This window comes from Panicum virgatum, chromosome 9K (genome assembly GCF_016808335.1).
Source record: "Panicum virgatum strain AP13 chromosome 9K, P.virgatum_v5, whole genome shotgun sequence".
Taxonomy (NCBI): domain Eukaryota; kingdom Viridiplantae; phylum Streptophyta; class Magnoliopsida; order Poales; family Poaceae; genus Panicum; species Panicum virgatum.
In genome coordinates, this window is record NC_053144.1 from 57,870,901 (window position 1) to 57,990,213 (window position 119,313).

Sequence of the window (119,313 nt, forward strand, 5' to 3'; positions counted from 1 at the left end):
ACACATGTGTTGAAAGGGCTAAGCCTGGGTACAGAGTTGTAGATGCCCCTTACATGTTAAAATTCATCATGAGGACACAGATCTTTGAAGGAAATAGCAATGACACAAGTATCCCCAAGTATGTATTTTCGTTAACGCCAATCGAAATGCTACCACAATATGCAAGAAGGACAGATCATTTCCTAGGTAACAAAAAAAACAACAACTTACACATTTATCATCGACTCACAAAGTAGAGATTAAATATACTAGAAATCTTTATCATCTATTCAAGCATCATGTCTTACAATCCTTCCCAAATGTAGATGTCATTGGAAAAATCACTGCCATCTCAAATGCAGCTGTAGCGCGTAACACATCTGGAGACCTTATGATGAGTAGGCTAATAACACTTCAAGATCACAATGTTCCAAACAAAAAAGTTATGCATTTCCTATTTCGCATACATATTTTCACATACAGATTCCATGCTTGCTTTCTCTTAAATACTTGCAGGGGAAGCACAATTGATTTATCACTCTCAGGACAAAGGGCTATTGAATTCAATGCAGAGGCAATCTTTGATATTAGTCAAAATCATCACGCCATAGCAATATTTGTGGGCACACTCATGAAAATATATCGAGAAGATTACAAATTCCTCAGTGGTACTTCAGCATGTCGGTGGTATATAAATGAAAATGACATTCCAGCGATGAGGACATTTCAAAGAGGGTATTGTTTTCAATTCTGAATTTTAAATACAAAAACTTCTATCTTAACCCTATACTCGTGTTTGGTTGATTATAACTTGCCAATAGACTGCCATCTCTTGTGACACCAATAAAAAAGCTAGAACTCCAAAGCGAAGATTACATGGAGCAAGGTGTAGAAGAAAAAACTCTATTTGACCTGAAACAGATTGATCCTTTGAGTGACAAGGTAACAAAACTAATCCTTGTTATGCATTAGTAATAATTGTTCTAAGTCTCTCTTTACATTGTCCATGGCTCATTATATTCCTATCTTTTAACTGTATATGCTTAGAACAAAAGATTTCAGTGTACAGTCACACTGATATCTATACCGGAAAAAGAGCAATGGTGCTACAGAGCTTGCAAAGTTTGCAATTCCAGAATGATACCAGGTGATGATGGATATCAGTGCACAAAGATAGATGGCTGCTCATGCAAGCAATATGATTGGAAGTAACAAAATTTTCCCGTAGCCAAGCTGTAACATAGATTCACTTATTCATCTTTAAATGGTTCTTTAACTGTAGTTTCTATATCATTCTATATGCTTTAGGTACAAAATTTGTTTCATAGGCGCAGACGACACTTATAGCCTTCAATTCATGTTTTTTTGAGAAAAAAGGGTAGAACTCATTGGAAAAAGTGCAGCGACTCTAAGGAAACAGCATGATCCAACCTCTATTCCACCTGAGATATCACAATGGATTACACATAAATTCACTTTCATAGTCAAAGTGCTTTTCAAGAAAAGTATACAAAATATGGAGCCTTCTTTCGGGGTTGTGATGATCAAAGAAAGGCATGGAAAACATGCAACATTACCAAACATCATACAGAATGTATCTAATGATGATCTGCCACCACTAGTAACAATATCATCTAAGAGAAAGGTTGAGCAGGTATACCAAAGGACAATTCATAGTTCACTCCAGTTTATTACACATATTTGTGCTAACTATCAACTTGTTGTAGGCGTCATTATCATACACTCCTCAGTTCACAGATATACAACATATGGATGTCGACCAGCAGTCTGAGAAAGAATATATTTTCTACTATTCTGCACACATATCCTATTTCCCCATTTCTAATAATATTTCAATTAATTATAGTGCTTGGGATACCACAGAGAAGCATGAAGAACAGAACTAGAAGAAGATAAAAACTGAGGAATGATCAAACGTAAGTTACCCTTACATAATACATATTTTGCAGCGCATTTACTTTGTTTGATGTATCCAAACATTAGAAAATTTATTGATTGCTTAGTGATTTGTTACTACTGGAGTTCATCTGATCAAATTTACTTCACATGCATCTCCTATAGTGATTCTTTTTGCGATTTAGTGATGTTTATGATTTTGTTGTAAGTTGTACAAACAAATATTCTGTTATTTACCCTTCTGTGCTGCACCCATTATCATTATGTATGTGCAATCTATTATTGATGTCTTCGATAAATGTCCTTATTCTATTCCACTTACTTATCTTTTGATCCTTTCTAGGAGGTGGCTGCCAAGGTCAAGGCTGCTGGAATGGCATCGTACAATACCATGGTCTCAGCCAGTGACTACACCGAGTTTCAGAACTTCTCAAAATGGCTCCTTTTGCTTAAAGTTTCTGGATATTTTGTTGTACAGGGACCACCGATGTGGACCGCTCCTTTTGCTTAAAGTTTCTGGATACAACTTTGGTTAGTTAATGCTCTTACTACATATCATTGTGTAGATGATGAAATGACAGGCTCTAAGATACACCATTTACAATGCTTTGCTAAAAAGAACAAATGAGCCCACATGCAAGAGATCTCGGAAACAGAATATAAAAACCTCACTTCACTAGAGGAACTAGAAAAAAATGAAAGGCCTGCCACTGGCCACAAGCTGCAACGCCGCGAGCATTTCTAGTAACAAGGAGTGCTTCTGGCAGATATAAATGAATTCAGGAATTAAAGAATGACATCGCAACCAAAATTCTCCTAGCCTCCTACACCAGTATGTACAGACTGAAGAAAAAACGAATAGACTCTGAAGTCTACTTATTGAGATACTGAAGAACTAAGAACTGCAAATTTCAGTCTGCAAGAGGCTGACTACTCTGTAATTGTAGATCTTGTCTCGTCGGTGACACTGGTGGCGGTCGCGGTAGCATGACTCGGCTCACCGGTGAACGACGAGGCGGCAGAGACCGCAATGGAGGGCTTGATCTGCTCAAGCTGCCGCAGGACCTGCTGCGCCTCGGGCCTCGCTGGTGGCGAAGGATCAACGCAGTGCAATGCCAGTTTCAGCGTCTTGACCAGCTCCTCGCCGGTCTCTGAGCCCGCGGCAGCGTCCTTCATGAGCTCCAGGTCGAACACCTCGTTGGTCCACTCCTCCTCGACGACCGAGGCCACCCACTGCGGCAGGTCGAGGCCGTTGGTCGTGTCCCCCGGCGACTTGCCGGTCAGGAACTCGAGCATGACCACGCCGAGGCTGTAAATGTCGGTCTTGGTGTTGGCCTTCTTCAGCTTGGAGAGCTCGGGCGCGCGGTAGCCGAGAGCGCCCGCGGCGGCGATCACGCTGGAGTTGGCCGCCGCGCTCATGAGGCGCGACAGGCCGCAGTCAGCGATCTTGGCGTTGTTGCCCTCGTCCAGGAGGATGTTGTTGCTGGTGAGGTTGCCGTGCACCATGTTGGCGTCGGTGTGCAGGTGGTGCAGCCCCCGCGCCACGCCCATGGCGATGTTCATCCTCGTCGGCCAGTCCACCGGGCTGCTGTCCGGCGCACGAGCTGCGATACAAGAGCAACACCAATGTAAGCGCAAAGAAGCAAAACCATACGATCGAGCATTGATTTGATTGTACTGAGCAAGTGAGCTTACCATGGAGGAGAGAGGCGAGGTTGCCTTTGGGCATGAAGTCGAACACCAGGAGCCTCTCGCCCTTGGGCCCCATGTAGTAGGCACGGAGGGCGAGGAGGTTGTGGTGCCGGAGTTTGCCGAGCGCGTTCACCTCCGCCTCAAACTCCTTCTGGCCCTTGGCAATCTTCTCCCGGAGCCGCTTCACGGCGACGTAGCTGCCGTCCTCCATGGTCGCCTTGTACACCGTCCCGTAGGTGCTCTTCCCCAGGATCTCCGCGGTCGCGCACAGAAGGTCGTCCGCCGTGAACGAGAGGGCCCCGTCAAAATGGACCAGCTTGCCGCCGCCATGACCGCCGCCGTCAGTTCCTGAGCCTGCGCCAGAGCCGGTCTTCCCGACAGTCTTGGTGGTCGTCGCGTCCTTAACGCTCTTCTTGGGAGACGAGCTCTCCTTCTTGTCTTTCCTCCAGAAGAGGAGGACGCAGCAGAACAGGAGCAAGAAGAGCAAGAGGATGCCTCCCACTGCGAAGATTAGCTCCCTCTTGTTGAGCTTCCGTGTCCGCCGCTCCGACAAAGGCAGCGGAGGAGACGGCGACACCAACGGAGATGACGCGGTAGTGCAAATGGCGGAGCCGTTGAACCCACAGAGCTGAAGGTTGCCAACGAACGAGGTGGAATTGAACTTGTTGGACAGAACCGCAGGCACAGGACCTGAGAGATTGTTGTAGGACACATTCAAAGAATTGAGGTTGGCAAGGCCGCTCAAGGAGGCTGGGATTTCACCGGTGAGGTTGTTCTCTGACACGTCGAGCAGTGACAGCGCCGAGAGGTTCCCGACGGTTGCCGGAATCTCGCCGTCGAGGACATTCCTCTTCAGGGACAGCTTGGTCAAGTTCTTGAGAACGTCAAAGCATTCCGGGATGTGTCCTCCAATGTCGTTGCCGTCGAGATTGAGCTCGACTAGCGAAGTGAGGTTGCAAAGTGATGCAGGGAGGCTACCACCTAACAGATTGTCAGAAAGGTCCAAACTTCGGAGCTTTGAGAGGTTGCCAATCTCTTCAGGGATGCTCCCGCTGATCAAATTGCTACCGAGGGAAAGGTCGTGGAGCAATCTGAGATTGCCAATGGCGGGCGGCATCGCGCCACTGATATTGTTGTTGCCGAGTTGAAGGGATTCAAGGAAGGGGAGAGAAGCGAGGCTGCTCGGCACGACGCCGGAGAGGTTGTTGTACGCGAGGTTGATCCTAAGGAGGCGAGTGGCGTTGGCGAGAGCGGAAGGGATACTCCCCGAGAGGTAGTTGCCGCTGAGGTCGAGCGTCTGCAGGAGCGCGCAGCCGCCGAGCGCCGGGGGCACGGCGCCGGCGAAGCGGTTGTTGTGGAGGTACACCCCGCGGAGGTCGCGGAGGAAGCCGATCGCGGCTGGCACCTGGCCCCCGATGATGTTGTCGTGGAGGCTGAGCCGGCGCAGCGCGGTGAGCTGGCCGACCTTGTCGGAGAGCGCGCCGGCGAGGCCCTTGAAGGGGAGCTGGATGGCCACGACCTTGCCGCCCGCGCACTTGACCCCGGCCCAGCCGCCGGAGCAGGCGTCGAGGCCCGTGCCGTTCCAGCCGGAGAGGAACCCGCGCGGGTCCACCAGCGCCTGGCGGATGGCCTGCAGGCCCTGCAGGTCCGCCTGCGCGATCACCACGCCGTCCGAGCGCTGCCCTCGCGCCGGCGACGCCGCCAGCAGCAGCAGGAGGATCACCAGCGGCGACGGCACAGGCCGACCTCCACCTCGCCGTCGCTCTCTTCTCGACCTGACATCGCATCGGACGCCGTCGCGGCCGCAGCTCCGCTCACCCATGGCTACTCTACTCCAGGCAAGCTGTTAGCTGTAGCTAGAACCTAACCTAATCGATCTAGTTAGCTCAACGCAATGCCACAGCTCCTACCTAGGAGGAGCTCGAACTTTTGAGCGAGCTGTTCTTGGTTTCTGCCGGCGGGGAAAGCGATGGTACCGCGCTCTATATAAGCGTCGCAGGTACACGCCAGAAAGAGGGGGGGGGGGGGGGGGGGGGGGGGGATAATTTAGCTGCTAACCCGATCGAACTCAGATCCGCTAACTAACGGCTAGCTCAGTCTCCTGCCGGCTGCCGCTCGTCCGGAACGTTGCGGCTGACAGGGCGGGCCCCGCGCGGCAGGGGAGAATCCGATAATTTTCTCATTCAGGCTGCGTTTAGATTCGTAAAATAGTGGTAAAAAGAGTCACATCGAATACTGTAGTACACTAAGCACTTTTCGTTTGTTTGTGGTCATTGTTGTCCTACCATGACCTAATTAGGATCAAAAGATTTGTCTCGTCATGTACATCAAAACTATGCAATTAATTTTTTTATTTATCTACATTTAATGCTCCATGCATGAGGTAAAAGATTTGATGTGATAGATGAATAGTAAAATTTGAAGAGAGAAATTTTGGAACTAAACATAAACACAGTGGCTGTGTTTGGTTTCTACAGTAAATTTTTCGTGCACGTTTTCCGAGAAGAGAATCTCGCATGCATGAAGTACTAAATGAAGTCTATTTGCAAAACCTTTTTAAGGATGGTGTAACTTTTTGAGACGAATCTAATGACGGTAATTAATTGATTATTTGCTACAGTGATGCTACAGTACCATCTTCTAATCACGCGGTCAAATACCTCATTAGATTCGTCTCGCGATTTACACGGGAGATTGTGGATGTGATTTTGTAATTAGACTTCGTTTACTACTCTAAACTTTTTATTAAAAAACTAAAAAAATTTCGCGAAATTTTTTTCCGGCCAAACCAAACACGGCCGGTGCAGCCGCAGCGGCGGCAGGGGTTGAAGCCACACAGAACAGGAATATAGTGCCGCGCGGCTGCACCCTGTCGTCCTGTGTCCTGCGGCGTGGTGTGTCCCCACCGGCGCCCAACGGCTAGCTCCCCCGGCGGCGGGGCCCGCTGAGCAGCCACGGCGGCGCGGGGATCGGCGGGGGAGCACGTGCGCCCGTACGTGGAAAGCAGCGAGGAAGTTTAATGGCGGCAGTAATTAAGGCCCTGTTTGGAGAGAAAAGAATCTCACATGTAGTACTAAACGAAGTTTATTTACAAAACTTTTTTACAGATGAATGTAATTTTTCACGACGAATCTAATAACAGTAATTAATCGATGATTGGCTATAGTAATGCTACAGTAACCATTCTCCAACGCGCGGTCAAAGGTTTCATTAGATTCGTCTCGCGAAGTAGCGCAAGATTATATAATTAGTTTTATAAATTATCTTTATTTAATACTCCTAATTATTGGTACTATTTGTGCTGGTTCAAACCAAACGGGCCTAACAAGTGCCGGGAGCGAGAGATTTGGGGGGCGACGGGGAGGGCGAGGGCGACAGGACAGGCAGCGATCCGGCAAAATGAGGATCGCAACGGAAAAGCCGAGGGATTTTGCCCGGGTCTTGTCAGCCACACAAGGCCGCGCGGGGTCGCCGAGCCACGATGTACTGGAGGAATGTGCACAGGGCGCGCCACGGCACGCACGGGGCAGAGGGCAGACAGCGCTCGGTCAGCCCGAGTGCCCATGCTTCCATCCACTGTGCGGGTTTGACCTGCCTGCCATCCGGGCTGCATCGCCAACGTAGCCGAGCAGTACTAGTAGGTGTTGATACCCATGCACCAACAAGCCGATCGGCGACGAAGGGGTTCAAAAGGAGGACGGAAAAGGGCAATCGAAAGCGGCTCCGGACTACGGTCTGGCGCAGCCCCCAGGAATGTGGTGGAACGGGAAAGACGACGGCAGGCCTGGGACCGGATGACAGAATTCCGAAGTCGATCAATAGGCGAATAGCCGAACACGTCAGCTGCCTGACTGAGCTGGAGGAGAGTCTACGCCGAGCTTGTCGCCGCTTCCGTCGCCGAGCGCGTCCACTGTTTATCTCACTGTTCATCGACTGTTCCAATGTTCATTCACTGTTCATCCGCGCATAAACAGTGCAACAGCCGATCCGCTCGGCGCTCTTATTGACCATGCTCTTATGGGTTGCTGTAGACTGTAGTCTATCGTCAGTCCAGTTCAGTCACCATCAGCTCTTCGGAAGAAATGCTATCATAACTTCAGAACACTAGTTTAAAAAAAACAAACCTTCATAACACTAAAATCTACCGTTCATGGGTAGGATCAGACATTGGCTGCCAGGGAACAATAAATCCTCAAGATGGAGCTTAACAAAGGCCCTATTTAGTTCCCAAAAAAATTTCTACAGTGCCTGTCACATCGAATGTTCGGACACATGTATAGAGCATTAAATGCAGTTGAAAAAATAACTAATTACACAGTCTAACTGATTAGCACGAGATGAATCTTTTAAGCCTAATTAGTCTATAATTGGATATTATTTATTAAATAACAACAAAATATGCTATAGTACCAAAATCAACAACTTTTCACCAACTAAACATGACCTACATGATTCAGAGGAGACGAAAGCTGGTGCTCCAATCAGGTGGGTTTATTGATTGTAGTCTCACACTCGCAGTAGACCTTAGAAATTCAACTCCAGGAAGCATCGAAGCAAGAACGTAAGGATGTGTATATTCATCAAAACTTAAACTTGAAGTCATCATCTACATCCGACAAGCTATCTGGCGGATCATATACAATCATATCGGGGAAAAGCTCCAGAAAATCCTGCTTTATCTTCTCCCTCAGCTCGGGGTACGGGACCAGCCCTTTCAGGATTACACGGAACGGCAGCGAGAGGGGTGGCTCGGGAGAGCTTCTCATGTCCTCGTAGATTTCCATCGCCAGATCAATTAAGCCAGCATCACAGAAGGCTCGCACAATGTCGCCGTAGGTGTGCTGATCGAATAGCACGTCTTCAGACTTGAGATCGGCCCAGACCTGCCTCGTCTCATCAACCTTCTTGTTCCTTGCTAGCATGTACAGCATGTCTCGGTAGAAGTACATGTCAGGACGGTACCAGATTTCTTTCCGCACAACACCATATATCTGCAGCAACAAATCAATACTTCATCATCCGGAAGACTATGCCAAACTTCAAATGGAACTGGTTGTTGTCCATTGGATGCTACTATGCTCACGAAACACTGAACTTCGGAAACAAAGGACTCTTCAAGCAATAACAACGTATGTAGGAGCATCTCAACGCAGAGGATTGGCACTCATTAGCTGTTCCAATGAAATTGAGGGTTCACCCTTTTCTAGTCACTTTTGGCTCCAGTCAAGGAATCATAGTGATAACAGGTGAAAGGTGGCTAGGAGATTTCTTCAGATGATTAGGAGTTAGTTTATCTACTGGATATGAGAATTCAGTCAGGCTATCAACTATTTTTTTTTCTGAACTACCTCATATAAATTTGCCTGCCTTGTATCAAGTGACTTGGCCTCATCAGAGACATTTAGGTTAGAGGCCTTGTCTAAAAGCACAGCTTATTATATACAAATAAGATAACTATCAAGCCTTTCAACTCTCAAGATCATTGGACATATTCATATATGACTACTGTTCATCTCAAGCAGCATACAGGTCTTTTAACTAATTAACTGGGGCCAAAAGAGAACAAAGAAGTTGAAAGAAAAAAATGGTAAATAATAGGATGCAGCATGAAAAGAGAGGCAAAACCCTAGTTTCGACTTAATGGGTGGCAAATCCTCAACTGGCACTCATGTAATTGGCAAATCATTCTCGAATTAAAATGGCCTAATATATCCCCAAACAATGAACATAAAAAACTAGGTAGCCCAGAGATAAAGAAAAAAATAGTGAATGGTAACAGGAGAGATCTATCAGCAGGTTGTGAAAATTGTGTTTTTTAACATCTATCAATAGGACAAAGCCACATTATGTATCATCGATCAAGTAGATAGAGTAACTCTTTCCGAGTTTAACATACTAAGTAAAATTATGTAAGACATCCAAGTCTGAGAAACAAATTTTAGAGGCTAGTATTCCAATAAGTATGATTTGAGGAGAGGTTGAGATCAGCCATCTTTTACATTGGAGGAGATTGTAAAAGGAGGCATGAAATGATGGAATGCAGGCAATGAATTGTCATTGGATAAGGCTGCATAGAAATTAGTGATGCACATGCCAGAACCAAGATCAAACATCCTTTACTACTGAATACTGATATTCTTGGGTTTCATTTCTAGTCTACATCTACGCCTATGGTATGCCAGCTTGTTTGCTACTGTATACTTGAGACCAAATAATGTGAATAAGTTCTGGGTTTTTGGATTATTGCAATCGTTAGAGGTTAAACCCCAGCAGGTCCCTCTGTGTAAAGACAAAGGCAGCATGACCCATCAAAACTATTTATGCTGAAGGAATGTTTTCAAATATTATAAGTTATATCAAGTAAGTTATTTAACACTGCAAAATCATTTCAACAGTTTATTAGAAGATGCAATCAATCTAAAGAAAACCTTTATGCAAGATGACCTTGTAGAATGTTACCCATTAAAATGAGCCCCTACTGTTTCATCAAAAAGAGCCAATGATTTGTCCTGATTTAAGATAAGTGTACATGCCAGCTTGGTTTCAAACAAAATATAGCAAAAAATGCCCAAAAGAGTACTATCATAGCTTCACATGACAACATGCTACAGTATGCTCACAAGAAATTAATAATCTCAAGCAGCCTCGACTAGATCATAATTTCGTAGTTATGACGCATAGACACAGCTTTAAAACTTAAAATCCCTGCTTTTCTATATTCAGATAACAACGCAATTCAAGCATAAAGTCTATGCTCGTGCAATTCAAGAATGAAAAAATTGATACCACTAGTTTTTACTAGACATGTGCAGGAATTCTAACAAATGGTTAAAAGAGATGAAGAATTTGCCAATAACCGGATGGAGGGGGTGAAGGATCACGACAAAGAAGAAGGCCACATTTAGCCTAAGGCCCTCCTACATCCAGTGTCGGATCTAGCTAGAATTTGAAATTAGGGGGGGGGCATTAATCCTATTTTCCGCTTCTTCATGTCAAAATTGACTTTGGAAAGAGCACATGAGAACAACCATTTCCTACTCCAGCATGCAAACAGCCTGACTGTGTGAACAATCGAAAATGAAGATAGGTGCCTCAGATTCAGCCTAACAGGTGCATTGAAACCCCCATTTTGCAATTCAGAGTTTAAGCCACGCAGCTAGTGGTGCACGCTGTTCCTTTCAAGTAAGTCAATCGTTGTACACGGTAAGCAATTGTAAAGCAAATGTAGACATTCAGTCATGAACTAGACAGTAGAGCGCGCGGCTTTTATCTAAGGGTAAATTTGCTGGGGGCATCCTTGGAATGTGGCTTTTGCTGGTAGCCACTAAAAAAAATCTCCCTTTGCCCAGAGACACCGTTCAATCAATGTAATTTGCCACAAGACACCAGAGCCTATTGTTTATTCAGATTAATTGTGAACGAACGCAAAATGACCAAGTTGCCCTCTGCTGACTGCACACCCATCCCAATCCAATCCATCCGCATCACGCCATCACCCCTCCAACACTCTCCAGGCGCCTGCTCGCGCGGTCGCGCCTACCGGCGGCCTGCTCCGGCGACTGGCGCGCAGGCCCCCTCCGGCCATCCGTCCGCACGCGCCCAAGGCCTGCTAGCGCCGCCCGGCGTGCAGGCCTCATCCGTCCGGCCGTCCGCGCAGGGGTGCTAACGGCAGCGCGGGCGCGTCGCAGGCGGCCAGCACAGGGGATTCGCGGAGCATGGAGGGCCCTGGCGGCGCGCGACTTCATGTCCTTAGTAAAACTCTAAGTTCACGGGTTGGATCATTTAGTTATTTTGCAGGTCCAGTTCATTATATGTGCCCGCATGATTCTCAAAAGGTTGGTTTGAAGTGCAACACCTAAACAATTTTGCAGAACCAAATCGGCTAGTATCTCACTGGCATTTACATTCAGAATAATATCAGATATTTAGTTTTGTTATAGTGCTGTTAGTCCCTAAACTCTTCTTTGCATACTCAGGTGCGAACATTGAAATTTCGGTGCAGAATGGAAATGATGACCTTAAAAGCACTGCATGTCCTGAACAGGGCCCAAGCTTGCTTGATAATCCGGGATTTTTCTTTGTGCCAGTGGGATAATTTTGCTTGGAAGGGCCACTTGGACTACGATGTTACAGCTTGCCAACTTAAGGTCATCCAAATAAAAGTTTTGTTCTTTTCTTCCATCATTATTAAGACTTTAGGGAACTGCTTAAATGGATTATGTAACATTGGCCTGCTTTTTTAACATGGAGAAAATGATAGACTTGAGATTGCTCCTTTGGCATCACCACCGAAGGATGGATTACTATGTAATGATACAGTACTTGATGGTCAAACGTGGCTGGAGGAGGCTATTTTTGTGATCTGTTCTATTCTGCTGTTAAAATATGCCATATGTAATTTTACTGACCTGGTTTGCTGAAATATGATGTGTTTGAAGGGATAAGGGTAAATCTGTCCAGAAATTGTGTTTTATGACCTCTTTGGGTTGGAAATACTATTATATGAGTTACAGTGTTCTGTGGCAAATTACATTGATTGGAGTGTCTTTGGGCAAAAGGATGTTTTTTTAGTGGCTCCTAGCAAAAGCCACATTTGAAGGATGTCCCCCAGCAAATTTACCCTTTATCTAATGGGTTGGTAGTGTTACCTTCATGGAGAGGATGACGTGGTCCTGGCGGAGCAGCTCGGCTTGGACGGCGAGCAGGTCGGTGCGGAGGAGCCGCGACACGTGCGAGCGCATGAACTGCTCAAGGCGCGGGTGGCCCCCGGCCGGGGGAAGCGCCGCGAGCCGCTTGAGCTGCGCCACCGCCATGAGGCCCTCCTTCCCCATCTCCTTCTTCCGCCGCCATATCGAGAGGCTTGGGCTCGACGCGGAAGACGTGGAGCATAGCCTCTGGCAGGGTTCAACCTCGGCGGCGTACCTGGCGGCGGCCCGGGGCAGGGTTCGGAGGAGGAGGAGGAGGCGATGGCGGTGCGGGAGGAGACGGGGAAGCATTTGGGGACCGACTGCAACTTGGGCCGTTGGGCCTTTCGGTGGAATTTGCTCCTTTCCAACTATATACCCAGGGGTGGAGGACTCGGCATGATGAGGTACCTTGGTTTTGCGAATTGCGACGAATACGGAATACCCCCTGCCCTTCATCCTCCCCAGGCTACGAACCAGCCAATCCTCCCTGCCCTGTATCTCCGGCCGCCATGGCGTTTCGATCTGAGCCGAGGGAAAGACAGGAGGAGGAAGAAGAGGGGTATGGGTTACTCCTGCTAATGGGGCGGGGCTTGACGGGTTTTTTATGTGGGTTTTAATACGGGTACTATTGGATGGGTGGAAACGGGTGACACTATGAAGCGGGTTGGAGCGAGTTGGGTTGACGACACATACGGGTTGGGCCGGGTTGGGATGCTATGGCAGTAGATCGGCGCGTAAGTCGCATATCATCTTCTGTCGTGACTTTGGGTTGGGGCGGGTTGGGGCATTGGGCCGACGGGGTGGGTCGGGGCGGGTAGTAGTTAGGACTCTTGAAATATGGATAGGGACGGATTTGGGGCGGGTTCAACTCCATTAGCAGTTGGGCTAGCGAGGCAGTTGGGCTGTCCACAAGGGTCACACGTTTCTATGAACTATGATGAATGGGCCAAAACAACAAAGAGTTAAGCAACAAGCAGTTGTTGTTTTTTTTGATCGGAAGCAACCAACAGTTTGGTGCGACCGTGCGGGTGACGCAAACACAACGAAATCGTGAAACGGATCGACGACGACGGGGCGGTCGCGGGTAGATTAGGCCAGCCCATGTAAACAAGCATGAGGGCCCGTCTGAGGGGCCGCTGGACTTGGTCTGTAATGGGCCTGACATCTAGCGGTCACTGCAGGCCGTGGATCCTATATATCTTTCAGAAAAATTTTTGTTAACCATCTTCCAATGTTTGAGATCCGTGCAAAATACAGAGTTACATACGATGCACAGCAGCGGGGAGCAGTGTGATCGAAGCGGGCGGAAGCGGAGCGGGGAGGCAGCCAGGTGTCGCGGCATGAGAGGAGGAATAGGTTGGAAAGCAAAACAAGTTCCTAACTCCAAATCACATTTTCTCTTAAATCGTAAATCCGATTTACATTCCATTTGAACTAAAATATTCTTTAGAATTAATGGAATAGAATAAGATCCAATATGTTATTTTTGTTATCTTATTTTAGAATTTCAACATTTCAATATACTATTTTAACATTTTGAATATGTCATTTCAACATACGTAGTATACTACTTCAACATTTGTTCTAAACATGTTGAATTGGTTTATCCGAAATGTAGGATTACTCTTTTCAGAATGTTGAATCAATTCAAAAAATGTTGAAGATGGTATTACGAGACTTGGAAGAAACTAGAGAGAAGCAAAGCAACGTACTCATAAGCTCATGTTGAGCGTCAGTACTGACAGCTTGCTTCTCCCCTTCTGCAATCTGCATATTGTTCGTTGGACTCCTGTCCCTCCTGCTTGGTGCTGGCTGCATGCAATTGGGTGATGTCGCTCCTGCAGCTGCGTGCTGGGCGTGCGGCGTGCACTCTAATCATGTGCTAATTGGGCCTTGGGCTTTAAAGATAACATATTTATCTATCTTGTGGAAGACATATAGAAAACCCCACTGCAGGCCTACAGGTCGGGCACGTTTGATAGTTTGCACTTTGCACGTCGATGGCATACAACAAGCAAGAAGCACTTCTCAAAAAAAAACTGAGCAAGAAGGAATGGGAAAAAGAGAAACAAATCCTCTGCAGTAACTGCAAGAGGACTGAGCCGCTGTCACGTGGACCAGGTGATCACCCGGGCCACACGGCAATGGTCACCCGGGCCACACGGCAATGGTCGAGTCTCTCTGCAGTTACTGCAGAGGATCATCCGGGAAAAAGGCAGGCTGCTGAACCGGCTTGTACAGACGTACTTGGACACCCGGAACTGAGGCCAACTGGCAACTAGAATCCGAACAAATCAACAGCCACATCCCCCTACCCACCCTCCTGTGCGAGCCGTGACCCGCGCGCACCACCGGTCAGCCGCAGCTCGTGAGCCGCGACCAGACGTCCAGACCAGCCATCAGCCCCAGCCCCAGCCTTCAATCCCGAACAGCTCGCCCGGCCCCCCACTTGCGCCGCATGTTCCTGCCTTCCTCGTGGGGGCACAGCATGTTCCAGGCTTCTAGTCCGAGCAGCCTCGCCGTGCCGGGGGAGCAGGGCCGGTCGCGGGGCTCGTGATCAGCAGTGACGCCCGTGCGCGCAACTTGGGCTGGCGGGCGCACTACCCCACCGGCGCTCTCCCGAAAGGGACGCCCCCCACTTGCCCGCGTTCCCCTCGCGCGCGCGTCCACCAGCAGCCAGCCTCCCCGCAAGTGGCCTCCCCAACTTGCACGCCTGTTTGATTCAGAAATCGCGACCGCCTCCGCCACGGGCCGCTCCAGACCTCCAGTAAAATTCCGTCGTGTTTCGGCGGCGACCGAACGCTCGCTCTCGGCGTCCGGTTGAAAAAAAAAACCCCCCGCGTGGGCGATAGCCGATGCGGCCGTAGAAGTCCCTGGCTGTCGCTGGGGAGTTGTCTATGATGTACCTTTGCTCCCGTGTCGTCGCTGTCGAACCCGTAGTTGCAGGATCACCTACAGTATCCGGCCGATCTGACCGAAGACAGCGCGGCGACGAATTGATGTTTCCCCCCTCTTTTACGGAACGTGATGATTTGATTGGTCTCCTCGCGCTCCCGGTGGCCGATTCGACCGATGAGCTCGTGCCTTTCAGCGAATTGCCCTGAGCCGTAGCAGCGCTCTCCGGCCCGCGCTCCTCCTACCGCACGAGCGCGAGGGATCATGCGCGCGCGTGGAATGGAATGGAGAAGAGCGCTGGCTGGCTCGGGCGAAGAAGAATCGAGGCATTCCGGCGGCCGTTGCGATACACTTGCTAGCAGAGCAGGGAAGATGTCGCCTTGCAAATTGTTGCCATGCATGTACGTACAATGATGGCCTGGAAAGAGAGACCGCGTTGTTAACCAGCTCTGTCGCGGACAGTACAGGGCCAGTACTGTACAGGGCGGCAGTAGTTGATGAGCCTCCTTTGTGTCTGTCATGGTCCATGCGCATGATTCAGGGTTCTCTTTTATTTTCTAAAAGAATAATCCAGCCGGGCCGGTATATGATTGAATTGTAACACGGTAGATGAAGACATGTTTTAAGGAGTCGGTTTTCGCTTGATTCATCCTTGAAGTAAGAAAAGCTGAACTTTGTATGGCAAGTAGAACTTTGGTGGTCCTTTCATCTGAAGAAAAGGGCAGGGTACAAGTTGGCGACCGTGCCAAGTTGGTGTCCCGTATTATAATGTACAATTAGTTATTATTAGCTGGTGTGAAAGGTTAACAATCATAAAGGGAGCGGGATCACGACGACGGAAAGCAACAGGATAGTGCAAGAGGGGGGGGGGTGATATAAAAAAAATGGGCATCCCTAGGATAAGCACAGTGTGGGGTTATATATAACTCATCTCAACCAACTTGGCTTTACTTGCCTGACCTATTCTATGCTCCACTTGCATTACATTACATTGCTAGTAGTTGTTCGGAAATCTTTCGAGAAAATCACATTCATCATCAGTCTTACCCCTTCTTCCCTCTTTAGTTAACTAATCGCCTCCTGCTGCATAAAGATTTGCATCTTGCATTGCTGCTTGCCCACTTGCTCTTAACATTTACTATATTACGTACTCGCAAATTAAACCAATGAAACCTAACGGCTTCCCTTTTTTATCGCGAGAGGCAGCTTCCTTAACAATGATAATCCAAACCATAAACAACCATCTTTAACATTTGATGCCCCCCCCCCCCAAGACGTTTTACAAACTTGTGTGTATAATTCATTTTCAGTTTTTTTCCAAATATAAGTTATTGCTTCCACATCACATAAAAACAACTTTATGTTCCACAGAACACGAGTCCTCTTAATGAAAAACGTGCTCAGGTACGGTTGTGAAAAAAGCAAGCTACATGAGTAGTACTCCTAATTTTGTTACAAAATGTATTGTTCATATAACAAAACAAAAGAAAGCGGCAAAGTGCGTCCCGCCAAGATAATAAACATGAAGTGAGATGAAATTCAAGAATATCTCCGCGTCGTCAAGTTTTCCTTCCTAAATTATCGTAAAGATGAAGCAGCAACGTCTCCCCGTGCAACTTGGGCAAATTGTTGCAAGGTAGACCCCACTTAAAGATGATTTGGTTGAATTAAATAAAAGAGGAAGCACAATTAAAGTGAGCACACAACTGGATACATATGCAACAGTGCGAGCCAGGACAAGTTGGCGCACTTTGCATACATAAACGGCCTCCACCCCCATCAACCTCTTCGCCATCCCCCACCCGGCGCCGCAAGGAATTCCACCGCACGCGAGCCTGACCAGGAGGGGAGAAGGCACGCAGGTAGCTACGAACAGGGTCAAGAACAACCAAACCAGCCAGCAGCCAGCGCAAGATGCCGTGCATCCAGGCGTCCAGCCCCGGCAGCATGCCGCACCAGCACCACGGCCGGGTCCTGGCCGGCGTCGGGTGCGCGGCGGAGGTGGCCGCGGCGGCGGTCGCGACGACCGCGGGGATGCGGTGCGGGGCGCACGACGGCGAGGTGCCCGCTGAGGCGGCGCGCCACCACGAGCACGCGCCGCCGGGGCCCGGGCGGTGCTGCTCCGCGGTGGTCCAGCACGTGGCGGCGCCGGCCGCGGCGGTGTGGTCCGTGGTGCGGCGGTTCGACCAGCCGCAGGCGTACAAGCGGTTCGTGCGCAGCTGCGCGCTGCTGGCGGGCGACGGCGGCGTGGGCACGCTCCGGGAGGTGCGCGTCGTGTCGGGGCTCCCCGCGGCGTCCAGCCGCGAGCGCCTCGAGGTCCTGGACGACGAGAGCCACGTCCTCAGCTTCCGCGTCGGCGGCGGCGAGCACCGGCTCCAGAACTACCTCTCGGTGACCACCGTTCACCCGTCCCCCGCCGCGCCTGACTCCGCCACCGTCGTCGTGGAGTCCTACATGGTGGACGTGCCGCCGGGCAACACCCCCGAGGACACCCGCGTGTTCGTGGACACCATCGTCAGGTGCAACCTCCAGTCGCTGGCAACCACCGCCGAGAAGCTCGCCGCCGTGTCGACGTGAGGAGGGACCTCCATCTCCATGGGCGATCGACGATCGATCGATGGTTTTTCCGGGGGCAGGAGAGGGTTGCGTGTTTCTTCGGCGCGTGAGCCTTTTTTTCTTCTTCTTCTTCTTCTTCCTTCTTTGTCTCTTCACATTTGACCCCCTCTTGTTTATCCTTTTTTTTTCTCGTTGTTGCGAGAGACACACAACCCTCCTCTCCGTCCTCCGGTCCCTTCAAGAGATGAGAAGTATAAATCGATAGAGATTTTAAGTTCCGACACACGGTCAAATTTCAATGTATATATGTTCGTGGCAGTAGGTATTTTATGATCCCTGGAAAGCACAAAACGCGTGAGATTTATGTTGTACATGTCCTTGTAACAAGTTTTGATCTGATGTAGTCCCAAACGGTATGTGTGTGTCTCGTCGCTCGTGAGAACAGAAAAATGAAGAACCTCCTTCTTCAGTTATCTGCCAAGCTCATACCACACCCAGCAGCAGTGATGGTAATCCGATCGAGAGTCGTAACAGCACTAGCTCCTCTAGATTGACAGCCAACCAGTCTACTTGTTGCTAATCTTCTATGTCGAGGAATCGATTGATTCATTAAGGAAGCAGAAGGCACATGTAGCTGCCAAATTAACATGGAGTACACAAATGCATTTGCCGGCAGCAGAGATCGGTCACGCGGCAAATGAAGCGATTTCCAATATAGTTCGATCGATCAGCGGCAGACGGCAGACCGCAACAGATCAGTCAGCGAGCCCTCGTCCCCGGTTTGGTCTATCGCGTATCGGCGATCCATATTTACGCAGCATCAAATAAACCGCATATGAATCCCATCTCATGTCGAGCGAGATTATGGAAATGCAAAGCAAAGCTTGCAGGGATAAACAAAAATCTGCAGCTCAGTCAGTCCGGCCCTGGCTAACGTTCGTAAGATCTTTTTGTTCGTCGGTTGAAAGGACCAAAACCCGGTCTCTACGAAGGCGAAGGCGAAGGCGACGAGCCCTTGGTTGAGACGAGGAGCAAAACCCAGGGTTCCCTGCGCGAAAGTGCCCCGCTCCGCCCACTTGCGGCGCGTCGCGACGTCGCGAGCTGTACTATCGCCCCCGCCCCGCCGTCCCGCTCCCCGCGCCAGCCAAGCCGAGCAGCTAGCTTGCGCGGGCAGGGGCAGGGGCCTGTCGGCTGTCGTTGCCTCCCCTTCCCTTCTCCCACCTATCGCATCCGTCCTCCGTCCCCCTCCCCGCCCCACCGGCCGTTTCGAAATTCCTCCTTGACCCGCTTTTATTTTATTTATATAAATAATTATACAACTACCAATTCTAGCTCTCTGCTAAGTACTGTATCACTCAGAAGGGTTGCTGCTGCTCCTGTAGACAATAATAGGACGCTACCTGCAACTTGCGCGTACGTTCCGATCGAGACCGGCGGCAACTTGCCTAGCCGTCGGTAAAAGAGAGAAAAAAAAGGAAAAGGAACGATGAGCACGGGACAGCACGCAAGGCCAGGTCAGCAGACGTACGTGACGCGAGTAATTAACTGCGCAAGTGGGCGCTCAACTTGCACGTCAGGTCGCGTGATTAGCATTAAACGGCTGGTTCCTGTGCCTCCCGGTAGCTGCTGCTTTAATTTTTTTTTTTGTGCTCCCTCTTGGCATCCAAGTTGTGGGGCGGTGGATCGATCCTTCCACTTGCCTCTGGAACGGCCTCGACGGGCTATCGGTCGGACTCGACCGGTACTCTTCCAGCCGAGGGAGGAAGCTTCCATCCCTTCGACCTGTTTGGTTTGAAGTAGCACAAGTAGTATAAAAATTTTAGCTAATAATTAGAGGTATTAAATAAAGACAATTTACAAAACTAACTCCACAATCCTGCGCTACTTCGCGAGACGAACCTAATGAGCTCTTGACCGCACGATTAGAGGATGGTTACTGTAGCATCACTGTAGCAAATCATCGATTAATTATTATCATTAGATTCGTCGTGAAAAGTTACACCCATCCGTGAAAAGGTTTTGCAAATAAACTTCGTTTAATACTCCATGAATGTGAGATTCTTTTCTCGGGAATCGTGTGCAATAGGTATGATAGGAAAACCAAATAGGGCCTTCGTTTCTTTAGTTTTTGAAGTTTCGAGTTTTAACAGCGATTTAGTCAAAATTCATGATGGTTGAAGTTTCCCAGCATTATATTTAATATCTTACCTGATCACTGTGGCCAGCCGGGCTATGTTTAATTCCTACGCGATGTGGCGATACCGATTTACGGGTGGAGCTTCTCACATCAAGGGTATATTTGAATCCATCAGCTAATTAATAGTTAGATATTTTTTGCTAAAGTGGATCCAAACGAGACCAGCTATTTCTATTTAATCAACTACTAATTGATTTGCTGGGTGGATCCAAACCAAATAGAAAATGGAAGATCTACTTTCGTACTAGGTAATAATAATTAAACAAAAAAAGGTACGTATACGTAGTATACTCAACATTACTCGCGTGCCGCAGTAATCATACGCACGCACGGCACTGCTCTCCGATCCGTACGCGAAGGCTCCATTGGCTGTTGGGGCGACACCGCCGTACATCCTCGTAGAACGCGCAACGAGGTCATGAAACGCACCCAGCAGATGATTAGCTGGGGGAGAGATTCCGATCCCTGCGCTCCGATTGGCCGGTCGAGCTAGGTCGTCACCGTCCGACATCGATCATGAACTCACTTCGTGCTAGTCCGTTTGGAGGGCTCCGTGCGACTAGGGGTAGTAAAGGGGTTAAGATTTTAAACTAAAAAATTTAAGAATCAGATTTTAATCTTATATAATTTTGAACTAAATAATTTAAGAATTTTGTTGGGCTGTGAAGAGGCCACTAGGGCCATGACCCATTATCACCCCTACATGCGATAGCTCCGCTTCGTCTGTGGTGGAGTAGGCGGAGCTGGGTCTCTCTCTCTTTCTCCACCGCCGGGTTCGTCTATTTCCGCTGCAAAACAGCTCCGACTCTATGAGAACTGTCCAATTTGCACTCGGTTTAGGTGAAAATTATTTATTAATCCATTAAGATGAGAGTTAACACGTGTCCGTCTCTCGACATGCCACGTGTTAATCCACATCTTAGAGACACTTAATCAATACAATTCACCTAAAACGATCGCAAATCCGGTAGTCCCGGTACGTGTTTGCCACATGCCCAGGATTAAGCACACGTACTGTTGTACAAGCACGCATATTGACGATGATCCACAAAGAGCAGTTTTACATTACCAGAGTTCAACACTTACTATTGCAAGTTCAACATAGGAGGGTTCAAAATTCTATTACAAGCCTTGAGCTCACGAAAACCATATTAAACAGGAACTTAAAATTTATTGCATTTAAATGCTCTCACGGAGCTTGATTACGATAAAGACATACTAAGATAATGATGTCTTACTCAAAGACATCATTACAGCCACAACGACATACTCCTCCCCCGCAATTGGGTCAGCGGGGTAGAAGTGGACGAACACCACTTCCGGCTCACCTGCAACTAGGTTTAGAAAGCAACCTGAGTACAAAAGTACTTGCAAGTCTTACGCGAATAATTAAACAAGGATCATGCAATGGCTCCACAAAAGCTTTAAAATTAAGTAATGATTGCATAAGCGTAAGCTCCCTAACTTAACACCTAGTAGGATTAATTATTGTTGTCTAACCCCAGATAAATTTTAGTTGTATGAGATATAAATGATTATAGGTGCGACATGAACCAAAGCCAACAAAATCGAAACTCTCTAGGAGGAATTCGACGAACCAAGAGCTTGCTCATAACCAAGAGCGCGGCAATTCGAATTAATTAAAATCTTGCAAGGGTGTACTACTTTACCCACACGACACAAGGACCATGCAGCTCACCCAACCGGTCAAGTTGGATAAGGGGGTACTCCTGTCAACCGTTCCCAACGAGGCTCAATCATTGAGGGTACGCCCAGCTTGCGCGAAGAGTAACCTAGGTCCACCGGGGACACCCCTAAGCCTCTCTGCATAGCCCCTTGGCCACGCATCTGGGACCGGATCTCAACGATCAAGTCAAAGAAGGTAATTGACTCATCCGTACTATTATTTGGATATGTGGTAGCACGAAAAGATGCTCAAAGTCGATGGCATCCACAGACGGTCCTTTAACGATCCAAGCGGACTATGCCCTTGTGACAACATTCTCTAGGCCCTACCATTCCGATCGAATCTCGGTACTACTACTCCAACAGAACCCCAACTACTCAAGTGCGACCAAGGATAACCAGCATGTGTGATGTTCCAAACTAATCTTTCTAGCGAGCAAAAGGAGTACTCTAAGCAGAGCTAAGCATCTAGTCAGGTTAAGTAATTAACTGACTAACAAGTGACAAGGACATGAGTAACAAATCAAGGAAGGACAATGCATGAAATTGGGTACAAGAATGCAATACATACATACTATATAACCCAACATTACCCTGTGAGATAACTAACTAACTCAGATTAAATATGAGCAAGGAATCATGCTTAGCTGCTTGCCTTAGTTAACTTCGGGCTCAGCCACGAACTGGACTACGGGTTCAGGCTCAACGGACTCGGTGGGCTCCACGGGTTCGACCTCCGACGGTTCGGTCACTAAAATGTATGAATGAGAGGCATTGTAACATTCCGAAAATTCACCAAAATGAATCACTCACTAAAGGTCGCTAAGCTCGAATCGTTTCAGAATCTTTTTCCGTCCGAGCTCCTAATCTCCCAAAGTCCTTCCCGGCGTTTCGCCGTCCGACACCGAAATCAATCGCCATCCCTTCTCTTTCTTCTTCTCGTCCCGCGTGTTGCGCTGCGTGTCGCCCGACTGCCGCGCGTGGTCGACCGTCACCGCGAATCCCGCCGACCGCCGCGCTCTCTCTCTTTTCCTCCCTCTCTTCCTTTTCTTTTCTTCTCCTTTTCCCTTTTTCTTTTTCTTCTTTTCTTTTCTCCCTCCTTCTCCTTTCTTCTCTTTCCTTCTCCCTGCTCCCGTCCACGCATGCGCGCGCCCCTGCTCTCTGTTCACGCACAGGCCCCCCTGTTCACCCACGCGTAGCACGCGGGCACGCGACCCCGATGCTCGCCGCGCCGCGCGTCGCTGCTCGACCCATCCCATCGCTCTGTGCTCGCCGTGCCGCCCATCGACAGCACAGCACCGCCACCTCGCCGCCCGAGCTAGCACTGCTCGAGCAGAGCTCGACGCCGAGCTCCACGCCGAGCGGCCCGGCCCCTCCACTTGCACTGGTGCGCCTGCCCGAGTGGTCCCCGTCACCCTGTGCCACCTCGCCGCTTGCGCAGCCGCACCGCGCCGCTCCGCGATGCTCGCAAGCGGCCGAGCGCCATTAAAGCCGCCTGCCAAGCTCGCCGGCCGGCCACCGCCGCGGACCCCTCCCTCCACCGCCTTTCCTCGCCTACAAATAGGCCCTCCGCGACGCTCTCCACTTCCGCAACACTCGCCCAACCCCCGCGTGCCTCCTCCCTGGCCCCAGCACCGCCGCCTCAAGCTCCCACGCCGCCGCCCGCCGGCCCTCGTCGCTCCACCTCCTCGCTGTGCCCCAGCCCGAACCGAGGTAGGGGATGGATTCCCCTCGCTCTCCTCTCCATTTCCCCTAGCCCCGGCCACCGCCGAGCCCCGCAGTGCCGCCGCCACGCACACCGGCAGCCAGCCGCCACCCGCCGCCGTGGCGCCGTCTCTACAAGCCGCCACCACCCAAATCGAGGAGGGGAATCGAATCCCGGCGTCTCCCTGCCCCTTTTCCCCCTATCCGCGGCCGCCGCCATGCCCCCAGTGCCGCGGGCCCATGGCCGCCAGCGCCCCATGGCCCCCTCCTCTGTTTTGCCCCATCGGGAGGTCGAAGAAGGAGGGGCAAAATTGCCCAAAGGCCCCTCCCCTTCCCTCTATTCTTTAAATAACCCTTCCACTCTCTAGCCCTTTTGCAAAAGAAACCCTCTCCTTTATTATATTCCAAAACAAACCCTTCCACCATGTAACCTATTTATAAATAGACCCCTATCTATTTTCTGGCCTCCCTGATCTTTCCAAAAATTATAATCAAGTCCTTTCACTAATTACAAACAAGTGCCTGGATCCTTATTCAGCCCCTAATCACCTCGTTAGTCCATCATTTCATGCGCCAAAAATACTCCAATCACTCCGAAACTTTACCACGTCATTTCTAAAATAATTTTGGCCAGGCCATTAGGAAATCTGTCGAAAATATTATTCTTATCTCCATATCTTAATTTTCTCTGATTCGAGCTCAACGATAAAACCTCTATTTCTTTTTATTTATTGAGTGTTTGTTTGTGTGCGCCGTAGACACCGGTGTGAACGAGGGAGAACCCGTCGAGGAGTTCGCCGAGCAGTACCGCAAGCAGAACTCCTGGAAGGCTTTGAAGACGACAAGTTCAATCTCATCCTTTGATTGCATATTTCGACCCAGTTTTATAAACACAACCTATTGGCCTGTTTTACAAAATTGCATATATTTTTACTGCTGAAAACATGGTTGGATAGCCACCCCTTGACTTGTTATAATGATTCCTTGACCATCTAGATTAATGTCTAAATATGATTTATTGTATTTGGATGTTAATCACGGTTAGAATGCCGCTTAGGACCTTGTGCTTTTTTATTATCCTCAAAATATGGTTACAACCTGTTTTATAAAAAGAAAAATGCGTGAGTTCTGTGTAAAAGGGAAAATGGGATATTTGATAAATTAAAGAAAAGAATGCTAGGGCGGGATGGATGGATGGCATTTCTATGTGGATTGCCATATCGGAGGCTCGTACCTTTGTGGTTGGGCGAGAAGGTTGGGAGATATCCATCTTATCACCATTAAGGACCTAGTTGATGTGTCATCTTGCCTAACTCAATTATCGTGCAAACCACTCGACCGTTGTATATGGCAACGGCTTAGCATAAACCCCACTAGTTAGTCTGATAGCCATCAGGAGAGCTGAGAGCAACGGGTGACCAAGGAGAAGGGATAAGGTCGTGGTGACTTATGCCCCGGTTAAACTTCGGTGTTAGTTCAATGGCCCCTTGGTGGAGTCCGTGTTGGCTAGTCAGGTCTAGCTAAGGTGGGTAATGGCTTTGATGGGATCTGCACTGACACTAAGGTGGTCGTGCTGTGGTACCCCACTTGTGGGTAAAGTTGCACACTTCTGCAGAGTTTAAAACCTATTCGAATAGCCGTGCCCACGGTATTGGGCGAGTTATGGTTTGGTCACACAACTAGACTTTTGGGAGGGATGATTTCACGGTGTGCGTTGTTTTGGAAGGTGTCCGGCAGTTATGCCGAGCGCTACCGTGGATGGGGAGTTCGGTAGCATTAAAATTTGGATCCTTTGTGTAGGACCAACCCCACTCAATATCCGGTCAAGTAAAGAATTGCTTTGAGAAAATCCTTTTCAAAAATAAACCCTTGCATGAGTAAAATCTAACTTTACTGCAAATAAACCTAAGCCTTATTCTTGATTTATCCTGTGCATATCTGTGATACCCCCCTCTGTGGATGGGGTTGGACTTGTTGAGTACTTTTGTACTCACCCGATATATGTTTGTGGTTTTTCTTCAGAAGAAGATCCGGACTTCGTTATGGAAGACGTTGAGTAGAGGTTGCGTCCGCGCCCAACTTTGCCTGTGGTGTTGGTCCTCCGCAAGATGTTTCTGCTAGCGCATCACACTGAGCCCGAGCTGGAGACCGTCTGGGTCGTGCTTTGGTGTATCTCCGTAGCTATTTTACTACTTATTATCGTTTGTATCGAGTGTCCGCCTCCTCGGAGGTTTGTACGGTGACTGAACCATCTGTTGAATAAATATGTTATCAGCTTACTGGGATTGATATTTGTATCACATTTAGTCTCTATTTATATTGGGACGCTTCAGGCATGCATTAGAATGATGTTATAGACTATGTAGGAGTGATATGACATGAAGGTTGAATGGCACAACAAGCAAGATGCACAAACGTAACACCAATGAACATGCGAGTACGAACTCGAGCGAGAATAAAGAAAAAAATTATCACAGCAAGTATAAATCATAAATTAAACTGAGCATGTAGTGGACATCACAAGGAATTCATGAAAATTAATTTTGCAGAAAAAGCATTTTCCTATAATTAATCATAAATATATTGAGTTTCAGCTATTCAAAACAAGATAAATTAGAAAAGGCATGCAAACTTAACTAAACAAATCCATGAAAATTAACATAGATACTAGGAATGAACACAAAACTAGAAAAATTAGTTTTACTATTTTATCACTTTCCAACAAAAAGTTCTACATTAAACCATTTTCCAATAGAGCATAAGAAAACATGCTAAAACTTTAACAAACATCAAGGAAACATATGAGAAAGTTTCACCATTGGAAACTATGCTTCACAGGGAGTCTAACAAAATTTGGTTTGGAATTTTTAGAGCAATATACAAATAACTAAGCATTAAACTTACTTTTACAAGATAAAACTATAGATAAATATACAGCAAGGTAACATGCAAAACAATATTTTTTTTCTGAGTAGATCTAAGCTAGAGGAATTCAACAAAATAAGTTTCATATTTTTCTAAGCTATACACGAAGTTCTATGAATTTTACAAAATTGCTGCTCAACACAAAACCCTAAAAAGCTAGATCCACCCCGCAGAGCCGGCCCAGAGGCCGACAGGCGGGGCCCACGGGAAGGCGGCTCCCTTGCCCAGGTCAAGGCAGCCCTGGTTGCCTTGACCAGGGGTGTGAGCACGCCCACGGCGCGGCATGCGCGACGCGGCGGCGCCGGCGGTCGGCGGTGCAGCGAGGCGAGGCCGGAGGGGCTCGAGGCGAGGGCGCATGGCGATGAGGAGGAGGTGGCGAACCTCACCGGCGACCAGGATGGCGGGGACGGCAGCGGGCGGAGGGCGACACCGGCGGCACTGCAAGGAGAGGGGGAAGGCCGGGTAAGGAGGGGAATCGAGCGAGGAGACGGAGGAGATGCTCCCCTTGCGAGAAATCGATGGGAGGTTCACCAGAGACGACGAATCAAGGCCGGCCGCGGAGCGTCCGGCGGTGGTGGCAATGGTGGATTGGGGAACGAATAGGGCTAGGGTTTGAGGGGGCCGTGGAAGATAAGGCCGTGGCTGGGTCGCGGATAAGGACGCGCGCGACACGGCACGCGAGGATGGCTGGCGCGTGGCGCGAGGATGGCCGGCGGCGGTGGCGACGTGTGGCGCGCCGAGCAAAGCAGGGGGAAGGAGAAGGGGGAGGCTGACGGGTGGGCCCGGGCAAGAAAAAGAAAGAAATCAAGTTTGAAATTCAAAACGAAGGTGTTCCTTGGATAAAAAATTCATCAAATTTTTACTGGATATAGATAAAATCACCAAGAACACAATGCAACAAGAATCACTCGAAAAGCTTTCGAAATTTGGTCGCAGCAAAAAGAACAAAGAGACTGTTTTTTAAATTTCCTAGAATTTTGTGCCTCGGTTCAAAGGTCATAAAGTGCTGAAAGAATATTTTTAAATCAACATTTGAAATATAGTATTTAAATAAAAATTTTGGGGGCCAGGTTGCATAACAAAATTTGAACTTTCTTAACAAGCACATATTGAAACATACACAAAATTTAATTCAAAACAAGGCACACATGCCCATGATGCTCCTTTATGTTTTAATGATGCTCATGATGATGTGGTTAACATGTTAATCATGTTTGAATTTTTTTCGAGTCGTGACAAGCTCTCCCACCGTCCCAGCAGAAGCGTTCCGGCGCTGGCGGAGGCGCGGAGCTACTGCATGGGAGCCTTCCCAAACATGCTCTAAATTATTGGTTGTTGTGATTTTTTAGATGCATACATTTATTATACATCTAGAAATAATTTATATATATTTAGATGCATAATAAACTACATCTAGAAAAACTAAAATAACTAATAATTTAAAATGAAAGGAATGTTACTGTACCAATGCACGATCTACTTCATCCATACGGCCAGTGGCCACGGTCGTGTTATCATACCGAGTGATTAGACAAAACCCACCTGGGTTCGTTGTTTTGTTTATCTGGTGCTAACAATATGTAGCACTGTACATGTAATTGTGACTCGATATCGTCTAGTTTTCATTGAACATAGCCTGGGCATCCTTGTCGATCGACTACAACACGTACCGGGAGGTCCGGGACTGGACGTTGCTACCGTGGCAGGTTCATTCTCTCAGACGCGAGTTGTGTGTGCAGTGGATGGATAGACGATGCCTTATTCTCGGTACAGCATGGCGGCGGCGACGCATAGCGAGCGATCATCGCCGATCGAGATGACCGAAGAATGATCTACAGCTAGATAGATAGGGAGCTACTCCCTCCGTTCCAAATTATAACTCATTCCAAGAATTTTGAAGAGTCAAAGTTTTTCAAATTTGATCAAATTTATATGACAAAATAATAACATTTATGATACCAATTAAATATCATTAGATTTTTTGTTAGCTATATTTTCATAGTGCACCTATTTAATGTCATAAATCTTTATATTTCTCTTTATAATTTTAGTCAAACTTTGAGATGGTTTGACTCTTCAAAATTCTTGGAATGAATTGTAATTTGGAACTGATGGAGTAGTATACTTATATTATGGCTTGGACCCATCTGCAGCTAGCAGCCTAGCACCGCTGGATAAGCGAGAGATACTACTTGTACATGCCGATTGTTTATTCCCCACGTCGCGAGCAGAGGGAATGCACTATATGTGTGATTAGCGTGTGTGTGTGCAGCTTACAACAGCGCCATGCACGCATTATCCTCATCGGAAGCAACATGGGAACAATATCCTTTTGCACTTTATCTACATACTGCTGTTTTAATTTAGGCTTAATAACATTGTAATTTGTTTTTTTCTTGCAGTTTATCCATGATCAAATTATCGCGTCGAGCTAGGACCAACTATATAGTACTCTCTTCGTTCCAAAATGTAGGTTGTTTCGTTCCACCCTACCCCTCCCCCGGTCCCACGTGCCCCCCGCGACCCGCCCCCGTGAACCCCTGCTCCCCCGTCCTCTGGTTCCCCCATCCCTGCCGCCGCCACCGCCCTCCGCGCCATGGCTGCTCCGGCGTTCCACCTCCTCCTCCCCCTCCCGTCCTCCTCCTCGCCTCTCTGCTCCTCCCCACCGTAGCCGCCGCCGCCTCCCACAACCCCCACGGCGCGCCGGCGACCCACGCCCACTTCCTCCACCACCACAGCCATGGCCATGCCCACCACCACCACTCCTCGTCCACGATGACGGCCACCGCCCGCTTCGACACCGCGCCGTCCATGCCCACCACCATTCGCCAGTCGTTGCGCGTCCTCAACCCCTTCTTCACCCCCGCGGCCGCCCAGGCGCCCTCCGGCGAGGAGGTCGTGGCGGCGATGGGCGCGGCCGCGACGGACGTGGAACGCGGAAACGGCGCCGATTGAACCCTCACCGCCTCCTTCCTCCGTCGCCGCTGCGGATCTGCCCCCGCTCGCGCCGCAAGCGGAGGATGCGAGGTGGTCCGCGCCTGAGGTGGTCCACGGCCACCACGACGACCCTTCCGCTCCCCAGCCCGTACCGCGAGGCGGCGAGCCCACCGCCTCCCGCCTACTCCGCGGCGGCGGGAATGGTGCCCTCCGACGATCTCAGCCTGCAGCAGCTCGCCAAGGTGCTCGCGTCGCTGGGGTACAACGAGATGGCGTCGGTGGTTGTACACGGAGAAGAAGCCGATGATGAAGAAGAAGAAGAAGGTGTATTTGGGTCCTTTCACCACTGTAAATAATGATCTCTAGTTCCTTTAGTCCCTCGATCCAAACAGAGAGAGATTTTTTGTTTTAGCCCAGGGACTAAAAGTAGTCCAGGGACTTTTAGGAATCAAATAGGGTCTTATCCAAACAGGAACGCTAATGAGGTGGTCTAAATTTTAGTTAAGACTTAAAAACTTTAGCATATGTGCGAGTGCTAATATGCCGCGCTAAAGTTTAGCACTCAATTTTAGCTCCTTCAACAAATCATATATACTATACCACCTATGTTCTGTTTCGTGAAACACTTAGTACGGTGTATGTTCAGGCTGGTGAATCTATCTGGCAACTGGCATGCAAGGCTGAGCCCGCCGTGATCGATTAACATATAAATTAGTAGATTGGCAATCACGCCGGCCAAAACACTCAACAGATGACAACCCTCCGCCGCTTCTCAGAAAAGCAGCTCTAGTTTCGGAGAAGCAAATTAATTAAACTAAAGTTTTCGCCAAGAATAATATGCGGATGAAGCGATAATATGCGGCTACCTCATCTCTCGATCTCTGTCCAACCACTCAACATCAGCACGCTGCCACTTGCAGAGATCGATAGATAAACGAGGATGGGCAGATGGCTTCGTTGGACGGTTGGAAGAGAACATCATCGACCAACAACTTGCGTGCAGCCCGCGCTCCACGCCAAAAGCAACCACTGCAGCCGCAACTTGGGGTGTGTTTAGATGCCCCAAACCCCCTCCCCCAAATCCAAAATTTCCATCGCATCTCCGTCACATCAAAATATTAAATATAGCAAATGACCCATGCATGGAATACTAAATATAGGTAAATAAAAAACTAATTGCATAGTTTTGATGTACGTTGCGAGACAAATCTTTTGAGCCTAGTTAGGACATGGTAGGACAATATTTACCAAAAACAAACGAAAATGCTACAGTGCACTACAGTATCCGATACGATTTTTTCTCCCACTTTTCCGGAGCTGTGTGTTAGTTCCCCTGAAATCTACTGTAGCAGTGCGAAAAAACACTGTAGCATGTTTCGTTTGTTTGTGGTAGATACTGTCCTACCATGACCTAACTAGGTTTAAAAGATTTGTCTCGCAACGTACATCAAAACTATGCAATAAATTTTTTTTATTTTCCTACATTTAGTACTTTATGTATGGGTCATTTGCTACATTTAATGTTTCGATATGATGGAGATGTGATATTTTTGTGGGGTGTTTTTGTGGGAACTGAACACAGCCCAGGGATCTGAACACAGCCCAGGGCTGCCATATGCGTCCCGGCGTTGATTCAAGCAGTAGGCCAGCGCCAACTCCGATGCCCTGGCCTGTGCCTTTCCTTTGTTTCTTCGTCGTCGTCTTCAATTCGCTTGGTTTTGGGTTGATCGATCTCCCCTGGCCACCCGTTTGCTGCCCTCCGCACGCCGTGTCAACACGAGTAGCGTGCCCAAGCAAGTATAGTCCTAGTTGCCTTTGCCTGACCCATTCATCACCTAAAAGTATTTTTTTCCGTGCGACTTGCATGGGCATGAGGCTAGGGGGCTAGGGGCATGTCCCTCGGGGCGAGGACACGATCTCTGTGGCTGGCCGACGCGCACGTACAGAGGCGTGGTCGCGCGCCCCGGCGGCCAGCTCTGTGCGGCTGTGGACGACAAGCTGATCCCGCGACGGTAGCCCTGCCTGTAGGGTGGGCGGTTCGTCGTCCTGATCAGGCTCTGCTGTGGGACTTCCGGAAGTAGGCTGGATCCCATACGCCGTCGTGTTCCTACGAGCTGAGAGTCGTCTCGCTCGCTCCGCGCGGAGATTTTTCGTGCACTTGTTTCCGAGTCGAATTGAAGGGGAATGGTGCCGACGGCCGTCGGCCGTCCTATTTTGCTTTTGTTTTGTCTCGCTCGGCGGCAGCATTGCATGTGTGAACGCGGCCGGCCGACATGGCCCGTCGTCTCCCGACGAGCGTGCGAGTGAATCGATCGGGGTCCTTGCCCCATCTTTCCCCAGAATCTGACCGGCGGTGATCAGATTCCTTCTACTCCGCCGCACGGCGCACGCCAGAGTTTCCCCGGTTATTAGCGTTACGACTTACGACCACCAGGTGTTTGCACGTGACGCCCGCACGCACCTCCAATAATCCACGTCCGACTACCCGGTGGGCGGCACACGGTACGGTTACCGTACATGCCAGCGCGCGGCCGCGGGACGCGATCGCAGCACGTGGCTGGCTCAGGGCCGTCGCGGTCGCCGGATTCCTCAGCTCGCGCGCGGCAAATCGCAAGGCAAGCAGCAGGCGCGCGGGTGGTGGAGGCTATTTATCGCGCGTGCTACTAGAAGTAGAGCTATCGCAGAAGGGAGGCGCAGGGAGGCGCAGCTCGCTGGTAGGTGGGCCCGCGCGCGCACTGTGCTTCTTCAATCTCGAGCCAGCGACGGTGGTTGGTGCCGGGGTTAGGGGAGGGGGGTGGCCGGGGTCCGAGGGGTGGTTGGTGGGCGGAGCGGCCGCCGGCGAGGTCGCCTGCGGCCGGGGTGGTGGAGGGCGGCGGCGGCCTTATGATTCCGGGTTGTTGAGGAGTGGGGCGGTTCTTTGGCCGCCGGCCATAGAGGAGGGGGTCGGGGGCGGCGGTTCGGCCGGCGGAGGGCGCGGCGGCACGGGAGCACCGTCGGGCGGGGCCAGACAACCAGTGGACGGTGCGCGGCGGCGGGGGCGCCGCCGGAGCCGGGGGCGGCGGGGGTGCTGTTCATTTTTCCCGCGCGCGGCTCGCTTCTGCGGTTGGACGGGTTCCAATCACAAAACGCGATAAATAGACACCCCCGCGCGGGCAGCTAGCTAGCGCGCAGCACGGGCCGTGGCAGCGCGCGTCCATGCGCGGGTGGGTGTGGTCGCTGGCCGGGTCGCGCTCGGCTGCACCTGCACGACCGCCGCTCGCTAGCTCGCCGTCCCGGTCGATCCATGCATGTTGGCAACTGGCAGGGGCTGATGCCCTGATGGGCACGCAGCAACACGCAACTATAGCTAACTATTTGTGCCTTTACGACCTCCCGATCCTTTTGACCGCATCTGGCGTCCGTGTGGCTTGTGCCTGCGGACGACCTTGTACCGGTCGCGATATGTTTGGCGCCTCTTGCGTGCTTTAACCCTCAAGTGTGCTGAGCTGATAGCCGCTTGATAGAACATGCAACGATGTCATAGAACGAACGCGCACCAGCAGTCCGAGTGTCCAGATCGTGAGTTCTAATTCGCCGGTCGAGCAACCCAGGCCAGCCAAGGGTCGGTCTCGGTCGCCGCCAACGTCTAGTGTATGTGGGGGTGTGATCTCTGCTTTCTTTGGTCACGGCGGCCGTGGTCAGCAGACTGAGTAGATTAGAAAATCACTTGGCGTTTAATATTATCAGATGGTGCCATCATATAAAATGGGTTTAGGGTTTAGGACTAGCGGCAAAACCATAAGCGGTGCACCCTCTCTATTCAGCTCTAGCTTCGCCTCTGCTACTCGTCTCCACCAGTTAGTTACATGAGCATGCCCTGAAACCCATCTCTGCCCAAAGTGTCTTCTGGCTAATAGAGCTGCTCGACTGTACGTACAGCATCGGACATGGCGTTTGCTGCCGTTACTGGTTCGGCTTCTCTCTCGATCCTAACGCGATTGAGTTCGGATCTATCGATAGATAAGCAATGTACACAAATTTTTGAATTAAATCAGTGATCAAGTTTGGAGTAAAAAAGTCAAACGGAATACAATTTGGAATGAAAAGAGTATATGATAACAACAAAGCCAGCGATTGCTTCGTTCAAAACCACAATTTTCGCGATGTATATTGTAAATAAAATATAATGGCGAAGAACCGTACATTTTTTAGTGCATTGGCAAAAATATCCGACCGACCCCATTCGATCCAAAATGATTGGGTCTCTCGCCTCTGGCCGACTACTTTGAATCCTATGCCAAAGTTGGCAACACGTTACTCGGGGAAAAGTGCTCTGGAAATTTAAATATCGAAAAGAAAATAAAAAAACGCGTAACTGGATGCTAGCTCGACTAGATTAAGTGACTAACATTGTTGTTTTTTCGAAATATATACCCAATCAAAAAGGTTGAGGGTGTGACAGACTAACATACCTATCCTGAAGCTTGTTTTATCTCGACTTGTTATGATTTTTTTTCCAGCATGGGGGCTTGTTTTGATTAAGTAGTGTGTGTTAACGCATCGTCACCAGCTTGGCTCATGAAAGTTGACGCTCAGCTAATTAATTAAGGATCGGAGATTTGTTTTACAACTTTTTTAGAATGTTTGGAGAAAAATCAACAGCTCACGTCGCACAATCCGACGGCTGGGAAGGCATAGGCACCAAGAGGCACAAAAAAAAAAAGGGCACCCGGTATGTACCCAGTTGAGTAAATTAAGTGAGATGCGCCTGATATGTTTTTCAGCTGGCATGGTAGGTCCATTAAGATTAAAAAAATTGTATCTTTGTTTCCGAGGCAATTTACAAATTCTCATTGATAAGTTAGTCTTTGCCGTTTGTTATTTTTTTGCGCTGCCTGGCTTTTTCTGAGCACATTCTTGGGTTCTTTCCAGCACTTTTTTTTTTGTTTGCTTGGCAAGTAATGTTAATGGGTACACTACAAAGTACAGATTGTTTGCAACAGCTGTGATAAATTTAGATTTAAAAAATGTTCATTGCAAGTAGTACACGCGCCTAAGCAGAGCGTGATGAAATAGGATGTGCTATGCCTACATTTATAACTTGTCTAATTTCAGTGTTCCAAAATGTTGAATAAACAACCTTATTCTTTGCCAGAATAAAATCCTTATATTCATAACGCATAAACTATTCTCCCAAAGAAAGAATAAACTATCCATTGAATCACATTGCCTAACTGTAATTAGTGACAAATTTACTTCCTAAACATAGTTGTAAAGTCTCAACAACAACTAAAAACTCCCAATGATTTATACAGAGCTGCAATCCCTTCTCTATAAGAATTATCTGTGGAACTTTTCTGGTGAAACAAAATGGCGAGTAGACCTGACAAGTTGAAACAGATAAAACTGTTTGTGGAGAAGGAAAAGCGGCTCCACAAACATATGAAACGATAGTAGCTAGGCGTGGCTCTAAATCGGCACCAACACGCTGCAACCAGGGTTGAAAACGGACGGAAATATTTCCGTTCCGTTTTCTATTTTTGTCTGTCCGTTTTCATATTTGTGGGATCCCGTTTCCATATTTATGGAAGTAGAAATGAGGTTTCTCCGTCCGTTTCCGAGGAATCCCGTTTTTACAGGGAATTGACCCGTATTTATTTCGTTTTTCATTCCGTTTTTAATCTACATAAGATATGTCTAAAAATTGATATGTTCAAAAATATACTAATCACTAAGTATGCATGTTAACATGTTAACGTGGCATACCAGTGAATATTGGACTAATAACTTCGTACGTGTATATTATTTTGTGACTTTGTTAATGTATACTCGAGAATATTTGATCGTGTTATTCTTTCCGGCTCAACATCCGTATTGGTTCGTTTCCGTACTTCCGCGTAACCCGATCCCGTTTCCATACCCGTATTTTCCCAACCCGATCCCGTTTTCGCCAAAAAAAAAATAGAAATGGAAGTAGAAATGAGATTTTTCCGTCCGTTTCCGTCCGTTTTCATCGCTAAACCTGCCTAGATAATAACACATAGATGTATGGCTTCGACCGATCCGTTAGAATTAATATTAAGTTAGTGATCAATTAGTTTTCAACTCATTTATAGACAGGCATCTTTTAGTAGACACAGGCTTTTACAAAAGTTCTGAATCTTTCGTGAAGGGCCCTTGAACCTCGAAGGGCATGTCCTTTGGGCACCCTTTCACCATATATAAATATATAATCACGTTATTGTTCATTCAATTAATAAATAAATCATTTGTTCATTTCATACTTCTCTCTGTTCTAAATTACAATTCATTTTGATCCTTTTAGATATATAATTTTTTTGCTATATATCGAGATTTAGACATAGTATACATTTATATGTATAGCAAAAAATAAAAAGGGCGTACCCAGTGCCGTAGGCTTCCCGCATTGTGCGGGGTCTGGGGAAGAGTTGTTTTTAAGCCCCAAGCCTTACCCACACAAATGTGCAGAGGCTGGGGCTCGAACCCGGGACCTTCCGGTTACAGACGGTAGGCTCTACCGCTGCACCAGGCCCGCCCTTCATGTATAGCAAAAAATATATTAAAAAAATCAAAACGAATTATAGTTTGAGACAGAGGGAGTACTCCCTACTTTCAACTATTTTATGAAAGACCTACTTTCAACTTTTAACACGATCCTTGAGGGGAAGACGCCGTCAGCCACTTGCTCCACGTACGCCAAAAGCATCGGCAAGACTTGAGAGCAACTTGGGGTGCTCCGATCTCTGGATGGAGTACTCCCTCCATATAGGAAATAGAAGAGGTTTAGAACAACGATACGGTCTCTAAAGCATAATTTTATTTGCTTATTTTTATAAAAAATATTTATTAAAAAGTGATACATGTATATTTTTTTAGAAAGTGATTTTTAAGACAAATCTATTTATATGACTTTTACTTTTTCAAACACAATAACTTAAAAATTATTCATGATTTATATTCTCAATATTTGATCTAAACTTTATCCAAAACGACATTCTTTTTCTATATGCTACCGTTCAATTCTGGTGGACAACTACGACTAGTGTAGCTCCAATAAAGGCCGACGCACCATTTTTTCTCTCTCCCTTTATTTGGTTCGTCGTCTCGCATGTGCGTCACCTTCTACTCTTCGACGACCCACTCTCTCGCCCCACGTACTCGATCAGTTGTGTACGTACTCGCACGCAGCACCTTCCGTGTGACACGTACAGGTGCTTTCTGGTGTGCGGAGACGACGTGCACGAGGGACGAGCCGGCGCCGCCGTACCGTACGTGCACGGTCGGGTTCGATATGGTTTGCCTGGTCTTGTGACCAGCTTGCTCAGTTGCTCTTGTAGTCTCGCGTGTGAGACCGCTGGCTAGGATCGACGGCGGGCAAGCGCCGTGCCACCACGCGGTCCGCCGCCCACACGGCGCGGCCGGGAGCCCGGGACCGAGATCTATCCGTCACGTGGCGCGGAGCACGCAGATCGCGCGGCGACTAGGCGAGCTGCGGTCGGGGCGGCGCCATCCGCGGTCCGCCATGCCGCCGCGGGTGTGTCGTGGGTTGATACATGCCGCGTGCACGTATGCGGGGCGTGCAGTGGTCAGTCCAGTCTCCAGCCTCGCGCGGTGGCGCTCGCCGGCCGTCTCGATCCGATCGAGTTGGCAAATGGCACGGGCGCTGATGGGCGCGCGCGCGAATTGTGATTTTGATAACTGTGATCTTAGTAGTGGAAGTGCCTTGGAGATCGGGGAGTTTTCCTTTGGCTGGAGACCCTGTTTCTTCTCATGTAAACTTTCTAACAGCTGCTAATTTGAAGTCGGTTATTAGACCTCGGTGGGAATCGATCTATTTTGTCAAGAAAAAAAAAATGGAATTTTCTTTGTGCGGAATCAAACTGGACGGTGTCTAATTTTAGGTTCCATTTTCATTGTGGCAAATGCTACCTTTGTCTTCTTCTTCCGGATGTAGTAGTGAGTTGCCCGGCAGGGGGGGCGGCAGGTCCCCGCCAAAGACCTCCATGCAAATATATATATTTTTATTTATATTTAAGTCCCTACCGCCCGGCCAGTTGGCGGCAGGGGCCGGGCGGTAGGGGTACAAATTTATAAAATGTTCAATCGAAAATATATTTCTGTAAAAAATATTTTTTAAAAATATAAAACAAAAAAGATGCCAGTCTCCAGCCGTCGAGCCCATTTTCTCATTACCCTTTCTAAGCGGCCCAACGCGCCGCCATCCTCCTCCTCCTGGCGCACCTCGTCCTCGTGAGCTCCGCCTCCACCTCGCTACTGGCCAGCCATCCTCCCCCACCTGACCGTACAATTACAAAGCTCCGCACTCGCATGCTCTTCGCCCCCTCACGCTTGCCGCTCCAGCGCTTCAGGCCTCGCCGTCTTCGCCTCGTTCCGGGCTCCCCGATGGCCTCCACGCTCGCCATCCTCAGGCCCTCCGCGCCGGCGCCGCTCGCGGGGCCACGGGGCCGGGTTGCCGCGCCGGCTACCGCGAGGGTGGCGCTGTCGTCCAGATCTAGGTACTCATCGGCCAGGGTGTCGCTCGGGTCGGATGTGGCGGTGGGCGACGCGCTCTTCGCCGACTACAAGCCCAGCACCGCTTTTCTCTTCCCCGGTCAGGTACAGTGCAATGAGACCGAGCGAGCTCTTTTGGCATGTTTCAACTTTGAATGTGAAACGGACAATATCATCTAGCTGAATGGAAAATTTGAAGGAATCAGAAGCAATTTGGCATTCGTAACTATTTCAGAGTCAGACTTTGCACGCTTCAGTTAACGTAGATCGAATTTTGACCACAAAGATTAAGGTGTGAGTGTGATGATTAGATTATGTCAGGAGGTTTTGTTGATTTATAATTTGATCTTTTAGTGCTGCTTTAATTTGCATATATAACATGCGTGATTCTGAGCTAAAAAAAACTCCACTACTCTTCAAAAATAAATGCCATTGAGGCATGTCTGCGCCATTATTTCTGAATTCCTTCAATTTCAGGGTGCACAAACTGTTGGAATGGGTGCAGAGGCTCAGAGTGTTCCAGCCGCTGCCAAACTCTTTAACCAGGCAAATGACATACTCGGGTATCTTCAAGTCTCTCATAGTATCTATGTAGCTCTTTTTGGGGTGTTCTCTCTTGCATTTGATGTACTACTTTAAATTGCATGGCTGCTCACCTTCCAAGAAAATGAAATATGAGCACGCATGCTAATGTGTTTCTATCTATATGTTGATATAGATATGATTTGTTGGATCTTTGCACCAATGGACCAAAAGAAAAGCTTGACTCAACCGTGATCAGTCAGGTATGCTACTATAGCTTTGTATCCACTGTATGCCTAGTTTGGAAATCCGGGTTTGATCACACAATTTTTCAGCAGTAGCCTGCTCTTATTTAGTTGCAATTGCAATATTTTCATTACAGCTTGCAGTTAGGCTGGATATTCGAAGGAATTAATTTGGCAATTTTCTTTTTGCATCAGCTATATCGCATATTTGTACAGCTCGATATTTACCTACGATTATGCATTTGAAGTATAGTATTTTTGCAGTCTTGTCAGTGAAGTGCTGTGTTCTACTTGCTGAATAAGTCCATTTTGCAGCCAGCTATATATGTTACCAGCCTTGCAGCAGTAGAGGTACTACGTGCACGCGATGGAGGCAAAGACGTGATCAACTCTGTTGATGTTACATGTGGTCTCAGCTTGGGAGAATACACTGCACTTGCATTTGCTGGTGCTTTTAGGTATTCTTTTTGTTCATTTAGAAGCACTCATTTGTCAGGTTTATTTTGGTGACTATATGTTGGATACTATAGTATATCAAATATGCATACTTACACATCGTATATCAACATGCAGCTTTGAGGACGGACTGAAGCTTGTCAAGCTAAGAGGAGAAGCTATGCAGGTTAGTCTACAGAAACACTAAGAGATCGTTTGATTGATTTTGTACATTGAATTCTAATGTCCCTTATCGGTGTAGGATGCTTCAGATGCTGCCAATAGTGCGATGGTTAGTGTGATTGGTCTAGATTCAGAAAAGGTGCAAGAGCTATGTGATGCTGCTAATGAGGAAGTAGATGAAAAGGAAAGAGTTCAGATAGCAAACTTTCTCTGTCCAGTATGTGTTTTATCTGATGCTACCATAGCCTCTTGGTTGTCTATTGGATCTTGATTGATACGAAACAAAGTAAAATAACATTGCAGGGGAATTATGCAGTTTCTGGTGGTGTAAAAGGTATCGAAGTGGTTGAAGCCAAAGCAAAGTCCTTCAAGGCTAGAATGACGGTTAGTGCTCCAATATATCTATATTTGCATGAAGCATATGTTTGGAAATATTTATGTATATATTTATGTATACCACTTAACTGTGAAATCTGGCTATTGCGATTTCAGTATCTTACACTGGCCTTTTTGTTCCATCGTCACCAAATAATTTTGCATGCCAAATTAACTATTAATATTTCCAGGTTCGCCTAGCTGTTGCCGGTGCCTTCCATACTAGCTTCATGCAACCGGCTGTTTCGAGATTGGAATCTGCGTTGGCTGCCACAGAGATTCGAACACCAAGAATTCCAGTCATCTCCAATGTTGATGCACAGCCCCACTCAGATCCTGATACAATCAAGCAGATTTTGGCACGGCAGGTGAGTTATAGGCCAATCTTAATTTCATATTGCAGTCTAGCTGCTTTCTGGTTTAAAGTGATTCCCAACTGTTGTATGGCGCTGGCTCACGGGAGCAACAGGTAACGTCTCCTGTGCAATGGGAGACCACTGTGAAGACTCTTATGGGCAAGGGACTCGAGAAAAGTTACGAACTCGGACCAGGAAAGGTATATTATTCAGCATGATGTTTCCACTTGTCGCAATAAAGTGATTTTTTGTTCTAAATTGTAGTGCAGCAGCTTGAATTATTCTTGGTGCAAAAAAATGTAATATTGCTTTTGTACTGCCCTGTTTTCTGGTAACCAGGTTATAGCAGGTATTCTCAAGAGGATCAACAAAGGTGCTATCATTGAGAACATCGGTGCTTGAGATGTCAGAATTTCAAGATTTCTGTGCCAGATAATAAAGGATCTGATGACCTCCGGATGGTACCAAGTTTTATAGCAGAGGGGTGGTGAAATCAGGGGTGAGAGTGAACTACAGCGATTATTGTAGGACTTCTTCATATAGAGTTGAGCAATTCTCAGTTATCTTTTTTACCGCCGTTGTTGAATTTTGATCGTGATGTAAAATTGGTACCTGTAAACTTTGTGTAGTATCAATGATCATTTGAACTAAAGTAGTTCCACAGTATTAAAATGTTAAAGTTGATGCCGTTTGGACAAGTTTCGTACTGCTGGCTTCTTCCTGTACTCTTGTCATCCCACGCTTATTCCTCCTCATGGCTCATCGCCTCTTCACCCGCTCGCCATGACAGCGGAGTTTGGTACTCCCGGGCATCGACTGCGAAGGTTTGTCCAATTTCTGCAGATTACAGGACTGACAAGTTGATTCCAAACGACTGCAGCATGTCCAAGTAGAAGTACCGACAGCAATTTCTGTTTTCGGCTCAACCGAACGAGCATAACAAATTTTTACCAATAATATAACAAAACCAAACAACTAACGTCCTACAGAATACAAGACATTCCTGATGCGCAATAATATAACAGGACCCAGCAACTAGAATTGTGAAGGTCGGCAATCGAGAAAATTCGCTCTAGACAAGCGAAACGACCTTTTCAAAAGACGCACCTAAACACATTAAGCATTTGAGAATAAATCACCAGTTAACATGGCAAAGGTTTAATTTAAATGCTCAAAACTTAACAGAGTTCACATCCACTGCCAATTTCCAGGTACCAAACCTAAGCAACAACTTTGGCATCAAAACTATGGTTTTTGCAGTACATAGGGAGCAAACTAGTCGAGACCCCAACCAAAACATCCTGCTTCAAAGAAATGTAATGGAGATATCCACGACTTCAGCTTTATGCGTTTTCAGCCACAGGGTACTCAAAGACCACGTCCTTCCCACAAAGCCTGCGGTAGACTGCGGTGAAGGTCTCCAGCTTGTATTCAGTGTTGTTCCTCTCCTTTGGGTCCAAGAAGATCTGAAAAGAGCAACATAAAAAAAGGATTAGAACCTTCAGTGTATGAACATGTGGATATACCAGTGAATAACAATTATGTCATGACATGCTAAATCTTCAAGATATTTAGATTATCAGAAGAAAATATGATGGAAGTATACCTTGATGATCTTGGCACCATCCAAACGGTATCTGACACGCTTCCCAACTATCTCGGCTGGGTACACAACATCCTCCAAGATTCCATCATGAACAGCAGTCAGAGTCCTCGTGCGAGGGCGCTGAACAGCTGAACCCTTCTTTGGCGGCCTCACAATCCTTCTTGTCGCAACAACTACGACATCCTGAGTCAAGAATGAAGCATGATCAATGACGTTGAATAGCAGAAAACCTGTCTACAATTACTGAGAAGCACACCAAACTGTAACACTTAGCTAAAAGCTGCCATACCATAGTTCATGGCAAAAAAAATACCTCGGACTCAGAAACACCATATACTAATATCACAAACATCAAGCACAAAGTTCCTCATCAGGCAATTCAAGCGTTAAGAAGCTATAATCAATTAAAAAAGTAGGAAGAATGTGTAGGTCAAGTATGAATGCTGCAACATGCAACAGGAGAGTACTAAAGTGATGTTGTTCCTTACATAATGCCAGGATTGGTTCTCCACAATTCTTAAACATTACAATTAACCAAATAGCATACAGACCAAATTCAACAGCTTTGATTCATCATCTTTCACTCATCACTCAATTCATTAATTCTCGAGTAATTAAAATGCATAAACAACATATGATTCAAGCCATGTGAATGACCAAAACAAGGGGAGTAGTTTGGCAACGTGATAGTAAATTTGCACCACATTTCTTAATCCAGATACAATACTACTTACATTGTAAGCAGCGTCATGCACAACATCTAAGCCAATTAATTTTACTTAAGCATAGTCTGACTATACATTACCACATAAGCTACCATAGTACCACAAAACATGAGAAATTAACCTTGCCACTGAATTTCTTCTCCAGTTCCCTGACGAGCCTGACGTGGATCTTCCTGAAGGCCTTGCGCAGGCGGTACGGGACGTGGATCACAACAGCCTTCCTGTTCCCGGCAACGTCCATCTGGCTGCAAAGCCACGACAGGCATCACCACCAAAGGTACATCCATGCAACACAGGCAACGACATCTCAACAAGCGCTACTGTACATGAAGAAACGGGGCGCTTACATAGCATTGTTGATGTAGAGGTCCTTGAGGTCGCTCTTGAGCTCCTGGTTGGCATTCTCCAGGTCAAAGAAAGCCTGCGAGGTAGCAACAAACACATCAGACCGCCGAGATGCGCACGAGATAGGAAACGCAAAGGAGCCGCCACGAACGGGAGAAGAGAGGTGTCGAGGAATCGGCGCTCTGCTCACCTGAGCGACGGAGTCCTCGAACTCGGAGGGCTCGAGGCCCTTCTCCTTCTGGATCTTCTTCCTCGCGGTGTACATCTTGCCTCCCTTGGGCGCCGAACCCTGCCGCCAGGAGATTCGAGCAGCACGACGCGGATCAGCAACAGGCACAAGAGCGGAGATAGCAATCAGAAGACGCGAGACCGGCGGTGGATCCGGAGGCGGAGAGGTAGATACCTGAGCGCGAGGAGATGGGGTGAGGAAGCGAAGTGGAGGCGCCGGCGCTAGGGTTTGGAGGAGGCGGCGGGTGGCTGCGCGGGTGGGAGCTCTTATAGGGCTCCCATAAAACCCTAGCCCCGTGGAGTGGGCCGACCCCGCTGGGTTGGAATCACTGGACCGCGAGGCGGGCCGTATATTTGAGAAGCCCATTTCTGTGGCCCAACTAGATAGGACACACGTGGAATCGTAGGCCCACCGCATCGTGGCCCAATTGGCTTTTCCCCTGACATCCTTGGCGAGACGTGACCAGTCTCTCTCCTCAAGTCACACTTGTCCCTCGACAGCCGCCTGTTTTTTCAATACGCGCAACCGCGGCCATGTTTGGTTTGAGGGTGGAAAAGTTTTGATGAGAGAGAAATAATAATTTGACTACTAATTATGAGTATTAAATAAAGTCTAATTACAAAATTAACTACACAACTGTGGTACTGTAGCAGTTGCTCTAGCTAATGAGGTCTTTGACCGCATGATTAGAGGATGATTGAGCGCGGTTACTGTAGCATCACTATAGCCAATCTTGATGAAACTTGGCTCATTAGATTCGTCTCGAAAAATTACACCCATTCCTAAAAAGATTTTACAAATAAACTTCGTTTAGTACTTCATGCATGCATTCGTCTTTTAGTGCAAAAGTTTTGATGGCTTGATCCAAACACGGCCCGTGACGGCGACCAACGCACACCATGCGAGGAGGAAAGAAGAGCCGTCGCTCTCACTCGGCAGTGGAGGGCACATCTTCCTCGCCGCTTCGCGGTTTGACACGGTCGCGTCTCGACGGGCGACCTGGTGAACCAGGAACCACCACGATTCCTTTCTTCTCCGGCTCCGCGTGCCAACCAAGTTAACCGAGAACCGGAGCAAGAGATCGCGCGCAGGAGGGCGCCGGAAGCGGAAGAGGAGGCCGCGGAGAGATGGACGAGATCATGAACAAGGTGGGCGCCTACTGGCTGGGGCAGAGGGCCAACAAGGAGATCTCGTCGGCCGGCGACGACATCGAGGTCCGTGGGACAAAGCTATCTCATGATCTCATCCCTGCTCTTTCTTGCTGCTCGTCATGTTTCGACAGAGTTTCGTTTGGTCGTAGCGTTGCTCAGCTTGGCCTCCCTTATTGCGTCCTCTGATCGATCTCCATCTGACCAATACACCAGCTAAAAGTTAGAAGGGCTCTGAATGAATCAATTATTGATCACTAGCTGGTGTCTATAGTCAGATTATCAGATCGTTTCGTACTCATCGAGTTTAATACTGTTTGGCTTTCTTGTCAGAGATTTTCAGAGAAGCAAAAAAAAAAAGTCAAACCCTTTGATGCTTCTTCATCTCCTGTCCTCTTGTCTCCTGATGTTTAATACTACTGATCTAGATGTGTTTCTGCGTGTGCAGTCGCTCTCGACCAGCGTCGGGGAGGGCGCGAAATGGCTGGTGAACAAGCTGAAAGGCAAGATGCAGAAGCCGCTGCCGGAGCTGCTCAAGGAGCACGGCCTGCCGGTGGGGCTCTTCCCGCGGGAGGCCACCAACTACGAGCTCGCGCCGGAGACGCGGCGGCTGACGGTGTACATCCCGTCCCCGTGCGAGGTCGGCTACCGCGACGGCTCCGAGCTGCGGTTCGACGCCATGGTGTCCAGCACGCTGGGCGAGGGCCGCCTCACGGAGGTGGAGGGGATCAAGACCAAGGTGCTCGTCTGGGCCAGGGTCACCGCCGTCAAGGCCGACGCCGCCAAGGTCCACTTCACGGCCGGGATCAAGAGGTCGCGCAGCCGGGACGCCTACGAGGTCGTCAGGGGCGGCATCATCGTCGACGAGTTCTAGCTGTGGCTGCACGCTGAGATGCTTGCAGTTGCAGGAATAAATTCTGCTCTTTTTTTATAGTGAAATAAATTTTACTGTTAGTTAGCCGAGAGAATTGTATGACCGTGTGCTTTTACCGTGCGACTTGTGAAGTTTTGATGCCCGTCCTTTACTGTACAGTATTAAAATTTGAATGAGAACATTGGCCCAGGCACAAACAGAGCGAGGTGCAGTTCAAGCGTTTTGTCAGATTTGTAGCTAAGGGGTGTTTAACCAGACAAGGATTTCTTTTTTGAGGTTTGAGGGCCACCAGACAGGGACTTAGATGTCGTGAAGTAACACGAGAATCGCGTCAAAACACACACACGAACCTTCTGCCCCAACGCTGTCCCACTGGATGGAAAAATGCCCCGTTTGGTTTGGACCAGGAAACTGTGGACTAGAAATTTTATCAACTTTGACCGCTAATTAAGGTATCAAACAAAGTCAATTCACAAAACCAACTTCAGAACCCCGCGCTATTAATCCTGAACAATCTAATGAGGTTTTTGCCCACGTGATTAGAAGATAATTACTGTAGCATTACTGTAGCAAACCATCGATTAATTACCGTCATTAGATTCGTCGTGAAAAGTTACACCCATCCCTACTTCATTTAGTACTCCATCCATGCGAGATTCTTCTATCGGAAAACATGCGACAGTGTTCTTAAAATCTGCAAGATCCAAACACGGCCAATACCGATGGGCGATGGATTTGCAGAGCGCACCCCATCAAAAAAAAAACCAAAACCGTATAAATTGCACCAGCCGGGAATCAAACCTGGGTCTGCACCGTGGCAGGGTACTATTCTACCACTAGACCACTGGTGCTATTGTGTTGCTTCGAGAAATAAATATCTGATTTTTGATATTCACTTTCCACACACTTCGAACACCCACAACCACAATCTGAAAAAAAATATTTATCACATCGTATTGTCCTACACGATCGTAACTTTCGTTTTAAATCATTGATTCATTCTGGAAAAGATAATGTACGAACACATTAACCTGTGGTAACAACGAATCCAAAATAGCAAAACCACTTTTCCATTATAAAAAAACCTGAACAACGGCAGGAGGCCAGACGGAATTACAGAGATAATAGTTTGCTGAGCGATTCTGATCAAACTTTGCAAAATATTATTCTAGTATCGTTACCTCAAGCCAGGGCAGGAAAATAATACATCAACTTATCTGAAAGGAAAAAGAGTAGGGTACAGACGGATCTTCGTTAGACAGGTTTGGCGTGCAGCACAACTCATGACCTCAATTCCCCAATGGACAGCTCTGGGGCACAACAGCCTAACAAGCATGTCCCGGCGCTGCATCTTCTGTCAGCTGAGCGAGTATGCTCCTGTGTAGAAGTACATTGACTTCAAGAAAAATACATGGCATTCCAAGAAATGCTCAGACTATTTCCGCCTTTCCTCATTGAACCTTTCAAAAAATGACTTCGAGGCCTCATATGTGGACCAACATATTGCAGCCGCAGGTGCATGGAACAGCATTCTTGGCTTCCATCCCCTCATCAGCCCGGAATATCCGTCTCGTTTTATGATTGTTCTAAACACATCTCCTATTGAGCTGCTTGAGAAGCGCTCACAGCCACAGACACCCTGATCAGAAAAATTAGTGTTACATTCCTTGGAACTGATGGCAGGTCATTCACAAAGAAAAACAAAACTTGAAGAAAAAAAATCCACATTAAAATTGAACATGAGGCACAAAACAAAACGATGGTGACAGGGGCAGTATTTCCATGGCCATGAAATGGGTAACTTTCAACTGAACCAAAAGAAAGGGTTTAAGCGGGCCACCCAGATCTTTTCATGTTAATTTGATACCCAAAATGAAAGTGTTTTATGGTTCACTTAATTGTGTGTTTTCCCTTGATCAGTTTCCAGAAGAATAGGAAAGACTAAAATGTCAGTAATTCAAGAATTAAACAACATGCATTTAAACCAATATTCAAGCAAGGTTCCACTGCTCTATATGTTCCAGGGAATGTCTCTGAGGCTGTTGTTTTCATGTTCCTTGTATCCTTTTGTTTCAGCTTCTTATAATCATTGTAGATCGGGGAGAAACACAGATGGACAGGTTATGGGCTTATGTGATATTTAGCAAGATAAGTAACTTTATATAATTTTAACTGAGTCACACATTCATAATATTTAAACCTCTTCAAAACATATTTCACCAATCACCAGGGCACAAACACCCAACAAACAAGGGAGCAGACTAGACAGAGAACGTGCGATTGGTGGAGATTGCAATCTAGAATTCCAATTTGTCATCATGTTATCTACAGACAGTATACGTGATAGAGAGGGTAGTCAAATGTATCTGAAGGTTGCCCTAGGCTTAAAGAGCACGTGAAGGTCCAAACTCCAAAATAAGCTTGAACTAGGAAGTTAATGATGTGTGCACTCAATGATTTGTATAAATTTCCACTTCGGTTTTTAAGCAAAAATTGCAGGTCAGCTGCTGGATCTACAGTGTGAAACAGTTATACATATTGCATTTACATTAAATCCAGTGGCCACAGAAATAAAAAGGTCACTTCCCTGTGTCATTAGGCCTCCACAATAGTTCTACAGACCATCCTTAGAATGGTAATCACCACTAGCAGATCAAATGAACACAGAAGGCTACTTCACAAATTGTTTCCAATAACCTTGGAGGTGGATTGGTCAATTAGACAGCATAAGAGACCCCCCCCAGAAATAAAAAGGTCGCTTCCCTGTGTCATTAGGCCTCCACAATAGTTCTACAGAGCATCCTTAGATCGGTAATCACCACTACAAGATCAAATGAACACAGAAGGCTACTTCACAAATTGTTTCCAATAATCTTGGAGGTGGATTGGTCAACTAAGCATTCGGTGGGCAAGCCATTAGAAATCACTCAAATCAGCTATAATATTTGTTGCAGTCTTGCGGAGCATTAAAGGTCACAGCTTGGTCAGATCGTGAATCAAGTGCATAAGATCCTCACCTGACACTGTAGCTGCGTCTTGACGACGTCGAGCGGTGTGGTGACCGCCGCCGCGAGTGCGCCAGCTGCGGCCCCAGCTGTGGCGTGCACGGCGAGGGACTCCTCGTCGGCCGCCATGTCCCCAAGCATCCGCTTGGCGGCCTCGTAGGTGGCGAAGTGGACGGAGGTGTAGGGCGCGTTCATGACGACGGTAGTCCGGTAGGACACGAAGAAGGCGGCGGGCCCCTCGTCGCGCAGCACGGTGCGGATGCAGTGCCCGACGCCCGTGTAAGGGCTGCTGGTGAGCTGCAGCCTCTGCTTGACGGTGTCCATGGGCGTGAAGACCGCGTCGCTGGCGACGGTCGCGAGCACCCCGGATGCGGCGTGGGCAGCGGGGTTGTTGGGGCCGAGGCGGTCGGTGAGGGCCGACTTGGCAAACTCGTAGACGGAGAAGTAGATGGCGTGGGCGGGCCCGGCGCCGAGCGCCATGGCGGGGAGGCCCCGGTAGAGGGCGAGCGCGCCGCCCTCCCCCGCCACGGCGTTGCGCAGGGCGGCCCCCAGCGACAGCGCCGGGCGGCAGGGCGGCGCGCCGGCCTGCATATGGGTCTTGAGGGTGTCGACGGGGAACATCGCCGTGTGCTCGACGACGCCGGCGACGGAGCCGGCGAGCATGTACTGCCAGAAGCGGAGGCCGTCGTGGGTGGCCGCGGGGACGGCGGGTGCGCTAAGCACCGGCTTGGGCGGGGGGCCCGGGGGCACCGCCGGCTCCTCGGCGGCGGCGGGCAGGAGGCGGTCCGGGGTGCGGTAGTCCGCAGCCATGGGGGGCGGCGGCGCTAGGGCTAGGGTTTTGACCGGATAGCACGGGGCGGAGCACGGGGAGCGCACGAGAAGGCGGCGGCAATAAAGAGGAGAGATTTGAGGGGGAGTAGGGTGTCGCCATTCAGGAGGAGGGGACGGGGAGGAAGAGGAGGCGGAGGTCAAATCGATCTCGACGCATCCTTCCCTTCCCGACCCGTGTCGCAGTTTCTTCCCCAAGTTTTTTCTCCTCTCCTCGAATCCGTTTTTCTTTTTTAAACTATACTAGAATTAGAATCCGTTTTTCAGTCTATGAAATACCGTTCTGAACTTAATTAACTAATTAAAATTTTCCCTGAAGAAACACTTGGAAGTTGTTTTTTTCTTTTGCATATTACTCTGTTCTTGATTGATGATTGATTTGATTTAATTTGATGCTGTGTCCAGGCCGGATTAGGAATCCGAGTTGTTTGGTATAATTTGGTTTAAGCAGGAAAAGTTGCCTTTTGTTTCCAGCTGGAGAGATCAAAGTCGTGGTCTATTCTGATTCACAAACGGGCGACTAATTGTTTGTTTCCGGGCGTTTTGACCTGACTAGCCACGTTTTTTTTTTTGAGTTAGACCTGACTAGCCACGTTAGTATAATAGTATTTTGCAAGGTTGATGCTTATTTGTGAGTCGCTCTGTTCGCTGGGCTGGATCTGGTGGCTAGAGTGGTGTGAGAGAAAAATACTGTTATTTGGCTGATGGCTGAAAGCTAGTACTGGAGCTAGATGAAAGGAAAACACTGTTGGACTGGAGGCTGCTGGAGCTGCCGAACAGAGTGTCGTATTGGCCTTCCCTTTGGAAGAGACGGCGAGAAGAAAGGCAAGTCCAAGATGAGGATCTGATGGTCAACCCACAAAACTTGCAAGGATCTGTATGCCATCAACTTCACGATCTGAGATCATAATTCATATGGCCTATCAGAAACAAATACGCAAGTTTAGTGGAACAGTGGGCTGGTAGCAACTTATCGGGCGTTCTTTCAACAAAGGAAAATATAGATACACGGTCGAGCGCAACCCAGTAGTGGCCCGGTAGTTGGCAGGGGCACACGCAACAGCCACTCTCCAAAAGAAGGGGAAACAAACGCCACACGGATTCGCAACCTGGCAAAGAGAAAAGCTCAACGGCATTATCTGCTAAGTTATGCTACGCATTCCTGGTACCTGCATCTAGGTTCACCCCATCTGCAACTGTAACTCTTTCTTTTAGCTATGCTGGCCTTCTCCAACTCGCAGTAGCAGGAATATAGAATATAAGGCAGCACAACTAACGTAGCGATAATATTTACAAAAAAACTATAATGATAACCTATAGATTCTTAATCTAAATAATTGACATCAGGAATCAGATTTGCTTTCTTTTCTCTACCTTTTGTTGTGGATGACAACATGTCATTGTTGTTCTACTTCTACCTCGGTAGACTAATGACTTGTAATGGCACCACACAATGAACATTCCAATCAAGTTCACCCCAAAATGAAGGCCACAGTGTAATTAACAATTGGGTAAAACAAAACTGAATAGACAAGACAATGAGTGGATCAAAATGTCACAAAAGCCATTTCGAAGGAATCTGTCAATTCCAAGATCTCATTTCCACTACACCACGCATCTGCACCGTTGTCCAAAGCAGCGCATAGCACAAATGCACAATTACACTACAGCAGTTCTGTTCAGTGAATCTATATTATTAGGTTCATATTCTGAAAACGACCAGTGAACAAATATCATACCAGAGTAGAAACGTCAATATAAAATTTTAAAAGATTCCACATAATAATTCATTTGCCTGCTCACGATAAAATCGCATCACATTACTTTCACCACGTTTTCACAAGAGATTCATCTACCTTCCATGAAGGTATTTCTAGCTAATTTTTATCCACAGAAAGTTGAGGCCAATGCCAAAATACTTGTGGCTTCCGAGAACAAAGTAACAACCCGCAATTGGAGGTCTCAATCTTATCCTATCTGTTGCCCATGTCCAGAGAACAAGCATCCAGTTGCTGAAAACTGTCAAAAACTTACAGTTGTGTATCATAACCCTACAAGTTCCTTTGGACAGAGAGATTGTATGATGCAGATTGTAAGGTCATCTTTGTGCAAAAGGTTCTGAAGCAGCAAGCTAAGAAAAAATCATTACAAGACTACCATCCATTTTCATGGTTCCAATCCAACAAGTCATTTGCACAATAACTTGTGCATCTAGATAAACATACTATCGCAGCCATCTAAAGGTGCAGCGATTTTCTCTACAGCATTTGCAATGATGTACCAGAGGGATGACATGGGCGATTTTGAAAGCATAAATCAACCTCGAGGTACATGCTCAAAGTGATAACATTTCAGCAGAACTGTTGCTCCAGGGCACACACCACACAAATAGTTCATCCATTTCACAATATAAGTCCCACTTGCATACCTATGAAGCAGAATTTTGAATAATAATGTAATATATTACAGAACAATATCATACTTTTATCTATTAGATATATTACAAGAACAATATCATACTTTCATCTATTAGAAGTATAATGGTATTAGATATATGAAGCTTTGGGAGAGGGTTATCGAGCATCGCCTAAGAAGAGTGACAAGTGTGATCCAAAACCAATTTGGGTTCATGCTTGGAAGGTCAACCATGGAGGCGATTTTCTTAATACGACAATTGATGAAGAGATATAGGGAACAGAAGAAGGACTTGCACATGGTCTTCATTGACCTTGAGAAGGCATATGACAAAGTACCGAGAAATGTCATGTGGTGGGCCTTGGAGAAGCACAAAGTCCCAACTAAGTACATTACCCTCATTAAGGATATGTACAAGGATGCGACGACGTTTGTCCGGACATGTGATGGCAACACCACTGACTTTCCTATTAACATAGGCCTACACCAGGGGTCAGCATTGAGCCCTTATTTATTTGCTTTAGTGATGGATGAGGTCACAAGGGATATACAAGGTGAGATCCCTTGGTGTATGCTCTTTGCTGATGATGTGGTGCTAGTTGACGAGAGTAGGGCAGGGGTTAACAGGAAGTTAGAGCTGTGGAGACGCACGTTAGAGTCGAAAGGGTTCAGACTTAGTAGGACCAAGACCGAGTACATGATGTGCGATTTCAGCGCGACTAGGCATGAGGGGGGAGACGTTAGTCTAGATGGACAAGTGGTGGTCCAGAAGGATACTTTTCGGTATTTAGGATCGGTGCTACAAAAGGATGGCGACATTGATAAAGATGTTAGGTATAGAATTTCAGCTGGCTGGTTGAAATGGCGGCAAGCTTCTGGCATCCTTTGTGACAAGAGGGTGCCACAAAAGCTAAAAGACAAATTCTATAGGACAACAATTCGTCCGGCGATGCTATACGGTGCTGAATGTTGGCCTACAAAAAGGCGACATGTCCAGCAACTGAGTGTAGCAGAGATGCGGATGTTGCGGTGGTTTTGCGGGCACACAAGGAGGGATAGAGTCCGGAACTAAGTTATTCGGGATAGGGTCGGAGTGGCACCAATTGAGGAGAAACTTACCCAGCATCGGCTGAGATGGTTTGGACATGTCCAACGAATGCCTCCTGAGGCGCCGGTGCGTAATGGGGTTCTTGAGCGGGTCGATAATGTAAAGAGGGGTAGAGGTAGACCTAAACTGACGTGGGATGAGTCGGTTAAGAGAGACCTTAAGGATTGGAATATCTCTAAAGAGATAGCTTTGGATAGGAGCGCTTGGAGACTAGCTATCAATGTGCCTGAACCTTGAACTTATTTCTTTCGGGTTTCATCTCTAGCCTAACCCAACTTGCTTGGGAAAAAGGCTATGTTGTTGTTGTTGTTGTTGTTGTTGGACTAATATTTCAAAATGAAGCACTTAGTTTTATAAGGAAATGCAGTTCTGAAATGGAAATTGGAATTAAATAGGCCACCACATTTGATTTGACTATAACTCCCATGGTTAGATAAGATTTCTGTACAGAAATCATATGTAGGTTTAGTTCAGATAGTTGTGTACATTATGCAAGTTTGAGACAAAATGATTCCAGAGTTGAAAAAAAATGAGTTGTCATCATGATGTCTGTATAACAATAGTGCAGTTGTGCAACTTTTGGGCCATCCCAAAAAAGTAACGAGAAAAGAGAGACACCGAATTACAGGTAATACATGGACGTGCTTATGGTAATTGCAATCATTACTCACTTTTATTTCCTAGTGAGAGTTCATTCAGATACTGTACTACCCAACACTAACACATGGGATAAGATAAATGACTCATTATGGTACCTGGTGTCTTGGCAAGATCAAAGATTTGTCCTGCTGTTGAGTACATAAATGAGTGTTAACTGTATTGCTGCCCATAAACTTTCTAGGATGCCACCTTTTCAATGGTTTCCTGGGGTATATGCACCTAGAGCATCTCTGCTATAACTTACGCGGCTTCTTGTTGCAGGAACAAACATGGTCTGGACAGATGGATGGACAAGCCATAAGGTTACATATGGTGAATAATGTTGCAAGTAAAGGAACTCTAGAAATTTTCATCAGACACACCTGTAAACTGCCAAAATAAAATTTCCTTTTTTCTTTTTAAAAAAGCATTTACTTATTGTGACTGTAACTAACTAAATGCTTTGCAGTATTGAAGACCTTTGGTACATAATTGCTAGAATTGAAACTTGTTTACTACAAGTATCAGTTACCTGCTCATTGCACTCATCTTATTTGAAGTAAAACTATATCGATAGTACTGGTTGTACTAGTAATTTACATATGTACAGAGCAAATATGACATGTAGATAGAACAAGGGGAAAAAAACAATGCAACAAAATCACTTGCATACAGCAGCTTGCTAATAGAGAAGACACATCATTTAAAAACAAATAGACATCCCATAAACTCACCTTAATTCGTTGCGGCAAACCAATCCAAAATTCCAGGTTTGGAATGGCCTAGAATATAAAATAGAGTAAGACAAGAAGTGGTTTGAAAGCATCATGAATTACAATGGATGGAAAAGGTTCCTAAATTATTGCTTGTAGAAATATAAAGGGCAAGTGAGGATTGATACTTTATATCACAATTTGACAGGAACATTTAATATTTTACAAAGGGCGCACTATGTTTTACATTTTTTTATTTGCATTTGATTTATTGGCATTCTTTTAGTTCTTCTGTGCTTCTCAGTTAGTTTTATTGTGTTGTTAAATTATACGCATTTCTTAAACAATCTAACTAAAAAGAGGGAAACCCAATGGAACATACCAATTTCCATGAAATCCAAGTAGAAATATCAAAAGTCAAAACAGTTATTTCATAGCCAGGTTGACCTTGTTATCTAATAAAACCGATCCTTATCCTAGCAATCAATATTTTCGCTTCTGCTATGTATATACTAGAAGCACAAAACTGGTAGTGAATCAATTACGAGATAACATTTCTGGTCTCATAACTTGACGTTTCGTACAGCCTAAGTATAATTCAACACTTGTTTTTGTCTCTAAACATTGGGTTCAGCTACAGTCTACATTTATTTTGGAATCCTGCCTTCAGGAGTTGGTGTAACTCAGCCTTTTGGGCAAAGGTGGTGTAACTCAGCCTTTTGGGCAAAGGCTAATACATTTTTTAAAGAATTTTTCAGTAAGAATTTTCTTGATCTCATTCCAAAATCTTGGACCATTAATGAAAAAATATCTAATACAAAAGCTGAGACAAAATGGTACTTTTTTTCTACAGTTTTTTTTTAAAGTGTTCTTTACAATAAGCATGCATGCACACATATATGCACTTGCAGATGCATCGGTTTAGTGGGAGTTGGGTTAATGAGAACTGTCCTCTAAATCTAATTACTAAAGCTATGCACCAGAGCCTACAGATAAGAAACTGAGAGAGTATTACAACTAGCCTCTAGTAGAGAATAAAATTGTACCCCAAATAATTTGAAACAAAATGGATGAGGCATAAAAATTGGCGGACCCATTAAATACTTGATTTACCTCTACAGAATGAATGCCAAGGAAATAATATCTATAAACTGCTCCAATCAAAATGTAACCTCCAAGAAGGGACAGTATTCTGCAGAAAAGTTGATATTAATCAAGCGAGAACTACCAAAACAAAAAAAAAGTATGAAACTCCGTGAGCAATGAGAAATCATAAAAGAGACTATAATTTGTATTGAGAAGAAAATAAGCACTCAAGCAAAGGAGAAATGAACTTGAACCAAGGTGGCTGGGGTACACCCACACCTTCCAGTAGTTGAGCTAGATCAGTTTCTTCCTATTATAGCCCAATGGCCCAAACAAGTTCAAGTTTCATAGCTGTATGCAACTCAAAATAACATACGTTATGAACAAAGTGCCTAACCATCCCCAGCCACTTCCAGAAGCAGAAACAGATCTTGAACAACCAGAAGGGTGCTTAATTGTTGTAGCCTGTGATGTAAAGTTATGTTAATGTCTTAGAAGAAAATATGATATAGAAAATTGCATCATTGCAAATTTTGTGTACCCACATAATCACAATCACCAGATATGACGAATTTGCCCGGTACCTGTGAACGAGAAAATAAAGTAGAAAGGTAAAATAGAGGTGATAAAGAAACAAAGTAAACATAAACTTCAAGGAGCTGTAAATGAAGGAATCTACTCACTTGGGCTACAATTGAGTCGCAAAGGACAGAAATAGAAATAGAACACTTTGATGAGAACATCTTAACAACAACACCCTTTTGAGGATTACTCTCGTCTATTCTTCCCCCAACAAAACAAATAAAAAAGTTAGTTCCATACAAAAAGGATAGTTCTGAAACAATTGTATACCACTGTTACCAATTAGAGATAAATGGGATTTAGATGAACTCCCGAGGGTTGTGCAAACATCATACCCTGTGGACAGAAAAAAAATGTAGATTATGTTACTTCCAATGACCAGCACTAACAGCAAAAGAGGACAATAGAACAATTCAGACTGATATTTGAAAAATAAAATTCAAAATCATTTGAAAAATGCAAAGGGGGAACCAGTTGTTCCACATATATCATTCCGGATACACAGTTAAGGATATAATAGGGATCAACTGAAAATAATGACTCAGGAGAGAAAAAAGCTACCTCCAATATTATTCGACACAAGTGCACTACACTGGGTTCCGCACCTCAATGGACCGCCACAGCCCTATTGTGGTACATAAATAGTTAGAATAGAATAGAATTAAAGCAACAGATGAGAAAAAAATAGAATCTTTGACAGCACTCAGTATGAAGGTACATAGGAGCTTAAATTATTAGAAAAAATAACAACATTCCAAGAAGTAATTGTGTCCACGGCCATACTATCACTACCACCTATTAGACTATTCCTTGTTAAGAGAATTCATCAAAGAGACAAAGATTGTTTAATGAAAGAGTGTCCCCTAGCACATGAAAGTTCAGGTAACTGCAAACGTGCTGTGAAGTATGCACTTCTGGTTGGTAAATCTTCAAATGATAACACGTTCCCTTAGGCAATCGTAACAAATACAGCTATAAACAGTGTCTAGATAAGCAATGAAGAAACAATGATGCTTGCTCATTAAACACAAGTGTTGGAGTATATTGAGCCCATGTGTATAGAGGCCCATCTAGAGGCTCATGTATAGGTGTTATATATACCCACCCTTCTAGGGTTGGAGAAATACAGGGATTATTGTCTCCTACATGGTATCTTTAGCCTAGGTTTCCTCTCTCTCTTCTCTCCACTCTCCAGCCCGCCGCCGCCGCCGCCGGCCACCATAACCGGCCGCCGGCCCCTCCTCCTCCCCTCTCCTCCTTCCCCTCCCTCTCTTCCCTTCCTTCCCCTCTCTCTGTGCCGGCGCCATGGCCTGCCAGGCCCGCCGCCTCCCTGGCCCTGCTCGATCCCGAGCAGGGCAGGGCCGCCGCCGCCGGCAGGGGCCTGGGGGCCGCCGGATCCGCCGCCCCCGAGGCCGCCGCCGCCGGATCTGCGCTTCCCAGGACTGGAGCCGCGCCTCCTCTGCTCGGGGCCGGTTCCTCCTCTGCTCCGACGCCGCCGCCCGCCTGGAGCAGCGCCACCGCCGCCGCCCGCCTAGAGCAGCGCCACCGCCGCCGCGCTGGCCGCCCAGGCTGGCCCTGGCGCGGGCGGAGCCCAGGCCGGGGCTGCATCCGCCGCCGCCGCCGCCCAGGTCGTTCCCGGCCCTGGTGCAGGCGCGGGCGGAGCCCAGGCCGGGGCTGCAGCCGCCGTCGCCGCCGCCCAGGTCGTTCCCGGCCCTGGTGCAGGCGCGGGTGGGCCTGCAGCCGCCGCAGCCGCCCAGATCGGGCCCGCCGACGTCGCCGCCGCTCAGGACGTCCCTGGTGCGGGCGATGCCGCCGCCGCCGCCCACCGCGCCGCGGTCGCTTCCGGCAAGCAGCCCGCCGCTGCCACCGTCGCCGATCCCACGTGGCCCGAGCTCGGGATGCCTCCCATGGACGCGCCGCTCTCTGCCGCCGCCTTCCGAGGGCAGCAGGCCGACGCCGCTCTCGCCGCGGACCTCCTCGCCGCCAAGTCGGAGGCTTCGGCGGCCCAGGAGCGTGTCCGTGTGGCAGCCCTTACCTGGGAGCGCGAGCGCTCCACGGCCGACGCCCTCGCTCTCCGGGTCGCCGAGGCGGAGCGCTACCTCCGCATCTCCTCCGGCCAGCCAGTCGACCCCGAGCACGGCGCCTCCTCCTCCCACCTGGCCCCACCAATTGGATCTGGAGCCCGGTACAACCCGGCCGACCCCATGGTTGCCCAGCTCCACCTCCAGGCAGCCGGCGTCCAGAACATCAGGGCCCTGGTCTCCGTCCTCCTCGACCCCGCATCCTCCTCCTACGGCCATTGGCGGGACCAGGTGGCGCTCGAGGGGCAGTTCCTCGGCAACGCCGAGTACCGCGCCCTCCAGCTCGACGCCACTTTCCGCACTTTCGTGCAGGGGGACCTCTCCGTCGGTGAGTACTGCCGGCGGATGAAGAGCATGGTCGATGTTCTTCACGACCTCGGGGATCCGGTGTCCGATCGGGTCTTGGTGCTCAATGTCCTACGGGGACTGAGCAGCACCTACGACCACCTGAAGGGCTGGATCGCCCGCCAGAGGCCATTCCCCACCTTCCTGCAGGTCCGGGACGACCTCGCCCTTGAGATCACCAGGGGTTTCGCGCCCGGATCGTCCTCGCCCACCCCCGCCGCGCTCGTTGCTACTCCAACGGCCTCCTCCGCTGCTCCTGCCACCTCCCTCCTTGGTGCTGCTCCCGCAGGGCAGACCGGAGGAGGGGGGCCGTGGACGTCGCCGGCGACTGGGTGGTGGCACTGGTGGCCCTGCTTCTGGGAGCACCGGTACCGGTGGGGGCCGTCGGGGCGCGCCGACACCGGCTCCGGCTCCCGCCCCTGCCGCTGGAGGTACGCCCTGGCCATCCTTCAGCAACCCATGGTCAGGGCGCATCTCGATGTGGCCGTTCCAGGGTCCGGGAGGGGGGACTCGTCCTCAGCTCCAGCCGGCGGCCATGTTCACTGGCGCTGCTCCACTCTTCGCGCCGTCCTGGACCCCGCCCGCTCAGCCCAGCCAGCAGCCGACCTGCCCTGGGGGGTGGGACCAGGCCGCTCTGGCGCAGTCCTTCAGCACCATGGGACTGACGCCGCCGACCAGCACCGAGTGGATCGCCGACTCGGGTGCCTCGTTCCACACCACTCCCGATGCTGGTATCCTCTCTTCTGTCCGAACCCCACACCCCTCTTGTCCTTCTTCTATCATGGTTGGTGATGGGTCTTGCCTTCCTGTCACCGCCGTGGGTTCTGCTCCTCGTCTTCCTAATGTTCTTGTTGCTCCTCAAATGGTTCACAACCTTCTTTCTATTCGCCAGTTTACTGCTGACAACTCCTGTTCTATCGAATTTGACTCCTCTAGTCTTACTGTGAAGGATTCGGCTTCCCGGCGTCCGCTCCTCCGATGTGACAGCCCGGGGCCCCTTTACACTCTTCGGCTTCCTGCTTCCGCTGTCTCGCCTTCGGCTTCTTCGTCTTTTGCTTTTGCCGTGACGCCTTCTTCCACCACCTGGCACCGCCGGCTTGGTCACCCCGGCCGCGACGTTTTGGCTCAGCTCTGCCGTAGTACCGATGTTCCATGTACTAGGGCTCCTGCTGAGCACCTCTGTCATGCGTGCCAGTTAGGTCGTCATGTTAGACTTCCGTTTTCTTTTTCTTCTTCGCATGTTGCGCATGCTTTTGATCTTATTCACTGTGACCTGTGGACATCTCCTGTACTCAGCATATCTGGCTATAGATACTATCTGATCATTGTTGATGATTTTTCTCATTACTCTTGGACTTTCCCTTTGCGCGCCAAGTCTGAGACTTTCCCCACCCTCCTCCACTTCTTTGCCTGGGTGTTCACTCAGTTCGGCCTCACCGTTAAGGCCGTCCAGTGTGACAACGGGCGGGAGTTCGATAACTCCACCTCCCGGTCTTTCTTCCTGTCTCGGGGTGTTCAGCTGCGTATGTCTTGTCCGTATACCTCTCCTCAGAACGGCAAGGCTGAGCGGATGATTCGCACGACGAACGACGTCGTGCGCACCCTTCTGATCCAAGCTTCTCTCCCTCCGCGCTTCTGGGCTGAGAGCCTCCACACCGCCACCTACCTGCTCAACCGACTTCCATCCACTGCTTCTCCTGCTCCCACTCCACACCACGCTCTTTTCGGTACCCCTCCTCGCTACGACCACCTTCGGGTCTTCGGGTGTGCGTGTTACCCTAACACCTCCGCCACCGCTTCTCACAAGCTGGCGCCCCGCTCGACTCATTGTGTGTTCCTCGGGTACTCCCCTGACCACAAGGGGTACCGATGCTTTGACCTCACCTCTCGCCGCGTTCTGATCTCACGACACGTCGTCTTCGACGAGTCGGATTTCCCCTACTCCACCTCCTCCACACCTTCTTCTGATCCCGAACTGGCGTCTCTGTTTCCGACTGACCCGGTGGTTCAGCCACCGTTACCTGTCTGTCCTTTTCCTGCAGGTTTTCCCGGCGCACCGGCACCTCTTCCGGTGATCCCTGCTGCGCCGAGCGCGGCCCCGGTGCCCGCGGTCGCACCACGCGCGGCCCCCGGACCTCCGGTCGTGCCGCACACGGACCCGGTGTCTCCCGCTGCGCCACGCGCAGCCCCGGTGCCTTCCCCTGCACCTGAGCGGTACGCTCAGTCGGTGCAGGTGTACCGGCGTCGCTCGGTGCCGAACCCGGCGCCGCAGCGGTACGCTGAGCCGGTGCAGGTGTACCGGCGTCGTTTGGCGTCGACACCGGCACCGCCTCCTGCTCCGGAGGCTCCTGTGATGCCGACACCGGAGCCGTCGCCGCCGCCGCCGCCTCATCCGGCTCCCTCTCGAGCCGAGCCGGAGGTGTACCACCCGCTGGTCATCCATCGGGATCCTCGGCATATCCATCCCATGGTGACTCGACGGATGGCGTCCCAGGCCGCGACTCTCTCCGTCACCGAGGGAGAGTCGCGGGTCTCTCCGGTACCCTCCTCTGTCCGCGACGCCTTGGCGGATCCTCACTGACGTCACGCGATGGAAGAGGAGTACGCGGCTCTTCTTGCCAACCAGACGTGGGACCTCGTGCCGCGTCCGTCTGGTTGCAATGTGGTGACTGGCAAGTGGATCTGGACGCATAAGCGTCGGGCTGACGGCACACTGGAGCGCTACAAGGCTCGCTGGGTTCTCCGGAGGTTCACTCAGCGGCCTAGTGTGGACTATGATGAGACCTTCAGCCCGGTCGTGAAGTCCGCTACGGTGCGCACGGTCCTCTCGCTTGCGCTCTCGCGCACTTGGCCTGTGCACCAGCTGGATGTGAAGAATGCGTTTCTTCACGGCACATTGTCAGAGACTGTTTACTGCTCTCAGCCTGCGGGATTTGTGGACTCGAGTCGTCCGGATATGGTCTGCGGGCTCAACAAGTCTCTATGGACTGAAGCATGCTCCACGGGCTTGGTACTCTCGGTTCGCCACGTTCTTGCTAACACTGGGGTTCACCGAGGCCAAGTCTGACACGTCTCTCTTCATCTACCGCCGTGGGGATGAGACGGCATATCTGCTGCTATATGTCGATGACATTGTGCTCACAGCTTCCAGTCAGCAGTTGCTTCAGAATGTCATCTCCTCTCTGCAGCAGGAGTTCGCTATGAAGGATCTCGGTCAGCTCCACCACTTCTTGGGCGTCACTATTGAGCCTCGCCCGTCTGGTCTTCTCCTCCACCAGGAGCAGTATGCCCTCGATATTCTGGAGCGGGCTGGGATGACTGATTGCAAGCCCTGCTCCACTCCAGTCGACACTCAGGCGAAGCTGTCTGCTGATCTGGGTGATCCAGTGGCTGATCCTACTGCCTACCGGAGTCTGGCCGGCGCTTTGCAGTACCTCACCTTCACCAGGCCGGACCTCACCTACGCTGTTCAGCAGGTCTGTCTCCATATGCATGATCCCCGGGAGTCACACTATCGTGGGATTTCTAGGGTACCCACAGCCGGGTGGCGGAGCGCACCCGCCTATTCCCAGAGAGGGACTGCTCGGGGAGGTACTAGGCGATTGGGCTGATCTTGCTCTGAGATAGGCACACAAGAACACACGATCTAGAGTGGTTCGGGCCGCCGGAGCGTAATACCCTACGTCCACTGGGAGAAGTTTTGATCTCTGTTGAGTTTGAGTCTATCCTCTGCCGGGCCTTGGTTCTCCCCAGCCTGAGTCTTCCTTCTAGCGGGCGCCCCCTTTTATAGACCAAGGGGGCGGATACATAGGACGTTGGAGTCCCGACAGGTGGGCCCAACGTGACTGCGCAGCATACTACGCAGAGTATTCAGATGGGTACAGTGGTTACGGATCTTTCCCCCGATACGCTCTGCTAGCGCTACAGTGGTCTTCCCTTGTCCCGTCACCAAGGTGTCCGTTGGGGGAGCGTAGCTTGCGGCGTAGCCTGTGGAGGCTATTATGTAGGCGTCATAATGGGTGAAGCCGAGCCGTCGTATCCATCTGTTATGGCAGACTTGGCAGGCGCGGCGTGGGCGGCGCCTGCGGCTCCACCATCTTGGTAACACGCGATCAATAGTGCCTCCTGGTCAAAGAATCGCCTGGCTTCCACCGCATCAATGCGGGTGTCCACCTACCACAATAAATGCAGTGGTGGGTGAGGCTTAGTATGGAGACCAAGCGGCCTTGAAATGTCGTGCTTGTAGACACGTGTCGCTCCGGACCACCCCGAGGCAGGGCGTCGACTTCTTCCCTTAGCGAGTGGTCCGGTTACCATACAAGGGGTCCGGGACCCTATGAGGGGTCCGGGGCTTCCGCGGGGGTCCGGACCCCTCGGGAGGTCCGGAGCCCCGGCTGTTCGGGTTGCCCGCCTCTTCCGGGACACGCGTCGTTCCTGGACCTTTCCCAGTCGTGAGGCAGGTCCGGAACCGTCGCCGAGAGATCAGGACTCCGGACCACAGGGGTCCGGCTGTTTGGACGTAGTCAAAGATAACTACAAGGCTCTTGGCTAGATACAGCAAGAAGGGGTACCCCAGTTCTGGGGTACCGACAGTGGCCCCCGGGCCCACCTCGGGAGAGGTACGAACCCGCGGGTGGGGCCACTATCGTGATGTGTTTCTACGTAACCTGATTACGCTGGTGTGGTCATACGAAGAGCGGGTGCTCCGGACCCCTGAGGCCGGTACACCGGTTGCCAGGTTCAAGCTCTAGAGTGCTCTCCGCAGGGCGATGAAGGTGTAGGCTTAGGGTACGGAACCAAGCTAAGCGGCTACACAGACCTCGGACCGCTCAGGGAGCAACAATACCTCCTGGACCTGGCTCTTGGCGACCGTGGCGAGCGGTCTCCGCCGGAGCGGGCCACCGGAGTGGACTTGAGTCGACCGTGGCGAGCGGTCTCCGCCGGAGCGGGCCACCGGAGTGGACTTGAGTCGACCGTGGCGAGCGGTCTCCGCCGGAGCGGGCCACCGGAGTGGACTTGGGTCGACCGTGGCGAGCGGTCTCCGCCGGAGCGGGCCACCGAAGTGGACTTGGGTCGACCGTGGCGAGCGGTCTCCGCCGGAGCGGGCCACCGTAGTGGACTTGGATTATTGCTGACGAACCAAAGGAAAATGTCACCGGACCTCACAGTAAGGTGCAAGAAACCAAGCCTTATACTAGAAGGGAGCCCGGGACCTCTAAAGACAGCAGTCTTGGATACTAGAGTACTTGTAACAAGGTAGTGAAGTACGTAAGCTTAGGGTACATTAACAGGCTAAGCTACGCGGAGCTCCTCTACCCCAGGATACGAGTACCACTTCTCCAGAGCAGGTCCTTAGGGGTCCGGACTGCCTTCCAGCTAGAAGGGGCGTCCTCACCTGACTTCAAGCCGGCAACTTAACTTGGATCGCTTAACAAAAGAAAAGACTCTGTTTGGGGGGAAGAGACGGTTAACGAAGAAATAGCCAACCAGAACGAATGAATGTTATTAGAGTAGAGTCGAGACAAGACTAAGAAAATAACTCTCCTTTATTATTGTGGTTATCACGGTATACATCAGAGGTCGGGATTACGAGGTCGGACCTCCACCGCTCCGGACCGCTTTTTGCCTGTTTGTGTGATAGGGCCAGAGGTCGGGTTTACAAGGTCAGACCTTGACCGCTCTGGACACACACATAGGCGCCACGTTATTACAAAGGAGGATTCTCTTAATCTTTTCTTAGGAGTAACCTACGGCTGCATGCTATACAGCGTGTTCTTCTCCGGTTGGAAGTGGCACGGCCACCCCTAAATTCTTCATAGTCGTCGGAGGCGAAGGCGCTCTAGATGTGCCTGAACTGCATCATCCAGCATCACCTCGGGAGCCCGGGGGGCCACTCCTTGCCTAAGAGCTGTCACATGCTTAGGTAGCATGAGACAAATTCTTTGGCTTTGAGTGGGAGAGGCTCCCCTACCGCCGTCGTCGTCTGCCGATGGAGACCAGACGCCCTTGCGCAGCAGAAGGACCGGACGTGGAGCGCGGAGAGGTGTGGTCGTTCGCCGGCTTGTCCTTGGTGCTAGCGCCAGGGGCCCCCGCGCCTGGCGGCGGGGCCTTGTCTGCAGCAGCACCGAGCTACGCTGAGGCGGATCTCCGGTGCTGGCAACGGCAGGACGACACGGCCAACTTCCTCCGGGAAGGCCGTCGGCTCCGGGCTCTATGTTGAGAGAAAGCCTTGAGCCGACGTCATACCGCCGGAGAGGAAGGATGGCCGTTGCTTGAGAGAAAACCTTGAGCCGACACCGGGATGGCGCGGGGCGGCACGCGACAGGCGTCGCCCCCGCGCACCACCGTGCCGACTCTGAGGCGTCGCAGTGGCGACGCACAGCAGGCGCAGCTGCCGTGCACCGTCGCACCGAGGGCGCTGGCGCCCCAGTGCCACAGCATGCGGCGTGGGTGCCACCATGCCTCTCTTCATCTTCTTGTTCGTCGTTGCAGAGGATGAACACGGCCCCAGAAGCCTGAAGATCCAGCCAGCGCCTGTTCCTCCCCACGGACGGCGCCAAATGTCGTGGGATTTCTAGGGTACCCACAGCCGGGTGGCGGAGCGCACCCGCCTATTCCCAGAGAGGGACTGCTCGGGGAGGTACTAGGCGATTGGGCTGATCTTGCTCTGAGATAGACACACAAGAACACACGATCTAGAGTGGTTCGGGCCGCCGGAGCGTAATACCCTACGTCCACTGGGAGAAGTTTTGATCTCTGTTGAGTTTGAGTCTATCCTCTGCCGGGCCTTGGTTCTCCCCAGCCTGAGTCTTCCTTCTAGCGGGCGCCCCCTTTTATAGACCAAGGGGGCGGATACATAGGACGTTGGGGCCCCGACAGGTGGGCCCAATGTGACTGCGCAGCATACTACGCAGAGTATTCAGATGGGTACAGTGGTTACGGATCTTTCCCCCGATACGCTCTGCTAGGGCTACAGTGGTCTTCTCTTGTCCCGTCACCAAGGTGTCCGTTGGGGGAGCGTAGCTTGCGGCGTAGCCTGTGGAGGCTATTATGTAGGCGTCATAATGGGTGAAGCCGAGCCGTCGTATCCATCTGTTATGGCAGACTTGGCAGGCGCGGCGTGGGCGGCGCCTGCGGCTCCACCATCTCGGTAACACGCGATCAATAGTGCCTCCTTGTCAAAGAATCGCCTTGGCTTCCACCGCATCAATGCGGGTGTCCACCTACCACAATAAATGCAGTGGTGGGTGAGGCTTAGTATGGAGACCAAGCGGCCTTGAAATGTCGTGTTTGTAGACACGTGTCGCTCCGGACCACCCCGAGGCAGGGCGTCGACTTCTTCCCTTAGCGAGTGGTCCGGTTACCATACAAGGGGTCCGGGACCCTATGAGGGGTCCGGGGCTTCCGCGGGGGTCCGGACCCCTCGGGAGGTCCGGAGCCCCGGCTGTTCGGGCTGCCCGCCTCTTCCGGGACGCGTCGTTCCTGGACCTTTCCCAGTCGTGAGGCAGGTCCGGAACCGTCGCCGAGAGATCAGGACTCCGGACCACAGGGGTCCGGCTGTTTGGACGTAGTCAAGAATAACTACAAGGCTCTTGCCTAGATACAGCAAGAAGGGGTACCCCAGTCCTGGGTACCGACACACACCTTGCTGCGCTGAAGCGTCTCCTCCGGTACGTCCGTGGCACTGTGGACCTCGGCCTGGTGCTTCACTGCTCGTCCTCTGCGGAGCTGGTGGTCTACACCGACGCTGACTGGGCTGGCTGCCCGGACACTCGTCGCTCCACTTCCGGCTACGCCGTCTTCTTGGGAGGCAACCTGGTCTCCTGGTCGTCCAAGCGGCAGCCGGTTGTCTCTCGCTCCAGTGCCGAGGCGGAGTACCGGGCTATCGCTAACGGCGTAGCGGAGGCGTCCTGGCTACGACAGCTCTTGGCGGAGCTCCACAGCCCGCTCGCCAAGAGCACGCTCGTCTACTGCGACAACGTCAGCGCCGTGTATCTCTCCACCAACCCCGTCCAGCATCAGCGGACGAAGCACGTGGAGATCGACCTACACTTCGTGCGCGACAGAGTCGCAATCGGCGATGTTCGGGTACTCCATGTCCCGACTACCTCCCAGTTTGCTGACATATTCACCAAGGGGCTGCCCTCCTCGACCTTCTCGGAGTTTCGTTCCAGCCTCAACGTAGCCGGTGGCTAGTTGTGGCTGCGGGGGGTATTTGCCCTTTGTACTCTATTTGTACTCTCTTCTTGTTCAGTCTTGAACACCGCTGCGTCGGTAGTTCAGACTGCGGGGGGTGTCAGCTTTCTTGTTATCCAGTTCTGAACACCGCTGCACCGGTAGTTCAGACTGCGGGGGGGTGTTGGAGTATATTGAGCTCATGTGTATAGAGGCCCATCTAGAGGCCCATGTATAGGTGTTATATATACCCACACTTCTAGGGTTGGAGGAATACAGGGATTATTCTCTCCTACAACAAGCATGAAAGGTAAATGCTGATATACAGACGTGAGTGCGCATGCTAATCTGCGAAGGAAATACTAGAAAAACTCTGAACAGCTTCCATTTATCTGATGGAATAGCTATATCAAAGGAGTACCTCACAATTAAGACACATAGGTGGGTCAAAGTTGAATAGCATTTCATCGCACAGCTGCATGTATGGAACAAATAAAACCATCATTAGTGGGTGGAGCACAAAACCTCAAAAGTTTCTTTTAGGGAATTCAAAAGCTCATTTCAGTTATTCGCCAGCTTATCATATTAGGTTCTCTAAATGGAGAAATTATGCCTACATATGCAAAAGATGATCACACAGAAAAGATTATCCTATCATAACCAACCTGGAACCAGAGTATGGAATCATTCACAGCCACCTTGTAAAACCTGAAACGTGAGACAGATTATTACAGGATGCACTTAGCATATGTATCATAACGCCAGAGAGTGCAATTCCATAGAGAGAGAATATAATAACGCATGAGTTTTCAACCAAGTCAAGCTGATCAATTTCAATATCTATAAAGGACACACTTGTAAATCTGCCTCACCCACAACGATTTCAGAGGTCTTCAACTTTCAGCAAGCCACAGACGCAACTTGCTTTCTAAAAAGGCCAATCAGGCTACGAATGCACAAATCTGTTGACTTGTGATCAGATACCGATATAAGTTCGATATACAACCAAAATCATTCAACACAGCAAAGCAATCGACTGAGTCAAAACATCAGCAATGCCCCAACACAGGACAACCATTTCATCTAACACGAGAAGCGCGTCTCCGCGACTGCGAGGCACGAGGAGGCCCCGGGGTGACCGCGAGGCACGAGGAGGATTCTACACTACCCTCAAACTGTTGGAATTTGAGCCAATCCCCGTCCCGATGGACGCGGAGGGCGTAGACAATTTAAAGGGCACGCTAGTAGTAGTAGTGGGAGCGCAGTAGCTCTAGCTAGTCACGTACCCGTCCTCGCTGAGGACGCCGCGGTGGTGCGCCGGCGTCGGCGCCGCGAGAGCGAAGCTGTAGAGCTCGCCGCCGCGCGCGACGGAGAGCTCGCAGGAGCCGCCTCCCCCCGTACCGCCAGCGGGGCCGCAGCTGCATGCCGCCGCGAGGAGGAGGAGGAGGAGCGGCGGCGGCATGCGGGGCCCCGGAGCCGGCATTCGCAGCGGCGGCGTGCCCGAGGATGCGCGGAGCGTGCGAGCTTGTCCGCCTGTGGCCTGGCGGGCAGCGCTGAGGATGCCCCCGCGGCTGGAGCTCGACACGTCTGGCGTTTGTTCCGCAGCGCGGCCATCACACCACGCGACGACACCCAGGACAGGACCGCAGCGGCAGGAGCGGGCCGGGACCCAACCCCGATGCCAGCCTTCATCGGCCGGCCGCGGCAGCGTCCCCATCCGCCCTGCGGCGCGGCCGCACCGCTCACGTGGTGCTTGCCGCCGCGGTCCTGTCCTGGGTGTCGTCGCGTGGTGTGATGGCCGCGCGACTGCGAATTCGATGGTCAAGTCGAGTCCGGTGACTAATAGTCGTGGCGTCTTGCATAAAAAAAAAGTCGTGGCGTCGCTTTCGTGGTAAAGACTAGCGAGACACAGAGCTTAACTAATAACTGATCCGCTGATTTGTTTTCAGAAGTCCTTGGACGCACAAGGCACATCCTGTTAGGTTTGAGTTCAAAAATCTTGATTTGCCGGGTTCACCTGTTATTCTCGTATAAGGCCAAAATTTCTCGAAGACAAATTATTTGGTGGTGGCAGTCAGGTTACAAGACTAAGAGAATGCCGACACCGGTTGCCACCCAAGCCTTTTATCTTACGAGAAGCCTGACCGCTACTGCTCCAGCAAGCATGGGCGTGGACACGAGCCGCGGCGGCACGATCAGCGGTGCGTCGAGGCGCTCTTCCTTACCACCGCGACGGCGTGCTGGGGCGGCGGCGAGCCGCCGTCGTCGCCCGCGTCGCAGTAGCCCTTGAGCATGTCCCCCTCCTCGGGGGTGAACCCGATAACGGACAGCATGGCGTCGGCGGCCCAGCAGCTGTGCTCGATGACGCGGATGGCGCGGCAGCACCCGGGCCCCAGGTACGCCTCGCCGTTGAGGAGGAACAGGATGATCTCGCCCGTGCACGACTTGATGTCCACCAGCGCCTCCCAGCACTGCTGCGACCCCTCGCCCTCCAGCCGCTGCGCCAGGCCGGCCGCGTCAGGCGGCGGCGCCACGGGCGCGAGCGCCGCCGGCTCCGGCCGGCGCGCGCCCGCCGCGGCGAGCAGGGCCAGGCAGGAGAGCACGGCCAGGGGCATGCCGGAGAATGCCATGGGCGACGACGACGGTGGTGGTGCTAGCTAGCGTTTCGCTGGTGATTATCTGGGAGACGCCTGTGGGCATTGGGGCTTGCGGCTGTATTTATACAGGATGAAAGGGCATGCAAGCGAAGAGACGCATTTAAGCTTCAGAGAAAGCGAAAAGGCTTCAGTTTCAGAAATCAGAAGGTCACATTCATGGCGCATAATGAGCATGGTTTAACCTCGTAGTAGTGCTCATTACAGAATATGAACAGCATCTGCACGGCATCATTTTTGCTAGCTTCCTCTTGCAATTCGCATCTCTGCTGCTGCTGCTTCCTTTCATGTTTCAGCCAACATTGTTCCATGCAACATTGCCATGGGTGCTAGTTTTGTTGTTTTGGCATTCGCAGTTGCCTCGATCTACTTCTGATGTCTTTGTGGCGAAATGGATTGGTGGCCATCAGCGGCTGTACCAATTTCTACCCACTCCCGTGTCCAGTTAATCTCTCTTTCTCTCTGAGTACAGGTGGTCATGGTCTCACACTCTCATGAGTTACTCAGACAAATTCCAGTCATGATTTATTTCAAATATTGGTTGGCTGCGCCCGCGCGTCTTTCGGCGAGGAACGCAACGACCACGACAGCCGTGACGAGCGCCGGGCGCACCCTCCATGTGTCCTTAAAGCTCGTCGACCCGCCGGCCGGGGCTCTCTCGCTGGTTCGTCCATTGCCCCGGCCCCAGATCCTCAACGTTGCCGACGCCCTCGTCGTCATGCGCCAGCCCCAGATCCTCAACGGCTCAACGCCCCAGTCCCATACTCTTCTACTCCACCCGTGGCCGCGTCATCATCGACTGCTTCGTCTACCGAGCTGGCCCCATGCTCTTTGGCACTTCCAGTTGTACCCCCAATCCCAGCTCACAGAGCTGAGTAGTGCCGTCCGGCTCTCCAGCCAAACTGCGGTTCACGAACTTACCACATGTAGCGCCGTCTGTTAAGTTAACAGTGTTTTTACAAGTGCACAAATAGCTTGTAGTGGAACCAAATTTCAATGCATAACTTTTCCATTGCGGGCCCTTTTAGGATGCAGTGAAACCAAGACTGTATTTCTCAATGAAATGGATATGTTACCAAGGTCAAAATTTGAACAAGAGAATAGCTGCTGTTGTAATTTGGCCCAACGAACTTAACACGCATTGTTACATTTTGACTAAATCTACCAGATCAGTTCAGATATAGCATACTCCTCCAAGAAGTGGGACACCAGAAATTGTACCATTTCATGAATACTTAGTTTGATGGTGTACCAAGATTTTGGAGTACATGCAATGAGAGGCCCAAAGAGCAACTTTTAAGGCTCAATTTGGCCTCAAAGACAAAGGTAGGCAGCTACATCGGACTATAAACAAAAAATGCAAACCCAGAAAACTAAAAACTGAAACATGGCCAATGACAGATGCAAAGAAGCGGCAGCAGAAGTCCGAATTGCAAGAGGAAACAAGCAATCATCGACAGATGGATCAACAGTCGTTATCAAACCTTGGCCATTGAAGTCGCAGCTGTCCTCACTCTGATCATGCTGTTGGTAGTAGTTGTTGAACGCATACGACACGTTACCAGGCCAGCCAAGGCCAGAGCAGGAGCCACCAGGTGACAGAGCAGTGCAGTCACCATTGGAGCAAGCTGCAGAAAAACTGGCAGAAACATTGGAGAGGTCCTTGTTGTTGTCGATCACGCACCATTTTGATGGAAAGTAGCCCACATCAGGGGCATTCTTGAGTGATCTAGGACCTTGACCTATGTTGGCATAGTACTTTGCCTGGCCATCAAAGGTGAAAATACCGTGGTGTCTTTCATAACCTCCACTTGCCATATTCCTCTGATCTTCGTCTAGAAGGCTGAACAGATATGTCTCGACTGGAGGCACTTTGGGGCGAAGTGGAGTCCCAGATTTTTTGGCAAGGTGGTTGACTAGTCCAGTCATGAACGACTGAGCAATAGCTGGAGTTGCATTCACAGCTCCATCTGTTGGCCATCCTGCACTGCCTACAATGATGTCCATGTCACTGAAGCCAGCATTGGTTAGAGAAGTAACCACAGCATCTATGCTTGCATCGAAGTAGTTGTCATACTTGTTTTGACCATCTTTTACTGGATGTGACATCAGTTGGAAAAGATAATAGTCCAATGACAGATTCTTGTGCTGTTGAAAGCTCAAAAATGGATACAGCTCGACCATAAATGGTGAACTATTGTTACTAAGAAATGAGAGTAGTTCTCCCATGGTCTTGTTAACATCAGGTCTGAAGCTAGCTTTCGAAGGCAGCATAGATGCATTCTGGTATGTGTCGGCGCTACAGGGTACTACCACCTTGATCTTGGTAGATAATTTTGCAGCAGTCAGTGCTTTTTTAATATTTGCTGCTGCAGGAACTACAAAGGGCTGGAAATGTTGTCCATGACTAAGAAGAAATGGCTCATCCCCAACAGAAATATATCTGTAATGTCAATTTGCTTGTCAGCAAAAAGAAAGATAATATTCCGAGGCATAATAATAACTGAACACTGCTTTTACAAAACAAACATAAATTACACATTACTATTTAAATCCAGGATCCCCTCATTTACGCAGTGAAGAATTGCAAAATGTAAAAGAAAATGCTTTCCCAGTTGGAAAGTTGTAACCACTGGCGGAGCTACATGGAGGCAAACATGGGCCATGGCCCCCCCTTGGCCAGATGAAATCACATAGCATCATTTCAAGTTTAGTTGGTTCACTAACATAACACATTTACAACCATCCCAAAACAAAGTTGGTTCAATGACTTTCCTTCTTGGTTAGAGTATTCAAAGAGCAACCACCGTGCATATTGTCTTCTTTGTTTCATTTTCAGTAAGAATATAAAGAGAAGAAGTGGTTTTGATGTCTTCACAGTACAAGGTTTTTGCCCCCCCCCCCCCCCCCCCCGCCAGTTTCAACAGCGAGCATTGAGTGTGCTTTTTCTACCTTGAAGATCGTCAAAATAGGGCTGCGCAATATGATGGAAGATGAATTTCTTTGCAACAGCTTGCTAGTATATATGTTTATAAGTTAGGCAAAATGGCCTCCCCTACGGCTCATTTCTAGCTCCGCCACTGGTTGTAACCAAGGAGTAATCAACTAAAGATACACTCGCAAACTGTTACCATTTAAGAAAGTTTTTTTTTTTGAAGTAAAGAAGAAAGTTGCTCTTCAAGTTGATATGTTCCACCTCCATTATCTACTTAATATAAGTCTAGGATAATTCCTTGTGTCACATTTACCAAGAGGAAACCCAAACATACCAGAGAGTGAGGATCTCAAACTTAGTAAGAAACATCTACCCAGTACACCAGCACTAACATTTGCAAACCCTACATATGATTTCATTTCACAAACTAGTGCCTGGTAATAAAAATTCCAGTGAGCTACTACAACCAACACACATGTAGGAACTTAGGAAGTTATCAACAGGACTCATCAACCTAAATTAGTTAGAGCAATATCTCCCTTCTTCAGTTTAGATTAATCAGCCAACAGCCATCAGCATTGCTCAGGGCAAAAAAAATACAGACCCCACATACACAGAACCTAACCATCCTATAAAAATGACTAAGCTCGCATAATGTACTAGGATGTCAGGTTGAGAATCAAAGGGTCAACTTCTGACGATCAAGTCAATTTGAGTCAATAGTGTCCAATCGCCCTTTCTATGCCAACACAAGAATTTGGTCAACGTGAACCATAATTTAAGATTCCTTGTTTTTTCATCAGTAATAAACTAGCAAAAGACCCATTATTCTCCTACCCTTTCATGACCTAAATCTGTGAAGGGAATGGCGCATAGAAATCTTGCATTGGAACGGTGCTCTTACTCGAACCGAACGCTGGAGGCATAACGGGTGATGTTATCGTGGACCCAGGCGGCGGCGGCCTTGGTCGAGGAGGCGAGGGGCCGGAGCAGCGCGTCGGGGACCCCGACGGTGACGGCGACGCCGGTGCCCGCGAGCGCCGAGAGCGCGTCGGAGGAGGCGACGGCGAGGCGAACGCGCGGGACCGAGTTGGGGAGGAGCAGGCCCTGCACGACCTGCGCCGCCGGGAGCGGGTGGGAGGACGCGAATCCCCAGTTCACGCCCACCGCGGAGGCCACCGGTGGCGGCGCCACGGCGAGGAAAGGCAGCAGGAGGAGAAGGCCAGGTGCGAACGGCGGCAGCGGGCGGCGGCGATTGGACGGCATTGCCTCGTGTTCCGTGTGGCGCTGCAGAGCCCGGCCAGCAGACGGACTAGTCGCTTCGTCCCAAAATAATTAGAGTACGCATCTCAGTTTGAAATTTGTGCCAAAAAAATTATTACTCAAGAGTATTCGATGTCCCGATTCTTCTAAATTTTTTTTTGATATTTTTATAATTTTACACCATGCATTAGTTTGCATATTCAATCTTAAAATTATGAGAACATATCAGATGCAACCAACCTCTCCGTACAAAGACGAGTCTAGATTGTAAAATTAATCAATCATTCATACCACTTGGATGTTGATCTAATAATTCAAATTGAAGTTTCCATAATTTGCACGGAGAGATTGGTTTACATCTGATATGTTTCTAAAATTATACCTATTTTAAGATGGGAGTACTTCGCTGGTGCTGTTGTGCTTAGCCGTAGCCCTTTTTTCGATGAATCTAAAATAATCGCAAGTTGACAAGATCCTATGAAACACAGGAGTATGGAACTTTGGCACGAGGATTAGGTGCAGTTAGGCCAATTTTAATGAAACTATTATTAAAGTGTTACGAGTATGAAATATTATGTTATATTAACAAATTAGTTACTAATTTGATAAAATTATTTATAAGAAGAGATGAAAAAGAGTATCATCACGACACTCCTCCGACACGGTTATCAAGTCCCAAGTTTTAGTAATTGCATGATGACACTCTTTGCTGAAACTGGTCTTACTCACAATTGCAACTCTAAAACTGCAAGGACAAACGAGCATACTAGCTTCTATCATTTTCAGCTTCACCTGTTTCACAAATTAATGTGTTATTGAGTGAAGCTATTTTGTAAAGTCGTACTAAAATGTACTGAAAGTCTGGTGAGGTGAAGCTACTTCTTTTTTCTTCACCAGCTTAGCTTTACTAGTGAATTCATTTTAAGAGAAGCCCTACAAAATGGACACACAGATCCAGTGACATTCTCGGTGACATTGAGTCATTGACACGTGGGACTCATGTCTTTTGAGTCCCACACGTCAGTGACTCAATGTCACCGATAATATCACCGACTCTCAATCCCTACAAAACGGTCCCAAAGTGGCTTCATCCGACTTCCAGCGCCTAGGTTGCCCGCAGTGGGGAACTCCATCTCATCCTTGAGTACCGGATAAAGAGAATTTTTGCTGCAGCGGGGTACTCTAACCCGCGGAATACGATTCCGGAGGGCCTTCCGTCCGCCATTTTCAGCGCAGGTAGCACAGGCTCGCTACCTGCCGCCGTGGCGAAGGGCCCGCCCCCGAACCGAACCACCCCGCCATCACCGCCTGGTCCCGACGCCCTGCTCGCGCCGCCGCCGCACGCCTCCGCCTCGCCGCGCCGCCACAACCCGCCTCGCCATGGCGGCCGCTCGCCGCACCGCCTGCCGTGGCCGTGGCCGTGCCCGTCAAGCTCTGCCTGCCACGCCGGCGGAGCTCCGCCCGCTCGCCGAGCTCGGCCACGGGCGGTGGGGAGCTGGGCCGCCGGAGAGGAGGAAGGAGAGGAAGGAGGAAGGGGAGGGAAGAGCCGCCGCCGCGAGGGACGCGGGCGCCGCCATTGCCCCGCCGTGAGGGGGACGCGGTCGCTGTGCACCCAGGGCCCGACGCGCGCCGCCGCCGCAGCGTCCGCGCGTGCGTCGCTGCCACGCCCCCGCGCCGGCCCCCGCGCGCCCGCCACTGGCTCGCCGCCGTGGTCTCTGGCGCGCACCGGCCGTCGCCTGCGCGAGAGGGACGTCAGAGGGAGTGGCGCGCTTGGCCGGATCCCAGGCGTGGCTCCTCGGCGTCCGCCCCGCGCGGGCTGCGAGCAGAGGATGGAGGGGGGAGGGACGTGCCGCCTCTCCCGCTGCGCCGCGCATCCGCCGGCGTGGAGGGAGGGCCGCGCCATGCGTGTACGCCGCCGGGCCGCGGCCATGGCCTCCACAGCCGCGCCGCTCCGCTCCGCAGCAGCGCCGTGTCCGCCCCGCGCGGGCCCCTTCCCCCGCCACCACTGCCGGCCTCGCCGCGGGCCGCCGAGGGAGGAGGACGGCTCGCCATGCGCTGCCGCGGCCCGCCTTGCTGCAAGGAAGAGCAGAGGGCGGCGGTGGAGAGAGAATGGGAGGGAGGGGTGGGGTAAACAAGAGATAAAAAAAACTGATGCGTGGACCTCGCAGCTGGTAGTTGGTATAGAGAGTGGATGGGTGCGGAGAAACTGAATATAGAGAAGAAAATATTGATGATTAGGACGAAATATTCCGTTTAGAGAGTGAATTTGGAGTATGACGAGTGCGGGTAGCCTTATACGGCGGAACATACAGCTTCAATGTCACCAGTGAAGTCGTTTTGGAAAAGCCAGCGAAACATGCAGCATCAGTTTCACGGGTAAAGCCCAGAATTTACCCTCCCGAGCAGCCAGCCACCTGCTACGGTACATCACATATAGCTTCGTTTGGAATTTTTTCCCCCAACATTCGTGTGAGATATATTTACAAAGTTTACCTGTAGAGGCTAATATCTCTCTATATCTGCAGAGGTTTGTTTGGATCAAAAGGGTTTAAAATAAATTCTAGAAAATCTTACTATTTAGAAGTATTTAATAAAATTTATATACAAAACTACAAAACCCTAGACTGTTTCACAAGGCGACTACAAAACCCTAGACTGTTTCACAAGGCGAATCTAACGAGATATATTAAACTATAATAAACAGATGATTACTGTAGCATCATTGTAGTAAATCATGAATTATTTAGACTCATTAGATTCATTTCACAAATAAATCTAGAGATTATAGATTGAATTTTATCAATAATCTATGTTTAATACTCCTAAATATCAAGATTTCGTAAGGCTTATTGTAAGCCTCTAGAATCCAAACAGGGTCTAAGACTTACATAATTGCAGACGGAGTGAAAATAACCGTTAGCGGACAGATATGACTACACGAGAAACAACACACGAACAACTCGGACAGATATGACTACACGAGAAACACGAGAAACAACACACGAACAACTCCGACTCCTAACCAAGAGCGAGAGGCTGAGACTATCGAGACTATCCAATATCATGAGAATAGGGGCGAAACGTCTTGGAATGAACACGTGTAAGGTAGGTGCGGCAAATAACGAACTTTGTTTCACTCCCAATAGTAATTAGGTACTGCTCGAGCTAAGTAAAAGTTTTCCCGACACCAGCTGAACCCAAAAAACATGAACACCGCTGGTAACAAGTTTTAGTGAATCCACTGGGGTTCAGCCACCAAAAGCCTAAACAAAAAGAAACTGCTTCCAAACCGGACATCTTGCTATACAGCAAATCTCATCCAAAACAACCAGGGTCCAGAGGGGCCTTAATAAGCTGCGACTCCGGTATTTCTAAGGTCAACGTCGCCCATTCCTGTATCTTCCTCCTCTTCACTGTCATCGTCGCCATCAACCTCTGCATTTTGCGCCATCAAGGAATCAATCTGGTCGAGGAATATCTTGTCTTCCCGCTCACTCACCTGTTACAAGAAAGTATGCACAGCATTAGTTTTCAGAACCATCATTTGGAAGATAACTATACTTGAAAGAGGGAATGTAAAAGAATAAGCAGATATTGAAAAGAACTTACAGCTCTTGGTGGTTCCTTCACTACCAACTTTCCCTTGTATTTTTCAATCTCTGCTGTACAAGCCTTGATTGCATCAGTGAGAACTGAAATGCCTTGCTCCTGTTCAAAGGCAACGCACAAAAGAAACGATCATCACTATTGTTTTTGGAATAATAAAGACATGACAAGCCCTTAACCATGCTAGGGGTCAGAACTAAAAATAACAAACAACAAATACAACACAAAAGGTGAATTAAGGTGTTACACTAGATAACTAGAATAAGCAATGTAAATAATGTTTATTTAAGGTCTTTCCATATTGCTAATATATGATCTGTTAACCACAGGTTGCAGAAAATATCATTACTATTAATTATCATTCATCCAAGCTAAGAGTTCGAAATTAAGGTCATGAATATTGGGACACATTCATATGAATTAAGAACACAATGAGAAGTCTGAACCAAGCAATGCTGCATTGTAAATTTGGCTAGTCACTGTGTTACGTAAAATGCAACTCTAGGGAAAAGGCACAAGATCAAAATTATGAGAAAAGAAAACAAAATATAACAAGCACCACTATAATTAGCACCATATAAGTGCAACATGGAAAGCAATTCAATTAAATCTATCTTCCAGAATAGACAAATATTAATTGAAACATGCACTCTCAAATTTCAACAGAGTTTTTCAATCAAATTTGTAATCACACATTTGAGGAGAAATGGAGAGCTTTATCACAGAAGAAGCTTTATGTAATAACCCGCCCGAATTAAGTAGTGAGAAAAATACCAACCTTATCAAGAGTCTGTGTGGTCAGAACATAAAGTGGAGGAGCAACTAGCTTAATCTTCACAGGACAGCTATCATTACCAGAGGCTTCAGCTTTCATCATGGCTTGCTGCAAATAAATATAAAATTAGCATTTTGCAAACACCTCCTAATCATAGAGCATCAACAGGGGTAAATATAACCTTAATGTGGAGCACTCCATCAAACTGGAAGCATTTCATCTCCACATCAGCACGGATCTTGAGTGGCTGTGGTGTCATCCTCCTCCTTATGTTCTTCACCAGAGAATCCTTAACCTCAGGAGTGACAGCAGGCACCACCTTAGTTACCTGCCAGTAATTTTAAGAATATCCTTGTCTCAAATAGTTTCTATGAAACATATCTAGAGCAAATTCATAGTACTTTTCAATAACAGAGTACAAAAATCTGCAGGAACATCATTCCAAAACACATACAGAAACAGAAAACTAAATGTGCCAAATTTGGCAAAAGTTTGCCTATAAGATAAACTTGATACGAAGTTAATCACCAAAGCCAAGCTATACCACTGTCTATCTACTGCTTGCAATCCAAACTGATATACAAATCTGAATAGCATTGATTCCATCTCAGTTCAAGCTTCCAACTGAGCTTTTTTCAATATATTAACATCATGAGGTACCTACATGAGACCGAGGGAGGATAAGTACCCATCTACATTATCTACAAATTTTACTAATCCAAAAAAAAATAGTAACCTACTGCTCTCGGTTCTACATAAATTACAACTAGATCCAAGGGCAGAGATGCTATGTATGTGCAAAAATACAGTAACATTGAACCCTACTTAAGTTGGTTGTCACTAAAGCTAATAATGTTCAAAAAAACTTAAATAACCACAGGGATGACTACCCAGGTTGCCATGGCAAATGTTACTTTGACAAGGATTATTTTGAACTAACAGATATCTGGACTGTAAGATTGGGTATAATGAGTGGGATGTATTCATGGTTCTTATGGCGTCACCTAGTCGTCGCCTAGTCGTCCGGGCGATTTTCCAATCGAGGCGTCGGGCTCGCCATGGCTTCCGTGAGTATGGCGTCGCCTCGCTCGCCAAAGCGTCGGAAGGACGCCGCACGCGCGAAAAGGCGGCACGCGCGGGAGGAAAAGGTGCCGCGCGCGGGAGAAGAAGGGGCGCGCGCATGGTTCCGCTAGGCGCTAGGCGGATTCTAGGCGGTGACCCGCAGCCTAGAGCCTAGTCGGGATTAATCGAGCCTAGGCGTTTCAAGGCGGCTTGCTAGGCGGTACCATATACGTACATATACATTCTTATATACATCATATATACCTCTAAAAGAAAAAAACAGAGGACCACTAAGCCTTAGAGTCAAAAAATAAGCCCATCAAAGCGGCCCAACGGCCCAACAGCCCACCTCCCACCTTATCTCCTCCCCTATCCTCCTCTCCTCCTTCCCGACGCCCCTGCCTCCTTCCCTTCCCAACGCCGCCGCCCTGCCTCCTCTGCGCCGCTGCTGCCGCCCTGCCTCTTCCTCCGCGCCTGCCCCTGCCTCCTCCGCCGGCCCGTCCCCTGCTTCCTCCTCCACCGGCGCCCTCCGCCGGACGCTTCTCCACCCCCATTGGCGCCGCCGACGAGCTGTGCCCGCCTAGGGGTCCGCCTACCCCCCTAGGCCAGGCGACGGGCCTCGCCTTGCGATTAATCGCGTGGAATCGCGCCTAGGCGAGCGCCTAGCGGAACAGGGGGCGCGCGGACGGAAAAGGAGCGCGCGGGAGGAAAAGGGAGGTCGCGCGCGGGAGGAACGAGTGGGATTCGTGCGCCTACACCTTTGCGAGGACGCCCCATCTTGAATCCGCGCCATCCGAGAGTGGGAGGGAAAGAGAAGAAGGCGTGAGAACTTGGAAGCCGGCGCCAGCATCAGTCCGCCGCCTGCCCGCCTCATCCGAGCTCTAGTCCCCTCCCCGATTCGTGTATGTATGTTCTCCCTCTCCTTCCTCTGTTCTCCCCCAATCCTCTCCTACTCTGTCCTCTGCTGCTCTTCTTTTCCTCCCCCTCCCCCTCCCCGATTCGTGTATGAATGTTCTCCCCTCTCCTTCCTCTGTTCTCCCCCCAATAATCCTCCCCTACTCTTTCCTCTGCTTCTCTTCTTTTGCTCCCCCTCTTCCTCTGCTCTGCTTCTTAGTACTCGTGCTCTGCTGCTCCTCTCTGCTATTTGCAGTGCTATGTAGGAATAGATAGCTCATAGTTGTGCTCCTTTCTACTAGTATATGCCCATGTGGTTGCCTAATTGGTGTGAATATGTGCTTGTCTCTCTGAACCTTGCTGCATAAGAGATGGACTTTGCAGCAAAAAGGTATGAATCAGTGTATGTTTGTGCTATCCTATGGAAGGTTAGGGTAGCATATGGCGTCGCCTCGCCGCACGCCATACTCGCCTAGGCGTCTGGAAGGGGGTGGGTCGCCACGCCTCGCCTTACCGTCGTAAAAACCATGGATGTATTGCATTGAGCCTCTAGGGCGAATATATAGGAGTACATGGCTTGGAGGACAAGTAGCCTCTCCTAGAGATAAGGAAGGTTATCCTGGGATTACAATCAATACTAAACTAACCATATCCGAGTTGCCTAATATACTCTAACAATATCAAGCATAGAAAGTCACCGCCAGCTAATCATCTCAGTGTTATCAACATACCAGCAGCCACAAAGCTAGGATTATCCATTCAACAGAAAAGCTCCATATGGGGAAAATTTAACAGAGGGGCCATACCATCTACAAACTATTTACAGCTCCGGAAAAATGCCAAGGCACTGCTGCTCTAAGTTTCTAAAAAATAATAGTTGATTATACCATGAAGATGTCCAATAATGAAAGAAAACATGAACAAACGAGAATATTGTTTATCTGGGGCAGCTTATCAGTCTATGACAACCCTAAGACCGAAATAAAACCAGTCATACGTCTATTGAGAGACAGACCTATCACATTGATTAATGAATAACGAGAGTTTAGCAACCTTGGCATGTGTAGCCAGGTCACGATAGTGATTTGCAGGTTGAGAGAAAAGGTGGAATTAACCTCCTGCCCATCTGGGCCCGTCTCCTTCTCCTCGTAGGTCAGTGCGTCGAGGATGGAGTCGGGGTCGGCGACGATGAGCTTGAAGGCCTCGAAGGCGTGGCCGTACTTGCGGTAGAGCGGCCAGCCAATGCGCTGGTAGAGCGGCTCGAGGTCGACCTCGAGCGTCTCGGCGACGTGGCGCATGATGGAGTGCACGAGCTTGGATTTGTTGTACCTGTCCTCGCAGGCCTGCGCCTCCTCCTCGGAGACACGGCGCTTGGAGAGATCGATGTACCCCTTGTCACGGTCGACACGGAGCACGATGGCGGGCTCCTGGCGGCCGACCTTGATGAGGGCGGAGATGGAGCGGATGCGGCGGCGGGAGAGCTCGGAGAAGAGGATCATGCCCTCGATGTTGTTGTACTCGAGCAGGGAGACGTACGCGCCCATGTCGGCGATGTGCTTCACCTGGATCATCACGGCCGCGTCCACCTCGGGGAACCGCGGCTCGTACATCCGGCACTCGAGGTTCGGCATCTTCGCTGGCGGAGGGGCGTGGGTCTCGCCGGAGCTTGGGTCGGGAAACGGGGGCGGCGGATCTAGGGTTTGCTTGGGTTTTGGAGAGACGGCGGCGGCGGGGTGCGGGCGGAGGAGGAGCTTGGTGTTGTGCTCGGGAAGGGAACTCAACGAATCGAACGGCCACGCGATGGAGCGGATGATATACCCAACCGGTTTGCACCGCTTTATTAGTTCCGTTTCCCGGAGTTGTTGGCGTAAAGTGTACGTTACGTAACCTCTGAAGTCTTGACGCATTACGTGCGGCTCATCAAGGGAGGTCCAGAGTCCAGCCCCCTTTCCTCTGCTTCCCTTCTGAAGTTCTGATTCCCTGCGCGGCGCCGACCCTCTTCTTGGAGGAGGGGGTAAGAAAGCGAACCCGCCGGGGCACTGCCGCTAGTGCACTACACTAGCTGCGGCGCGGCCGGTGGGCGGTGCTAGCTCCATCGCCGAGTGTAAGGGGACCAGATTGCGAGAGATGGCCGCGCCGGAGCCATCCGCAGCGGGTGCCGGCGCCGGGGGCGAGTCGGCGAGCCAGGCGGCGGCGGTGGAGCCGATCCGGATGCCGACGGTGGAGGAGATCAAGGGGCAGGACATCTGGAACAACTGCGCGGTCCGCAGCGCCGTCAGTGGCGTCATGGGTGAGCGACACTGCTCTCGAGCCCGGGAGCTCCGGCTTTGTTTCCTTTTCTTGAGTGGCGTCAGTGGTGTTTCTATAATTTCGTAGCTCCCCAACGAAGTTTTGCAAGAAAACATTTTGATTGGGAGTTTGGGGGTACGTGAACTTGGCGTTCAATATTATGAAGTTTAACTGTCGCCATGCTTTGGACAAAAAAAAAATGTTAATCCATTGGAACTTGGAAGCTTGGAGATTGGATGGTGCTTGAGATATTGAGTGTGATATCGCAGCGGTTGTTCATAGGTTATATTGTTGTGGGTAGTTGTTCCCTGCTTTGTCAAAAGAGTTCAAAACAAATAAATCTAGCTTTGTAAGGAATGAGAAGAATTTGGTGTGCTAATGCGTCATTTCGGGAGTTGATTTTATTATTATTATTTTGTGTGTTCTCCTCTTGCCTGTTTAGATATCTTTAAAATTCTTGAACTATTTCAAAGAAAAATCTTATTGTCCCTTGAAATGGAGTTTAATGTGAAATAAGATATGCTAATGGAGTATGTTTGAAGTGAACTTGCCTCAGATAAGCGTGATATTTTTTATAGTTTTGTATGGTAATTGATAGTCATGCAATATGTTCACTGAATTGGTTAAAAAAATTCAAGTAGGTTGGGAAGAAGTTGCCCATAGGCAGGAAAAAGGCTGTATTAACTGTGCGCTTCCTTCAATGTTTTCTTATTTTACCTTCATTCTTGTTATAAGCATGGAGCAAAAAACATACAATTGCATTTTTCTATAGCCAGTAAAATTCAAGCTCACATTTAATCTGATTCATTTCAAGTTTACTCACTACAAGCAAAGAAGAGGGAAACTGATGATTAGTTTATTGAAGGAAGCTTTATTTTTTAATGCTTCATTCTATCTAGAAAGGCCTGAAGCACACAATTTTTTCCTGGCATAGCAGTCTTAATTTTTGTGCACAACATGTGTGTTTCTCAAAATGAGTTATAAGAGAATAGTGATATCCATATTGTGCACTCTATTTATCATCAATATAACCCAGTCGTCAGTGGTTGCTTACAGTTTGGCATAGTGTCGTTAGAATGACAGACATTAAGCTCTAATGTTTAGTTACTCAAGGTTAGAATGAAAACCATGTCTTCTCTTACCTTAAGCTAAATAGCCTACAGTACTAACTGCTGCACTTGCCATCTCAACAATGATAGATAGAGAGGTATGCATTTTTTTTTTTTGATAACTTGTATACTCAGTATCCTTCCCATTTAATAGGAGGTGGTCTTGGTGTACTTATGGGACTATTCTTTGGAGCTCTGGACAATCCAATAATGGCAGAGGAGATGACAGCAAGGCAACAAATAGTATACACAGCAAAACAGATGGGTAGGAGAAGTATAAGCAATGCTAAAACCTTTGCGGTGATGGGTCTGATTTTCTCAGCAGCTGAATGTGTCGTAGAGAAGGTAGATAATTGTAACGTTTTTTGTATTCATGAATGTCTCAACACTTTCTCTTCCTATTTAAACTTTGTATTCTCGTGCTTTGGCAGGCTCGGGCAAAGCATGACACTACCAATACTGCGGTTGCTGGCTGTGTCACAGGAGGAGCTTTAGCAGTAAAAGGTAACTATTTTGCCATGTCACTATCTACGAAATCACGAGACAATTGACTTAACTTATTATCGACTTACTTAAGTTCCATGACAATTTCCCGAACTAAAACCCCGCAGTGCAAATGTTGAAGTTGTATTTTGTATGGATTAAGGTGGATGTGTATCTTTGACATCCGTAATAGCTTTCTTCCAACTATTTGTGTATCTGCCATGTCTCAGAGTTCAGATAGCTGAATTTAATGAAGTGTTCTGTATTAGCTGTAAACCTGCATTTCCAAACATAGCCTGAAGTTGAAAGATGTTTCTGTTCCTTTTGTATGTATGGTGACATACACTTTTTCTATGATTCTATCCCCTGATTTTCCATACCTGCTTAGAATGAGTAGACATTTCCTATATTGCAGTCCTGATGTATCTATATTTGAAATCATACGGAACGGATTTTTTTTTCTTGCAGGTGGCCCTAAAGCTACATGCATTGGATGTGCGGGTTTTGCTGCCTTCTCAGTGGCGATTGAGAAGTTCTTTGATCGGCATACTTGAAATGGGTGATGCCAATTTGAAATGAAGCTTTTTTTGTAGCAGAGTATGAGCAGCAGTAGCAGAAGAACCTGGTTATTTGCAACATCCAGTCATTGACATCTCTTGAGAGATTTTGTACCCTAAAGTTTTTACCATTTTCAATTTATTTCCTGGCTTCGTAGATATAACTGGACCACTGGTGCACCTTCAAGGTCCACCTGAATCAATATTGATGACATCGACTGTGTTCTCAAATGTGTTATGTTCCTATCGACAGCAACAGGCTTCTATATTATTGTTCAATCTGTATTCTGTATGTGATAACTTGCTGAACGGACGTTGTGTTTCACTTCCGGTTCACTACTGATGCAGTGGAGGGAGTAATCCACGCTGAACTATTGGTTTCTTAGCCTTCCCCTTTTTCTCTGCGAAATATGGCATCATATTTGTGATGCAATTCTGTCAATAAAAATGTTCGAAATTTTTTAATTTCCTTAGTATAGTATAGCATATCCAATTTGATCTTGGACTGATCTCCGTTACTTCACAAGCCTGATGTCTGGAACACAAACATCGCTTTCACTCCTGTCCAACAGACATTGTGATTACAGTTACAGTCTTACAGCATCCCTAGTGTCTACAACTACAATAAACGTTCCCCTGGCCCTAGTGCTTACATGCATCCACATCAAGAACTTACATGCCTTCATATTAAAAAGCGATCTATTTTTTGAGGAGGAATCTAAAGAAACTCAAAACAACTCAAGAGCGACCAAGAGCTTATCGAGCTAGTCATCAATAATGGCTATGAGCAGGGAAGCCTCTTCGGAGTCTGGCGCCTGATCATCTGCAGTGACAGCGAAAACGAAAGAGAGAGATTGTCAGTTCAATCCACCATGAAAAGTACTGCTCCCCGCATGATCACAAGCTTGTAGCCGAAATACCTGAGGGGAGGTTGGAGATGATCTGCTCAACGATTCCAGCACCATTCGCATCATGCCCCTTCTCCTTCTCCTTCTCCTCGCCCTTGCTGCCATTAACAGCGTCGCCATTGCTCTTTCTGGCATCATCCTTGGTGCTGTGGTTCCCACTGCCATTGCCCATGCCGATCTTGGAAGCGACAGCGCTCAGAATCCCACCACCATTCATCTCGGCCCTCTTCTCATCCATACTGGCATCAACGGAGTTGCCATTGCTCGTCTTGGAGTTGACCCCAATGCCGCCATGGTCCTCGTCACCATTTGCGCCAGACATAGCCATGCCAATCTTAGAAGCCATGGTGTTCAGGATTCCAGCACCATGCGCGTCGCCGCCCTTTTCCTCGCCGCTACTGACATCAGCAGCGTGACCATTGCTGGTCTTGGTGGCGTCCTCGGTGCCGTGATTCCCGTTGCCATTGGCGGCAGACATGGCCATGCCAATCTTGGAGGCCATCGCGCTCAGAATCCCGGTGTGCTCGTCTGACGCGCCCTGATCTTTCCCTTCCCCTTTCGCTTCCTCTGCTTCCAATGCTCCTGCATGAACCAATCGATCAATCGAAAGGATTCACTGCACAGCTGCAAACTTCCATGATCTAATTGGCTGCGGAAATGGGAGAAAACAGTTGGTCCTTACCTGACGCCGGCGACGAAGCAGCGGGCGAACTGGACAGGAGCTTGTGGAAGATTCCGCCACCGCCGTTTCCTTCGTCCTTCTCCTTGCCCTCGTCATCAGACGCCACGGCCGCAGTTCCACCGCCGTCGCTTTCGCCGCCGCCATTAGCGCCGGACATCGCCGCGCCAATCTTGGACGCCAGTGCGCTCAGGAACCCGCCCTCCTCACCCGGGTCGCCGTCGCCGTCTCTCTTCAACGCCTCGCCACCATCAGACGCCGCGGCCGCATTGGCCCCGCCGCCGCTCCCGTTCGTCCCGGACATCGTCGCGCCGATCCTGGACGCCATGGCGCTCAGGAACACGCCGTCCTGAGCCTGCTCGCCGCCGGCCGCCGCTACTTCTTCTTCCTGATGCGCTTTCGCCTGCGCCGCGGTCTCCCCCTGCTCCCTCCTCTCCTCGTCACCCACGGAATCCTCCATCTGGGAACACGAAGCTACGAGAACTATGAGCTCTCAACCAGCACGGCGTTGAGTGTGAACTAGCGCAAAGCACACGGATTTTGTTCTTGCTCTACTACGAAACAGATCAGCCGGGGTGCAGAGGAGGAGGGAGGAGCCGGGCCACAGGCGGCTATTTTATAGCGGCGCGACGCGGGTGCTACACGCGTCCGGCCAGGAGCCGAGGACGGCGGCTGCCGGTCTCGGGGCGCGTAGCCTGGCGGGCGCTTCGGGCCTTTTCAATTGGTTTTTTCTTGCTCTTTCTGCGAGGAGGCGGTGAGATGTCGGGTGGACGGTGGATCGGGGATCAGAGCCGGGTGTCGGTGGGATCGTTAAGATGCCTAGAAATTAGAATATTAAGTATTTTAACGGGCAACCTTCAACAACATCAGGGTGGCGCAGCGGAAGCGTGGTGGGCCCATAACCCACAGGTCCCAGGATCGAAACCTGGCTCTGATAATTTTTTAGATGGGCTTCCGAAGTCTCTTTTTCCTTGGCGTAGCCGGCGACGGACCACGGGCAGCAGCCTCTTGCCAGTTTCCACCATGCACTGCGGCAAGGAGACCGGGTGTGGAGCTGCTCATCGCAAAGCTGCAGAGCCCGGCCATCCCAGCCTATTGCGCCGGCTCCTCCCTCGTCTTCGTCGGAGTCTCGGGGGTGGGCAGGGGCTGCTGATTGGTGTTAGAAGCAGCTACGGCGAATCAGTACTCTGCTTTGATTCGAGTGTGGACTTTGATTCATCTTCGCATGCGCACTGAAGTACTGAACCACTTCATGTTTCATGGTTGTTTCTACCAGCACCATCAATCCCCAATTGTAATCAAGTCGCCGCTGGTAACTCGGCACTTCTCCGGGCAGGCCTGTAACCGTCAGGCTGGCCTCGGCAATCAAAGAGCTTGCTGTTACCGACTAACGCTTTGCTCATTTGGCAGTTTGCATTTGTTGTGTTACCTTTCACGATAAATTTGTGTGTTGTGTTAACTGAAGCATTAGAAAATTTAACAAATGCGCCGCTGGTCTATGAGCTGAAAAGGAAAAATCACCTAGCTCCCGTACCCATCAAAGCTCGCGCTGCGCCGGCCACAACCGCACGCAACAGGGACACCGTGGAATTCCAGGTTCCGGCCGGCCCATCCAATACCATCACTCGTTTTGCTCGACGGCCGACGCCTGCCGCTCGCCACCGATCGGGGTGAGAACCAAGAAAGCAAAGGGGGAAAACGGCTTGGCGGTTTGGCTGCACAGCACGCAGACGCCTCCCGGGCAGCATGATTGCTCCCCGCCCCCGGCGTCTGCTCCTCCTGCCGGTCGCGCTCCTCCTCCTCCTCCTCGCCGCCGCCGGCGGCGCCTTGTCGCCGGCGGCCGCGGAGGGGGCGAAGAAGGTCTCCCTGGTGCTCTACTACGAGTCGCTGTGCCCCTACTGCTCGCGGTTCATCGTGAACCACCTCGCCGGGATCTTCGAGGACGGGCTCATCGACGCCGTTGACCTCCGGCTCGTCCCCTACGGCAACGCCCGCGTCGGCTCCAACGGCGACATCTCCTGCCAGGTAAAAACTGAGGCCCAACCCAATCCAACGATTCTCCAGTGTGTGTGTGTGTGTGTTTTTCCTTTCTCTGAAACTTAAAAGCCTTAACGAATCGGTCAATTACTGCTAACTTGTTTGTAGGCTGCAGCGATGCAGCGCCTATGATCGATTTCTGCTACTAGAAATACCATGGGTGACTGGGTGTGGGTGCTTAGGGTGTGTGTGTGTGTGTGTGTGGCATGGGGGGTTAGTACAGGATTTGCGCACGGTAGTGATATTTAAGCGTGGCATATTAGCTAGCGCTAGCGCCCACAGCACAGTACTCAGTTGCTCACCAAACACCCGACGCGGTTATGGCACTAAACACTAGCACACCAAAAGCAAAGTTAGCTTGTGGGTGGGTGCGTATCTGAAGTTCTGATGAGACAGTGTCGCCCTCTTTTACACGACAAAAGCAAAAGGCCACCAAGTAATCTCGCTCAACTCCGGCCTGCAAGGGGTCCGGTTCGATCCTTTCCTGGACTCGCTCCACCCCTCAAATCAGGTAACGGATCAGAGCGGATCGCCCCTGAATACAAGAGATGCAATTGGGTCCGTGAGCCATTGACCCTGGGGTGACCCGAACCGCCCCCTGCTGTTCTCATCGACATCGTCCCATCACCCAGCCAATACACAGCTGCCTACCGTCGCCGCCGACCAACGAATCCAGCTCGCTGCCTCCAATCTGAATTCTCTTAGGCCTTGCCTAACAACCGGAGGTCCAGAGCTATACGTGCCTCTCACATCAGGCAGTAGTGGGCATCGTCATTAGCTCAAAGCTTATTTGACGGGTCCAATGACAAGTGGTGCACCTGTGTAAGTGGGTCGTCCCCCGCTACCCCGCGGATTTGACGGGGCAGCTGTACCTAAGGGGCAGTTCGACCCTGAACCTCCTTACCCCGGAGGAGCGGAGGGTTCATGTTCAGGGGCGCTCCTAGCCGCACCGTTTGCAGGCTGACGCTCAACCATGACCGTAAATGAAAACGGGTCGATAGGTCTAAGCTGCACGCAAAGCGCACAGCGCTACTTAAGGTAGAGCAAGCACGATCTGCAACCGCCGTCTGCTAATGGCAGCCGGGTTCCTTGAGGGGCATTCTAATTCGCGCGCGCGTTTCCTAAAATGCTAACCCTTGCAACCGTGTGCAGCATTTATGTGCTTGCAGTGAGCACGAAGGTTGCAACTCTGCTTTCTTTTTAGGTACTACTACTAGGCATGCCATTTTTCACACGCCACGCCCACACTCTCCGACTCTCCGTAGTTGTCAGCTGCATACGACTTTGAATCGCCTTGCACGCGTACGTTACTTTCGCTTGGTCTAGCTTGCTCAGCTCAGTCTACGCTTTGCGCGAGCAGAGCTAATTTCGTCCAGGATACCGTCCATGTTCACGATCACGAGCCCCAGGCCCAACCCGCTGTGGCGGACGGTTGCTGCCGCTGGGTCCCACGTGGCAGGCCGACTCGGGCCACCTCTTAGTCGCCTTTCTGGTAATAAACGCCGCGCGGGGCGCACGTGGCCACCCGCCTCGCGCTAATCCTCCGATAAATACGCCTCGTGGGGCAGCCTCCACCTTCCGCTTCACTTCACCGCGGCGACCTTCGCGTCGGCATCGCGATCCCGCCCGATGGCCGTCCGTCTCGCCGCCATCCCCGCGCTCCTCCTCCTCCTGCTCGCGTCCTCCCCGGCCGCGGCGGCCGGCGACGAGGGGCCGGGGAAGGTGGCCGTGGCGCTCTACTACGAGTCGCTGTGCCCCTACTCGGCGCGCTTCGTGGTGGACCGCCTCGCCAGGGTCTTCGAGGACGGCCTCCTCGACGCCGTCGACCTCACGCTCTTCCCCTACGGCAACGCCAGGGTCCACGCCGGCGGCGAGATCACGTGCCAGGTAAAGGCGCGCTAGCTCCGCGCCCGATCCCCGCGCGATTTCGTTCCGACTCCCGAGTTGTGGTTGACTTGTTGGCCTTGGTCTCTTGGGTCTCGATTCTCGCAGTAGTGCTTGGTAATCCGAGGCATGATCGGGGGGATTATTTTCTGTTTGTTCTAGTCCAGCATTAGGTGTGATTGCTGATGCTAACAATGCTGAGCTCATGCTTCTTTTGCAGCATGGTCCATACGAGTGCCTGCTCAACACTGTGGAAGCTTGCGCCATCGACGCCTGGCCGGATTTGGTAATTCCTCTCGCCTCATATACTCTTCTGCTGGTTAGTGCTTTACTGCTTTGACCTGCAAGAACGAGTGCAAAACGCACCGGATAGAACGGCACTAAACCATACGACGATCACTCGATCACAGTGAATTTGTTATCAACAATTAGTTGTCAAACATGCAGCCGTACTCTGTTCGCATTCCTCAAAGCTCAAATTGACAACATCTCTTTAGCCTTTTACTCCAAATGTTGGGACTCCTAGAACTCCTAGCGGCTCAATGTGTATCCCTGTTGTTGCTGCTGCTGTGTGCAGGACGTGCATTTCCGTTTCATCTACTGCGTGGAGGACCTGGTGGTGAAGCGCCAGTACAAGGAGTGGGAGTCCTGCTTCCAGAAGCTGGGGCTTGACCCGAAGCCCGTAACTGAATGCTACAAAAGCGAACAGGGTCACAAGGTTCATTCTCGATCTTCGTCTAGCTTAAGTTGTTACTGTATCCCATTCCCATCACTTGCTGTGTGCTTTACTAACTACTTTGCTGATTTCCATCTTGTTCATCTCCTCCAGCTTGAGCTCAAGTACGCGAACCAGACCGACGCTCTTGTGCCGCCGCACCGGTACGTCCCGTGGGTGGTCGTCGACGGGCAGCCACTGCTTGAGGCAAGTTCGCTCCACCGGAATTTCATCCGCACTTGTGGGCTCGTGGCTCACTTCACCTTGCGCCACTGTTTGACCAAGCTCGTTTCTTTGCTGATGATGAAAAAAAAATACTTGTTTCCGTTTCAGGACTACGAGAACTTCGAGGCTTACGTCTGCAAGGCCTACAAGGGCAGTCCTCCGAAGGTATGCGAGGGGCTGGTGCATCCGCCGGTGGCGCTTGAGACCGTGGTGGCGCGCAGCGGCGTCACTTACAACTCCGGCGGCATCGAGCTTGCGACTGCTGAAGAGGAGGGAAGGGACAGCAAGATTAAGATGCGGCTCCCGGACGATGAAAACTGATACTGCACGGTGTGCTCGTTTGGATCATGTGGGCATAGGCAGTTGTGTGTTACTGTCCAGATTACATAATTATGGGTTGGCTGGTAGTTGGTCGTACAGAAATAATGAATTTAATGATGCACTAAGCTGCTTTGCTGCTTGACCATAGTCTGTCTGGTCTGGTTTGCTCTTTGCTTATGCCTCGTGGGTGACAGGGTGAGAATTAATCAACTGGTTTGACGTGAGGCTCCGATTGGAGCAAAATGTTTTGCATAGAAATTCTCGGTATCTTTTTAAAGTAGGAAGTTATGAACTATATGAAGTCCCTTAAAATCCCCCAGGCGCAAGATTCCGTTGTTCGTGGTACGGAGAACTGGAAGAAACGTTTGGTTACGTCTTTCTTAACAAACGTTTAAGGGTAGTGTAGTTCTTCTGTACTGTATTTGACGAAGTGTGCAGTTTTCGTGCATGATCAGTTACCTAGATGGGAATGAGATCAGATGGCTGGGTGGAATGCGAGCATAACAAGAGTTGAAATGCAACGAAAATCATGTACCACATCACGTCACAATACACAGGTAAACGTCAATCAATGTGTTTCGAGTATGTTATAAAAAGAAATCTGTGTTCCAAGTACATCAACTTCTGTATCACTCGTATTAAACTGAAACAATACAACCAATGTGGTGCACCTCACCCCGCCGCATATATCTAAATTGCGACTTCCAAAAATCCATTCCAAACTGTGTCCTCGGGCCTCGGCTAAACTGGAGTTTGTGTAGCTCCAGTTTTCTATAGGCTACTAAAAAAAATACTCGGCCTGCGAGGGGCAAAGCTAAATCAAAGATTTCACTCAGCTCACGGCATGACGATACAGCTCTCAGGAAACTTGACCACAGGACGTCATTCACGCAGATCCTGGTAAGATTTTCGAGGATGAGGATTTGATACTTTGATTTGCTATCAAAACTTGGGCACCCGCCAGCTATTTTCCACTGGTAGATCTGCACAAATTGTCGATTCAAACACTTCTCCTGTAGAGGTGGGCAGCTCAATCCCAGGATGTCACAGACAATGCAACCCAAAGATCATTAGATGTCCCAGATATATACATCCTATGTGTCTGGATCTGCTCATCATCAGTACATAATGGGGTTGGGCTCGAATAATGACCGTTGCTTATTCTCTCCTGGACCGAGAATATGATTTCCCTTTGCAGTGGTTCGTGGCCATTCAAAAGATTTCCCATGCTCAAAACCTTCCTCCATGACTGATTAGCGGTAGGGGGAGGAAACAAGTTTGATACAGCATCTCTCTCGTGCATCCCCACCTTTTCCTTAGTGGTGAACTCCTAACATAGAATATGTTAAAAGGAAATCAGGAACATGACCTCAGAAAATATGCTGGCAAAAGAAAACAATGATCAAGCCTGGGCACAGCAAGAAACTATAACCTCTGATTAAGTCTTAGAAAATTGAAGATTCTAAATGAAGTTTAAAAAAAAGGAAAAGAAGCATGTTGCAAGTGGTAGTGCTTGCCGCCTGTGAACTGAAAGGTCACAGATTCGAGCGGTGGCCTCTACACATTGCACGATGTGTGGGAAAGACCTTCCGCTAATAACCTCCCCCAGACCCCGCGCAGTGCGGGAGCCTACAGCACTAGGTACGTCCTTTTTTTTAAGCATGTTGCAATGAATAAAAATATCTCTAGTCCACACCAACATGATATGGCTGAAAATTTGATAAAAACAGCGTGACAGAAAAGTTTGCAGTTTACTCTTATACAGATCAGGAGTTGCGATGTGGTTGTACCCTAATATGTAATGACTAATGACTATCGCCTGCTCAGAGGGGACTTAGGTGGTAGAACACATACTACCTCTTTTTTCAATATATGATGTGACAAGCTAATTTCAAAAGTGAATGGAGGAAGTACTATGGAAACCTTCAGTTTTTAGTATCTAGAAAACTATCATATAATTGATACAAGAACTGCACCAATCCGCAATTTTAGGATGTAAGCAATGGAGCACATTAACATATGAACATTTTAGTTCATCAACTCCATTCATGTAAATGACAGCGTGTGTAATAAATAAGGGTAAAGAACATAGCATTCACCTTTTCATAGCAAATGCTTTCCAAAGTAGTTCCCATTTTCGGAAGATAGTAGTTGAAGTAGTCAGCAAAAACTGCTTGTGCCAGTCGTGGAGCATCTATAAGCTTCCTATGGACGGAAGCAGCAAGAATCAGCAACTTCTCGATGTGCTCAAAAACTTGACAAAGCCGTTTCAGGTCTCCAGCCAAATCACTGATGTCAGAATTTCCTGTTAAAAACAACAGCCTGAGTATTCATGCCACTGGCCAGGGCTCAACATCCTGGAAGTTCTCTAGTCCCTAAGGCCTGGTGGCATACAAGTTAAATATTTTATGTGTCCGGCAGCCAATAATCCTTGGGCTGTCTTTTAAAGCTGCACCTTCACAGAAAACTCTTAAACGCATATGACATTTCAAACTGGCTGTTGGTTCTATTGTTAGACAAATGAAAAGTCTCTGTGAAAATAAATCACTTGGTACTTCTTTAAAATGAAAGTCTACACACACAGTCGTATAACAAGTGTAGTTACTAGTACCTTGAAGAGATTTCAGTGTTGACGCCATTGTGGCATATAGCTGATCCATTTTAGTCTTCATTAACTTGAAGCCACCATATGTGGTCTTGTTCAGGATACCAGCTGATGATTTGAAGGCAGTGCAGACCATTTGCTCAAGGAGCTGCTGTGGCCTCAAAGTTTCAAGGTAATGAAGCACCTGTGTATCACATATATGAAAAGCTCAATAAGCAGCATGCTATTATTTTATCTACACTAAGATACTAAGATGTTAAATAATAGTCATGAAAATCATGGTACCAACTTTAAAAGAGAACCAAGATTATGCAGTTCAAAAGTCCATTTCCAGTTAAAAGAAAACATGTGCTGATTAATTTGTAATTTTCTTTATATTAATAACTGAAACCTTCAAATTACACATTATTAGTAATTGCATTTGCTATTTATAATTGATGAAGAGCCACCATAATTGGTAGTGATACCAACATGCCTTCTTATATGATGATGAAATCACCAGCACATGGATAAGAAACAACGAATCACCTTTTCTCCTTCCCGAACAGGATCAAGCAGCGACTTCTGTTCGGATACAGGCAAAGGTGGAGCATCATTCCAGATTTTGCGCCACACATTCCCATGTTCAGACATACGCTGAGAAAGCTTTCCTTTAGGAGGCCAGCCTGAATTACCATCTACTTTGTCCTCACTCACCCAGTCACCAGGTGAATGCCACCGAATAAAATCTTCAAAGACGGCGTCTGGGTTTGCAGCTTTAAAAGCAGACATATCTAAGCAAGAAGCAGGGCTTTCTGATTAGTAGCAAATGAAGAAGTTCTACAATACTAGTAACAAAAAGGAAAATTAGAATTCCTATCATAGCCATTGCTCCTATAGATCAGAGGAAATAAAGAAATTTCTGAAGATAGACTCTAGAAATAATAAGAAATAACACATCATGTAACAAATGCAATGCCATGCTGTCCCAGAAAATCTTACCGGAAGATAATATATCCCTTTCCAGTTGACCAGATAGACCCTGCAGGAACAGAGGAATGCTATGAAAATCTGATCTGATTTGGGTAGGCTGACTTAGGCAATAGAGTTAGTAGTGCATATATCCATCCAACTGAGCTTACTGTAGCTCTTCAGATAAATATATGTATCACAAAGGGATTTGAACATTCATGCATACAAAGAGCAAGTTCAAGAACTTACAATGGCATTGCCAAAAGCTTCAGCTGCATGAAGCCTTTCTTCATGCATATCTTCGGTCATCAAAGGTGCATCCTAAGGAACTGATGGAAACATAAGGTGGTGCATGACGATCACAATAAAAAATCTGAAGAAGAGCGCAACCAGAACCTGAGTATATGGAGCATGCATTTCCTGAAATGTATTCAAGAGCATCATTTTAGGCACAACACCAGCTGATCCTTTCCGAACTTTGGTGATGGCCTGTTTGTAAACTATGAGTTAGCATCAAATTGTTTTAAATTCCAAATAAAAATGGTGTCCGACAGTATACTACCTTAGTATTTGAAGTTTCATCTTTGTGTCCAGCACCTTTCTCATGGCTCACTGATTTCTTTCTCTCAATGCATATCGCAAGCTTGCCGGAAGAAAAAGCAAAAGACACAACTGCTTAAAATATGCTGGAACAACAGTTATCCAAAAAACTTAAGGACCGAATGTTTAAAACATGTTTCAATATGTCAAAACTTAATAGTCCATACGTAAGATAAGTAACAAATAGCTTATCGATGCTAAATTTATTAGATGCGAAAGAGGTAGTGAAAAAAATTGTTGCATCATTCGACAAACAGCAGCTTGCAGAAACAAGTGAAAACCCATGAGACTGTATACCTCGTTAGAGTAACATAATGAATACTGCATAGATCTTTCTAGTATATAGAACTGATGTGTAGTGACTGATTTGTATGTCACCACACGCCCTCCCCTCCCCTCTTCTATCACTCTAAAACTAGAGAAGAATAAATCTGAACAAAATATAACCTTCAAGCATATTTCTTGTCCTAATGACCTCCTCCCTGTAAACCAACACCCCCATAGTCTTGATAAACCTGTCCTCTAATTGCTATTAGATGAAATTATACCTATCCACAGACCACAGACTGCATGAGGCCAAATTTTTTTTTGCCACGAAGAGCACAATTCAAGGACAGCATTGTAAGTTGTGTTGAGCGTAGTGGCAAAGACATGATGGTAGCCACATTGGAGCATCCACATTGCCATAGAATTGAGGGCATTGTATAGGCCAAGCACACAATGGAGGCATGGTTGGTACGGGCCAAATCAGAGCTTGCCATCCTGGCATGGCAGCAGAGCATAGCTGAGAGCATGTGTTGGCTGAGCCCAGTGAAGACACAGACATGCTAGAAGTACAATGATACATGTATTCTTTTTAAAATTCATTAAGCTAGTATACTGAGCAACAATACAAATAAACAAATAAATAACATTGGCCCTAAAGACATGGGGAAAGTATTGATGTACCATTTGTAACTTTTGGTGGATAAGACAATAGGAGAGATCAATGGTCGAACTGCTTTTCATCCTAGGTAATCTTTCTGATTCTTCCCAGTACCAACGAATTTCACGTACAAAGTCAATCCACAATACAGCAATTGCTGGCATAACAATCAAGTCTTTTGTCAATAAAGCTCTAAAAAAACAGAAATTAAGACTTTAAGAGAAAAATCGGCACATAATACAGACCACGTATATTGCAGTTGCCAAACCAAAGTGCGTGCAAACAGAACTGGCCAAAAAGTGAATCTGCAGGTGCACCTCTCATAGCACGGGTATACTTGTTTTCTGCTTCCATATAGTTTGAGTTTCCAGCCTCTGTTAAACAGAAATACAAAGAGTGTTAGATTCTAAAAATGGATTCGAAGAGAAAGGTGCAGAAATTTCATGAAATATCATGATCCATCTATCAAGTAATGTCATTTCATTACTGTTAGTTGAGGTTGAGTTTCTGAATCCAGTAATGCCAATCACTATCTACAACCTCAAGAGGTGGCATTGACATCCTTTTTATGGCTCAGCAGCTCATGAAACTTGCACATAAGCTGAGGATGTCAAAAAGGAAACTGGTATGTAAGTCACAGGACCAGAACTAGATGACTATCAGATCAAGCAAGACAGGCCCATCCATGTAGACTGCTGAACTAAAACTCCTGACGCTGCCAAACCATGAACGCACACAGAGAGTAGCATGAGTTCAGGAGTAATTCACTGTCTGCAAAAGCTAGCAGATCATTCTACTCAAATTAACTGATTACTTCAATTACATAGATTTCAAATAGAAGCTTTGCAAGGTGCTAATATTTGAATAGCATGCAAAAAGTACCACATGAATCAGCCCAATTACTTATATACTCACACTCTAGTGCAACATTGTGGAATCTTCAGATTTTCAGCATTGAACTTCATAAGCGATTAACTCCATTATGATAGATAACATGTTGATTCAGTAACTAAGTTTGATCAAGCAAAAAAGGAGGATAAATAGATACCATCACTGAAAAGATCTTTCATAACACGATCAATAACAGATGGTGGAGGCACAGTAGTAGATTTCGAATTGTCCTGGCCTGAAGTATCTGCTACCTAGCACGGCAAATTAAAATTAGAAACAAAATGCTAGAAAGATAATTGGGGTCACTTGGAGGGTACAGTGACTCGTATCAACTTCTTAACCTGCAACAAAATCTTCTAAAAACTGCGCCTCAGCTGATGATTCATACGCATTCACTAGAAGATGTAGCTGGGATGCAAATCCAACAAATTTTCCGATAGAATCATCTACCCTACAATGTAAGTTTGAACATATATTAAAACAAATGCATCCATCATATGGGAAAACAATAATATTATTTATGTAACAGATACCTAACTGATGAGTGTTGAAGTGATAGATAGATATGACGCTTATACTTCATGAAATAGAAATTACTTGCAGAAAGTTAAAAGGGGATTTACAAATAAAAAAGGTTACATGTATTGAGATACAACTGGGTGAAGAAACCAGCTATCAGCAACGAAGGACGAAGCATTTTCCACTTCAGCCATCTCAAGGGTTTCTTCAAATGTCCTCTCTCCCCAAATGGCAGTCAGCTCAAAACCTAGCATAATGAAGTGGATCATGTTTCTAAACATACAGCAAGTTGAAATATCCTCTAGGAAAAATTGAAACATGATATGTATCAATTCAAATGTATAACATGCAACTATAACTGCTTATTGAGTTAACATTTCTCAAACATCTCATTCAAGTGGAACTAGTTATTATAGCTAAATTTCTACACAAGAAATCTACCTTATCGTATGCAAGGTATGCAAGGTGCATTACCTCTTTGTCCATGTTAGGGTTCTTGTTATCATGTATGAAGACTGAACGAGAAATATTTTACCTCCATATTTACTTTTGCAATGAAAGGGGTCATTTTTCTTTTACATGAAGATATTTTTTGTGGCAGAAGATAAATATGAATCTTAATAACTATGTTATGTATTAGCCATATACACAGTGTACTAATATGTAAAGCATGGGAGAAATTCAGTTCAAATGTGGTAATTACCATTTAAATAGGATAGCGGCAAGCCGGCAACTGTAATTTTTTATGCTCGATCAACCTTGGATGGTAATATGGTATATATGAAAGTGGATAGACCTCATGTTACTGGATGGAGAAAGGGCATAGGTGTGAAGTGGAATAATTCAGGGGAAATTTTTAGAAGTATTGGTAGCTTATTCACATTGATCTGTGCCTTTTAGACTCAGTCCTATGGCTAAAATCGGCTCTTCCCACTATGGTTGTTTATTCAAATTCCTTGTAAAAATCATGAGACTTCAGTTACCTTTCACAGGATCCTCAGCAGAGTACCACTCTGCCCAAGGGCAATCATCGTCCCATTGTTTTTTGGGGTGGCTTGCAACTTCATTTTCAGTTAGCGACTCAGTAGCTTCAGAATCTAAAGTCTCATTATCATAATCGTATTCAGGAGTCCGGTAGGTAAGCTTCATTGAGAAGTGAACCTTTACCCTGGCTGGAAAATCTGTCGAGGATAGGACCTCGAAAGTCAAAAACACAAAAATGAAGGTTAACCCATGAAAAAACAGTACAGAACAGGTAGGGCATGTCGAATATGTGGAGTCAAAGAGTAACAGAATTACTGAACAAAAGCAAGTAACATATTCTAAAGTTCAAATGCTATATGCTACGCGTTGTATAATAGTTAGTCGGAGTATCTTTCGCCCCTAGAAAATACCATCATATTGTCTCAGAAATTTTTTAGTTTTGTAGAATACTATCAAGATTTAATGAAACAATGAAGACATCGCGAAACAATAGAAGCTTTTAGAGATACTCACAAACTTTGATAGAAATAGCTCATGTAGACCCTCCAGATGCATGAGTCTTATTGGCACTTGGCTACCGATTCGGTCAGCTTCAAATCTTCGAGTAAAAACTGTTCCCAGGTTCTGAATTCCTATATATGCTTTTCGTGAAGGGTCGTGAACAGGTACAAACGCTGGCCAATTGCTAAATTGCAACAACATTTCAGTAAAATTACATTGATACTGCTTGTTAGAGAAGCTAACCTCTAAAGATCACTCACCTGCCACAACTAGAAAGAGCAATTGCTACAGAACTCAAAAGTTTAGTTGATTCTGGGTCATCAAGAACCACACCGCTGGCACTCAGTGGAGCAATCATCTGTGAGCACATAAAAACACTATGAGATTTGAGCTTGGTGATGCAAATTAGCTTATGCACAATAACTAGGCTGCGTTAAGCCTAGTTGAGTGTGGTGCGGGTCTAGTGGATGGTCAAGTTTGTGGTCTGGTCCTATGTTTGATATTTTTATGTAATAGTTTCTAGATCTTTATGTTCCTCACCCTAGTCCAAGGTGTGGAATGTTTCCTTGTATTTGGACTACTATTTCTCTCTTAATATAAAGTTACGCAGCTCTCCTGCGTGTTTGAGAAAAAGAAAACTAGGCTGCGCTGTTAGAGTTTGGCAAAAAATTTTGGAACGGGACATTGAAGTTTGTTGCACTAATAATTCAGTGGTTTTCATTGACAAAATTGCAATTGCTTTATGCTGAAAAGGAACTAAGAACTAAAATCTTAAAAACACAAAAATGATTGAAGTAATAATAAATGCCTCCAGCAGAATCATATGACGGCCTATGCTTGTATAATGCAAAACAGAAAAATCATACCAAAAACTCATCAACTCCAAATGAGAGCTGCATGCTATGTGTATCATCATCCCAGTACGAGTTTTTGCCTACAGATAGATACTGGTGACTGTGAGAAAAATAAAAAACAGAAGTTATCTGGAGAAGGCATTAAAGTTTAAACAAATACACGCACCTTTTGCAGATTTCATGAAATAATACTCCATAGAATACACTCTTTTCCCATGCTTCAGTTCTCGTTTGATCATGTATAAGTTTTCAAAGGGAGTAACACAATCTGCACCTTTTTGCTACAAGAATGTATGCTAGTTAACAGATTTTACTACACAAGATTGAATATGAGGTTCCAGACAGAGAAGAACCATTAAGATCTTCGGGCCATCAGCAAGCCATTGACGGCAAATAGCCTCTATCTCAGATATGAACCTAGATGATCAAGAAAATCTTAATAAGCCTTTGCAGATAACTAAAATTGACAATAAACGAGAGTAAGAAAATTGGATAGTATGATTATAGATTTGCATACCTTTCCCATGATGAAGCAATAGTGAAATCATCAAACCGCTCAAGCTGTGGAGTGAAATGAAATACGATAAATTAACAGATAATTTTCAGCTCAAAAGGATTCAGCAATATTTTGACTTCTAAAATGTATGGAGCTACAGACAGTGGGCCTTACAATAAGAAACAGTGAAGAAAAACTAGCATTAACTGCGAGTTACATGCTGTCATTCTGAACAGTGCGGCAAACGGTATCAACAAAGCACAGAAGCTGCAGTTACTGAGCAATTAAAATGTTTGCCAGGCACACGATATGTAATTGAGCATCATAAAGTTCTGTTACACATGATCCCTACATACTACCATGTTGTTCTGCCTCTTATAGCCATTTGCAGAAGGAAATGTGCAAATGCATACTCCTTTAGAAGCAGAACACTATAAACAGGTAAGTAATGGACTAGTTAATTGATCAACACAGCTGTGAACCATGATCTGGCGGCCAGTACATCGACATGTCCCATACTAGCAGATTTTAGCAACAAAAATATGGTATAAAATCTCCAAAGCTAGCCTGGAAACTTCAGCAATTCAAGCTAGTAAGTACACCCGAAAACCAATCCCCATCATCACGCAACGACAGCACCGAACCTAAAAAAAAAAATCGGAAACGGACTGATAGCAAGCGCGTGAAGGAAACGGAAGCGTGTGTACCTCCTCTTCGGCCTCCTCCTCGGCCTCCTCCGCCTCTTCGTCCTCCCCGATCCGGCGGTGCTTCGCGTACCTGGCGGAGGACGAGGAGGCCATGGCAGCGCGCTCCGCGGGCGCGGCGGGAGCAGCGGCGCTGTGGCGGCGCGGGGAAGCCTCTCCGCGTTCCCCGTTAGATCGGCGAGGGGGGCGGCCGCGGAGGGAAAGGGAAGTGGAAGAGCGTGATGCGTCGATGGCCGGTGCCTCGTCGACCGAGTTCGGAGTTCGTAGTTCGTACTTGGTGGACGGTGGTGGTGGTGGTGGTGGTGGTGGCACCATACGCCGGTCGCACGACGGTTTCCAAGAGCCGCGGGCCCAAGGCATAGGTACGGGCCTATGGTGTACGTGGACTAGGTCTAAATAAAGGAGTGACGATTGACGACAACTGTTGGCATCGGGCCATCGGGCCAAAAGATGCCTATGTTGTTGTTGGTTGTCGGCCTGTTGGGCCTGACTTTTGCACGACGACTCGAAACTCCGAATGTGTGTGGTGGATGTCTGGCCCTTGTGAGAAACCGGAGGTTTAGGCCTATTGAACTCCTTTTCTCTTCTCTTCCTTAAAAGTTGGCTGGCAACTAGCTCTAGCATTTTAATCTAAAAAAAAACTAGCTCCAGCATTTTAAAATTTACCAGTTAGGAGCTACAGAAATGTTCATATATGTGTAGGCCGAGAGTTAGGCCCTGTTTGGTTTGAAGGGAAAAAAATTTCTTGAAAAATTTCTCATATGTTTGGCAAAACCAAACATAACCAAACATATGTTTGGCAAAACTTAACATAACCAAACATATGATTTTGTTCGAGGGTCCCGCCTATGGCCTCATCTGTTGAGCCCAATTTCTTCCATATAGCAACCAAACACATGGTTTTGTTCAGCAGAAAATTTTTCCCCCTCACTCAACCAAACAAAGCCTAAGCAATCGGTTTCTAAGGTTAAGATGGGGAGAGATTGTACAGTCATATTTTTTTTCCTTTTATTTACTCATGGCATGTGTAAGTTCCACTACTAGAAAAAGGGCTATTCGTCCACATTCAATTAATACCGGTTGCTTTTGAGCCGGTACTAATGTCCATTTAGTACCGGTCAAATAGCACAGTAGCTCCTGAAACCATTTAATACCGGTTTGTAACACTACCCGGTACTAAATGCCATCATTTAGTACCGGTTGGTGTTACAACCCGGTACTAAATAGCTCCCGGCCCCCCAACCATTTAGTACCGGGTAATAACACCACCGATACTAAATGGTGGCATTTAGTACCGGTTGGTGTTATGGCCCGATACTAAATGGTTATGGCCCGGTACTAAATGGTCTGTTTCGGTTACTTCAAAAGGATGACATCTTCAATGCACTAACATGTGCTGTGTAGGTGGGATGGTAAAGGAAGTTCCGCGTGAAGACTAAAGTTGTGGGTTCGATTCCTCAAAATTGCATGCATTTTTCGTCTTTATTGTCTGTCTTTAGTACCGATCGGCCAGTACCGGTTGAAACAACCGGTACAAAGCGTTTCAACCGGTACAAAGCCATCCCCATAACCGGTACTAATAAGCTATTTTCTAGCTGTGTTCACATGTTCTCCTGAACAAAATAGCGTATCCGCTTTTGCAATCTGGCGTGCTTGAGTAACTTCAAATCCTGAGACTGAAAGGAATGGTGAATTATAAAATATTGAGAACGAAGCTAGCTAGATTGTGGAATCTATGGCAAAATAGGTGCCTATTTGTTCAGCTAGACGAAACAAATAGAGGCTGGCTTACTTGCGTGCGTGCTTGTAAAGTTTTCCAAATTTATAGGTACCTCCACGAGGGGATTTCCCCGTTTCATCCAAGAGTTGATTCCACCAGCACTGAACATTTGCTTCCATGTGGCATCATCCTGCTGCTATGATCCTATCCTTTTTTTTTTTTTTGAGGCTATGATGATCCTATCCTTCTCACGTATTCTTCTCAGTTCTATATCTTGTGCAGCAGATCTCCACGGATAGGAGCAAAGGTAGTCAAAGCCTCAACAAGTTAATTCACACAGTTCACACCCCGCCGCGTGCCCGCGTACGTCGGCCGGATTCGGCGCCGTCGCCTCCGCAGACCGGCGATCACACGCGCGGGCTCGCGCGAGCGCTTCCAGCGCACCAGCGGTCTCGCTCTCGCGCCGCTCGCCGCGCACCGCACCGGGGCAGTCCGGCGCGGCGTCGACCGATCGGCGGCACATGGCATGAGATCTTTGCTAACCACCGCGTCCGCGAGCACGTGGCCCTCGCAGCGCTGGGCTCTCGTACGGACGCCTGCCTAATGGGCTGTTTAGTTCCCACCCCCGTAAACCCGTAAACGCAAAAAAACGTCATTTCGAATGTTTTGACACATATATGAAGTACTAAATGAAGTCTATTTATAAATTTTTTTGCATAGATGGGCTGTAAATCGCAAGGCGAATCTAATGAGCCTACTTAATCCATGATTTACAACAGTGATACTACAGTAACCATCCGCTAATTATTAATTAATCATAAATTAATTAGCATCATTAGATTCGTCTCGTGATTTACAACTCATCTGTATAAAAAGTTTTGTAAATAGACTTCATTTAGTACATCAAATTAGCAAGATTCCTTTGCAATTTTTTTTTGAAAAACATCTAAACACGGCCCCGGCGCTCCCCGGGAAAAAGAACGGAAAGGCAGGGGGGTGCCGCCGGCCGCCGCTGCCAGGAGGACAGGCCACCGTGGCGGCAAAGGCCAAGGCAAACCGAATCTAACACAAGTTGGTTTTGGTTAAGCAAAGCCGCCCGCCATTAGGCCGTCGAGCGCTCTCCGGACGATCGCCAGTGACGCTGACGCGTCGTGGGGGACACACCGGCCGGCCGGAACAGCCACGCGTCGCGGCCCCCCATCTCCGAGAGCCACCAGCGATCCGGGCCGGCCGGGCGGGATCGGGCGGCGCGCGCCGCCGCCACCAACCTCGTGCCGCGCCCTACCGTCTGAACAGCCCCCCGCAGGGCACATGGACGGACGCACCGGCCTCGCTAGCAGGGTGGGTACTGGCTACCTGCCGGCCTCCTCGCTGAGCAACCGAGCGCGGCGGCGCAAGTCGTTGCGAGAGCAGTTATGGACTGGACGTCAGGCACGGCGCTCTCGCCCCCATCGAGAACCGTAACCTATTGGTTATCGCGTCGCAGTAAGAGCGTGTCAGGCCGACGCGATCAGACGGCCTTAAACTAAAACTTGTCGTCACATCTGCTAGTATAATAGCCTATATCATACGAGTATGTTATATGTAGATCAGGACTCAGGAGACGACCCCTAGCTAGTGCAGGGCGGGACGCTCTAATGATGGGCGTAAGGTATCCGGGGATCCGGCCATCAATGGCACGATCCGGCCATCCAGGACGGCCGGTTGGTTCTTATTGTCTGCACTGTCGCGGCGTAAAGAACCAACTGCCCTCCGCCTTCGTCAGCATCCGGCCGGCCGGATTCGAGTCGAGGTTTACTTACGCTAATGAACTCGGCATTTGGGTACAGGCTCCTCGCGTCCGGCCAGGCGGGTGGCGATAAAAGAAGGCCCTGTCCGGAAGCGCACAAAAAGGACCCGATGGCCCCATGGCCGGGATGGATTAGCATGATGGGTTCGCGTTAAGCAGCCGGCTTTTTGGCGCTAACCTCATCGCCTCGGCAGCGCAGGCATGATTAGCTCGCCGACTCCTCGACCGACCCGGGCAGAGCGGGATGGCCGACACGGCGGCCGGATTCCGGAGCAGAGTTGCGCCGCGCCTGATGGTTCGGTTGGGGGACACATGCTCTCCGCTTTCCGGCGAGGCGAGACCGCCGCGCGGAGACAAGTGGCCGGGCTCGAACAGTGATGACACATGAGGCTTGCAGTTGCAGCTGAGAGCCTGAGAGGACGGGTGATGCCGAGGAGGGGGGAGATGCCCGTATGGGACGCGTGGTCATGTCTCGGGACGTCAAATCGGGCGCACAGGGCGCTATACTCCGAGACACCACCGGCAGAGCCGTGCCCGTGCTGCCGTGCATACACTGAGTGCCACTGTAGCGTACTCCACTACACAGCAGCTCCGTTTGATGATCTTGATCCCAAGTCCGACGTTGTATTTTGCGCTGAAATGATCCCTTTGGTCTTTGGATTTTAGACGACGGTGTCTAGCGATTTGGCGTTTGTGCCGGTATGGGGGCACGGAATCTTGCTTGCTGTTCACACGGCTGCCGGGAATGCTGACCGGAACAGTGGCTCCCCCGCCTTCCTGCAATGTTTTTCGGGTGCTCTAGCTCGTTAGGGTTCCCGGGCATAGCTTTCCATAAGCAGCAAAGTGACGCGGCGACACAGGCGTCGCCTGTGCTTGACGCGATTTTATTCCGTCGCGCAGCGGCGGCGGCCGGCACATCGGACGGGGTCATCTCTCTCGGTACTCAACTCGCAAGCGACGAGACCGTGTGTGACCCTTGTCAAGTTGTCACCCTGTTCCGAGATCTGCAGACCAGCACGCCACGATGCTGATCTTGAGCGATCGCGTCACGTCATGGTGTCACTTTGCAGTTGCAGTTTTTGCTCCAGTAGCACCGGCGAGTGAAAAAAAGATTGGTTCACGCAATGCCCGAGTCGGCATAACGGCAGTCAGTGCAGCAGGCCACGCAGCGAAAAAGGTCAAACGGCAACAGCCACTGTACCAGATAAGCTTTTCCTTTCTCGTGATACCATAAAGGCCGAGGAGGTGAGATGGATTTTACCATGCCTGTGGCGAAATCTCCGTATTCGCTGCTGCCAATTTTTTTCCCTCCAAGTAAAGGTCAAGGAGATCTCTGCATGAGGCCATCATCAATGGATACTGAAAACTTTATTTCCATCATAAGTTCATAACTGATACTGCTTTGTAAAGAAAACAAAGAAAAAAACAGAGAGCAGAAGCAGCGGTTTCGTAAATTCTTTGAGTAAGTTTTTTCCATCTGACATTTGGATCAGGAATCCCAGCTTACAGAGTGTATGCAGGGTGCATGGTCCATGCAAAGAAAGGGTGCCATTTGCAAGCTGCAAAGCATCTCCCTAATTCATTTTCTGTGCCGGGGCACTGCAGCTTAATCCAATTCTTTTGCCTGTGTTTGGCAGCAAGATCACATGAACAAACCAAACACCTCCATAAATTATTCGCAGGACGCCAGCCCCACCTCCCTCCATGATGCATTCTCTCTCCCTCCCCCTTCTGCCAGGGACCAGAGGCCCTCACTCATAGCACGCTCGTAGCCTGGTACTACAAAGATGGCGTCATTTTTCTTTGCTTCCCTCTCCTCCTTGTCTAGCTCCCCTCTTCTCCCTCATATGAGCTGAGCAAGGTTGGGAGCAAGACTAGTTGTGTAGACCAAACATCGTAGTGAGAGAAAAAAATCTCTTCCCTGGCCCATAGATTCCCCAAGAACCAGAAGAAAAAACAACACTTATCAGGTGTTTCTCTTGTTGCTCGATCTAGCTTTTCGCTATTTTTCTTCGCATTTTGTAGGCAGTTTGCCAGTTTCTTCTTTTAGTGTTCTTCTACACACAGTAAATTCAGAACCAAGAAATCCAGCAAAAAAATTCCTCCCCTTTTTCCTGGTTATTCGGTCCTAGTATCTTCCAAGCAGAAGCCAAAGGACGAAGAACCGCCATAGCAAGATCTTGGTTATGTTCCATTTGCATCAGTTCAGCCGTGTAGAATCGATCCCAACTTGAGCAGCAGCAAGACTCCCATCTTTAGGGGCCCTTCAGCCGCCTTCTTCAGGAAGTTGTAGTTCCAGCAGCGGAAGAAAAAGCCAAGTCTCCAGCTATGGCGGCGGCGCTGGAGTGCTGGTCAGGGCGGCCAAGCACGGACGAGGAGATGGTGGAGCAGGTTCTCATGAAGCCCCACAGCCGCTCAGACGACTCCCTCCCGACCTGCGCCGACTCTGCCTACGCTGGCGAACCCACGTCGGCGCCGGCGCCTCCCAAGAAGTGGCAGAGGCTGGGCCGCAACTTCGCCGGTGCCATCGCCGCGTTCAAAAACACGCTTAGCCTGGATGGCGGCGGCCTCCCCCGCGACCCCTCACCGCGCGCTGAGAAGCCACCACCGCTCCTCCTCCGTGGCCTTGCGCAGCTCTACTCTCGCGGCGCCAACAACCAGCAGCTGCCGGAGAAGCTCGTTGCGGATCTCCGCCGCCACTTCGACGCTCTCCCCAACAGGTCAGTGTTCCAAAGTGGCCACCCTTTTGCGTTTCTCCCTTTTTTCTGGACCATCCAATTCTGCAACAAATCAAGGTGCATTATTAATCAGAAACTGTGTTTTGCCTCTTTGGGTGAAACTGTGTATATACTCCCAGAGCTGTAAAATTGCCAGTGCTTTTATTGGTGGCACAAATTTGCTGCAATCCGAGATCAGTTGTTGTTAATCACAGTATTCAGCCATCAAGCGGACATTAAGAGACGGAACTCGTACACGATTATACCTTTGGTTTTAACTTCCACATATCACAAATTTCCGCTGCCACTTTTTTTGTTACTGTGTTTATGAAAATGAAGCACATAATTTCGATTAAGTGAACCGCATATTTTGATCTGAAAACTGAGATGGAAATGCATTTCTCTTTGGATTTGCTGAATGGCTGCTGACAAGCAGAAGTTTACATTTTGCAGCTATGCACAGGCAGGATTTGACATGAAAGACATCCTCTTGCATGCCCGCCTTGTAGAGCAGGCGACCGGTGAGGATCAGCCTGCAGTGAACATTGAGGAAATTCATGGCAGAGGAGGTGGCGATGAAGGCACTACTTTTCAGCTAACATTTGCTTGCATCGCCCCACTTTCATGGCAGTCAATGTCAGGATCATTAGATAGCCCTTTGTTCTGTTGCAAGAAGATCCAGATCTTTGAGAAGAGAGGGTTGACACTTGGTGTTGTCATGATACTTGTGCAGTCTGGGAATGAGGCGGTCTTCAAGAACCGGGTTGAGTCTGCACTGAAATCAGTTGTAAAGAAGCAGAGGAAGAACAGTGGTGGTGTGAAGCTACCATTTGGGCTTTGTGGTTGCCAAGAAGAAGGATCGAGAAACTTCGATGAGGAGTCAATGTTCGATCCAGATGATGGTCAGGTACTTGACAATGAGCCGATTCGCAGACCACAGCTTCCCACTCCCCTACCACAGTCATCAGTCTTCGTCTCGGTGGATGAATGGCAAACAATCCGATCTGGTGGTGAGGAACTTGGCCGTTGGATGCTGCGTTCTGAGGAGATTGAGTTCACTGATTGGGTTGGTGCAAATTCATTCAAGGGTGTCTTTAGAGGAAAGAAGGTTTGGGTCAACAAATTGAGGGGTTGTGACATGGGAAGTGCTTATGATGTTGAGATCCGTCAGGACTTGCTGCAGTTGATGAGCTGTGGCCAGAGGAACGTCCTCCAATTCCATGGCATTTGCTTCAACGAAAACCATGGGCTCTGCATAGTGACGAGGATGATGGAAGGGGGATCTGTTCATGATATTATTATGCAGAGAAACAAAAGACTGTCTCTCCGAGATACAGTTAGGATTGCCCTTGATGTTGCTGATGGGCTAGCCTTCATGAACAGCTATGGCATTGCATACCGTGATCTCAATTCTCGGAAAATCCTGCTAGACAGGCAAGGGAACGCTTGCCTTGGGGATATGGGCATTGTTACCCCTTGTAATAATGTCGGTGAGGTCACAGAGTATGAGACATCTGGATATCGATGGCTGGCTCCAGAGGTTAGTTATCTACTTGATAAATTTACTGAAAATCCTTGTTGTTGTCTAGAAGTAATCTTTCTGAAAGTGAATGTTCAGTTCTAGCATGCTCGAACATAGTTATGTAGTTGCTCTATTTTAAACGGCTAATCTTCACCTGCTATTATTCAATGATCCACACTATTCAATTGAAGTTAGGAGAGGTTTGTGCTAAGATCTATTTAGCAGATTCATGTTTATACAGCCAAATTAGTCGATCAAGCAAGCTATTTTGTGTTCATGGAGGAAAAAAATTATTTTCTTTCTTATCCTATTCGAGAACTAATAAATATTCTTGTGTAGCCTGTGAAGAAGTGTTGCCTTTTCTTTTTCCACATGTTCATTTTTCTTGTCTTCACTCAGTTACTATCCTATGTATGTTCACTCAGTAGTTCATCCCTGTAACAGTGAGAAACGAATTCTGAACTTATATTGTTTTCTTCTTCCTTCTTTGGCAGCAACTCACAAAAAAAGCCTGTAAAAGAAAATTATTAAATCGACAATACCCCAAATAACTTTTCTACCATCTCATTTATACTGAAACTGTCCTTGCTAAGAAGTTTTCTACTGTGGTGTCTACAGATCATTGCTGGAGATCCTGAAACCGTCTCCGAGACCTGGATGAGCAACGTCTACAGCTATGGAATGGTGCTGTGGGAGATGATCACTGGAGAGGAGGCATACTCCACCTACTCGCCAGTGCAAGCAGCGGTTGGAATCGCCGCCTGCGGGCTGAGGCCTGAGATCCCAAGAGACTGTCCTCCTTTCCTGAGGTCACTGATGAACAGGTGCTGGGACAATAACCCTCTGAAGCGCCCTCAGTTCTCTGAGATCATATCCATCCTACAGAGGCAGAATGCTAGATAGTTTTCTTCTCTTCCTTTTCCTTCTACTATATGCTATATATCAGTTTGGCTTGGCTGTTTGCCTAATCATGCAGGAAACTGCATCCGAGAAAATATAATATATTATATATGTGCAAAGGCTTGTTACATTATTGCTCGCATTTCTTGTCCCCTGAAATATCAGCCCATCTTGAATTAGTCCACAGAAAGTGACCTGAAAGTGAAAGGGCGTGAGGGTTTTAATTGCATGATCTAGGGGGGATGAAGCGCAACAACCTGCACAGTCCTTAGCTGCTTATCCTCCACAACAATCTGCACAGTCCTTAGCTGCTTATCAAGAGCCACCAAGAACAGCAGTGTTTGGATGCACATTGCGAGCAGCACATAACAATGTTGGATCTACCGGGGCTGGTCTCTGGGACAGGTCAAGATCTGTTGAGATTCTCTGTCTGACCGGCTCAAAAGATTGCGATGTGGCCAGGAAGTTCGGGTCAAAATTGAGGAGCCACCCCACACCCTCGTATCCACATCTGCTCCTTCTACTCCCATGTCTGTCTGCCCGTGATCACGCCATGTGCCTCCATGGCCACGGCCATGGCCGCCGCCATCATTGGCGTCTCGTTTTCGTGGAACAGAGGACACCTACGACTTCGTCAGCCTTGGTGCCGCGTCAGATCAGATGCTTCACCTCTCTGATCCTTCGCCCTCCATTTGGGGATGAGCCGATCCCAATCCTTGACCTTGAGCGACGTGTGTTGGTTGCCAGAAAACAATGGGGGAATGATTGTGTCGCCCCCAATTATTTCGTCTACCGCCGTGAGCCCAGCGATCAACGGCCAGCTGAATACGGTGCGCAGATCTGTGTCCATGCTTGGGGTAGAGCAGACACGGCAACTGATAAACCCATGTCGATCTGACGTGGTGAAGTGTGAAGAGAAGAAGCAGAGCTTACTGCCGAGTTGTGTTGAAGATTTGGAAGAACCATCCCGGCGGCGAGCAGAGGATCAGTGGCCGAGGTAACCGCCGTGGTTTCCCAACAGGCGACGCGAGGTCGGCGAGGCGATGAGCAGGGACCGCAGGGGGTGGTGGTAACGAACGGTGTCCGTACGGCGCTGGCACTGGTGCGGTGGCGCCTGCCCCTCGCGTTGATCCAGGCCGTCCGTTGCTGCACGGCACGGCGCGGCCGGCGGGCCCAACACGCGGCGCAGCGAAAGGGGACGCGGTTTGCCCGCCCGGTGCCCCGGTCACATGAAGCTCGGCCGGCTCGCTCTGGCCTCTGGAACGGGAAGGCTGGGGCCGGCGCAGAAGCAAATGTTCTGGAACTTCAGCTGCAGCTCTGCACAAATGTTTTGGTCTTTCGGAACTTGCAGCTCTGGCATGGAAACCGAATCGTTTTTTATGTGGAACTCTCACAAATTACCACATCCAAATCTCCAACCAGACCTCAAAAAAGAAAAAAAAATAGCCATGACTTCGTTTTGGCAATTTTACTTTCCCGTCGAATTAAAATGGGTAGGCAGGTTCCATGATCATGGGACTCAGGCTACACTGGTAGAACCAGGGGCGGATACAGGAGGGGGGCTCAAGCCCCCAAGCTCCCCTAATTACATTTAAAACACTGTAGTAAGATCTCCAAATCACCATTAAATCTTCACACAAATCAACATCTCTATTATTTCAACCCCCTTGCCTCCAATCCTGCATCCGCCACTGGGTAGAACCTACCGAAATGTCAGCGAGTAATAAAGTTCAACCGCATGCACGGCCCACTCAGTACATTCGAATCTTAAATTTCCTGCAGCCATCATATCCTCACGCAGTTCTCGCTGAAACGAATTGACGCCGTCTCTCCGAGACCATTCCAGATCAAAGAGAAACTGTGGCCATCTCATGCCTGCTCCCGTGCGTTGGCAGCAGTAGCGACTATGGCCTGTACTCTGACAAAGAGAATGATACTCGGCACAGAGCATTCAGTTCTGAGACAATGCAGTTTCAAAAACAATACTCCCTCCGTCTCAAAATAAACACAATTCTTTGATTTTTAGAAACTATATTTGACCTCTCGTATTATTCAAATTTTTTATGTAAATTACAAGACAAATAAAATATTATTAAAATATCATTAGTGATGTAATAAGTCATAACAAAAGTGATAATATTTGTAAAAAAAAGTTGAATAAGACGAGCGGTCAAACATAGTTTCTAAGAGTCAAAGAATTGTGTTTATTTTGGGACAGAGGGAAGAAAAAACTGAGGCAATGTGATGTGGGGCGCAGTAGTGGCAGTGATTTTGATGTCCAGAGCTGGAGAGATCAGATTAGCAGCACTAGGGCAGAAATAAGGGCAAGTCCGCCAAATGTAATTTGTGAACCATAGCAAGTGAAACCATCATCATCATCATTTTAGAGCCTACGACTGATGGGCTGAGTCAATTCAAGTTTGAAAAATATCGAGAGAGACAAGTGGGGTGAATAGCTTCAGGGCGTGCTATTCATTCAGTAAAAATTCCACGAGGGCAGCAAACATGGGAGATAATGAACTCGGTTTGTTGGCTTTTCTCCTTATTCGCGAAGATCACTTGAAGTAAAACTCTGAATGATCTACTCGGATATGGGGCAGGCTTCCTCAAAAGCTTGCTGCTCCTTACGACAGAAGTCAAATTCATTGGTGTAGTAATACATGCAACCAGCATACGCGTCCATCTCTTTGGGACACTTCTGGTGCAGTTCTTTCAACCTGGGAATGAAACACGATCGGTCAAAGTTGGTATACAGGATGTATAAAAGTGATAAGCTTAACGAAAACAGCATTGCTTAAGAAAGCCATGTTGAACAAGAAATGCAGGGTCCTACAACCTAGAACATTGCAACTTAACAAAAAGGATAAAGCTTAACAGAAACCACATTTCTGAAATAAACAATCCTGACAATGAAGCATAGGGTCATACATGTAACTTCCTCTTAAAAAAATACAGCTAAAACATTGGACACAATCTACACTTCATTTCAGAATTGCTAGGGAAGCATCAGGTCATACACGTAACTTCCTCTGAAAATATATAGCTAGAACATTGGATACCGGTCTGCCCTTACTTTTGGAATCGCCACGGAAAAAGTAGGAAACACAACCCCAGGATGGATCTCTCTCATCCTCTGCCCTAATCCCCTCCCAAGAAAATAAAAAAAAAACACTTCCTTGGTGGCTACTGGGGTAAAAAGACAGGCTTATATGTTAGCAATTACTAAACAAGAAATAACAAAAGCATATAATGACATGTGGGTACAGAACCCACATGTCAGACTCAGTGGGTGTCATATTGTAGAACATGATTCAGTGCATATCATGAATTTTCTAAAGCTCTAAAGAATGCCAGATTCCTAAGGATATGGTAGATCTCAAATAATACAAGCCATAATGTCAACACTGACAATGTACTTTCCAGTTCTTACCTCTATCCTGTGTAAACTATATAAATTTAACTCCCCGGCCACAATGCTCAAGAGGCCCTTCAAAAAAAAGGGGGGGGGGGGGCATGGAAGTATGACACCACCAATTCAACCACTTCAGGCTTCTAGTCATTCTAGTCAAGAAATGCAGAAGTATAATGGGCTCATTTTGACAGGTAAAACAAACTTAATGAGTAGAATATAAAGCCACGTTGACATCACCAATTCTTTTCTTTTAAAATTGTAAGAGACAAGGCTGAATGAAATGCTCTCTTAAGTCTTAATTCATCTGTTCTCACTAAATTGCTGTACCAGTACAGTGTATAAAAAAAGGGTATAAAGTTTGGGGGGGGAGAACAATTCCTCAACATATCCCCTAACATCCTGGGAGATGCAACCATGCACGTCAGAACTAGTCTTGAACCAGGGTTACCAGCATCTTCACCGTGTAAACACAATGTCATGAAATAGTGAATTTTGTGACTCATTCGCTTCCCTGAATCACTTGCTGGCATTACATGTAAATCCAGTTGATTAATTTATGGCTATGCCACACTGTACTCATCATGGTTTAAGATCATCTGGCCTCGACTGAACATTCTAATTGAACAAGATTATCTAGGGTGGATCAAATTTAACAAATGCAACCCACATCAGCAAATTGGGAGAAATGTCTTAGCTGCAACCAGAAAATGTTACCGCACTAACTGGTTTGTTTTGAATCAGCTGACTCAAGAGCAAAATAGAAGGCGGCTAAATGAAAGATCTACACTAGGATAGTTCCCAGCCTACTAGCGGAAGAGAAGGTGTTGTGACACAACATGCAGCAGTAGGTTCTTGCTACCCATACTTCCAGTTTGGGTTAGGAGCACTGAACTAACCACCGTAAGATATATGGTAGATAGAAAGTATCTGTATTTCAGCTGTAAGACCAAGTACAAACCTAAGCATCGCAACATCAGTTTTCGGCGCTATTAGTTATGTCAGAGACTATAACTTTATCAATCTCGGCTACGTTCGGGACTTAATTAATCACTGTTTTACCCTAGGATCTATATGAATACAATTAATAAGTTGATGGTAAGAAGCTGAAAGGAAAAACACAAATCATTATGGTTCATGCAAACTGCTTTAGCAAATGAACATGGCAGAATCAAAAGCTATTACCCTCTCACAGAAGAATCAGATACACATAAAGGATAAAAATCAGAAGTGACAGAAATAAACTATTAAAAAGGTTTCATGCAAGTGTAGCCTTCCTATCTTAGAACTTCGGGGTAATCAACTTAGGAGATCACACTCAGTAATCTATTGGTTTTAAAGAAGAACTCTTGTTTGAAAGAAACTAACTAAGCAGTAAAGGTACGGAGTTCATTTTTTATGGATGACTTTAAAGCCAAAATGAGCTATCTAACAATGGCAAAAGCACCAGTTTAATAGTGCTGCTTAATCCGTGCGGCCTCACAATTTATCCACATTATTTTCAATGCAATCGTGCAACCAGGAGTCTAGCATTCTATATTGTAGGCAGCTACAAATCAAGTCTCATATCAGCTCAGCTCTGCATAACATCTTTCCACAAGATCCCAATTCCCAAGTTTCTTCAAATGTTTCTCAGGAAATGCTACTGGCTATTACTTATTATCACAACCTCAGCAGAAGATTGCAGAAGCACTCAACTGCTGGGTACCCTGATAACCAAAGCGTACACGCTCACCACCACATACCCATTGCCAACTAGCTGTTAACCTGCACTATCACTGCTTGACTGCAATACTGTGCAACATCTGACACTGAATGACTGGGAAATGCGGCTACTCATCCATCCCCAGCTAAGAACAGCCTAACTGACGAAGCCTGGCACAATCGCCAGCTTATCTCTGATAGCGCCCACTAAACATCACAAACCCAGAGCATCTCACTACAATTAACAAAATCGGCCACACGCATTAAGCGCCCCGAACACAACTTCGCTAACAAATCGAACCGTAGCGAATAGCATGATGGAAGCAACATTTTACGAGTCCGGAGTCCAATCGCAATCGGCAGGAGGGGGATCGGACGGAGGACAGGCAGGGAGGATAGAGGGAGAACGTGGCAGGCGAACTCACAGGCTGAGGACGCAGTGCGTGACCTGGCGTCCCTTCTCGAGGCACTTATCGGGGTTGGGGTCCTTCTTCTTGCAGTTGAGGAAGGCCACGTTCTCCGGGCGGCACCGGACCGCGATGTGCTTGGACGCCGCCATCAACACCGACGACGTCGGGATCGGCTCCCCCGAGGCGTCCACGGGCGCGCTGCTCGCCGACATCGCTGCGGGCGCGAGAGGTCCCCGGGGCTCCTGGCCTTGGAGATCTGGGGGCGGAGGTGGGGGGAAGCGAGACGGGCAGACCCAGACGAGAAGGGGGAAGGGGAAGGAGGGTGGAGAGACGGAGTCTTTTAGGTGTATGCCCTTATCAAAAAGTTGGTGTCGAACTCTATATTTTTAAAAAATTAGAAAAAGTTCACATTATTCTCCTCAACTCCATCCAAAGTGTAAACTTCAACCCCGATCTATAAACCGTCTACTTGACACCCTTCATCTCCTAGAACCGAACATCCAACATCCTCAACCCATACCAGACTGGTTTCAGTCCTCGCTGACGTCCATATAACCAGATCACCCACCCCATATGTCAGTATTTTTAATACACAAGCCTTATCCTCTCCCCCATCCTCTCACTCACACGCGATCGCATCCACCGTGTTCGGCTGGTGCACCAGCCTCCAGACCTACAGTATTTCTCTCTCACATCACTCCAGCACTAGACTCCAGTCACCAACCAGATAATAGTGTTTTTCTCTCACACCACTCCAACCTCCAACTCCTGCCTGCCGAACGCAGTGTCGGCTCTCCAGACTCTCACTTTGTCGGCTCCGCGGTCATCCTCGCACCCCCGGCTGCTGCCCCTCCTCTGCATGCCAGCCGCAACATCCTGCATGCCAGCCGCAACATCCGGCAGCCACGTAGCAAGCCACAGTGAGGCCGCCCTTGCATTGCGCGCCCCGGCATCCACGCAGCGAGCTCCGGCGCCTCCTTGCTCCGCGCGCCCCGCAGCCCCTTTAAGAGCTCCAGTGTAACAACTTGAAAATTTACCAACATAAATCACGCGCTAAAAATAATTTTCAAAATCTCTTTTCATTGTTGAGCTCTAAACTTTTCTAAATCATTTTCGCCCGAGACCCCGACCCTGATCCCACCGGCGCCCTTCTCTTTTTCCCTTTTCTCCTTTTCTTTTTCCCTTCTCCTTTCTTCCTTCTTTTCCTTCTTTCCCTGCCCACGCACGTCCCTGCTCCCTGCCCACACGCGCACGCGTGCTCCTGCTGCCCACGCGCTCCACGAGCCCGGATGCTCGCCGCGCCGCCCGTCGTTCAGCACAGCGCCGCCCGCCCCTACCCGACCTGTCCCGTCGCCGCGCCGCCCGTCGCAGCCGTACCACCTCGACGCTTGCGCTTGCCGTGAACCAAGCCCGCACAGCACGTGCCGCAGCAGCCGTGGAGCTGAGCTCGCACAGCACGCGCCGAGCAGCACAGCGCCGAGGCCGCCCCTTCCCTGCGCCGCAACTCCCCTGGACGAGGCTCCCCCGCTACGCGCCACCGCCTCTGCACGGCTGTCACCTTGCCCTCAACGCTCACGCCGCTCAGCGACGACCGCAAGTGGACGCACGGCCACAGTGCCGCCATTGATGGCGAGCGGAGGAGCGTTGGCACAGCACGCCCCCTCCGACCTATAAAGGGCGACGCCGAGCTGCTCTCCATCGCCGTCTCCAGCTCACCGAGCCGCGCCGCTCCGCCATCTCCCTGTCACTCTCAATTTCTCTCTCCGCTCCACGAAACAGAGCCACCAACGCCATCGTCGATCTCCTCTGCGAGGCCATCACTGTTGGGATCTTTGCTTCTTAGATGCCCAGACAGGGAGCATGAACAGTAAGAAAGGTGACAATGAAAGTAGATGTCGAACTCTCCAATAATGATTAGAAAATTCAACCCTTTACACTGTGGAGAGAGGGGGCTATTTATACCCCTAGCCCTCGGCTATGTTTTCCTAAATTGCCCCCTCCCAACTCATTTACAGCTCACTCTTAGCCGATTCCGGGGTAAAATTACAAGGTGAGAGGTTTGCAAATCCGACCTTCTCACGTATACGGGAGGTGTACAAATCCGACCTTCTCACATATTCATGTTTTACTCACATGTCTTCAACCGACGAAGGTTACAACAACCTTCGGGTTATCTCCGAGAGTTTGGGCCATGAAGGTTCCATCAACGATCGACCAGCCGTCATCCTCGTTCCCGGTGGCGGTCTCTTTTCCCGAAGGTCTTGATCTTCGAGTTTATGCTTTCGGGTAGCCGTTTGTCACCTTCGTCTCCCGAAGGTGGTCACCGAAGGTCTTGTTCTTAGACCTTTTGCTTCCGAGCGGCCATTTGTTTCCTTCATCTACCGAAGGTGGTCACCGAAGGTCTTGGTTTTTAATCTTGTGCTTCTGAGTGACCCTTCGTCACCTTCGGGTACGCTTACCCTCTTCTTGTTGGAGCCCTGCAAAAGAGTTAGGGAGCATTTCCGAGGGTGGGAGCTTGACCCGGAGGTCCAATCCCCAACAGTAGCCCCTCGAGGGCGAGGTTCGAAGCCGACGGTCCGAACCCTTGTTAATGAAGAAGATTGCGTGTAACCTTCGGGAAGCTCTCGAGGAAAAACGTCTCCCGAACCGTCTGCTGCAATGGTCGGTTTCTGTTGTATACGTGTCGTGCTCTGATTGCGCCGCTTGGGCTGCCGTCTCCTCAATTTTACCGCTGGAACTGTTCCTTTTCACCGCCTATATAAGCGGAGGAGGGGGGTAAAACCTGTGCCCTCTTGAGCTTGGCTTTCCTTCGTCGCTTTCGGCTATATAGCGCTTTGTCCGAAGGTTCTGGTTTCGTGCGTGGTCAATCTGCTCGTTTTTCTCGGTGTAGGTAGCCTTGTGGCTCATGGCTCGCACTAAGCAAACAACGCGGTTGATCGAAGGTTCGTTTGAGCCTTTGTTTCTAATTTGACTTTGTTTTTATTATTTTTTTGTAGTTATGGCATTCATTAAGAGGGCGGTTCTCCGTACAGACTCTGGTCCAGCTCCCGAAGGAGAGGCGGGTGGTTCGCAGCCTTCTCAGCCGCAGCAGTCCAGCGAGAGCCTTTCGGCTGTGCCCGCGGACGTGTCGGAACTGATGGCTCCGGAGAAACGTAAGACTTTGCTTTTCGAACCATCTGTCGTATCTCAGAGCATGATAGACTTCTACGTTACGAAGGGCTATTTCGCCGAGGGTGTTTGTCGCCCTCCGGGGGCAGAATTGATTCCTGTACCGGAAACCGGCGAGGCTGTGGTCTTTAAGGATTTTTTTTACAGCGGGACTTAGACTTCCGATGGATCCAATTGTGCCGAAGCTTTTGGAGCCATTCAATGCGAAGCTACACCATTTTACCTCGAATGGGATTGTTGCATTGGCCAAATTTCTGTGGGTAGTGTGGAGCTTCGGAGGGGAAGTGTCTGTGGATGCCTTTTGCAGACTTTTTCAGCTGCACTGCCAGCCTCGTAAGGTCTATGTAGATGATGATGCCGAGCTTAGCGAGGTTCAGAACGGCTGCTGCACCTTCGTTCCTCGTAAGCCGAACAAAAGGACTGGCCTGTTGAATGTTATGCTCTCGACAGCTTACAAGAACAAGTGGGAGGGGAACTGGTTGGGATACTGGTTTTACGCGAAGATTGGCTTCCCTGATCCCGAAGGTTCTAGCGAGGAGAAGTATCTTCTGGCTTCGGACATTGATATGTTCGACCACGTCTATCAGCCTGCCTTCAGCAAACGTGGGCCAGGTTTCAAATCGTGTCTGGAAGCCTTCATGATGGCTTGCCAAGTTTGTGGTGGCAGGGATGCTGTCGAGGAATTTCTGGCTGCCATGGTTTGGCCACTGGCTGCTGGCTGGTCTCCGTCGAGGTTCGAGCACAAGCGCTTTGTTGGTTTGAAGTATGATGTGACTTCTCCGGTTTTTGGGCTTCGGAGACCCGAAGGTGCCAGTGATGAAGTTATTATTGATGAGCTGGAGCGTCGGGCTGCGGAGATACTGGGGCCATGGAACAAAAAGGAGTACCGTTCTTTGGTGGAGGTGTGCAGAGAGAACCTTCGGTTAAACCGGTGCCTAGCTGAGATGGGCGTCGCTTACGAGCCTCGGCCGGTTCCGGCGAACGCCGTTCCTAAAATGACTCCGCCGGGGAACGTTGGTTCGGAGGTTCCTGAGGCGAAGTCTAGAGGTAAGGCTAAGGTGGAGGTGGCGGGGAGCATCGGGGCTACTGGGACGCGGGGGCGCGGCCGAAGCGATGGTTGCTTCGTAGGCCATGAGGAACTGTGTTGGATCTGTTGTAGCGTTGTACTTGGGGAGCTGTGTTGGCTTGTAGCCAAGCGGCCATGAAGTTCGTTGCAGAGCGACTGAGAGTGGCGAGGTCGGGTCAAATGGGAGGTTGACCGGCGTTGGCCTTTGGTTCTCATTATGAGCGAAGGCTGTCTGGAGGATGACGCGGTTTTCTTGCTGGGAGAAACCTTCGGGCATTTCTTGGTATGCCCTCTGCAAGCTCTCAACTTCTGCCTCCATCTCTGCTAGCCTGCGCCTGGCCTCGGCTAGCTTGTTTGCTTGGTCCAGTGCCCTCTTTTTTGTGGCAAGCTGGGCTTCGATGTTCTTTTTCTTAATTTCAAGGGCTTTGAGCTTGAGTGCTGCTTCTGTGAGTTGATGAGCTTCGGTGTTTTCAGTGTTATCAATCAGGTCTCCATGAGCTGCAGCTTCGTTGGTGATGTCTTCCATTTGTGGGTTGGCTCCTTCGTGCTGCGGTTGTGGGCCGTCGAGGAGGCGGCCAGGCTCAGTGGAGGTGCTTGTGGTGCCGGCGGTGGCTTTCTTCTTCGCTGGGGCCATCGAGGGTTGTCTTACGTGCTGGAACGGTGGGCGCCGCTGTTGGGATCTTTGCTTCTTAGATGCCCAGACATGGAGCATGAATAGTAAGAAATGTGACAATGAAAGTAGATGTCGAACTCTCCAATAATGATTAGAAAATTCA

At 48.7% G+C, this 119,313-nt stretch overlaps 17 protein-coding genes and 1 non-coding gene across 23 annotated transcripts; 7 read left to right on the plus strand and 11 right to left on the minus strand.

Annotated features, from left to right (window-relative positions):
• Nucleotides 1-2,493: 2,493 nt before the first annotated feature.
• Nucleotides 2,494-5,561, minus strand: LOC120652684 (probably inactive leucine-rich repeat receptor-like protein kinase IMK2). The gene is made up of 2 exons (XM_039930570.1): nt 3,592-5,561; nt 2,494-3,500 (listed from the first exon to the last, which is right to left on the minus strand). Exons 1-2 carry the CDS (start codon nt 5,408-5,410, stop codon nt 2,827-2,829), a joined length of 2,493 nt encoding a protein of 830 aa, XP_039786504.1. The 5' UTR covers nt 5,411-5,561; the 3' UTR covers nt 2,494-2,826.
• Nucleotides 5,562-8,061: 2,500 nt separating this feature from the next.
• On the minus strand, nt 8,062-12,832 carry LOC120652685 (pentatricopeptide repeat-containing protein At1g62350-like). Its single transcript, XM_039930571.1, has 2 exons — nt 12,237-12,832; nt 8,062-8,579 (listed from the first exon to the last, which is right to left on the minus strand). Exons 1-2 carry the CDS (start codon nt 12,729-12,731, stop codon nt 8,169-8,171), a joined length of 906 nt encoding a protein of 301 aa, XP_039786505.1. The 5' UTR covers nt 12,732-12,832; the 3' UTR covers nt 8,062-8,168.
• Nucleotides 12,833-16,905: 4,073 nt separating this feature from the next.
• Nucleotides 16,906-18,197, plus strand: LOC120652686 (abscisic acid receptor PYL4-like). The gene has a single exon (XM_039930573.1). It carries the CDS (start codon nt 17,085-17,087, stop codon nt 17,745-17,747), a length of 663 nt encoding a protein of 220 aa, XP_039786507.1. The 5' UTR covers nt 16,906-17,084; the 3' UTR covers nt 17,748-18,197.
• Nucleotides 18,198-37,354: 19,157 nt separating this feature from the next.
• Nucleotides 37,355-40,500, plus strand: LOC120652687 (malonyl CoA-acyl carrier protein transacylase-like). Its single transcript, XM_039930574.1, has 10 exons — nt 37,355-37,791; nt 38,164-38,249; nt 38,405-38,471; nt 38,769-38,911; nt 39,027-39,075; nt 39,151-39,288; nt 39,375-39,455; nt 39,638-39,814; nt 39,916-40,002; nt 40,142-40,500. Exons 1-10 carry the CDS (start codon nt 37,504-37,506, stop codon nt 40,202-40,204), a joined length of 1,179 nt encoding a protein of 392 aa, XP_039786508.1. The 5' UTR covers nt 37,355-37,503; the 3' UTR covers nt 40,205-40,500.
• Nucleotides 40,501-40,902: 402 nt separating this feature from the next.
• LOC120652688 (40S ribosomal protein S7-like) lies at nt 40,903-43,088 on the minus strand. Its single transcript, XM_039930575.1, has 6 exons — nt 42,882-43,088; nt 42,669-42,767; nt 42,481-42,554; nt 42,255-42,378; nt 41,409-41,591; nt 40,903-41,268 (listed from the first exon to the last, which is right to left on the minus strand). The coding sequence occupies exons 1-6, from the start codon at nt 43,071-43,073 to the stop codon at nt 41,146-41,148; spliced, it is 795 nt and encodes a 264-aa protein (XP_039786509.1). The 5' UTR covers nt 43,074-43,088; the 3' UTR covers nt 40,903-41,145.
• A 508-nt stretch (nt 43,089-43,596) lies between these two features.
• On the plus strand, nt 43,597-44,957 carry LOC120652689 (uncharacterized protein At5g01610-like). Its single transcript, XM_039930576.1, has 2 exons — nt 43,597-43,921; nt 44,304-44,957. Exons 1-2 carry the CDS (start codon nt 43,835-43,837, stop codon nt 44,727-44,729), a joined length of 513 nt encoding a protein of 170 aa, XP_039786510.1. The 5' UTR covers nt 43,597-43,834; the 3' UTR covers nt 44,730-44,957.
• An 826-nt stretch (nt 44,958-45,783) lies between these two features.
• On the minus strand, nt 45,784-48,765 carry LOC120652691 (uncharacterized mitochondrial carrier C8C9.12c-like). Its single transcript, XM_039930578.1, has 2 exons — nt 47,747-48,765; nt 45,784-46,368 (listed from the first exon to the last, which is right to left on the minus strand). The coding sequence occupies exons 1-2, from the start codon at nt 48,542-48,544 to the stop codon at nt 46,165-46,167; spliced, it is 1,002 nt and encodes a 333-aa protein (XP_039786512.1). The 5' UTR covers nt 48,545-48,765; the 3' UTR covers nt 45,784-46,164.
• Nucleotides 48,766-50,285: 1,520 nt separating this feature from the next.
• Nucleotides 50,286-67,438, minus strand: LOC120652690. 4 transcript variants are annotated; one of them, XR_005666637.1, is made up of 12 exons: nt 66,993-67,438; nt 66,372-66,414; nt 66,128-66,181; nt 55,667-55,730; nt 55,385-55,441; nt 55,207-55,301; nt 55,069-55,107; nt 54,900-54,988; nt 54,551-54,629; nt 53,459-53,506; nt 52,841-53,019; nt 50,286-50,581 (listed from the first exon to the last, which is right to left on the minus strand). XR_005666637.1 is itself a non-coding variant. In XM_039930577.1 (11 exons), the coding sequence occupies exons 1-11, from the start codon at nt 67,421-67,423 to the stop codon at nt 52,939-52,941; spliced, it is 1,080 nt and encodes a 359-aa protein (XP_039786511.1). In that variant the 5' UTR covers nt 67,424-67,438; the 3' UTR covers nt 52,629-52,938. The 4 variants fall into 4 exon arrangements, 1 of the variants encoding a protein (XP_039786511.1); XR_005666636.1 differs by having other exon boundaries at nt 50,286-50,990; XM_039930577.1 differs by lacking the exon at nt 50,286-50,581 and having other exon boundaries at nt 52,629-53,019.
• Nucleotides 67,439-67,709: 271 nt separating this feature from the next.
• LOC120652694 (egg cell-secreted protein 1.3-like) lies at nt 67,710-68,397 on the minus strand. Its single transcript, XM_039930580.1, has one exon. It carries the CDS (start codon nt 68,334-68,336, stop codon nt 67,902-67,904), a length of 435 nt encoding a protein of 144 aa, XP_039786514.1. The 5' UTR covers nt 68,337-68,397; the 3' UTR covers nt 67,710-67,901.
• Nucleotides 68,398-69,546: 1,149 nt separating this feature from the next.
• On the minus strand, nt 69,547-72,607 carry LOC120652693 (glucan endo-1,3-beta-glucosidase 9-like). The gene is made up of 2 exons (XM_039930579.1): nt 72,200-72,607; nt 69,547-70,803 (listed from the first exon to the last, which is right to left on the minus strand). Exons 1-2 carry the CDS (start codon nt 72,559-72,561, stop codon nt 69,705-69,707), a joined length of 1,461 nt encoding a protein of 486 aa, XP_039786513.1. The 5' UTR covers nt 72,562-72,607; the 3' UTR covers nt 69,547-69,704.
• Nucleotides 72,608-75,663: 3,056 nt separating this feature from the next.
• LOC120652695 (eukaryotic translation initiation factor 2 subunit alpha homolog) lies at nt 75,664-80,689 on the minus strand. Its single transcript, XM_039930581.1, has 5 exons — nt 80,011-80,689; nt 77,121-77,267; nt 76,943-77,047; nt 76,168-76,266; nt 75,664-76,057 (listed from the first exon to the last, which is right to left on the minus strand). The coding sequence occupies exons 1-5, from the start codon at nt 80,524-80,526 to the stop codon at nt 75,905-75,907; spliced, it is 1,020 nt and encodes a 339-aa protein (XP_039786515.1). The 5' UTR covers nt 80,527-80,689; the 3' UTR covers nt 75,664-75,904.
• Nucleotides 80,690-80,833: 144 nt separating this feature from the next.
• Nucleotides 80,834-83,612, plus strand: LOC120652696 (mitochondrial import inner membrane translocase subunit TIM22-4-like). The gene is made up of 4 exons (XM_039930583.1): nt 80,834-81,185; nt 82,448-82,638; nt 82,725-82,797; nt 83,245-83,612. Exons 1-4 carry the CDS (start codon nt 81,023-81,025, stop codon nt 83,328-83,330), a joined length of 513 nt encoding a protein of 170 aa, XP_039786517.1. The 5' UTR covers nt 80,834-81,022; the 3' UTR covers nt 83,331-83,612.
• A 279-nt stretch (nt 83,613-83,891) lies between these two features.
• Nucleotides 83,892-85,591, minus strand: LOC120652697 (glycine-rich cell wall structural protein 1.0-like). The gene is made up of 3 exons (XM_039930584.1): nt 84,924-85,591; nt 84,254-84,823; nt 83,892-84,156 (listed from the first exon to the last, which is right to left on the minus strand). The coding sequence occupies exons 1-3, from the start codon at nt 85,378-85,380 to the stop codon at nt 84,098-84,100; spliced, it is 1,086 nt and encodes a 361-aa protein (XP_039786518.1). The 5' UTR covers nt 85,381-85,591; the 3' UTR covers nt 83,892-84,097.
• A 194-nt stretch (nt 85,592-85,785) lies between these two features.
• Nucleotides 85,786-85,857, plus strand: TRNAM-CAU. The gene has a single exon. It is a non-coding gene; the product is annotated as a tRNA-Met (tRNA).
• Nucleotides 85,858-86,466: 609 nt separating this feature from the next.
• On the plus strand, nt 86,467-90,249 carry LOC120652699 (gamma-interferon-responsive lysosomal thiol protein-like). 2 transcript variants are annotated; one of them, XM_039930587.1, is made up of 5 exons: nt 86,467-86,945; nt 89,062-89,127; nt 89,419-89,559; nt 89,671-89,763; nt 89,890-90,249. In XM_039930587.1, the coding sequence occupies exons 1-5, from the start codon at nt 86,667-86,669 to the stop codon at nt 90,100-90,102; spliced, it is 792 nt and encodes a 263-aa protein (XP_039786521.1). In that variant the 5' UTR covers nt 86,467-86,666; the 3' UTR covers nt 90,103-90,249. The 2 variants fall into 2 exon arrangements, with proteins under 2 accessions (XP_039786521.1, XP_039786522.1); XM_039930588.1 differs by lacking the exon at nt 86,467-86,945 and adding an exon at nt 88,483-88,844.
• A 411-nt stretch (nt 90,250-90,660) lies between these two features.
• Nucleotides 90,661-100,379, minus strand: LOC120652698 (rab3 GTPase-activating protein catalytic subunit-like). Of its 2 annotated transcripts, none has more exons than XM_039930586.1 (21): nt 100,148-100,379; nt 99,450-99,493; nt 99,286-99,349; nt 99,099-99,213; nt 98,945-99,012; nt 98,339-98,436; nt 98,091-98,262; nt 97,577-97,790; nt 96,714-96,840; nt 96,416-96,525; nt 96,232-96,318; nt 95,429-95,557; nt 95,207-95,340; nt 94,221-94,301; nt 94,055-94,147; nt 93,908-93,979; nt 93,689-93,728; nt 93,236-93,480; nt 92,714-92,891; nt 92,202-92,407; nt 90,661-91,432 (listed from the first exon to the last, which is right to left on the minus strand). In XM_039930586.1, exons 1-21 carry the CDS (start codon nt 100,226-100,228, stop codon nt 91,133-91,135), a joined length of 2,658 nt encoding a protein of 885 aa, XP_039786520.1. In that variant the 5' UTR covers nt 100,229-100,379; the 3' UTR covers nt 90,661-91,132. The 2 variants fall into 2 exon arrangements, with proteins under 2 accessions (XP_039786520.1, XP_039786519.1); XM_039930585.1 differs by having other exon boundaries at nt 100,136-100,379.
• A 5,042-nt stretch (nt 100,380-105,421) lies between these two features.
• Nucleotides 105,422-108,922, plus strand: LOC120652700 (serine/threonine-protein kinase STY46-like). Its single transcript, XM_039930589.1, has 3 exons — nt 105,422-106,361; nt 106,812-107,898; nt 108,499-108,922. Exons 1-3 carry the CDS (start codon nt 105,970-105,972, stop codon nt 108,781-108,783), a joined length of 1,764 nt encoding a protein of 587 aa, XP_039786523.1. The 5' UTR covers nt 105,422-105,969; the 3' UTR covers nt 108,784-108,922.
• Nucleotides 108,923-111,095: 2,173 nt separating this feature from the next.
• LOC120652701 (NADH dehydrogenase [ubiquinone] 1 alpha subcomplex subunit 8-B-like) lies at nt 111,096-114,775 on the minus strand. The gene is made up of 2 exons (XM_039930590.1): nt 114,319-114,775; nt 111,096-111,497 (listed from the first exon to the last, which is right to left on the minus strand). The coding sequence occupies exons 1-2, from the start codon at nt 114,513-114,515 to the stop codon at nt 111,362-111,364; spliced, it is 333 nt and encodes a 110-aa protein (XP_039786524.1). The 5' UTR covers nt 114,516-114,775; the 3' UTR covers nt 111,096-111,361.
• Between the last annotated feature and the right edge of the window lie 4,538 nt (nt 114,776-119,313).

Coding starts and splice junctions, on each gene's coding strand:
- LOC120652688 (XM_039930575.1), bottom strand. CDS start 43,073: ATGGGCTTCTCAAATATACGGCCCGCCTCGCGGTCCAGTGATTCCAAC. Junction 41,592..42,254: donor AGAAGAAATTCAGTGGCAAG/GTTAATTTCTCA, acceptor TTCTTGACTCAG/GATGTCGTAGTTGTTGCGAC. Junction 41,269..41,408: donor ATGGTGCCAAGATCATCAAG/GTATACTTCCAT, acceptor TGCTCTTTTCAG/ATCTTCTTGGACCCAAAGGA.
- LOC120652695 (XM_039930581.1), bottom strand. CDS start 80,526: ATGCCGAACCTCGAGTGCCGGATGTACGAGCCGCGGTTCCCCGAGGTG. Junction 77,048..77,120: donor ATGGAGTGCTCCACATTAAG/GTTATATTTACC, acceptor ATTTATTTGCAG/CAAGCCATGATGAAAGCTGA. Junction 76,267..76,942: donor CCACACAGACTCTTGATAAG/GTTGGTATTTTT, acceptor GCCTTTGAACAG/GAGCAAGGCATTTCAGTTCT.
- LOC120652693 (XM_039930579.1), bottom strand. CDS start 72,561: ATGCCGTCCAATCGCCGCCGCCCGCTGCCGCCGTTCGCACCTGGCCTT. Junction 70,804..72,199: donor GCCTCCAGCGTTCGGTTCGA/GTAAGAGCACCG, acceptor TTGACATTACAG/ATATATTTCTGTTGGGGATG.
- LOC120652694 (XM_039930580.1), bottom strand. CDS start 68,336: ATGGCATTCTCCGGCATGCCCCTGGCCGTGCTCTCCTGCCTGGCCCTG.
- LOC120652696 (XM_039930583.1), top strand. CDS start 81,023: ATGGCCGCGCCGGAGCCATCCGCAGCGGGTGCCGGCGCCGGGGGCGAG. Junction 81,186..82,447: donor CGCCGTCAGTGGCGTCATGG/GTGAGCGACACT, acceptor CCCATTTAATAG/GAGGTGGTCTTGGTGTACTT. Junction 82,798..83,244: donor AGGAGCTTTAGCAGTAAAAG/GTAACTATTTTG, acceptor TTTTTCTTGCAG/GTGGCCCTAAAGCTACATGC.
- LOC120652690 (XM_039930577.1), bottom strand. CDS start 67,423: ATGGGGACGCTGCCGCGGCCGGCCGATGAAGGCTGGCATCGGGGTTGG. Junction 66,415..66,992: donor GGCGTCCTCAGCGAGGACGG/GTACGTGACTAG, acceptor CTCACGTTTCAG/GTTTTACAAGGTGGCTGTGA. Junction 55,731..66,127: donor CTATGTGTCTTAATTGTGAG/GTACTCCTTTGA, acceptor GTACCACAATAG/GGCTGTGGCGGTCCATTGAG.
- LOC120652701 (XM_039930590.1), bottom strand. CDS start 114,515: ATGTCGGCGAGCAGCGCGCCCGTGGACGCCTCGGGGGAGCCGATCCCG. Junction 111,498..114,318: donor ACGCACTGCGTCCTCAGCCT/GTGAGTTCGCCT, acceptor TTTCATTCCCAG/GTTGAAAGAACTGCACCAGA.
- LOC120652698 (XM_039930585.1), bottom strand. CDS start 100,228: ATGGCCTCCTCGTCCTCCGCCAGGTACGCGAAGCACCGCCGGATCGGG. Junction 95,341..95,428: donor TGGCAACTGCAATATACGTG/GTCTGTATTATG, acceptor TTGTTATGCCAG/CAATTGCTGTATTGTGGATT. Junction 93,980..94,054: donor TGCATGCTCCATATACTCAG/GTTCTGGTTGCG, acceptor TCAGTTCCTTAG/GATGCACCTTTGATGACCGA.
- LOC120652684 (XM_039930570.1), bottom strand. CDS start 5,410: ATGGGTGAGCGGAGCTGCGGCCGCGACGGCGTCCGATGCGATGTCAGG. Junction 3,501..3,591: donor CCTCGCCTCTCTCCTCCATG/GTAAGCTCACTT, acceptor CTTGTATCGCAG/CTCGTGCGCCGGACAGCAGC.
- LOC120652699 (XM_039930587.1), top strand. CDS start 86,667: ATGATTGCTCCCCGCCCCCGGCGTCTGCTCCTCCTGCCGGTCGCGCTC. Junction 86,946..89,061: donor ACGGCGACATCTCCTGCCAG/GTAAAAACTGAG, acceptor CTTCTTTTGCAG/CATGGTCCATACGAGTGCCT. Junction 89,128..89,418: donor TCGACGCCTGGCCGGATTTG/GTAATTCCTCTC, acceptor TGCTGTGTGCAG/GACGTGCATTTCCGTTTCAT.
- LOC120652691 (XM_039930578.1), bottom strand. CDS start 48,544: ATGGCTGCGGACTACCGCACCCCGGACCGCCTCCTGCCCGCCGCCGCC. Junction 46,369..47,746: donor AGACGCAGCTACAGTGTCAG/GTGAGGATCTTA, acceptor TTTTCTGATCAG/GGTGTCTGTGGCTGTGAGCG.
- LOC120652685 (XM_039930571.1), bottom strand. CDS start 12,731: ATGAAGGGCAGGGGGTATTCCGTATTCGTCGCAATTCGCAAAACCAAG. Junction 8,580..12,236: donor ACGTCATCCTCTCCATGAAG/GTAACACTACCA, acceptor TTGTTGCTGCAG/ATATATGGTGTTGTGCGGAA.
- LOC120652689 (XM_039930576.1), top strand. CDS start 43,835: ATGGACGAGATCATGAACAAGGTGGGCGCCTACTGGCTGGGGCAGAGG. Junction 43,922..44,303: donor CGGCCGGCGACGACATCGAG/GTCCGTGGGACA, acceptor CTGCGTGTGCAG/TCGCTCTCGACCAGCGTCGG.
- LOC120652700 (XM_039930589.1), top strand. CDS start 105,970: ATGGCGGCGGCGCTGGAGTGCTGGTCAGGGCGGCCAAGCACGGACGAG. Junction 106,362..106,811: donor TTCGACGCTCTCCCCAACAG/GTCAGTGTTCCA, acceptor TACATTTTGCAG/CTATGCACAGGCAGGATTTG. Junction 107,899..108,498: donor ATCGATGGCTGGCTCCAGAG/GTTAGTTATCTA, acceptor TGGTGTCTACAG/ATCATTGCTGGAGATCCTGA.
- LOC120652697 (XM_039930584.1), bottom strand. CDS start 85,380: ATGGAGGATTCCGTGGGTGACGAGGAGAGGAGGGAGCAGGGGGAGACC. Junction 84,824..84,923: donor TGCTTCGTCGCCGGCGTCAG/GTAAGGACCAAC, acceptor TGGTTCATGCAG/GAGCATTGGAAGCAGAGGAA. Junction 84,157..84,253: donor CATCTCCAACCTCCCCTCAG/GTATTTCGGCTA, acceptor CTGTCACTGCAG/ATGATCAGGCGCCAGACTCC.
- LOC120652687 (XM_039930574.1), top strand. CDS start 37,504: ATGCTCTTCGCCCCCTCACGCTTGCCGCTCCAGCGCTTCAGGCCTCGC. Junction 39,456..39,637: donor CCTTCAAGGCTAGAATGACG/GTTAGTGCTCCA, acceptor TAATATTTCCAG/GTTCGCCTAGCTGTTGCCGG. Junction 40,003..40,141: donor ACGAACTCGGACCAGGAAAG/GTATATTATTCA, acceptor TCTGGTAACCAG/GTTATAGCAGGTATTCTCAA.
- LOC120652686 (XM_039930573.1), top strand. CDS start 17,085: ATGCCGTGCATCCAGGCGTCCAGCCCCGGCAGCATGCCGCACCAGCAC.